Consider the following 144,179-nt stretch of genomic DNA (forward strand, 5'->3'; position numbering starts at 1 on the left):
GAGACAATAATATTGTACCATTGTTAAGGAAAATGAAACACGCAGAAATAATAATGTTAAGTGAAATTAACTGCACCCAGAGAAACTTAGGTTTCCTCACTTGTGGTAGATAGCAGCTGATTCTAAATGTAAATTTATAAACATTTATTAAACATACTGGATGGTATGCAAACAGATACAAATGAATTATCTGAAGTGTCAGAGTCTATGTAGTGTGAAAATATTATCATTCTCTTAAAAGATTAAGTCAAAGCCCAACAAAATAAATGCCAGTAAATGTGTAGTGCAAGAGAGGACAGTGGGGGGCAATGTGAGAGGGGTAGGAAATTGAAGGGGAAAAGGATAGGCAAGAAACCATTGCATACTTCCCAGATTTGAAATATACAAAGCAAGGGGTAGTGTGAAATTGGGGTGAAGATGTTGAAGTGGTAACACAATTCCAGGTGCATTGTACACATAAACTGCTTTGTTAAATGGCAAGTAATTCCATACATGACATAATATTGAGATACGTAAAGACTGGGCTTGATTGGGAGGGATGGATGAGAATGTTGAAATGGGTGAAATTGATCAAGATGCTCTGTATCCATAAACTGTTTCAGTGAATAGCAACTCCTTTGTACAAGTAGTTAAAGATATTAAAATATTCAAAAAATTAATTATGATTGTTGAATAGAGAGTTTAACCTCAAGTAAATTCCCATTTAAAAATATTTTTAACCTGGAGGTTTGGAGAATCAAATTCCAATAATAAAACATTATGAATCTTTTTTTCTGAAAATTTGAAATTTAAATAAAAATTCCTTTGCTTTTTGTCAGCAATTGGGCTGCTATAAGAGAATACTTCAACGTAAGTGGCTTAAAAACATCAGGAGTATATTACCCATACTCTAGAAGCTTGAACATTGGTTATAAAAATGGTTATTCAAAGCAATTCCTTGTCTTATGGGGGGTCTACTTTCTGGTTCATTATAATTTATTTGCTGAACGTTCACATGGCAGAGTAGTTATATTGGGCTTCTTTTATCAGGATCATTATTTCAGGGTCATCTCTGAAAAGTTGATTCTAATGTCACCAGACAGGGAATACAATTTCAAAATGTGTATCTGGAAGTAGTTACATCGTCCAATATATTTTGCAACTTTTGCTTTAACTCTTAGTGTAGTGTATCATTTGGATATTATTTCATAAGAAATAATAACTTAAGGACAAACCTATATCGTGTAAATTATGTGAATGATTCTTCTTAACAATGGGAATAATTATAGTAATGGCAAAGTGAAGTACGATTGTTTAGTGGCTCTTGAATCACATCATAGGTAATCATGTAAACATGGTGCAATATTTCTAAGGCCCTTCTGATGTATTTGAACAATCTCCAATGAATTAATTGCTTTCAGAAATACAGATCTCCTTTGATTTTAATTACTGTCTGCTATTAGGACTCCCACAGACACCAAAATTAGAGGATGCTAATTTCTCTGAAAAAATACATAATGTAATTGTTATAATTAATATAACATGAAGAATGTAATATTATTAGCATTATAAATACCAGAGTTCACATTATATAATACATTGACATCCTTTGGTTACATCAATTTTTAGAATATTTATAACTAAATGTAAATTGTTTGCAAATAGTTATTTAATGATGTATAAAAAATGAGAAAAAGATTTGTGTACATATTTACTACAGATGCAAACAGATTCAGGTGGTTATTTATGATCCCTCATTTGTTGGTTTCATTCATGCATAGAGAACATGCAGAGAAGTGGCAATTGAAACCTTGCATTTACTAAAGAGTTAACTTACATGAAATTTATGTTCTGCTAAATATCAGATTTTATAAATTAAATTGTTTTTGTCCCTTCCTTCCTTCCTTCCTTCTTTTCTTCTTTCCTTCTTCCCTCCTTCCCTCCATCCCTACCTCTCTCTTTCTCTCTTCTTTCTTTCTCTTTCTTGTTTCTTTGTTTCTTTCTTTCTTTTTTCTTCCATTCTTCATTTCTTTTTTTTTACTCAGAATACTTCTTAACACTATAGAAAAAATACCAAATGTTGTACTCCAATGTGTTATGAGGAATTATAACTATTAAATAGATTAATATTAATTTTAATAACCTAAGCTATATCTTAAAACAAAAAACTAAAAACCACTAAAAAGCACTTCACAAAAATGCAGGATATGTAACAAATATTACTTTTCATGTCATTGTTTATTTCTTCAAACTAAAATAAGAATTTAGACATAATATTGTACATGTCTGTGTGTGTGTGTGTGTGAGAGAGAGAGAGAGAGTGTGTGTGTGTGTGCGTGTTTTGTTCTTGTGATTTGAACTCAAGGCCTATCCTTTACTTTTATTCACTCAAGGATAGTGCCCTAACATTTGATCCACAACTCCACTTCTGGCTTTCTGTGTGTGTGTGTGTGTGTGTGTGTGTGTGTGTGTGTGTGTGTGTGTGTGTGTGTGTGTGTGTGTGATTAATTGAGATGTGTCTCACAAACTTTCTTGCCAAGGCTGGCTTTGAAGTCCAGCTTCCAGAATAGCAAGGATTAGAAGCTTGAGACACTCATATTCAGCACAGATATAATATATCTAAGAATAAAATAAATTTCTTATTATTTGAATTCCAGAGGTCAATTTAACAAATTAACATTTAGATATTTATTTAGTTATTAAATCTGAACCTGTACTGTGGAAAAATACTTTTCATTTTTATGAAAAACTATGCACTAAAGGTTTCAATGACAGAATCTTTGGACAAATTGAATACTCTATTATTCAAAAGCGACAAAAGGATCATTAATCAAATTTCTCATGTAAGCTAAAATCAATAGGATCTATCAGGCTGACTGAAGCAATTTGTCATTAACTTTAAATTTTATCTATTGCAGCTACATGATTTTCTATTCTTTTTACCCTAAACTTTTTTGACATAAAAATTTAGATTCATACATTTTTTGAATATGCAGAAATCTTAGTTACTGGTCATGTATTTCTGAGATTTGAGTACCAAGTCATTTCAGAGAAACACTGAATTTCATATATTTTATGTCAACACTGATTTTTAGAAATTGAATCAATCTCAATATGAGCTAACTAAAGCAAAATATTCTATGACTTATCCAATTATTCCTATATATTTGAATATAACATTATTGAATGGCAGGAAATTCATATTATACCTACTCTCTATAGAAGTTATAGTATTCATTTTTCCTTCAACTAGAAAGAATGAACCTCACTATAAATGACAAAAAAACTTGAATATAAATGCCATAAAATTATGAAAAATTCAAGTCATTATGAGTTAGATGAAATAGTCATTTTTGAAGATCAAAAATGAAATCTCTTGAAGCTTCCTTATCTGTTAAATAAAATGTATTTGCAGTCTAAATATTTCATTCATCTCTCCAGCAATTGTATAACCAAACCAACTCCATGCCAAATAGCTCCTCTGATTAATTGAAGTAAATACTTAGGAACAGAAGTTATCACAATTGTACAGAAATATCTACCCACCATTCTAGAAATTAAATCTGAAATCATAAAGGATTGGGATTAATAATTAGTTTTCACTATGTTGCCATAAAGAGGTGGTGAACCTTTTCAAGTGGGCACAGCTGTAGAGATTTGGTCACTGAGAACTTGTGATCAGAGGACGTTAAGATCAAAGTCCTTTCCTATTCTTCCTTCTTTTTCTTCTCTGTCTCCTTCTCATTTTCCTTCTCCCTCTCTCTCTACCCCTCTTTCTCCCTCTCCCACTCCTATTCCTCCTCTTCTTTTCTTCCTGGCTTCCACGAATATACATACTCCATCACATGTTCCTGACATGGGTACTGTGTCAACCCAAAGCAATGAGGATAAGAAACATAAACTGAAATGTATAAAATCAGAAGCCAAGATTAATCTTTCCTCCTTTTAAGTTGATTTCATAAACTATTTTGTCATATTAATAGGAGACTGACACAGCATGCTCTCATTTATTATAAGGGATAAGATTTACTCGAAAAAATCTGACCAACATTGCCCTAATGAAATGATTGATTAAATTAATATTATAGTAGGGCAAATCTACTTTAAAATATCAGTTATACTTCAAAAAGAGGCAAAAAATTTACCACTATGGTTTGCTATGACAAGACATCAGAATTCACCCTTTTCCTCAAGGAAATAAATCTGTAATTGGCACTATTGTCAATTTCACAAATGATTTAATAAGACTGAAGAACAAATTTCAACTCAAACTGCGTGATATAAAATTTACTTTGTCCATGTAAACAACCTTTGTATTCTATCTATGTTTGGTCCCTAAAATGACTTGCATTTTATTCTAATCATATTTTTAATTAACTTTAAGTATGTGATTGGGGGTTGCTGTTTGACCAGGCAGTTTATAAATAGTGTTTAGTGAGTTATTTTGTTTTCCTTTTATCTCTCCTGAGGTTTGAACTCTTTGCCTGGGAGCTGACCCTGAGCTCCTTTGGATGAACACTAGAAATCTATCACTGGAGGAACAGCAGCACTTTCAGATTTTTCTCAGATTTCACTGGAGATAAGAATTTCATGGACTTTCCTGCCTGGGCTGGCTTCAAAACTCAATCCTCAGCCTCCTGAGTATCTAGGATTGCAGGCATGAGCTGCTACTGCCTGTCTTAATACAATGCTTCCTTTTTTTTTTTTTTTGCCAGTCCTGGGTCTTGAACTTAGGGCCTTGACAATGGGCACTGTCCTTGAGCTTCTTTTCCTCATGCTAGCACTCTGCAACTTGTGTCACAGTACCAATTCCAGCTTGTTTTGTTTATGTAGTACTGAGGAATCAAACCCAGGGCTTCTCACTACCACTAAGTAAGTCTACCACCAAGCCACATTCCTAGCCCAGTACAATGCATCTTAATGATCATTGTCTCTCATCCTTCTCAATCCTATCTCATCTCTCAATTTACATAATTTTGTAGAAGATTCACTGACTCACAATGTCATATATAGTCACTTAGAGGATATGTCACAATTCGTATTTTATTGATAGTCTCATTCATCAACATACTAAACTTATGCATTACAGAATTCTGTGATTTTAAATGCTAAATTAACACTCAGATTCACCCACTACTATTCTAAAATTTTTCCTAAGGTTAATGCAAATGCAATCTGTAATTCTTCGATAAAGTACAATGATTCATAGAAAGTTAAGAGTTGGACTATGAACATCACCTTCAGTTCTAGAACATTTTATCATTACTACCCCCTCAAAATACTCCAATATTTATTAGTAGTCACTTCCTGTCATCATTTCAACCTACCCTCCACTTGACCAACCATTACTTCATAGTCTACCACTACAGATGTGCCAATTTTAAAAAGCTCATTTAATTAGAAAATGCAGTTTATTTTATCCATTTCTCCCATGTAATATTAGTGTTTCCCAAGTAAGTTCATGTAAATTTTTCTGATAGATAGACCATATTGTTTTGTATACATGTATAGAATTATATAATGTCCTCAATGGGCATTTCAATATTTTATTATATATTATTGTAAAAGGTTTTGCTATCTATATTCTTGTACATGTGTCTCATTGGTCATGTGTTGAAATCTATTTTGTATATAAAACTATGACTTAAAATGCTGGATAATAGAGCAACTAGATGTGTAGTATCTTAAAGATTGCCAGTATGTTTAATAAACTGACTATATCACTGTAAGTGCTAAGCAACAATGTATAAGGATTCCAATTTCTAAATAGTGGTTGTGCAGTGCTATCTTATTGTTGTTTCTATTTCCACTAATCTCTATATGTATGCAATGTCTAGGTATGCTATGATCTTTTAATATGTTCTTTGGTTGTTGGTATATTATTACAGAGATATGTATTTGGATTTTTGGATAACATATTCAGGATGGTTAAAGTTTTTCATTGGCATTAATATGCTCTTAATATATTTCTGATTCAAATCTCTTTAAATAAGTGTATATATATACATACTATGTGTACCTATGCATATTTCATATTTATATGTGTATATATACAAATAACTATATATGTATATTATTATTTTCATTTGTCCATAAGCGATCATTTTACTTTATTTGCCAAACATGTCCTTTATTGATTTTACTTTAGCATTAAGCAGTCTTAAAGATAGGCTCAAGTCTAACATTTTAGTATTATCTTAGACACCAATGGCCTTCTAGTCTAATGAAACATGAGCCCTCAGAATGTTGACCAAATTTCTTAGTTCGTTTACACAATTACTATAATTATGTATTTTCGCGTCTATGTTTCATTTCACCAGAGAATCTGTATTTATCCTTTATGTCATACATGAATACCAATGCCTTTGGAAGATATTTATTAATTGGTGCATATTAATTGTACGAAGAAATCTTATTGAAATATTTTGCACATGCACATATTGATCAAAGGCCTGATTAACCTGTTTCTGTCTTTCTCCATTCCCGTTTCCCCTTATTTTTCAACTGTTTTCTGTTAATGTCTTTGTGCTATCTCCACACATCGTCAAAATGTATTTCAGTGTTGTTCACCCAGTATCATTGAAAATTATAAAATGCTGAATATAAAGGCAAAAATCTAAGTAAATACAGACACATAATTTTTGTGGATTGGAGGATACATTTGAGCAAAGTTATTTAATTGTCTCCTGCTTCATCCCCCTCCTTTTATTTGGTCATTCTTGGGGCTTGAAATCTGGGCCTGGGTACTGTCCCTCAGCTCTTCAGCTCAAAGTGAGTGCTCTACCACTTGAGCAACTGTGCCACTTCTGGATTTCTGGTGATTAATTGGAGATAAGAGTCTCACAGACATTCCTGTTCCAGCTGGCTTTGAACCGCAATCCTCAGATCTCAGTCTCCTATGCAGCTAGGATTATAAGCATGAGCTGACAGTGCCTAGCTTCACAATTTTATTTATAAGTTTATGACAATTTCTTGAAACACCTGACCAGCACTCTTGACTCATTGACAAAAGAAAATAAACTGGAATATATTTCTCTGTCTAATATTAAAGGTATTAGTGTAAAATTGTTATATTTATAGAGGAAAGATTATAAAGCTCAATGGGTCTGGACGGCACCAGATTAGAGCCACATACATATTATCAAGGAATATTTAATAAGAGTTTAAAACCAAACACTTGTGGAATGACATTCTCTTTAATAAGTGGTGATAGATTAGACAGTATTGGGGAGAATTAAAAAGTGAACGTTGACTTAAATATAACAATTTATTCAAATATTATCTTCAAGCAGGTTTTGAAAGTGGCATATAAAACAAAAGAGTGATGTAAATATAAAGCAAAGGAAGATGTCTTGACAATTTAAGCATACTTAAATATGGCATTAAAATTATTGGAAAGGAAAACTTGATATAGTATAACTCAATAAAACTCAATAAAAGTCTAAAATAATTTAGTCTCGTATACAAATAGTGAATAGAATTTAGGAGCAGGGTGCTCATCTATCTCATCACAGCTAGGCTGTGATTTGAGTATTACTGTTTGAAGGCAGCCCACAAAATAAAGTCCCTGAGAATCTTATCTCTGCTTAATCAGCAAAAAAGCCAAAAGTGAGGCATGACTCAAATGGTAAATTGTTTTTTTTTATTTTTTTTTTATTTTTTATTTTTTGGGTCCAGTCGTGGGGCCTGAACTCTGGGCCTAGGTGCTGTCCCTCAGCTCTTCAGCTCAAGGCTAGCACTCTACCACTTGAGCCACAGTGCCACTTCTGGCTTTTTTCTTTTTTGCTTGTGTGGTGCTGAGGAATAGAACCCAGGGCCTCATGCATGCAAGGCAAGCGCTCTACATTGAGCCACCTTCCCGGCCCCTCAAATGGCAAATTGTTAACAAAATGCAACAAATCTCAGGGGCCCTGATTTCAATCCCCAGGACCATACATACATGTACAAAATTAATAATAGTAATACTAATAGTGATGATGATGATGGTGGTGGTAATGATGATGAAGGGTACCCATAGTCAAGGATAAAATATTTGCAAATCCTGTACCTGAAGAATGCCTCAAATGTAGACTCTACATAAAATGCTCAATACCTAATGTTAAAAAAAAAATCGATTAGAAACCAGCAAAATACATGTTGTGAAAAATAAGCACAAGAAAAGCATCATCAGTCATCAAATGAATGCACATTAAAACTAAAATGACATTATAAAACATATATGAGAATTACTTCACATAATACAACAATGTCCGTACTAAATGCTATCAAGAAACATAGAAACTGGATGCTGGCAGGAATTCAAATGGGAAAGCCACTTCTGAAAACATTTTGACAGGTTCCTAGAATATGAAATATGCAACAACCTACAGTATAGCACAGGAATTGAGTTCTTTAGGCTTTGTCTCATAGAAATAAAATGTAACATTCACCCAAAGGCCAAAACACATAGGTTTATACCAGCATTATTTCCTCTAGTCAGTTCAGGCTTTCTTCAGGTAAATGGGAAATGAATTGTGCTACATTCTATAATGACAGAACTAAAGGCAACTTCTGGGAATACAATACATTATTAAGGCATACAACAACTGACAATAATCTACCATAGATTTGAAGGAAATTCTAAAAGCTTATTTATTGCATGAGCTAGAAGTTGGAGAAAAAAAATGTGTTGGTTGCCAGGATGAAACAGGTTTGGGATGGGACAAAGAGAAGTAGTGGGTTTAATTATAAAAGGGAAGCATGAGACAAGACTCATTTTTGGTAAAGAAACGTTATCTGTAAATATGATATATTAATATAGAATTGATAAAATTATATTGGACTTAATATGTGCACAAAATAATTAAAGTAACTGAAGTCTGCATAAGGCACTTGTGAAATATTAATGTCCTACTTGTGATGTCATTCTATAAATATTTAAAGAAACTGGGAAAATATTCAAGGGATTTCTCTGTGTTCTTCTTATAACATCATAAAGATCCATACTAAGCTCAATAGAATTTAATGATATCTAGAAAATAGAAGTCAATATCGAATGTTTACATTGGAAAATAGTCTGAGTCCAAGCTTGCTAATTAGAAGGCAGAACTTTAGAACACCAACATCCAGGGCCAGTTCTGACAAAAAAAAAAGTGAGAAACTATAAAAACACAGAAAGCTAGGTATAGTGTAATTTCCCTGTTATTTCATGTTTGTGGAAGCCATAGGTAAGAGATTATTGCTCAAAGGAGGCTTGGCCAAGAAGTAAGACCTCATCTGAAAAATAGTGGTCAGAGCCTTAGCAACTTCAAGCACCAGTAGTGCCAAAGGAAAAAAGAAAACAAGAAAACAAAACTAAAGGAATGGATAGAAAAGGAAAACTATTTCCTCTTCATTCTTGTAGTTTTATGTCATTGGATACAAGAATTGAGAGTAATTTGTATACTGTTTTAAGAATCAGGCCTCTCTAACATGAAAGCATTTATTTCAAGTAATTATTTTATTATTACTATTTATTACCTTATTATGCCTTCTTGGAGATTGAACCCATGGCTTTGTATATATTAGTCTAGTCCTACAACTGAGCTGTACCCCAGCTCTCTTGTATAGTTTTGGAAATTTTTTATGAATTCTTCAATAGATAGCTACTCTACTTTTCATCTTATCTTTTCTCTCCCACTTTTTCCTCTATATATTTGTTTTTGTTTTGAAAACATTCCTCAATTTTATCTTCTAAACCTACAATTTTGCTTTGAGATTACCGGGAAGTAGGTTATTTTATGACATCTATTAAATTATATACAGATATATGTATTTCATATGCATGATTGATTCTTAGAGTTCATTGCAATATGGTCATATGTACATAGGTATTGAGCCATTGTGATCCTCTCCTAAGAATAGCTGCCCTTGTTTTCACCATGTGAATGCTTAGATTGCTGTTAGTTATTCATGCCCAAATATAATTATTTGTCTTTTACTACCTACTGGATTAACTTGTAGATTTATGGGCATATTCTAGTTATTATAAATGAGGAAAATCATGCAGTATATATTTAATTGGATCTGGCTTATTTCACTTAATATCATTTTTTCCAGTTTTTCCAATTCCTCAGGAATGGGGTAGTGCCATTCTTTCCGATAGAAGCACAGAATTCCATCAATACAACAGAATTGAAGACCCAGAAATGAATCCACTCCTACAGGCACATAATCTTTGATAAGGGAGCCAGAAACAGGATGGAAGAAAGACAGTGTAAAACCGAATTTGGAAATCCTTACCCAAAAGACCACCAGAGACCATCAACAATGTAAAAGCAAAGGAGTCTTTATTGCAAGCTAGAACTTGGTCCCACCACATACATGGCAGCAGCCCATGACGCTAAGAGGCCCCAAGACCAGGGTTATAGTACTTTTTATACAATTTTTAGGGAAGGCAGGGACTTTGTATACATCATAGCATCTTACAACAAATTATAACACATCGCAGGGAAACTCTTAATACAATTCTATAGTATGATTGGCGCACTACAAAGCAGAAACAGGTTGTTGGTTAGATCAGAGGGTTGAAGTACTTTAAACTGGTTGGCTTGCACCACAGGGAGTCTCAAGGACACACTTGCTAAACTGCAGGGTTCCTTTTTTAAACAAACACCACCTGTGGCCTGACTGCGGGGGGTCACCATGCCCTCCAGCACCTGCCTGCCTGCGGTTTCCCCAAGGATAGTTTATGTTCCTAGTTGCCAGGGAATTGCTTCTTCTGTTCATTCCCAGGTCGGGCTCATGGTCAGCTGCATAACTCATACTTCAGAAGATGACATCTAGCTCAAGATGGAGTCACTCAGGCCTCAGGCTCCTCATTTCCCCCTTTCTGATAGGCCTTAAGGGCCAATCATGGTCCTTATGGGCACACATCATGTTCTCCATTGGGTACCAGATGATATTGAGCCTTTAAGATCATCAGCTGTACAGTGTTAATGCGTTTTCTAACAAACATCCCTAGCCGGTTTACAACACTGGACCCGACTGTGAGTAACAAAATTAACAGTACCAAAGGCCCTTACATTTTTTTCCACCAGTCCTGACTCTGTATATCAGTTAACTTAATTTTATACCAGCAGTACTCATGAAGCTCCAATATTAAGACATACTCATACCATTTACTACATACTTAAACTGTCTGAGGTTTGTCTTCTTTACTCCAATGACTTAATGTTTTAAGACAATCCTTACTTTTCAAATCCTTTTTTATCCAAAGAGGATACTAATTTTTTCCCAATTCCTTTCCCAAGGCTTTCTTTACTACCCTCCTCTTGTTTGCAATTCCTTGAACTTCTTTGTGGCTAGAGTTTTAAAATGCCCATTTTTCCTTTGGCTTGCAGAACCAAGTTATCTCAGAGCAGCCTCAAGTCACCACTGGGATGCAGAAACTTGCTAGATTTTAAGGCTAAGAGCAGGGCTGGGTCTCATTACTACCTGTATTGAAAACAAACTCAGGTTATTACCATACCAGAGCCAAACTTGGCTGTGACTATAGAGTGGATTTTCAGTCACTATGCACTGAAGTGCCTAAGGCAAGCAAGCCAGTGATATCCTTGCCCCCAATATCCACTGTGGGAATAGAGAAGGTTTCTGGATATCACCCAAAAGAATGAACCACAAGATCTCAGTTTTAGCAGCTTTCAACCAGGATGCAGTCTCAGGTGATGGAATCAGTCAGTTCACTCTACTTTTTTCACAGTGGAGGTGGTCAGGGTAACAATGTAGATTTCTTCCAGGGGACTGACTGTCAAGCTGTAGCAGCAGCAGCAGGGTCTTTCAGTGGCTTCAAGGGACTGTCACACCTCCTGCTGGGCTGCAAATTCCTACACAGACTGGTTAAGGATACATTGCATAGGCTAGGCAGGCTGTGACCCCACTAGTTTTTAAGACTATTTAGACAATAGCCCACGACAATTTACCAAGATGACAACTTTTTAAACTAGATAGTTCTTTTAATAAGGCTGATTTTCTAGGCAGATATAGAGGGCTCAGGCCTGTACTATTTCCCATGCCTTTTCCTTCTGTCTATTTGGACACAACTTTTTAAAGTGACTCTGGTCCCTTGTTCTTAAAAGCGGAAGATGGGTGAATATTCATCTTCTGTAACTTCTTTAAGCTGACTCAGGGGTGTTGATCCTACCTAGCCAGGAACCTATAACCTTAGCCTATTTTACAAAGAACAATATTTTAACTTTTGGCAAATGCACAAACCATTTCTCTGGCTACAGCACTGTAGCTTGTTTAGCCTTCTGGTTTGCAAAAGCATCTTTCTGGATGGCTTAGGAATGTGGTCTCTAATGATGCCCCAGTTACCTATGCAGACCTTCAGAGAGATATCAATAGAAACACACTTACAGGTTTACAAACTTTTTCCTATGGAGATGAATTTCATGTAGCTGGTGTCAGCTCAAAAATTATTGCCAATTAGAATTTTTGGCACATACAAGGGTTGGGATTTAAACTATCCCCCACATTTTATAACTTTAGCTTTTTACTACTGTCACAGGATGGCAAGTTCCTGTCCCTTACGAGGTAAATAGTCATGGACATTAGGCATGCTTACAAACTGTCTTCGCATGACCTCCTGGCTCTGATCAATTCTTGAAGGGCCATGCACAAATGACTCTAGGATCCGACATTTCTGCCATCCAAGCAGTGGCTTACTACCTCTGGATGCTCCACCATTGCTTTCGTTCCAGGAGTGTCTTCTCCACACTGGAAAAAATGCCTCATTGGCATTTCCCTTAGTTGGTCGCTGAACTTGAACTCAGGGCCTGAGTGCTGTCCCTCAGCTCTACAGCTCAAGGTTAGCACTCTGCCACTTTGAGTCCCAAAGCAACTCTGCTTGCTCGTTCAGCACTCTGCTGGATGATTAGAGGTGACAGTCTCACAGGGACCTTTTTCTTCCCTCTGCTGGCTTCGAACCAGTTTGCAGATCAATGAGTCTTATAGAAGGCCACTTTATTCCAATTAAAAGCAACAAGGTGGTCAACAAAGAAGTAGCTTTTAAGCATGCTCTTACCTGGAACTTATAAAAGCCAAAATTACATCTAACAAACTTGTAAGAATCCTTTGTACTTTGCTCTGGGCTTGCTGGAAACTGTTTAAAAAAAAACCTATAAGAGCAAACTAGAATAGCAATTATTTTGGTAATCCTAATTTTTCCTTTGTGCACTTTGAGGCAAATATTAAGAACAATTTTACTCTTAAACTTTATATCCAAAAATCCATTCCTAATTTTTAAGCCTCCTATTAATCTCCTTTTTAATATTCTATACATTAGTTTTTAGTTGCATTTTAAAAAATCTCTTAAAATCTTGAGGCAAAGTGTCATTCATTGTCTCTTGGCTGCTTGTTTTAAAACAGATACACACTAAAACTTTTAAACTTAAATGTCAATTTTTCCTTAATGCAAGAATTACAATCACCATCACTGTACCAAGAAGCTAGACATAACACCCTTAGGACTTTTAGAAACATATACTACTTGTAGAACATCATTGAAAGCAAATCACATTATACAAATAAACTTTTTAACCCTCTTTTTAAGTCCAAGGGGCAGTTTTAGCAATACTAATCAGACCATCACATCACTCATTTTAACAATCATGTTTCCAGTGTCAATCTGTAGGGAAAAGGGACAGAACAAAGATGGGCCACTTGGCCATTCCTATGGAATGGGCACGTACCTAAGCCAACTCTTTAGTGTTAGGTGAACTGCCTTTGTGCCAGTTTGCCCCCTTTCACCATGCATGGACTCCTCCCAGGGCCTGTCCCATTATCTGTGGACTTCCTCAGATCCTGTCCCACCATACATGACCAGCTGAACTGCGCTTCTGCCTGTTCACTCCTCACCCCTAAAGACAGGTCTTCTGTTGGTTTCTAAGTTTTCCCTTTTCTTATCTCTTGGTTCTCGAATGAAATACACAGTTTTAGACAGAAAGAACAGGTAACATCTTTGACAGTGTTAAACTAACCTTTACACTTAAATTTCTAATATTTATCCCCAAATTTTAGCCAAGGAACTAAATTCCAAACAGCCAATGTATTTGTGTTAACCCAGATATCTTGATTACAGTATAAACAGCCTTATGCATTTTAAAATATTAGATTTTAAAATACCAGATTTCTAATTTTTTAATTTTTATTTATTTTTATTGTGAAAATACTGTACAGAGGGGTTACAATTAGATGGGCAAGATAATGAGTACATTTCTTATCAAGCATTGTAGCCTCCTCCTTTGTTTCCCCTTTCCATCCCTTCCCAGCCTCCCCCCACCCCCCCACCCAATCCTTCCCGCCCCTCCCCCCCTCAACAAAGTTGTAAAGTTGGTTTTCCACATGAAAGCTTGTACTTTTCATTGTTGCAACGGGTCCACCTGTATCCTTATTTAAACGACTTGTTTTTCCCCTTCCCCTCCACAAATTATACCGACATCAAATACAGTGAAAGCAGGGGTTATACTGTGGGGGAGGGACATACAAAGCAACAAAGAAATAATCTTATAAATGCATTAGAAACAAATGCATGAAAGAAAAAAACACATTTGAATACATATCTTAGAGTTCATTTTCCTAACATCACCTGATCTGACCTTTTCTGCTTGACTCAGACATATACTAGATATTGCAAATAAGGGAAACCATGGGACCTATGTTTCTTTGGGCTTCGCTTACTTCACTTAATATAATTTTTTCCAAATCTTTCAACTTCCTAACAAATGGGGCAATGTCATTCTTTCTGATGGAGTCATAGAATTCCATTGTGTATATATACCACATTTTCTTGACCCATTCATCTACTGAGGGGCATCTGGGTTGGTTCCATAACTTAGCTATAGTAAATAGTGCTCCAATAAACATAGTCGTGCTGGTGGTCTTGTTTGTATACTTTTGGGTAAATGCCCAAAAGTGTGATTGCTGGGTCATATGGGAGCTCTATGTGGAGTCTTTGGACGAACCTCCATACTACTTTCCAAAGTGGTTGAACAACTTTACATGACCACCAACAATGCAGTAAGGTTCCCTTCTTTCCACATCCCCTCCAGCATCTGTTGTTTTTAGAGTTCTTGATTTCAGCCATTCTAACTGGAGTGAGGTGGTATCTCAATGTTGTTTTGATTTGCATTTCTTTTATGGCTAGAGAGGTTGAGCATTTCTTCATGTGTTGATTGGCCATCCTTCTTTCCTCTTCAGAGAAGTTTCTCTTTAAGTCTTTAGCCCACTTAGTTATTGGGCAGTTGTTTCTTTGAGGATTTGTTGTCGGGGGATTTAATTTTTTGAGTTCTAAGTATATATTAGATATGAGACCCTTGTCCATTGTATGGCTAGTGAAGATCTCCCAATCCGTAGGCTTTCTATTGATCTTGCTAGCTATGTCCTTTGCCATGCAGAAGCTCTCTAACTTCATGCAATCTCATTTGTCCAACCTTTCTTTGATTTGTTGTGTTTCTGGGTCTCTATTAAAAAATTTTTAGCCTGTGCCAAGGAGACCTAGCGTTTCTCCTATTCCATCCTGTAATGTTTTCAGAGTGTCTGCTTTGACTCGAGGTCTTTTATCCATTTGGAGTTGATTCTGGTGCAAGGTGATATGGCCCCCACAAACAGGCAGGAATTGCAATCCTAATATCAGATAAAATAGACTTCAAATTAAAATTCGTGAGAAGAGACAAAGAATGTCACTACATACTAATTGAGGGATCTCTCCTTCAGGAGGATATTACAATTCTAAATATCTATTCACCAAACAACGGAGCACCCAAATTTATCCAAGAAACACTACTTTCCTTCAAATCCTACATAGATCCAAAGACATTAATTGTTGGGGATTTTAACACACCACTTTCCCAACTAGATAGATCAACTCAGCAAAAACTCAACAAAGAAACCGCAGATCTAAACAACTGCAAAGATCAACTAGATTTAACAGACATCTGCCGAAAATTTCACCCAGCAGCATAAGAATATGTCGCGACCACCTCGACCAGCAAGGAAGACGCGACCCGGGATTCTTCTCAATGCGGTTTATTCAGGACCTTTTACAACATCTTCTCTCCTGCTTCTTCTGCCCGCTTCTTCCTGCTTCTCTGTCCCCCCCGCCCCCCCCCCCCCCCCCCCCCCCCGCGCTCTGGTTATAAGTCTCCTGGATGGCCAATCCTGAAGCACCACGTGGCATATACCGATAGGGTCGCAAACACGGAAGCAAACTAGGAACCAAGTCATAGCCATATAAGGAGTTTTTTTTACAGAGAGCACTTGTCACCGGGAAGACAGAAGGCGGGAGCCAGCGCCATCTTACCAAGGAGCTACAATGTTGCTTTTGTGGCCACTCCTTACTGCCTGGCCGTCTTTGGTCGTGGGTCCCGCAGCTCTCCACAAGAATACACGTTTTTCTCAACAGCACATGGAACATTTTCTAAAATAGACCACATTTTAGGCCACAAAGCAAACTTGTCCAAATTCAGAAACCTTGCATTCTCTCTGACCACAAGGGAATAAAATTAGAACTCAACACCAGATTTTCTATTTTTTAAGTTAAAGAATCCTTAAAAAGCCGTTAAAAACAATGTGAAGATTCCTTAAAATTTTTGGTAATGTCCAAACCTCATAACCTTTTGAATTTTAAACTTAAACTCACCCATTGTTACAGCATGCTGACAACTCTTATCTTGAACATGTTCATAAACACATACAAAACACTCACACAGATCTTAAAGCACACAAAAAATCAAAATCAGTTGTACGTACATTTTCTAAAGTTTTTAAAAAAATTTTAAGACAATATTTCTTTTAAACGAAGTACCTTTGTTGAGCTTCATTTTTCCAGGGCTTGCTTGTTTAGCAAGGTATTTCACTAATCAGTCTTTTGAATCCCTTCTGTTGGAGGAGGGCTGGGTGAGGGGGTCACCTGAAACTGAACGGGCCTGATTTTTACCCAATTTTGACAAAAGCACTTTACAAATTTTTAAGCTGTCTGGAGCAGCTGAAAGTCCAGACCAGGCTCACTGCTATCTACACCCTAACCTCTCCAGCAGCCTCCACCAGGAGAAGGTGGACCTGAGGCTTGTCCATGCCACTCCTCTTGGCTGCTTGGTAACAAAAGAAGTGGGGAGGGAGACTTAGCAGGTCTGTGACCAAGCCCAGCCGGAGGCTGAGACTTTAATTCCCCCAGAGATGTTCAAATAAATATCAAAAACACTGATAAACACAAAAACCAAGGATTCACATTTAAAACTGGTACCAATTCTAAAACGGAACTAGACAAAACAACAACCAAAGGCTGAGTTGGGGACTAATGGGCCCCCAGAAATCTGTGCTGTTCTCAAGCTGAATCCAGAGTTTGCTGAGTGAGCCTGCCACTGTCACCCAGAACTTCCCTACCTCAGAAAACATAGAACAGAAAACACACCAAAGTAAACAAGACAGACAAGTGGCCACAAAGACGAAATCAGGTCTCAGTGAATGGGGCAACATCTCAACATCACTCACTTACCAGGGGACTCGGACCCCCTCTACTCACCTCGGGAAGATTTTTCTTTTTGATTCCTGCAAACATTGACCCAGGAGTCTTCCAAGGCAGAGGAGAATTCCCAGTCATCTTGGGGCAAGGGAAAGAAGTTCCTAGTGGCTGTCCCCTCAGACTGACAGGTTCTCCCCCGTACTCAGACCCCCTGGGCTAAGGCCCGAGGCTAAGATCTTGCTGGTGCCACTTGCAGGTGGTCAGTGGCAGTTTCATAAAAAAAGAAGGAGCTAGAGAGAAACAGATATTAAGGGGGTGTTAGCCAGTCTCCTCTGAGCCCTTGCATCAGGATGAATCTGGGAGGAGAAACATTCCAAGAATTCCAAAAGACACACAGACAAAACACTGAACCCTGAGACAAGACATGTTCACAGCATGTGCATTGTAGACTGTCAGTCAGAAAGTGCTGGACTACAAATGGACCCAAATGTCCACACTAGTGGATAGCCTACCCTGTAAACTATCAGTCAGAAAGTGCCAGACTCAAGCTTCTGCACTAGTGGATAGTTTACCCCCCAGGAAATCTGAGGGACAACTCCCACCGGCCCAGTTGGCTGTCTTATAGCACGTCCACCAAGACCTCTTGCCAACCCCAATACAGAACCTGCAGGGAACTCAAATACCAGATGATTTCAGAATGGCAATGCCTCTACTTACTTGCCGGGCTTCTCATGACTCCTTGGTTAATGCGTCTGGGTGGGCTTTGGGGGGATTCCCGGCCAATGCACCAAATGTAAAACTGAATTTGGAAATCCTTACCCAAAAGACCACCAGAGACCATCAACAATGTAAAAGCAAAGGAGTCTTTATTGCAAGCTGGAACTTGGTCCCCCCACAGCCCATGACGCTGAGAGGCCCCGAGACCAGGGTTATAGTACTTTTTATACAATTTTTAGGGAAGGCAGGGACTTTGTATACATCATAGCATCTTACAACAAATTATAACACATCATGGGGAAACTCTTAATACAATTCTATAGTATGATTGGTGCACTACAAAGCAGAAACAGGTTGTTGGTTAGATCAGAGGGTTGAAGTACTTTAAACTGGTTGGCTTGCACCACAGGGAGTCTCAAGGACACACTTGCTAAACTGCAGGGTTCCTTTTTTAAACAAACACCACCTGTGGCCTAACTGCGGGGGTCACCATGCCCTCCAGCATCTGCCGGCCTGCGGTTTCCCCAAGGATAGTTTATGTTCCTAGTTGCCAAGGAATTGCTTCTTCTGTTCATTCCCAGGCCGGGCTCATGGTCAGCTGCATAACTCATACTTCAGAAGATGACATCTAGCTCAAGATGGAGTCACTCAGGCCTCAAGCTCCTCAACAGCCTCTTCAAAAAATTGTGCTGGTAGAACTGGCTGTACACAGAAAACTGTAGTTATATCCTTATATATCCCCCTGCACCAGAATCAATTCCAAATGGATCGAAGACCTCAATGTAAGTCCAGATTCCTTGAAAATGTTATAGGAAGGGTTAGGGGAAACACGTGGGCCCCTTGGCATAGGTCAAAACTTCCAAAGATCACGAAGCACAACAAATCAAAGTAAGTCTGGATAAATGGGATTACATCAAACCAAACCAATCAGTTGTCAGACTCAAAAGCCATGGAGAAGAGATAGTGTAGCACAGATTTATTAAGGAGCAAATCTACAGATGAGAGCCTCAGCCAATGCTAAACACTTACTACCTTTTCTAACTAGGTTATTTATAGTAGATTTACATGTATATAAGAGTTTTCTGGTGGGGATTAGAAAGAAAACAACTAATGCTAAGACATAGATAGCATGTGAAATGAGTTTTAGCTGGAGAAAGGGAGGGATTAAGGCAGTGGGGTCTATAGCTCAAAGTCTTGGCTTGGTGCCAGCTAAGAAGGGCGTAAAGCAGGAGTGGTTATAAACAAAAGCACTGGTCTGAAGCCTCAAAATAAGGACCCTTGTCTATGTGAACCAAACAGTCTCTAACATGAGGTTTTATTTAAATTAACAAGCACAAGTTTAGATTTTTGCAGAGTGGGATGGTGTATAGTCACAGGCAATGTCTGGTATGTCAGGTAATCCAATCTACACTTTCACATGTTACCCAATAGCCAGGTTCCAACACAAATAGATACAATGAGATTGTACAAATGAGACTTTGATTTTTCCCTCTCATGAATCAAAATTCTGTCAAATGCTTTCTGTCCTCCAGATGTTAACACAACATTTCTCATTATCTTTTCTACTATTTTGTCTTCATTATTGATGTTCACAGTACTTTTTATTGTTGTCTTCTGTGTATATGCAATTTTAGGGCTTGAACTCTATGTTTAATGGTCTCCATTGTATTTTTTGCTCATGGGTGATGACACTATTCCTTGAGCCACATCTTTACCTTCTCCTTCTTGCTGGATAATTGGAGATAAGTTTTCACATTTTTTTTGTATTTTTTATTTTTTTTATTGTGAAAATATTGTACAGAGGGGTTAAAATTACATGGGCAAGATAATGAGTGCGTTTATAATCAAGAACTCTAATGAAAACAAATGCTGGAGGGGATGTGGACAGAAGAGAACTATACTGCATTGTTGGTGGGAGTGTAAACTTGCTCAACCACTTTGGAAAACAGTATGGAGGTTCCTCAAAAGACTCCACATAGAGCTCCCCTGTTTCCCAACAATCCCACTTTTGGGCATTTAACGAAATGATCACAAACAAGACCACACTAAAGCTACCAGCACGACTATGTTTATTGCAGCATTATTCACCATAGCTAAGATATGGAACCAACCCAGATGCCCCTCAGTAGATGAATGGATCAAGAAAATTGGTATATATACACAATGGAATTCTATGCCTCCATCAGAAAGAATGACATTGCCCCATTTTTTAGGAAATAGAAAGACTTGGAAAAATTATATTAAGTGAAGTAAGCCAGGCCCAAAGAAGCATATTTCCCATGGTTTCCCTTATTTGCAATATCTAGTATATGTCTGAGTCAAGTTTTCACATTTTTGTCTGTTTAGACTGACATTGAAACAAAACTTCAGTTCTTAGCCTCCTGAGTTTCTAGGATTCTACACATGAGCCTCTAACACCAAGCTTTGCTATACTGTTATTTTAATTATGTGGTAGAAGAAAGTGGAAGTATATTTGTGTTGTGTGCAATTTTCAAATACAAGTTTGAATCAACTGTTATCAATTTTAACTGTTAAATCAATGAATATTACACATTCCCACAGAAATATAATTGAAAAAAGGCATAATTGTTTTGATAAAACAAGTAATGGAACCATTTTTTTCACTTTACAATTCATGTTTTATATAACCTTAATTAGCGGACTTCCATGACTAAAAGTAAATATATTAATTGTATACCACAAGAAGCAAAGTGATTATAGTTAAGAATATATATTTCATCACAGCGAAAAGATAAGGGTTGAGCAGTCTCACTAAAAAGAAATGTTACACACAGAAACTAATGGATATGATATAGCTTGATAATTACACAAGATATAAATGAATGGGATTACCACACCATACCTCATAAATGTGCAAAATATAATTATGTAGGTAGGTGCCAGTGGTTCATATTTGTAATCCTAGCTAGTAAGGAGTCTGAGAGCTGAGAATCATGGTTCAAAGCCAGCCTACGCAGGAAAGTCCGTGAGACTCTTATCTCCAATGAGCCACCAGAAAACTGGCAGTGGTTCAAATGGTAGAGCACTAGTCTTGAGGTGAAGAGCTGAAGGACAGCGTCCAGGCCCAGATTTCAAACCCCACAACTGACAAAAATTAAAAATAAACAAATATTTTGACATAAAATTTAAAATATAAATGCTAAAACTTTTTAAATCCTCACTAGATATAATAGTTTATATAAATGTAAAGAACTGTTTTCTGGTTTTAGTTGAACCATGCCGGTAAAAGCAAAATGTCTTCTGAGCTTTTCAGTCTTTCTCTTTTTTTTAATTGTGAGAATACTATACAGAGGAGTTACAATTACATGGGCAAGAAAACTGGTACATTTTTTTTTTTTGATCCGGTCATGGGGCCTGAACTCTGGGCCTGGGCGCTGTCCCTCAGCTCTTCAGCTCAAGGCTAGTGCTCTACCACCTGAGCCGTAGCACCACTTCCGGCTTTTTTATTTTCTGCTTATGTGGTGCTGAGGAATCAAACCCAGGCCGTCATGCATGCAAGGCAAGTGCTCTACCACTGAGCCACCTTCCCATCACAGGAGTACATTTCTTATCAAGCATTGTTGCCTCCTCTTTGTTTCCCCTCCAATCCCTTCCCATACTCCCCTTCCCCCCACCCGATCTACCCCCCACACCACACCAAAGTTGTAAAGTTCGTTTTTGACATAACTACTTGTACATCTCATTATTGCAATGGGTCCACCTGTATCCCTAGTTAAGCAATTTGTTTTTTCCCTTCCCTTCCACAAATACCAACATAAAATACAGTGAAAGCATGGGTTATACGGTGGGGAAGGGACATACAAAGCAACAAAGAAATAAACTTATAATATGTTAGAAACAATTACATGAAAGGAAAAAAAACAAAAAAAAAAACATTTGAATATTTATCTTGGGGTTCATTCCCCTAACATCATCTTATCTGACCTTTACTGCTTGACTCAGACATATACTAGTTATTGCAAATAAGGGAAAACATTGAAATAGCACAAAGACATCATTGGACATGAGATAACACGTGTTTCAGAGACAACTTAGTAAAGACAAAATATGGAATTTAAATGACTTATAAAAACATTATCCATGTACATATGGCCATATAAGATGGTGTTAAGTGAAATGAACCCCAAGATAGGGACACAATTTATTGTTTCTTTTTTTGGTGGGGGGTTCCGGTCGTGGGGCTTGAACTCTGGGCCTGGGTGCTGTCCCTCAGCTCTTCAGCTCAAGGCAAGCTCTCTACCACTGAGCTACCTTCCCAGCCCCAACTTGTTTCTTTCTTGCTATTGTTTCCTACTCGTGCTGGATTTGAACTGCAACCCTCAGATCTCAGCCTCCTGAGTAGCTAGCATTATAAGTGTGAGCCACTGGCACATGGTTTAAGATCACATTTCTAACAGTGTACACTCAGGATCTGTAATGTGTATCTTCATCTATCTTTATATGAATCCTTGAGTTAAAAATATGGGCTAGAACTTAGACTTCACACTCAAAAAATATTTCTAGTTTAAAAATTGATACTCCTGGGGTGGGAAGGTGGCTCAGTGGTAGAGCACTTGCCTTGCATGCATGACGGCCTGGGTTAGATTCCTCAGCACCACATAAGCAAAAAGAAAAAAGCTGGCAGTGGTGCTGTGGCTCAAGTGGTAGAGTGCTAGCCTTGAGCTGAAGAGCTGAGGGACAGCGCCCAGGCCCAGAGTTCAGGCCCCGTGACCGGATCCATAAAAAAAAAAAAAAAAGTTGATACTCCTGGAAAAATAAAACCTAAGAATATAAAGGAGTCTGGAAAGTTGAGTGTGCATCCAGCCTGGGAAGAACAGTCTCTGAGACACTATCTATAATTAACCAGCCAAAAACCTGGATTGGAAGGTTGCCTCAAGTGATGGAATACTAGTCATGAGCAAGATTGTTGAATAAGAGCTTGAGGATTTTGCATACAAACATACACATACATACAGAGACACTTCTATGTGCAAACACACATACACAAATGAAACAACTCTCAGAATGTGCAGAAAAGTTAGAAAACAATAGAAAATATGTCCTGAGTAAGACTAGATCAAATGATAATTTTTACTATGAGAAAGTCCTCAAGTGAACTTTCTTCAAAAATGTTTGAGTATATTACATAGATAGGGACCAGAGATAGTAAGAAAGTCAAGTAATCATTATTAAAGGGATCAGATCCAATGAGGAATGAATCAGAGACCCCTGCGGGTGCATCTGAAAATGTTCATATACTGTGTCAAATATTAGAACATCTTTGAAAATAGTACATAAACAGTCTGAGCAGTCAGTCTAGTGAATAATATCATTGGAGAAGTTCAGAATTGCTAATCTGTATCTAGATTAAATAAACCAACAAACTATGGCAGGGCAATGTGATACAAGCCTGGAATTCTAGCACTCAGACTAAGACAGGAGATTAGAGAGTGTAATTACATAGTGATACCTTCCCTGGACCAGGTAGTATAATTTTGTCTCAATGAAACATACCAAATAACAAGAAAGGGATTCACAGTTAGAAGTTTGGGATAATTTTGTCATTATGTTTTGAGAAGTCGTTTCCTATTGAAATGTAAGTCATATATAATCTTCAGTTGTGTTTTTAATACTCTCTTCTTTACAGAATATTCCTAGATGTGAAATGGCTCATGATTTCCCAACCAAAAATTTGAAAAAGTAAGTATCATTCTGTTGGATTCCAAAGAAATCTTGAAGGCTTACAAAAGTTTAAACCTGGAGAAATAGCAAAGTTCATCTAATGTAAGACTTTGTAGACCTTGCTAAATTAGAATTTAGATTTAAAATAAATTTTTTGGTTTTGTTTGTAATTTCATATGCTATAGAATACTACAAAATTCTTTTTAAGTAGAGGGTTTAATTGACAAATTCACAAATGATTCTGGCATTCTATTTGCCTAAAATATTCTTTCAAGCAAGGTATAATTAGAACTTAGTTTATACATAATTCCAGAAGTTCATGTATAAAATGATAACGTGAATAATCTGGACAGAGTTGCCGACAAATGGATGATACCAATTTATAAATTTAGAAAAAGCAACTTTTTGAGGCTTTGGTGTAACATGGTGTGAAGAGAGCAAGTGTGTGACATCTTGGTTCTTTTATCTATTTGTAACACAGGAAGCAATTTCCTTAATTATGTGCCTCTGTATACAATGAGAAAAATGCTAGGGTTGGGGTTTGTTTTTATTTTGTTTTTGTTTTTTGTTTTGTCCTAGGGCTTGAACTCTTGGCCTGGCCATTCTCTCTGTGCCTGTTTTTGCTCAAGGCTCATGCCCTACCACTTCAACCTCAGTGTCACTTGTGTCTGGCTTTTCTTGAGCAGTTTATTGGAGAAAAGAATCTAAGGAAACTTCCTGCCTGGGTGGGCTTTGAACCATAATCTTCCGATCTTAGTCTCTGGAATATCTATAATAGATTAAAAATAAATATAAATATTTGCAAGTGTTCTGATTTCAAGAATACTACTGGGGGGGAAATGTTGCAGCAAAGTTTAGTGTAGTGTTCTTTCCACAAGAGGAAGGGCATCACATTAGCAGAAGTGCAGTATTTTTTCACAATAATGATAAGCTAGTCATATTGTAAGTTTAGGGAATATTAACGTGCACATTACAAGTTGGAAACTGTTGGGTTAGGATAACTTTATGACATAAAAGTGTGGGATTGTTGGTCATAGAAATAATAGCTTACTCTGATGAACAAATGTTTACTCTTGAGGAATTAAGTATTACAGATATTTTATAGTTTTATCCTCTACCAGAATGTGGCTATTTTTTCTGTTGACTTCTCAATATGTACCACCCCATTGGAATTTGCATCTATTGCAGAATTAAGTAACATGCAAACAGGTACTGTTTTGAATGTCTCTGGTACAGAACGTTCAGAATTTGAAAATGAGTAGTTAGTAGTCATAGGAATTTTGAAGAAAATATGTATTCTGTCCTCTTAATTATTCAGTTTTAAAAGTTAGCAGTTTCCATAGAATTAAACTTTTCTGTTTTACTATGGGACAATACTAAAATTATGTTTTTTTCAATATAGTGGCAAGTATATTGTGAAAATATTGGATAACATTCAAGTTGATGACCCTCTGAAAAGAAGGGGTAATGAATTCAAATAGATGCCAAATAGTGTTCATTTTTAAAAAAGTTAGTACACAGAATAATTTTACTATACCAATACAGTGAAATTATATTTTATGTGCTTATTTTTTTATTTAATTTTATTGTCAAGGTGATGTATTGAAGGAGTTGCAGTAACTGTAAGGTAGTAAATACATAACATGTCGAACTTTTTTACCTCCCCCCTCATTTTTCTCACACTTTTCCTTCACTCCAATACCCCTCACAAGTTGTAATGTAAATTTCCGACATATTGTCTTGTGAGTATTGCTATTGCACTGGTTTGCCCTTTGTCTCATCATTTTGTTGTTCCTCTTCCCTTGACAAATTAAGATAACTGTATATACAATACACAGGGTCCTGAAATCAAATACAGCAGGGAATAAAACATAGGGGAAAAACACAAATGAAAAAAAGAAATCACATTGTACATTAAAAACCACAACCACAAAGAAAAACCTCTGTTTCCATATCTAGGAGTTCATTTTGCTCAGCATGATCTTATATGATCATATATACATAGCTCTTGAGCCATTCTGCTCATCTGCTAGGACTATGTTAGACATTTCTTACTTATTGCATGAGGGAAACCATGAAATCTGTTTCTTTGTGTCTTGCTTATTTTACTTAGGATTTTTCCAAGTCTTTCCATTTTCTTATGAATTGGAAGCATAGAATTCCACCATATATATATATATATATATATATATATATATATATATATATATATATATATATATATATATATACCACATTTTGCCGATTCATTCATCTACTGAGAGGCATATTGGTTTAAAACATGCTTGCATGTAAGTATCAATTAGGGTCATTCAAAAATGACAGATGCCACCAGACATACTAAAATCATGATTTCTAAGTAAGATAGGATTTTATGGTGGTACAAGTGTTGAGATATCTGGATGAGTCTAATCTTGCACTGAATTAGGCAGGAAGATATCCAATATCATATGGGATAAAAATGGTAGTGAGAAGATATTCCCTTGAGAAAGATATAGGAGGCTGCCAGAAGTATGAAGAAATTCAGATAATTTTGAAGGATTTAGAATTGCAAGCTCAAATATGTCTCTTTAAGTGGAAAGGCAAAAGAAGGGGAAGAAAATAAAATAACAGAAAGCAGATAATTGTCCCAACTTACAGTATAAAAAGACATAACCTATAACTTCCACGTTAAAGAAAGACCAATATAATACATCCCACTTAATTTAGATACATGCAAAATATTTACTTGGCTTTTCCCACTTTAATGCTCCAAAATAAATGAAGAAAAGCTATGTGATTGTCATTACTTCAACCTGAACACTAATTGTGATGAGCCCTTTTTTCTCAGTATGCTCTTGGAAAATACTCCCTAAATTGATGATGTTGTGGCTGATTAGAGTCAGCGTAATGGGCTTCTGCTTGTATGATAGTCCCAGAATGTTTTAATGCAGTTTTTTCTCAAGGTATCCAACATATTGTCTGATGCTGTACTTTGAACACACCCTCACACACATGTCACAGATTCCTGAGAGCTGAGGAAGTGGCTCTTCTGCTTGCTTAAGCATAGATGAACAGCTGGACAAGCATTTTCCTGAGATTGAAGAAGTGGTTTGAGCTTGCTCTAAAATAGTTTAGATAATAATATACCTAGACATTGTCTCATAGCTTAAGTAAAAATGTATCTGTGGAAATTTTTTGTGTGAATGTTTTCTAACCACATCTTGGCAAAGATTATGCTTGCTTGTCTTTAAATACCCACTAACAATAAAACACAGCATGCAGTGGCAATTGCTGTTTGCACGCTGCATCCCGTGTCCTGGTGATTTCGTGACCCTTACCCAGGGACCTCGACGCACTAGAAGTTGACGATTGGCGCCTGAACAGGGACCCTGCATTGTTGAATTCAGGAAGGGATATTCAGGTAAGTACTTTTAATTACAGGGTGATGGGACAAGTTAGGTCTACTCCGTACTTACATATGCTTAAACATTTACTTGCTGCTTATGGTGTAAATATTTCTTCTTCTGACATAGAAATGTGTATTAATGTAGTTAGGGAATGGAATCCTTGGTTCCCCTATGAAGGAACATTATATGTTGATAATTGGAAACGAGTAAAAAATAATGTAGAAAGAGCTGTTTGAGAAGGGGAAAAGATTCCTATTAGATTTTGGTCCATTTGGGCTATTTTACATACCCTTTTTAAAGTCTTGAATGAGGAAAGATTAATAGCGGACTTAAAGAAAGAGGCCACTCCTTCTATTGTAGATTTACAATTGGACTCTGAGGTTAAGGACGCAATAGATAAGGATGCATTGCAATTAACAGAGAAAAAACAAGAGGTAAAAAAGGCTTAAAAGGAACAAACTGAAAGTGTAATTAAATGTCTGAGCAAATGGAATTGATTTTATCAAAATTACAACATATGGAGTTGGAAACTAGCAGAGTGAAAGGAGAACCTGAGAAAGTGAAAGTAAAGCAGCCTTTGGCTCCTCCGCTGGCCGATGCAATCTTTATAGCGTCACTCCCTCACAAAACAGAGGGCTCAGACAGTGAGTTTGATGATGAAATGTTTATTTTTTCTTATCCTGTAATTCGACCACGCCCTATGAATGGTATAGCTCAACCAGCCAGATATAAAGGTGTTGCTGTTCATGATATTGGTAAACTCACGAAGGCAGTGACGTTCTATGGTCAGCAGTCTCATTATGTTAAGGAATTGCTTAATGGGCTTGCTCAACATTACAATAATTTTGCTCCTGAGGATTGGAAGATGCTTTGTAGAGCCTTGCTTAAGGAACCTGAATACCTACGATGGCAAATGTGGTTTACTGAGTTATGTACAGAAAGGGCTAGACAAAATGCACAGAGCAGTAACCCACGCCTACAGGTCATAACCTTTCCCATGTTTTGTGGAACAGAACTATATGCAGATGCTCATATGCAAGTGAACTCTCCTGAAGAGATCCATGAGCAGTTAAGAGACATAGGTATTGAGTCATGGGAAAGGATTTGACCGGTAGGAGAGCATTATGGCTTTTGGACTAAAGTAATTCAAAAACCTAATGAACCCTATGTTAAATTTTTATCGCGATTGAAATTGACCTTGGAACGTACTGTTGTGGGAGAGGCTGCAAGTCAACAACTGCTGCGCATGTTGGCTTATGAGAATGCTAATGAGGACTGTAGACGGGCCCTATTGCCTATTAAAGAATCTGGGGATGTGAATACATATTTGAGGGTCTGCAGAGATATTATATCTTAATCCAGGCGTATGCAGGTGTTTGCTGAAACTATGGGCACTACCTGGCATGCTTTGCAAACAAAACCCTCTAATCTAAAGTGTTTTGGATGTGGTCAAATAAAAAAAAGTTATAAAAAAGCTACTGGAGTTAACAAGAGAAGACCAAAAATTTACCCTAAATGTTAAAAAGGGGAGCACTGGGCAAGGGAGTATAGATCAAAAATAAACAATAAAAAAATTCCTATAAAAGATGCTTTCCCTTTATATTTAAAGATTTTGGATTAATGATAGCACCTAAAAAATACAAAAGGATACGGTGGTAAAATATTTAGGATATGTTGTTTCTAGACAAACAGTGACACCTCAAAAAATATCTTTATGACGTGATCAATTACACATGTTAAATAATTTTCAAAAGCTATTAGGAGATATTAATTGGATGCGACTGGCCTTAAAAATTTCTACTTATCAGTTACATAATTTGTTTTCTTTGTTACAAGGGGATCCTGATTTACATAGCAAAAAAACTTTAACTAAGGAAGCTAAAAAAATTACAATTTATAGAACAGAGAATAAAAGAAATGTTTTTACATTGAGTAATGCTAAATCAACCCATAAATTTATATATTTTAGATACATGGAAATACCCAACAAGAATTTTAGGACAAAATGAGCTACCATTACAATGGATTTATACACAGCATAGATTTACAAAAAATAGTATGCCTTATAAACAACAGTTGGCAATTATTATTCAACAGGCCAGGCAATGGGTATTTACCCTATCAGGGTATGATTTAAAATTATTTTTCCTTTGCCAAAAGACCAAGTAGAATATTTGTTAAACATGTCTGAAATGCTACAAATAGCATTAGTAAATTTTACTGGACAATTTTCCTATCATTTCCCCAAGGGTAGATTGTGGGATTGCTTGCATAAACAACAATTTGTTATTAATGATATAATTACCAAGGCCCCTATTCCCACTGCTCTTACCATTTTTACAGATGGCTCCAAAACAAAAAGTGCTTATTGGACAAAAAATAAACATTGGGTACAAACAACTACTTTAACATCAGTTCAACACAATGAACTTTTTGCTATTATTAAAGTGTTACAAGATTTTGTGGGAGATATTAATATTGTTACTGATTCTGCCTATGCTGTAGGAGTTGTGACTAATACAGTCACTGCTGTTACTTATTCATCTAAACCCCAGCTAAACCAATTATTTAAACAATTACAAGCATTACTACAACGTAATGCCAAAGTGTTTGTAACTCACATTAGGGCTCACTCTTCATTACCTGGGTACCTTGTATATGGCAATAATCAGGTTGATAAATTAGTTTTGCTTCTGCTGAACAGGATCATGCTCATTTACATACAAATGCTGGCTATTTACATATGCATTATAAAATACCTTATTCTCAAGCTAAACAAATTATAAAAAGGTGTCCTATTTGCAGATCAATGCATTTAAGAGTTGTACCTGCTGGAGTAAATCCTCCAGGATTACAACCTAATGAGCTCTGGCAAATGGATATAACCCATGTGCAAGCCTTTGGCCGTTTTTCCTTTGTACATGTTACAATAAATACTTATTCTAAATTTGTTTGGGCTTCTGACCTTATGGGAGAAACTGTTAACCATGTAATAGAACACTTATTGGAAGCTTTTGCCATTATGGGAGTGCCTGCCAAAATAAAGACTGATAATGGACCAGCCTATAAAAGTATTAAATTTAAAAGATTTTGTGAACTTTATGATGTGGTACATATTACAGGAATAGAATATAACCCCCAAGGACAAGCCCTTATTAAACGAGTTCATGGCACACTAAAACAACAAATTAAAAAATTAAAAAGGAGGAAAAGGTTGGATAAAGGTATGGATATTTTGTGGTTTTCCATGCAAAATCCTAAAACAATTTTACATCAAGCTCTTTTTGTTCTTAATTTTTTAAACTTACCACAAGGAAATATTTTAACTAGAGCTGAGCGCCATTTTGAACAAATATCAGAAAAACCTTATTTAAATGCTCCCATAAGGATTAAGATTACATTGAACACAAAATGACAACTAGGAACATTATTACATAAGGGGCGAGGATAGGGTTTTGTGTCTACACAGGATGGCAAACAATGCTGGCTTCCTGCAAGATGGATACAGACGTGGCCCAGTGAGGACAGCCCGGTATCCTGCAAGGAATCAGCCACCAGTTGAGAAAGAAGAAAGCCCTGCTGCCCACCTGGGGACAGGTTAAAACGTTGACTGGAGAAGGACAAAAGATGTTACAACGCACTGGTAAATCTGTCACACTGGTAAACCTGTCACAGCTGAGAACTTGTTCCTGGCCATGTGTGCCCTGCTTACTGTAAACTCTGTCCATGCTAATGCTAATGTAAGTTATTGGGCCTTTGTTCCTAACCCTCCTTTATTGGGACCTGTTGTTTGGGGAGACATGGAGATAACCGTCTATACTGTTCCTGCTATTTTATCTCCTCCTTGGAATAATTTGACATTTTATAATAAGGATGATGGTAGCTTTTTAAATTTTACTTACTATACTCATTCCTTGCCTGCTTGTTTGGGGCCTCCTCCTTGTTTGGTTATGAATTGGCAACATTGGGTTTTACCTGGGAAACGCACTTCCAATTCTAGAAAACAGCTACAGCGATTAACTACTTGGTCCATTAATAGTAGCTGGGAAAGTGTCACCTTTGATGGTGAGTTATCCTTACCTATGTGCCCTGATTTTACTTATACTGATTTAAAATATAAGCCTTTTGTGTGGCAAGAGTGCAGAGGAACATTTGGAAAAAAGTTCAATAGTTTCATTAATTGGGGACCTTTTGGACAGTTTATTAACACATGTTTAGAATGGAATATTACCAGATGTGATTTATCAAATGTTACTAGGATGCTGGATGCCATTAATTGGAGCTCGATTGATGGCCTGGGGAGATGGAGGCATTACAGATGCTCGATGGGCTTTCATGGCTGCACCCACTGCTGTTCAAACTCATCTTTGGAAGGTCGCAGCGGCGCTAAAACCCGTGATGCTATCAAATGGATCGTTTTTCGGGGACTGCGAACTCTGCGTCCACTTATAATTTTACTTTGTATAAATCTTATAATGTAACTGCTTGTGTATCCCTGCCTTATGTATTTTTGATGGGAAACTTTACATTTTATCCTACTATTTCTTGTTTCAATTGTCGCCTGTATTCTTGTGTTAATTCCTCTCTTAATTTTAATGACAGTGATAGTATTATGATTTTACAACAAGGAAGTTATATTTGGCTACCTGTTAAATTAGGAAGAGAATGGTCCCAAAATCCTTTGGATAGTGTTGTTATTGAATTTTTTACCAAACTGCTAAAACGTACAAAACGTATGATTGGAGCCATTGTGGCTGTGATTTTAAGCTTAATTGCTATTAGCACTGTTGCTGCGGTGTCTGGAATTGCCCTGCACACTTCCTTACAAGCTAAACACTTTGTGGAAGAATGGCACCAGGATTCACATGAATTGTGTGTCTCACAGGTAGAAATTGATGCTTGATTACAAACACAGATTAATGTTGTTAAACAGACAGTGGGATGGTTAGGAAAAAAGTTATTGGTTGTGAAAAACAGTTATTGTTAAAATGTGATTAAAATTCGACTACCTTTTACATTACTAATGTAAAATATAATAAATCTTTACATGATTGGAATATAATACAACTGTATTTATCTAAAAATTCTACTGCTGCTCAATTGATTGCTCAGTTACAATTTAATGTACATGATATTTTTGGTAAACAATTTACAAAGGTTGATGCTTCTAATATTGCTGATACATTTATTAAACAGTTGGAAGGGTTGGATCTGAAAGGAATACTACAAAGCATTTCACATACTGCTAGTGGTATGGAAATTATGATTGTTATTATTCTGTTTGCGCTTGTGCTGTTATATTTGATTTTTATGAAGCCAATGCAAGCTTCTATGATAACCCTGTGGAAAGCTTTACTTTTAAAACAAAAGAAAAAAGGAGATTGTGAAGACTCAGGGTCTATGTTGAGGGGGCAGAATGATGCAGGCTCCAGCCTCGGGATTGTCTGAGGACTGTGTTTGGGATTAGGAAAGCTCTTGGAATGCCAGGCTAAAGAGGGAAAATGTTCTCTCTCCCTATCTCCAGACACATGTCACAGATTCCTGAGAGCTGAGGAAGTGGCTCTTCTGCTTGCTTAAGCATAGATGAACAGCTGGTCAAGCATTTTGCTGAGATTGAGAAGTGGTTTGAGCTTGCTCTAAAATAGTTTAGATAATAATGTACCTTGACATTGTCTCATAGGTTAAATAAAAATGTATCTGTGGAAATTTTTTGTGTGAATGTTTTCTAACCAAATCTTGGCAAAGATTATGCTTGCTTGTCTTAAAATACCCACTAACAATAAAACACAGCATGCAGTGGCAATTGCTGTTTGCACACTGCATCCCCTGTGTCCTGATGATTTCATGACCCTTACCCAGGGACCTCAATGCACTAGACATTGACAATCTACCACTTCTTGTTTGCACACACCCATTCTATGTATGAAGGTACTTTGTCCATGTTAACCAATAGGGTAGTACTCACTCTCTGAGGAGAAAAGTTCCACAGTATAACTCTATGTCCACATTAAAGGGTGTAGAATTTAAAGCGTTTTGAGACAAACATTGATATTTGAATTGGAAGGCTCCTTAGGGATATTTTCTTGGAGCTCATTAGTTTACCCAGGAGAAATATAAATATCCACACACTTTGGAACTAATTAGTAAGTAACTGAATTATCACTAGATCCTAGACATTGTGTTATTACAAGTCACCATTGTATTATTGTTACATCAGAATCCTTCCCTACTTGCATATGTGTATCAGAAAATGAAAGAAAGGCATTAAAGCAAAATGTCTTATTTTTTAGGCATTTAATCCTTGTGGGGAGGGTAATGTCTGAACTCTTCCATTCAATAAAAGCTTGAAGTTTATAAGAGCATTTCCTACATACAAGAATTTGTGGCAGGTTGATTGGCAGGGTAATTTCAGCATGGAGATATCCCTAACAAGAATTAGATTTAAGGGGCTGGGAAGGTGGCTCAGTGGTAGAGCACTTGCCTTGCATGCCTGAGGCCCTGGGTTCGATTCCTCAGCACCACATAAGCAAAAAGAAAAAAGCCGGAGTGGCACTGTGGCTCAAGTGGTACAGTGCTAGCTTTGAGCTGAAGAGCTGAGGGACAGCGCCCAGGCCCAGAGTTCAGGCCCCTATGTCCGGACCCCCCCCCCAAAATAAAAGAATTAGATTTAAATAGAGCATATGGCAGTTATGACGTCTCAATGGCTACTGAGGCATTTTCTATTCTAAAGAAGAATCAATTTTAGGAGTTTTCAGTAACATCAGTAAAACTGTAAGTTCAACCTAATACTTGATGTTACTTGTTCTACATTTATAATGAATAGGCTGATAAGATGTCCAAACATATCTAATGATATTTCTATAAAATCCCAAACTGATGTGGATACATGGGTCACTCTTTGGAACTGTAGGGCAAATTAGGCTTGTCTTTGCTGTAGTTCAATCCATAATCTCCTGGCCAGTCTTCAAAAATATTCACAGAATATCTCTAAGTAAAGGTCATGACAGTTACATCTGTATAATACTTCTAAGGTCAGGATAAGAGCATTTGTTCCCAACATTTAAAATCAACAGGATCTGTTGAATTCATGGATCTAGAATTTTATTTCATATCTCAAAATTTTATCAATATGACTTACATCTCTACCAGTTCACCAAAACACTGTTCTTATTGAACTTGTCTATGTCCTTTTAGTTTTCAAATCCAAATAGCATATTTCCTTCAATACCTCTGTAAGTTTTGACCTTTTCTTCCTGCAAATTCTTTCCTTTCTTTACTTCTGTAAATATGTTTTTATTACTTTCTTGTTTCCTTATTTATCTCTTTGTTCCAATCTTGTCCACACTGGTGCTCAAATTGCTTACACTTATGTCATAACTTTTCTTTTCCTCTTCCCTTTAATAATACCCCCAAATTTATCATTCTTTTTCATATTCATGGTCGAGGATATTTTGATGATGTCTAAAAAGATCTATTGGGCTGGGAAGGTAGCTCAGTGGTAGAGCGCTTGACTTGCATGCATGAGGCCCTGGGTTTGATTCCCCAGCACCACATAAGCAAAAAGAAAAAAAGCCAGAAGTGACACTGTGGCTCAAGTGGTAGAGCGCTAGCCTTGAGCTGAAGAGCTGAGGGACAGCGCCCAGGCCCAGAGTTCAGGCCTCACGACCGGACCCAAAAATAAAAATAAAAATAAAAATAAATAAAAAGATATATCTTTGCATCTGTTTAATATAAACGTTAGAACTATCAGAGAGTTTTTTCCCCTAAATCCATCATTTTCACCTGTAATCCTTATCACCAAGAATATCACTAACACATTTGCCTGGTCATAGATGAAGAACCCTTTAGATTTCTTCTTATCCTTCTACTCCCACCCATTAGATACCATGAATGATCAAGATGTTCTCAGTTTCTGTCACTAATATGATTTCTTGTTTTGTTTGTTTGTTTTTGTTTTTGTTGGTCGTGGGGCTTGAACTCTGGGCCTGGGTACCGTCCCTGTGCTCTTCAGCTCAAGGCGAGCACTCTACCTCTTGAGCCACAGCACCACTTTGGGTTTTCTAGTGGTATTTATTGGAGATCAGAGTTTCATGGACTTTTCTGCCTGGGCTGGCTTTGAACCGTGATCCTCAGATCTCAGCCTCTTGAGTAGATAGGATTACAGGAATGAGCCACTGGCACCCAGCACTAATATGATTTCTATGTACTCCTTTTTATGCCCCTGACACAAGTCTGTTTCATGTACTCATCACTGGTCACCTAGTCTTAAACAACTTTTTACAAAGTATGTTTTTTTCCCCATAGTCTTTTCATATTGATCCTCTCCATCACCAAATTACTGCTCCTTGTAAGCATGCAGAGGGAAGAGCTCAGACACAAATTCTAGTATCATTATTTACTCACTATATTGACTGTTGGGCCTTGCATTTCTCATCTGTAAATGGATGTAATCTACCAGAAATATTGAGGAATACATTTGCTTACTCCTAGAGCAAGAAAAAAGAAAAGTGAAGAGTCCTTACATTTTCCACCTTAGCTTACAAATAAGGAAAGAACCAAATTCAATTTGTTGGTATAAAGTCACAAATGGTTTCATCCAGAAGTAAAAATAAATTTTACCTCCTGGATCTAAGGCCTGTGTCCTTTTAAGGCACCTACAGATATGTAAGTGGTATTATGTAAATTGGGTCATGTGTCTACATCTGTATTGAAGAACATACTCAACATATCATTGGAAAACATTGGTTATTGAATATTATCTATATAAGAATGTTACTTGAACTAATCACACTAAGTTGAAAACTAATTGTAGTCCATCAAAATTTTTCTTACTGCTTTATCTGTTGCCAAGTGTTCTTCATCAATTTATACACAGATTTTCTCCAGTGAACTGGATAGAAACTAAAACTGACCAAGGATTTCTGCCTAATGAGTGAAGCATGCTTGAGGCATGTGTTGTTACCTTCTAGGAATAGATAAACAAGCCACTGGCTATGTAGGTGGTGAAAGGCTTTCTCCTAAGTTCCCAAGGCTAGAACAAACAAGATCATTTGATAACAAAGCACTCAGCTTATTATATTTTATCTACATGGGATAATCAACATGTAGAAATAAACGATTTTATTTACAAGCAAACAATTCCACCAAAAAAAGTGAGTATACATTAGAGAGACTTCAAGAATAACATTAGGGTTTTTACTGTCTCACCTGATTATGTGATTGTATTTCTTGATATTGAAACTCTCCTCTTGTTATTCTTATTGTATGTAATCCAATGCTGTTTATTACTATGTATTCAATGTGGGAAATCTAGCTTCAAAGATGTCTAAAAATTTTTCTTTTTAAATCATATCATTGTCATTATCAGGGTACACTGTGGTCATCATCATCATCATTAGCATCATAAGTGCTAATTATTGAAAGTCTGATATGTGTCTATGATTTTGTATTATTTGTATTTTGATTAATAATTTTAATATTACCACTGTGCATTCATCCATGTTAAATTTTTGAATAAATAAATAAACAAAAAAACTAAACCATAACAGGTAGCTTGACTATGTGATTATAACCAATTATTGGACAGATTTTTGAAGCATTGCACATTCCTAACCAACATGAATTAACTTCCTCTCTCCCTGTCATTCGACACAAATATTTAAGGGTTTGAACAGAATTTTTTCAAGTAATATACTATAAATGTTACTACAACGTCATGTGTATATCTAAAATTACATTGAAAATAATATACTCTACTTTCTAGTGAAATATTAGTCATTTTACTCTAGGAAACTTTTGGAAAAATACATTGTATATCTTTGAAATGAAAAGATAAAAAATAGTAGCATAAAAGTTTTATAGGGATGGGCTGGGAAGATGGCTCAGTGGTAGAGTGCTTGCCTTGCTTGCTTTTGATTCCTCAGCACCACATATGCAAAAAAGAAAAAAGCTGGAAGTGGCACTGTGGCTCAAGTGGTAGAGCGCTAGCCTTGAGCTGAAGAGCTGAGGGACAGCGCCCAGCCCCAGAGTTCAGGACCCACAACTGGACCAAAAAAAAAAGTTTTAGAGGGAGTCTGTCTTCAAAAATATGTGTGTGTGTGTGTGTGTGTGTGTGTGTGTGTGTGTGTGTGTGTGTGTGTGTGTGTATAAATGTTATGTGTAGAAAGACATACATTTTTAGAGGGAATTTGTCATCAGCATATATATATATATATATATTTATGTATAGAATTATGTGCACTATAGTGAAACAAACATCTTAAAACATAACTAAAATTTAAAAAACATTATCAAACTAAGTGCCAGTAACTCACCTCTATAATTCTAGCTAGTCTGGTGGCTGAGATCTAACAATTGTTTTCACATCTACCCCGGACAGAAAAGTACTTGTTAGATCCTTATCTCCAATTAACCACTCAAAAACAGAAATTAGCCCTGTGCTTCAAGTTGTGCAGTGCTGGCCTTGAGCACAAAAAGGCTTAGGGACAATGCCCAGGCCTTGAAAACAACAACAACAACAAGAACATGTATCAGATTAATTTCACAAACGCATCTTTTAACTGCTGTGAACATCTTTTAGAAACATGAATATATGCCCCTGGAAAATGTTCAGTAAAAAAGATAGAATATTTACATCTATGTTAAAGAAATGACTATTTAGATTGTTTAAGATATTTAGGTAATGATTAGGAATTAAGAATAATGATAGGTAATGATTGGGACTGGTCTTTTATTCTATTTTATGATAGTAATAAAATGATCTTTTAATGATTATGTAAAATTACTCTTGTTTGGTATTTGAATTATAATAAGTGATAAACATTTTTAGAAGTTTTATTATTGTGAAAATTCCGTACAGAGGCGTTACAATTACATGGGCAAGGTAATGAGTATATTTCTTTTCAACCATTGTTACCTCCTCCTTTGTTTCCCCTACACATCCCTTCCATATCTCCCCACACTGATCCCCACTTCCTCCCTCCCACATCCCCTGGCCAAAGTTGTAAAGTTCATTTTTTGACATAACAAAAATAACCCCAGCTTTCACTGTATTTGATGCTGGTATAATTTGTGGAGGTGAATGGAAAAAAACAAATCATTTAAATAGGAATACAGGTGAAATCATTATAACAATGAGATGTACCAGTTGTTATGTTGAAAAATGAACTTTACAACTTTGGTGGAGGGGATGGGGATAGGGTAAGGAGGCGTCTGAGAAGGGGTGGAAAGAAGAAACAAAGGAGGAAGCAACAATGCTTGATAAGAAATGTACTCATTATATTGCTCATGTAATCATAATCCATCTGTACGGTATTTTCACAATAAAAAAAATACCTCTCAGTCCTATCTCTCAACATTACCAGACTTAACTCACCAATTAAGCGACATAGATTGTCTAGTTGGATTACAAAGCAAGATCCTTCTATCTGCTGCCTTCAGGACCACCTTGCCCATAAAAACAAACACATTTTCAAAGTGAAAGACTGGAATAAAATCTACCAAGCAAATGACCCCCATAAACAGGCGGGAGTTGCAATCCTAATATCAGATAAAATAGACTTCAAATTAAAATTAGTTAGAAGAGAAAAAGAAGGTCGCTACATACTAATTAAGGGATTGCCCTTCAGGAGAATATTACAATTCTAAATATCTATTTGCCAAACAACACAGCACCCAAATTTCTCCAAGAAACACTACTTTCCCTCAAATCCCACATAGATCCAAAGACATTAATTGTTGGGGACTTTGACACACAACTATCGCCACTAGATAGATCAACTCGGCAAAAACTCAATAGAGAAACTGCAGATCTAAACAACTGCAAGGATCAACTAGATTTAACAGACATCTACAGAATATTTCACCCAGCAGCATCAGAATACACGTTTTTCTCAGCAGCACAAAGAACATTTTGCAAAATAGAAACATTTTAGGTCACAAAGCAAACCTCCAAATTCAGAAATATTGAAGTTATACCTTGCATTCTCTCAGACCACAAGGAAATAAAATTAGAATTCAACACCAAAAGCTACCAAAGAAAGTCCTGTAACACTTGGATGCTGAACAACACACTGTTGAATCACCAGTAAGTCATGTAAGAGATTAGAAAGGAAATTCAAATGTTCATGATATTCAACAAAAAGGAACACACAAATTACCAGCTCCCCTGGGACACAGAAAAGGCAGTACTCAGAAGCAAGTTGGAGAGATCTGAAACCAACAATTTAATGAGACATCTGAACCTCCTTGAAAAAGAGGAGCAATATAAACCCCAATCCAGTTGATGGAAAGAAATAATTAAATTTAAATCAGAATTAAATGAATTAGAATCCAAATAAAACATAGAAAGATTCAATAAAACAATGAGTTGGTTCTTTGAAAAAATTAACAAAATTGACAGACCCTTAGCAAATCTTATCAGAAAAAGATGAGAATACACCCAAATAAATAAACTCAGAGATGAGAATGGAACAACCATTCTCAGAACATTCTAAGGGAATACTCAAAACTATGCTAATACATTTGAGAACTTGGCAGAAATGGACCTTTTCCTAGCAAATATCAACATGCTGAAACTAAACCAAGATGAGTTAAACCATTTTAACAGGCCCGTATCAAGCATTGAGATAGAAACAGCAATAAGAGAAGTCCCATCTAAGAAAAGCACAGGACCACACAGATTTACAGCAGAATTCTACAAGGCCTTCAAAGCAGAGCTCACACCAATAGCCCTTCAATGAAACTCAAAGAGAAAGTTCACTACCGAACTCATTCTATGAAGACATCATAACCCTCATCCTAAAACCAGGCAGGGACTCATCAAAGAAAGAGAACTATAGACCCGTTTCTTTGATGAACATTGATGCAAAACTTCTCAAAAAAATTTTGGCCAATTGACTTCAACAATTCATCCAAAAAATCATACACCACAATCAAACAGGATTCATTTCAGGGATGCAAAGCTGGGTCAATATACGCAAATCAATTAATATAATTAATCACATTAACAGGAGCAAGGATAAGAACCACATGGTTATCTCAATAGATGCAGAAAAGGCATTTGATAAGATTCAACACCCATTGATGATGAAGGCTCTGGAAAAATTAGGAATCCAGGGAACATTTCTCAATAAAATAAAGACTGTATATGACAAACTTACAGCCAGCATTATACTTAATGGTGAAAAACTAGCCATTTCCTCTTAAATCAGGAACGAGACAAGGCTGTCCATTCTCGCCACTTCTCTTCAATACAGTATTAGAATGCCTAGTTACAGATAAGACAAGATGCAAACATAAAATGGATCCAAATAAGGAAAGATGAAATAAAACTCTCCCACATTGCAGATGATATGATCTTGTGTTTAAAGAATCTCACGGACTCCACTCCCAAATTATTCAAGCTTATGCAAAACTTGGGCAAAGTAGCAGGGTATAAATTTAACCTTCAAAGACCAATGGCTTTTCTGTATGTCAACAATGAGAAAAGGGTGGCTGAAATCAGGAAAGCAACTCCATTTGTAATAGCGCCACAAAAAATAAAATACCTAGGAATTAACTTAACCAAAGAAATGAAGGACCTCTATGATGAAAACTTTAAAAGCCTGAAAAAGGAAATCAAAACAGAACTTAGAAAGTGGTAAGAACTTCCATGCTCCTGGATTGGAAGGAGCAACATCATGAAAATGGCAATACTTCCCAAGGCTATCTACAAATTCAATGCAATACCTATCAATATCCCAAACTCATTCTTCATATGGAACAATAAAAGACCCTGAATAGCAAAAAAGATCCTTAACAGAAAGAATAGTGCTGGAGGAATATCAATACCAAATTTCAAACTCTACTACAATGCCATAATATTCAAAACAGTACTGGCACAAGAACACACCTCAGGACCAATGGAATAGAATTGAACCTACAGATATATAGCAATCTAATCTTCGATAAGGAAGCTAAAAAATTAGAGTGGAAGAAAGACAGCCTTTTAAATAAATGGTGCTGGCAAAATTGGTTAATACCTTGTAAAAAACCAAAGCTAGATCCTTATATATCACCCTACACAAGAATCAACTCCAAATGGATCAAAGACCTCGAGTCAAAGCAGACACTCTGTAAACATTACAGGATGCAATAGGAGAAACCCTAGGTATACTTAGCACAGGCTGAAATTTTATTAATAGAGACCCAGAAACACAACAAATCAAAGAAAGGTTGGACAAATGGGATTGCAAGAAATTGCAGAGCTTCTGAAAGACAAAGGACATAGCTAGCAAGATCAATAGAAAGCCCACGGATTGGGAGAAGATCTTCATTAGCCATACAATGGACAAGGGTCTCATATCTAAAATATACCTGGAACTCAAAAAATTAAATCCCCCGACAACAAATCCTCAAAGAAACAACTGCCCAATAAGTAAGTGGGCTAAAGACTTAAAGAGAAACTTCTCTGAAGAGGAAAGAAGGATGGCCAATAGACATATGAAGAAATGCTCAACTTCTCTAGCCATAAAAGAAATGCAAATCAGCACAACATTGAGATACCACCTCAGCCCAGTTAGAATGGCTAGAGTCAAGAACTCTAATAACAACAGATGCTGGAGGAGATGGGGACAGAATGGAACCTTACCGCATTGTTGGTGGTTGTGTAAAGTTGTTCAACCACTTTGGAAAGTAGTATGGAGTTTCCTCAAAAGACTCCATGTAAAGCTCCCCTATGACCCAGCAATCCCATTTTTTGTGCATTTACTGAAATGATCACAAACAAGACCACACTAAAGCTACCAGCACAACTATGTTTATTGCAACATTATTTACCATAGGTAACATATGAAACCAACCCAGATGACAATTTGATGAATGGATCAAGAAAATGTGGTATATATACACAATGGAATTCTATGCCTCCATCAGAAAGAATGACATTGCCCTATTTGTTAGGAAATGGAAAGACTTGGAAAAAATTAAGTGAAGTAAGCCAGGCCCCAAGAAACATAAGTCCCATGGTTTCCCTTATTTGCAATAACTAGTATATTTCTGAGACAAGCAGAAAAGTAAGATAAGTTCATGTTAGGTGTAATGAACCACAAGATAAGTATTCAAATGTATTTTTTTTCTTGAAATTGTTTCTAACATATTTATAAGATGATTTCTTTGTTGCTTTGTATGTCCCTCCCCCACGGTATAACCCCTGCTTTCATATATTTGATGTTGGTATAATTTGTGGAGGGAAAGGGCAAAAACAAACTTTAAATAGGGATACATTGGACCCATTGCAACGATGAGCCATACAAGTCATTATGTCGAATAACGAACTTTACAACTTTCACTGGGGATTGGGAGTTGGGGGGGTAGGAGAGGAGATGGGAAGGGATGGAAAGGGGAAACAATGGAGGAGGCAACAATACTTGATAAGAAATGTACTCATTACCTTGCCCATGTAATTGTAACCCCTCTGTATGGTATTTTGCCAATAAAAAAATTTAAAAAATTGTCACAAAACACATTTTTTGACAGAATAAGCATTAGTGTATCACCTAGAATCTGGGTATGGTTAGTAACTCTAGAGGATTTTCTCATACTTTCAGAATTTTCATAAACATATATAATAGAAGTCAAATGAGGTGGTTTATACCTATAATCATAGCTACTCTGAAAATGGAAATGTCGATAGTTGCAGTTCAAGTTCAAGCTGGAAAACATACAAGAGACCTCCATCTCAATCAATAAAAGCTGGGTGTGCCAATGTATGGCTGTCATCCTACCTATGTTGAACATAAAACTAGTAAGTTCACTATCCAGGTATCCTAGGAATAAACAAATACAAGATTCTATCTCAAAAACAATCAAAGCAGGGGCTAGGAAGGTGGCTCAGTGGTAGAGCGCTTGCCTTGCATGCCTGAGGCACTGGTTCAATTCCTCAGCACTACATAAGAAAAAAGAAAAAAGCCGAAAGTGGCACTGTGGCTCAAGTGGTAGAGCACTAGCCTTGAGCTGAAGAGCTGAGGAACAGCACCCAGGCCCAGAGATCAGGCCCCACAACTGGACCCAACAAACAAACAAACAAACAAACAATCAAAGCAAAAATTGCTGGATGTGGCATGATTCAAGTGGTCAGGTGCCTGCCTGGCAAATGCAAGGCTCTGCATTTGAATCCAAGTACTTACCTCAAAAAATTAAAAGTAAACAATATGAATTAATTCTCTAAATAACTTCTCAGTGTAATTATCTTATATATTCTCCAAATAATCTTGTAGTGAACACAGAGAATTGATTAAGCCAGATAAATATAATACTCCAGAATCATAGAATGGCTCAGAGGTCAGCTCTGAGATCAATTCAGTGTCTGGATCTTACTGTTCTTAGATCCACAATCTTATGGTAAAAGAAAAAGAATGTATAATTAAAATACATTTATTTACCATCTTCATCCAACTTCACATATTGAAATTCTATCTCAAATATAATGTTACAGAAGTTGTCCTTTGTGTGTGTATGTGGACATGTGGATGGTAATTAAGTCGTGGAGGCAAGCCTTCATTAATGGTATTTAAATAAACAAAACCGAATAGATTTCAATCCTGATCTTTAATACAGCGCATCAGTCTGAAAAACAAAAATCCTGACTATGCTGGCATTGCAATCTTGGGCCTCCAGGCTCCAGAATGTAGAAATAAATCTGTTGTTTATAACCAATTCAGTGTCTGGTAATTTGTCGTCATACGTAAAGAGGACTAACATTAAGCCAGCTGAAAAGAACAGTTGTGGTTTTTTTCTTCTTTTTTTTTTGTCGTTCATGGGGCCTAAACTCTGGGCCTGGGAGCTGTCCCTCAGCTCTTCAGCTCAAGGCTAGAGCTCTTCCAATTGAGCCTCAGCTCTACGTCTGGCTTTTTCTGCTTTGTGGTGCTGAGGAATAAAACTAAGGGCCTCATGCATGCAAGGCAAGCACTCTACCACTGAGCCACCTTCCCAGCCCTGGTTTCTCTATTTTCTTTTTCCATCTTTCCAGAGGCCCTCTGATATTGAAAAATGCTAAGACTCCATACAGAAAAATTTTAAAACTGCCTTGTTGTCCAACTCTGACTTCACAAATTTTGGAGTGTAAAGAATGACATCAAGTACCTAAGAGACTGAATACAGGACACTTCATTATCTTCTGCTTTGCTCATCAGCACCTGGTGCAAATTTACACTATATAAACAAGTCAACTAACAGTAGTTATAACAAATTTTAAAAATGCATAGCCTGAAAACACTTTATGAACACTCGCACTGTAGTCTCATTGGCTCCCATATCCAAAATAAGAAACAGAGGCTTAAAGAGAGGTAGGTAATTTACCCCAGGTTGCAAAAACTGGTATATTGGTACATTTAAACTCAGACTACTCTATATCCATACTTAGGCTAACATACTATGGGCATTTTTCTACAGAAATAAAAGTCTCACAGAACTTTTTTCAAGTTCTAGACATATGTTCTACCATGATATCCTATCCTGGGTGCTTTACTGGTGCCCCCAAGTCATATCAGCTGAAGTTGATACATCTTTACCCACTCAAATAAAAATGGCTGAGACTTGGGCAACTGTACTTTTATAATCTCCCATGCAGTAAAAATGTGTAATTAACAGTATGAAATCCTGGGCTAGAGAATAAATTTTCTATGATGGTGTTAGGCCCACCTCACAAATCTTTCTTGGTCTCTCTCCTTCCTTCCTTTTTAGTGGTGGGGATTGAACCCAGGACCCTGTGCATATTAAGAAAGTGCCTTAACTCCAAGCTATATGACCATTTCAATCGCTCCAATTTCACTCTCCAATTCACTGCTACATTGTTCCTGATACTTTACATTTCCTGAGCATAATATTTGGAGATTATTGCACTTCATAAGCTTTTCATCATTTTACAGAATATTTATTTTCTCCTTCCTATGTATCAAGATACTGTGCAAGAAGGATTTTGTTGAACTCTCCAGGCAGAGTTCATGGCTCATCATCAGGTTCTATTTAAATGCATATCATTATATTATTACATTTAGAATAACAACGCACTTAAATAATTGTTTCTCTTCTTCAGACTATTGGTAGACCCATGTTCTATTGTAGCTTTTATATAAACAGGAATAGAATTTTTCTTGTCTTATTTTCCTTTTTTTGACTTGGTACAAATTTTCCTGATTGTATAGAACTGTTTTTTTCCAAGAATATTTTTTCAGGACATTTCTGCATATTGTGTATACTACAATTAAGAGATTTCCAGCCAAAGAAAACAACTCAGAATTCTAGAGGTTAATGACTATACTCTGGATTCCTGTGCACTTGGCACTGCATTTGGCATCTCAATGTTACAACAATAGACAATCTATATTGAAAGTTGCTTTCTTTTTGGTTTCCCATTTTGAGCCATATAAATCATTTAAGGTGTACAGCAATTTAACCATGGGAGTATGAGCTGGTAATCTTTTTTAAAAAAATTATTGTAAAGATACTGTATAGAGGGGTTATAGTTACATGAGTAAGGTAATGAGTACATTTCCTCTTAAGCATTGTTACCCCACTCTTTGTTTTCCCCCTACATTCCCTTCCCTCCTTATTCCCCAACTCCTCCTTCCCCCTATCATGAAATTGTGAAGTTCGTTTTCAACATAGTGTATTGTACATCTCATTGTTACAATTGTTCAACCTGTATCCTTGCTTCAGCATTTTGTTATTTCCCTTCCCCTCCCCAAATTAGAAAAAAAAATGTATATACAAGATGCAGGGAACCGGAATGAAATACAGTGACAACAAAGGATATATGAGCTGGCAATCTTTAGCCTTCAAATTCCAAAACAAAAGCAAGCAATGAATGATAAAAATTGTTCATAAGGGTACTCTCAGCCTTCCAATTGGTGTTCTGATTCTTCCATTAAAATAAAATCTTGTTAGAATCAAATTCTGATCCAGGCTAAAATGCAATACCCATGAAAATGAAGACATTAAGTTGGTATTAGTTAAATATGCCTTCCTATTAATGGAATGCCATGGAAAAGGGTTTTACAAAAATGATGATAGCAAGAGGGATTTTGGACAAAGGCATTATAGTGGGTAAGGCGTGTAAAAGTTACAAAACTGGAACTTCATGCTGGGAAAAAGATTAACTTCACAGGGAGGAATAACTTACTATTTTAGATGAGCCAAATTAAGATGGATGATTTGATGATGCATTTAATATTATGGAGACAACAAAGAGTTTCAGTGATTGAGACAGTTCAATTAATTATGGAATATATAAGCACTGGACTCCCATGTAATCATTATAAGTGATGTTCTTAGAACAGTATGCAATTTCTAGATGTTATTGGATAGAAAATATATACATGATATAATGAGATGAAAAGTCAAATTATAAAGTAGGCTCACACCTGTAATCCTACCTACTCACAAGGGTGAGATTTGAAGATCATGGTTCAAAGTCAGCCCCTGGAGAAAAATCTATTTAACCACCAAAATGCCAGAAATGGAGATGTGGCTAGCGTTGAGGAAAAAGAAAAGCAGAGAACAATGTGTAGGCCCCGAATTCAAGCTCCAGTTTTGGCAATAAACAAATGAATAATTAAACAAACATATGACCCCAAAGTGAAGGAAAATATGTATATGCATATATGCGTGGCAGAAGGGTCTAACTGTGGTGTTCCAGTGTTCACCTTGTGGAGCTCCAGAATGGGGACAGCACAAACATTTACTTAAAGGAAATCAAAAGTGACAATATATTGGAAATGATCTGTACATTTGGGGGGGTGATTGAGAGAGCGAGGGAAAGAGGAAGAAAAATGAGGGAGGGGAAAAAAGTTAGGAAATGTTATCACAACCTTACTTATGTAACTGTAACCCCTCTGTACATCACCTTGACAATAATATTAAAAAAATAAAAAACAAAACAAAAGCATTTATTTATGTTATATTTAAAAGTATATTTTAAAAAGAATTATAGGCATTATTTAAATTTCTAATGCATGGCCACACTCTACTGGAGTGTACTGGAATTTGGAGAGAAGTACATGAGTCCATGAGTAAGGACCCCAATAAGAATTCCACAAAGGAATGTCAACATGGACCAAAGGGTCCTACCCATAGTACCTTGCTTCTACAGCAAATCACACAATCTCCCAAATCCACATAATTTAATCATTTAAAGGCAAATGATGAACCAACATCTCCATTTGTAGAAATACATTCTTGCGACAAGGATGTAAAAGGCACCAAAAGCCAAAGTAAATGTGATGCAATTTTAAGGAAGATTCCATAGATAAAGGAATGTGTCCCACACATTTCCAACTCTAAATCTGGGAAAGTTAGTCATCTTTGTCATACTAATAAAAACCACAAAAAAGCTAACTGTAGGATTCAAAAGGATTGCATGAGAACAGGTGTTCATTGTGACAGCACAGCAACTTCAGAGCAAATTACTATGTCTCTTTCCTTGTTTTCTTCCCACCTCATTCTTGAATTCTGAAGGTGAGATTCTGAGGAGCCAGTTTTCTTTGCTCCAGTAATTAATGAAAGGGAACAGGTGATTGGAGATACAATTTCTTCACATAGTTCTTGGATTCTCATTCTTTATTAAGCTTACTGAGTACTAATGGGATTGTAAAACACAAGAAAGTCCTAAGTTTTCCACTAATTTTTTAAATGCCTGCTGTAAGAACAATCAAAATTAACAAAAGAAACAACTCAGAAAGATATTTGTGGTGAATTGATACCAGGAGAATTTGAAATGTCACATGTAAATACCAAATGACATTTACAAAGCACAAACCCTAATTCTTCTGTGAGCTAATGTGATAATTACACATTTATATTTTCCAACAAAATCACCATTGAGAACAGCACAGCCAATTTCAATCACAGAAGCAAAGCTGCAAAGAATTGCTAAAATTTTCACATATTCATTCCTAGAGTTGAGAGGGTTGGTTCTGCTGACGTTGACTGTTTGATCCTTTTCTTCCTCACAAATAAATGTGCCTATGTAGAGCAATTTATGTCTATATCTTAACTTCATGGGTGTCTAGCCTTTCTGGTCTGATCTTCAGTCTGAGTACCAACTATGTTTATGAACATGGACCATCCCTTAAGCAGAAACACACTCTAAAACAGTTCTAACAGAAACATCTGTGATAATGGATATATTCCATATATGCATTGTCTAATAGACTAGCCACTGGCTATATGTGGCTACTGAACCTCAAATGTGAATTAATTCTTCCAATTTCAGTTAAATGAAATTTTAAATAATGAGATGCATCTATTCACTGTTAACTGGACAGCTCAGTTACCAAATAAGGAAGCTGAAGTTCTCACAATGATGTGATAAAATATAATCCAAATGAAGAAGGTTCCATGCCTGCATGCCTGTGAATTATCTGAGCTTTTCTGTCTTATAGAATTCAGTCATCACTCACCTAGATTGACAGCTTGAAGGAAAGGAGTGGGAGATAAACACAAGCTACTTGGGATACTGAGAATTGCTCCTTGAAGATGAGGGTTGTGCATGAATCTTTTCTGTGTTTAGTAGACAGCAAAGTGTGTAGAATCCTGTAGGTAGAAAAATAATGTTTGTATTTCCATATGTCAAACAGGTGCTCTGTTTATCAAAACGGGGGAGAAGTCAGACAGGTGAATTCTTTAAATATACAAACAATATATAGAAAATTTGCTACATTCTATTCCATGATAGGCCCTGGAATAAACTTTGGTTCTTTGTACCATACTCTGTAAATATTCACACACTAAAAAACAGAAATATAATCCTTTATTACTGTTAAAAATACATAGGCTATCTTCATAAAAATATTTGTGGACCTATTTTTTCCTTAATTTCTTCCACACCTGCATTAAGAAATGGCTCTAAGAGAAAAGCTTCTAAATGTGTAAAATATGAACTCCATCTATGTCATTTGTTGAATTGTACTCTAGATAGGATTGAAGTCTCTACTTCATCTTAAGGCTTAGGGCTGGAAAAAGAATAAGTATTCTCAACAAATTGTCATGCCTCACTTTTAAGGAGATCTATGTATTTATTAGGAGAAATATGTATTGGTCTTGGTAGCTAGGACCCTTCAAGAAACAAAAGAAAAAGAACAATTCTTCGGCAGTCTCAAGTATTTGCCTATATTCAAGTGAACATTAGCTGCTCTATATTCTATAGTATATTTTCAAGAATATTTTTGCAAGCTATTTCTAAGCTATTGTCATCCTCCAGAGTAAAGTTCAAGCATGCTTATTTCTCATTATATAGATGGCAGTTGCTCAAAGTCAGAACCCATTGTTTGTATAGGTTTCACATGTCTATCACTACTTCACTCAGTGGCACTGAGGGCTGAGAGCTTCACTTCAAATATACAAATACACACACACATACACACACACATATCTCACTGGCTTTCACTATTGCTATAAAAATTAAGTCCTTTTTGTCTCTGACCGAAGAGCATTATAAATTGCCTAGCATCCATGAAAATGTGACAAATTCATTATTAACTTGCAAGTAGGTTAAATCTCAAGCTTCACACATTTCTAAATACTCATATGAAGAAAAATGTATTCCTAGAGTTTTAGTGTGCTTCTATATTACAAAGCTCTTAATTTTCATCTTATTTACCCGGAGGAGGCAACAATGCTCGATACCAAATGTACTCATTTCCTTGCTCATGTAACTGTAAGCCTTCTGTAAAGTATTCTTACAATCAAAAACGTACAAAAAGGGGAAAAAAGAAATTGAAAATCATGTACTTCCATTAGAACTAACTAAATTTAAGGGTTGTAACTTTCTATAGGTTTTTAAGGACCTAAGAAGTTGTGAATATGACCAAAAGACCTTTACTAAAAGTTGAGGGAGAGAGATCCAAAAGTGGAAGTAGATAGGCAACCAGAGCATAATTATGTAGCTTTAGTTCACTGTTACCATAACAGGAGTGCAAATCAATATGATGGTTCATAGTTACAGGACCAGTAGACATACTGGAAACTGACATCAGAGAATGGTCATTCATTGTGGGAAAACACAAATCAGGATGCACCAAAGGATGCAATCAACAGTGTCCAAAAAAGCAGCACAGAATGGGATAAAGTCATTGCAAGCATATATTTGATAAGTGGTTCACATCAAGAATATATACAGAACATCATCCCAACAACAATACATAAACCAATTTTACAATGTGCAAAGAACTGAGATGTTTCTCCAGAGAAGACAAAGTGTTAACAAGCCCACAAAAAAGGTGTTTAATATCACTAATCCCCAGAAAGTGTAAGTCAAAATAATGAAGGAAATTACCACTTCATATGAATTAGGTGGGATAACTACTAAAAATAAAGTAACAATATTGACAAAAGTGTGGTGAAATTGGAACCTTTCTATGGGAAACAGTATGGCATCTTTTCAAACAATTAAAAACAGGAATATTCATACTTGTAATGCTAACCACTCAGGACAGGAGGCTGAAATGCAAGGGTTGAGGTTCAAAGCCAGCCCGGGCAGAAAACTGCAAGTTGACCTGTGGCTTAAAGTGATAGAACACTAGCCTTGAGGAAAAGTTCAGGGACTGTAACTTGTCCCCGAGTTCAAGCCCCATGACAAAAAATAAAGAAGGAAAAGAAAATTATCATATGATCCAATGACTACATTTCTGGGCATATACTCTAAAGATCTAAAAGCAAGGTCTGGAAGGGATCTTTGTACATTCATATTCATTTTGTACAATACTCAAAACATGGAGGCAATCCAAGTGGCCATCAACAAATGAATAAGCTAAAGCAAATGTGGTTTTTACATACAGTTGTATATTATTTCAACTTTAAAAAGAATTATGTTGTGACAGATGCTATATTATGGATGAATCTTTAGGACAATTTGCTAAGTGAAATAATCCAGTCACAAAAGATCAAATATTACATGATTCTACTTATGTCAGTTACATAGAACAGTCAAATTGATAGAGATAGGAAGCAAAATTGTACTTGATGCATATCTTGAAGCAGAGGAGAGTGGAAAATTGTTTTAATGAATATAGAATTTGAATCTTGGAAGATGAAACGAGTGTGGACATTGAGCTTGTAGAATATTGTAAATGTACATACTACTACTATGTTCTATTCTTAAAATGATTAAGATAATAAAACCTGGGAGAGGAAAAGGAGAATGATGAAGGGGTAAGTATAATCAAGATACATTGTATGCCTATGTGGATATATCCAAATAAAATCCATTTATTTAACTAGGTAATGCTAATACAGAGTTTTAAAAAGATAACAAATTTTAAGTTACATTCATTTGACCGCAATTATTGAAAAAAAGAAGAAAACAACCACCACAGGCTGGGAAAACAACTTAAATTGCCAGTGTGCAATAAACCTGGGTTCAAAACTATATCTCACTTAAGTGTGTGAGGCTGCTTTTTAAACATGCTTTTATATTATTATCTTTAAGTAGTTGTACAAACAAGTTCCCATTCTACAAAACAATATATGAATACGAGGTGTTTGACAACATTATCACCCATCCCTCCTAACCCAACCCTTCTCTCACTGTTTTAAAAAATTGAGAGGGCTGGGAAGGTGGCTCAGTGGTAGAGTGCTTGCCTTGCATGCCTGAGGCCCTGGGTTCGATTCCTCAGCACCACATAAGCAAAAAGAAAAATACTGGAAGTGGCGCTGTAGCTCAAGTGGTAGAGCACTAGCCTTGAGCTGAAGAGCTGAGGGATAGCGCCCAGGCCCAGAGTTCAGGCCCCACTACCAGACCAATAAATAAATAACTAAATAAATAAAAATTGAGAGATGTGATTACATAATTTTCACATATTTCACAGTATTGTGGAATCCTGATACTTAAAGTCAGAAACACATTTGAACCTTCCCAAGAAAAATTATCATTATCATGGTGTATAACGTTTGTGAATTCTGTGAGCTTTGACAATACAAATTATTTCTTCCATATCAGGTGATGTTTACATTTCTTGCCTTTTGCTATTCCCTCTTATTCCTGCTTTCCCATCACTGTCTTTGTGTTGCTTAGTTCTTTTCCTTTTACGACCAGTGCAGCTGAGGGGCCCCTTTTTTGTATGTTGTTCCATTTCCCACTCATTATGTTCCTCCTTCTGGCTTCCCTCCGTTGAGTGCACTGAGACTGTTTTTAATGTAATGATAGTACGCTCAGGGAAATCATCCCTTTTGTACAAAATACATTGTCAGTTTGCTGTAATTTGGATGTTATCATACACATAATAGCATATGTAGCATATGAGATATGTTTCCTCTTTTTCTTATGCTTCAAAGTAGTTTCTAGTTGAACATAAAATGTATCATCTGTTCCCCATAAAAAAATAGTAAAACACTATACATGAGGTATATGATATACATAGCAAAATATCTCAAGTGCCTACCATAATGTCCACCCTTCCTTTCTGAATCAATAGAGACACCTTTCGATTTAACTGAAGTCCAAGTTAAGTAAAATAATGATAACATTTCTCAATAATACAGATAAAAACGTTACCTGATAGCATCTAGGATATTGTCTTAAAGGACAGTACACACATGTTCTGTATTTCTTTATTTCCTTCTTTTTGTTCTTTCACCTCACTTCCTGGATCTTGGAAGTGATTACTGACATTTTAGGAGTCACCTTGGGCCAAGACAGTGAGGGCTAAATCCTAATGCTGGGGTATGCCTCCATCTTCTTGGAATCCTCATGCCTGTACTGTCTTCCTCTGGGCTTTCAACAGATAAGAGACTAAACCATTCATTACTAGTTACATTGTTATGATCATTGAGTTCTCCTGTCCTTAAGATACTTACACTGTGGATTGATATGCACTCACAGAAAATACATAGTATTGCTTTTTATTATATATATATATAAATATATATATATATATTGTCCTTTAAGTACAAAGGGTCATCATTCAACAAGTCAGTTAATAAATACAATGCAGCTTGATCGATATCACTGCTTCTATCAGTTTTCTTTCATTTGTTCATCAAAACGTCATTACCAGTTATATATTGAACATATTGTTCTGCTACTAAGAACTTGCTTCATCTGCAGTTAGATTCCTAAGTATGCTTTCAGATGCACAAATATGATCTTCAGGCTAAATGCAGCTCAGAATGTACCTTCAGGAGAAATTACTTCCCACAACAAAATACAGGACTATGAAGATAATACAAGCACCCAGGAAATGGTGGCTCCTACTTCAACTGACTTTAGAAATACAGTCCAGTTATTTTTCTGCCCTAGATTTGCTAAAGGTATCTTGGCTCAAAGCAGAACTGTTGGATCAAAGCAGAACTGAATTTGCCTCTGTAAGTAGAAATCAATTTGCATTCAAGGTAAGTGTGCAAGTTTAAGTCAGAGGGTTTTGCTGCTTCAAAACAGCAATTTAGATATCCAATCTCTCTGTCAACAGTGTTTCATGGGACACCACAATGTACAGTGTCCTGTGAGTAACAAGTGGAGATGTGCCATGCAGAGGGAGTTAAACCACTTCAGCTGGGTAGTTGTGGATAAAAGGTGATGGTTGGAACTGGTTCCAACATGGTGGGGATGAATGATGCAGAAAAAAATACACACCTTGTTCCCATCAAGCTTTAGGTGCTAACACATGTGCTTTTTCTGACTATTGTCTGGAAAGTGTCTGTCTACCCTCCATCCAAGCAAAAGTGTTTTCCGTGCTTGTGCTCTGAGATGGAGTATCCAATAAGGAAAATTCCATAATCAAACTCTGAGATTGGGAAACCAATTACGAGACGCCATGTAGCACAAGCCCACCCACTGACCAATCAATCTAGGAACATGCCCTAAGGGGCAGAGACAAAGGGCTCTACATATACCTGAGGGATGTCGGCCCCTTCTGACCAGCTCTTGGTTCCTCTTTTCACTGAGGAATCTGTTTCACTGCTCTGTTTTCGCTTTGAAGAAAAACTGCTTTAAAAACTTTTCTGCTCTCGAATTCTTTAAAGAAAACAAACTTGAGACAGAGACAATACTGCTATTCTGAAGATGCTGGGGGCAGGGAAGCCTTGGCCTTCAGCTTTGAGACTAAATTTAGAATTCGGTAACTTAGGTGCTGTGGTTTCAGATTAATTAGGTTTCAGGCTAATGTCTGCATTTTCTCAGTTCTTCCTAAAGTATTAGGAAAAAAACAACAACCACAACAAGAACCCAGTACTAGGCTAGCAAAGGCTCAAGAAATTCTCAGCTTGTCTTTTTTTTTCTTGTAAGACTCTAACAATGAAAATTTAATGCAGCAAACTAGCATCTTTAAGGTGTTAAATTCTGTAGAATGTGGTTTCTTTCCTTCCTCTTGTTCTGAGATAGAAACTGATCTATTCTAAAGCCAAAGGATATGATTTCTTCACCAGCTAGATCAGGTTCGCTAACTTTTGCTTTCTTAAAAACTGCTTAACTCCTGTAAGAGGGAATTGAAGACTGTCAGGCAGGAGCGATTGAGTGTAAGATGTGGGAAGTGTTCTCATACTCTGCATCTAGAGGGCTAGACAACATGTTCTGCTCGCTGCCTCAAGCAATTCAGAAAATGGCTTGCATTTTCTAAAACCTAAATCCAAAGTTTCACCTTCTCCTTCCCACCAAGAATTCTCCATCAGGCCTCTTCCTACCATAGTGTCTTGGCAGCTTAGAACTGCTTTGCCTCAGAAATGTGGCATCAGAAGTGTGCCCTGTGGTCAGCCAAGCAGCTGGGATCTGACTGATTCATCTATGGTGCTGAATATGCTGCAGCCCAATCTGTGCTCTGTGCTCAGAGAGGCTTTCTTCTTTCTATTTGTGCTAGGAGCAGAAGTACAAGACAGGTTTGTTTGTTTGTTTTTTTATAAAGGATCAGCCACACACAGCTGTTGGTTTCATAACCACTTCCTGAAGTGTTTGCCTAAGGGAGCCAAGACAATATGTGAATAAGGTGTTTTCACCTGGAAGTTCATAAGCCTCCATTCCAAAGAGGGAGCTGCTGATAATAAATTCTGTCTGGGAATGGACTGTGTAGGAGTTAGAATCTTTTTCGCTGAAAGTGATTGCTTGAGGGAAAGCACTGACTAAGCATAGCATCATCTTACAAAAAACTATTTTAACTAAAGTATATCCTGTTACTAAAATCGTTCTAGGGACTTGAGGCATAGTTTAATACATAGAGTACCAGCTGAGTAAGAATTTTCTAACAATTTCTGGCCTGGTTTAGTGGATTGCTCTGAAACTCTTAAACCCCCTTTTTGAAGCCAGCTGAGCTTCAAAAGAGCCAATTGTGTAAGATTGTTAACACAACTTCTGATCAATACCAGAAGTAGTAACTCATTATGGGTAAAACCTGGGCAATCTTCCTACTCAGAGTAGTTGTTTAATTGGCTTCCTGTCAGTAACAAGCCCTTTAACAGAACTAAACTTTGTGGTGCTAAGTACTTTTCAACTTGGTGGTCTTTCTTAGGATATTGGGTTACACAGGGGAGTATTCCCAACAATTTGGGGACTAGTCCAGGATCCTTGTTACACAAGGGGGATGTGGGGAGACCCTCAGAGAAGACACATCCTGCCTTGTTGAGGTAGCTCAAGGTTGGGTTAAACACCATCCGTTGTGGTTAATGATGGAAAGTGTATCAGCAATGTCAGGAAAGGGCCCAAGGAAGCACCCCAATAAAAAAATAACCTCATGAATTGGCCGTGAGAGGAAAAATTGAACTAGAGCATATTACCTTGTTGGTTGGGGATTATCATGGGCTGAATGTGTCTTAGGCACAAAGAGAACTTGAGTCTTGAGGTGCATTTTCATTCTCTGGCCCAAGGATAAAAATGTGGGAGCTGGATCCTGGGCCACCTTGTTTTCAAATGTCATCTATCTGTGCCTCAAAAATCCATAGTCGCTGCTTGATGAACTGAAAATAAACTACCTAGTTCTCCACTCTATAACACTATGATGATCACCAGTGTGTTCCGACTCTGTAAACCTGCTTCTCAAATCAGTCACCACTTTTCTTCCTGTGGAATAAAATGTATTGTTGACTTCTCAAAAAAAATGTGGGAGCTGGAGGAAGCCATATTCGAGAAATCTCCAGTAAGGGGAGAGTTGAAAATGAGAGGTGCACAAGAAACTTACAATAGGGAGGATTGAGTGCACCAAAAACAAATCACAAGAGGCCTGCTAAAAGGGGGAATAAGAATTCTAGGCCTAAGGAACCCAAGAAAAATGATCCAAGGACCTGCTTCTGATAATCCACTGGGAGAATATTGACAAAGGTCTGAGAACACTCATAAATAATGGATAATTTTCATTATGGAGCTCCATAATGTGCACTAGTCCAAACAAAATCTTGCTATGCATATGTGCTTGCATGTGTGTGTTTTAAATCTTATATGTTGCAAGGGGAACTCAAAAAAGTCCTATTCACTAAACTCCTTCAGCTGCCCACTTTGACTCTGAAGCCTGGATTTATCTCCAAGCTGATCCAAGGATGTATGGCTTTGGAACCTCAGTTTCAGAAGCAGACTCTCTGGATAAACTTAAAATTCAAGTCCAAAGCTGGGTGCCAGTGGCTTGCACCTGCAATCCTAGCTACTCAGGATCTGAGGATTGGGGTTCAAAGCCAGCCCAGGGAGAAAAGTCCTTGAGACTCTTATCTCCAATTAACCACCAGTAAACTGAAAGTGGCACTGTGGCTCAGGTAGTAGGACTTTCACCTTGAGCTGAAGAGCTTAGGGACAGCACCCAGGCCCAGAGTTCAAGTCCTATGACCAACAAAAATTAATGCTTGGGTGAAATGGATTAAATATTCTGTCTGCCATTACTGTTAAGCTTGTATGACACAGAGACCAGAAAAACAAGTGGTCCACTTCCCACTGTGATGAACCTCAGACCCCCAAGGCATGGAATGCCAAACACAGCCTGGGGAAACTTGTAAGACCCTGCTGTTGCTGTTCCCAAGAATAAGGATCTAAGAAAAAAAAACCCTATCTTCCTGAGGTAGGGGGGAACAATTGGCATTTCTGGGACACTTATCAAGATGCAGGGAAGACCAAACCTGTGAAGAGATGAGCAGTAAGCATTAAACATAGCAAGGGGGAATGTCTAATGGTATTTTGGAGGACCAGTGTTGGAGACCTTCCTGGCCAACTAGAGTAGAACCTGTGCTTTGGTTCAATTGGACATCCCTTTCATGCTAGCATTTCATCCACCTGTCCATTTTCAAACATTTTATACTAGTTAGAAGAGACCCCTTCCCTAGAGGGTCATTTGTATTTCCTATTAACATAGGTGCTTTTCAGGATTCCCCCCAAAATTTCCAAAAGGTTCAAAGCCAGAAACTAGATAGCAGCTTATGAATCAGTTTTATTCTGATGGTTAGTATAAATAAAATAAATTTCGGGGGCTGACAATATGGGTTAGTGGTCAATGGTTTGCCTAGCATGCATGAAGCCCTAGGTTTTATTCCTCAGCACAACATAAATAGAAAAGGCTGGAAGTGGCTCTGTGGCTCAACTGGCAGAGTGCTAGTCTTGAGCAAAAGAAGCTCAGGGAGCCCCAGGACTGGCAAAAATAAAATGTAGAATAGAGTAAGATGAACAGAGGTTTGTTAATTATACTAAAAGATTTTTTTAAACCCATAAATGAAATGCTCTAGTAGGATGGCATGGGCAAATTAGTTCTAGAAACTATCTGAAAAGGGAAGAGTTTGTGTGGTGACTGGAGGCCAAAGCTGCATAAAGGCCTTAGAAGGATTGAACATTGTCAGTGAGCTAACTAAAAACTCAGATGAAGGGCTGAGAAGGTGGCTCAGTGGTAGAGTGCTTGCCTTGAATGCATGAGCTGTGGGTTCAATTCCTCAGCACCACATAAGCAGAAAAAGCCAGAAATGGTGCTGTGGCTCAAGTGGTAGAGAATATCCTTGAGCTGAAGAGCTGAGGGACAGTGTACAGGCCCATATTTCAGGCCTCACAACCAACAAAACAAAGAAAAAAGATAAGAAAAGAGAAGAAAAGAAAAGTAAAGAAAAAAGCAGGCACCGGGGGCTCACGCCTGTAATCCTAGCTATTCTGGAGGGTAAGATCTGAGGATGGTGGTTCAAAGCTAGGCCTGGCAGGTAAAGTCTGTGAGACTCTTATCACCAATAAACCACTCAGAAAGCCAGAAAACTGGAAGTAGTGCTGTGACTCAATTGCTAGAGCATTAGCTTTGGGCTGAAGAGCTGAGAGACAGCACCCAGGCCCAGAGTTCAGTCCCAACACCGACCAAAAAAGAAAAAAAAAAGGCAAGCTACACCTAACGGGTTTTCTACCAAGAAGGAGGGAGGGTTTTCTGCCAAGAGGGAGGGAGTTTTGAGGGTTTCTAAATAGCAGGAATGCAAGTTTCCCTTCTAGTGGGGGAGGGGATTTCCTTCTAGTAAGGAGGGTGTTAATGATCAAATTGGTCAAAAACATGATTCAGTTTTATAATGCCCAGATAAGTGTCTAATGTTTGTCAGATATTGACCTGTGAAAACATCCTGCTTGGGGAACTCCAAACAGTCTTAATGCCCTTAATGTGACCATGCTTAGTTCCATGGTCTCAATGGACCGTCTAGTTAATCCTACAATATGCTAGCAACTTCAGTCTTGGAGCAGACACTCTGTGTATGACTTTCAATTTTGAATCTACCCAGATTGAAATTGAGACTTGATAAGCAAGGTAAATACTGTGGTGATTCCGTCCACATACTGAGTACTACTATGACTGTGTGGCAGGGAGGCCACACAAGAGGTCCTATTTGTGCTGTCATGGAGCTCAGACCCCATGGGCATGAAATTCATGATAGGTCAGCAAAATGTGATCCGAGACAACTTGCTTCTAAAAAGCAAGACTCTCAAAAAACCCTGAAACTGACCGGTTCCATTCTTTCCAAGTCAACTATACTTGGGGAAAATTTGACATTTCTGAGAAACTTAGCTGTATGTAGTGAAGGCCAACCCTTTGAGATGAGCAATAAGTACTAATCATAGCCAGGGGAAATGTCTGGTAGTATTGCAGAAGAACAGTATTGGAGATGTTACTGGCCAAACTGGAGTGGAATCTGTGCTTTGGTTCAATTGGCCAACCCACACCTGACCCTTCTCAAACACCTTAAATTAAGTAAGGAGAGACTTCATAGTTAGTGGGTCATTCTACTTCATGTTTACAACTATGCTACGTAGGGCCCTTGAAAATTTTCCCAAAGAGCTTAAAGCTAGAAACGAGAAACAGCAGCTCAAATTAGTTTTATTCTGTTGATCACAATATGTGTTTTCATTTATCAGCAGGGTTTGTTAATTGGAAATGTCACCATGGAAAAGTAACTAGGAGCCACTGGTAGGACTGAATGGGAAAAATTACGTATAAATATAATACTTGACCAGATAAGATGATGATAAACGAAATGAACCCCAAGATAGGGACGCAAGTGGTTTTTTCTTTCTTGCTATTGTTTCTAAAATATTTATAATATTCCATGTGATTTTTGCTTCTTTGTATTCCCATCCCCCCACATGGTATAACCCATTTCCACTGTGTTTGATGTTGGTGCCCTGCATCTTGTATATACACTTCTCTAATTTGGGGAGGGAAAGAGGAAAAAAAAAACAAAATGCTTAAATAAGGATACAGGTTGACCCATTGTAACAATGAGATGCACAAGACACTGTTGAAAAATAAACTTTACAATTTATGCCGGGGTAGGGGGAGTGTATAGTGTAGTTGTGGAGCTGGGAGGTTAGGGATGGTATAGGAAAATCAAAGGAGGAGGTAACAATGCTTGATAGGAAATGTACGCTCTTTACCTTGCTCATGTAACTAACCCCTCTGAACAGTATTTTTACAATAAATGTATTAAAACAAAGAATAAATATACTTGAAAGGGAATCTGTGTGGTGATCGGAGACCAATGCTATAGAAAGACTTACAAGGATTGAATACTGGCAAACAAATTACCTAAAAACTGAGATGAAGCTGAATGTTATCCTAGATGCTCAGTTGGCTCAGTTTTGAGGATCTATGTTTGAAGCCAGGCAGGAAAGTTGAGACTTTTATTTCCAATTAACCTGCAAAAAGACACTACCAGAGTTGTGGCTAAAGTGGTAGCCTTGAGAAAAAATGCTCTGGGACAATGCCCAGAGCATGAGATCAAACGCAAGACCAGCCCACAGTCTATTTTACTTAGACTTTGAGTATTGTCAGTTTCCTACTCTACAGCTTACCTAAGTATGGTTAATTTCCTGTGTCCATTTTTTTACTATTCTGTAGTTTTCCAAGTTCCCCAGTAACTGAGTATACTGGCTATTTCATTTTAGCACTCTTAAATTCAGTTTATTTTTTTATTCTGGAATTTGCCTTCTGGACTTTGCATTATATTCACAAACTGCATTGTTGAAAGGGCAACTCATTTGTACAACTAAAAGATTAAAATAAAAATTAAAATAAAATCACAAAGTTCAGTGAGTTTCTAAGTTGTAAACACTTGGTTGGCTGAAAAGTGGCACATCTGGAGAGAACATGGAATATTCTAATTCCTGAGTGATGTCCTTTTATAATCCTTAATGTAGGAGTAAACTATTTCTGAGGACTGTGAACCATTCTAGCAAATGATCTAACAAAGAAGGGATGATGATTGACATATGAAGATGGGGGGGCAATCTTGTAAGGTTCAGCCCTTAAGTGGATGAATCTGATAATTCACTAATGTGTACCAGAGAACTGAATTGCCTATTTTTGAGAAAAATTCCCACCACAAATGTCCAAAAGAGTTAACTTTGAGAATAAGGTTATCTTTCCCCTATAGTTGGGCACAAAAATGTAATGGGAAACAGTATTTAAGAATCTAAGAGGAGGTACAAATGTGAAGTGCAATAACCAGTAAATAGTTAACTCCAACCTGAACTTTAGTGTTGATTCCTAGCCCAATTTTCTTTCTTCTTAGTAGGCTTTTTTTCTAAGTTTTAGTAGCAGTTTCTGTATAGAGTGAAGTTTGTTAACCTTATATAAGGTAAAGTTCCCCAATTTCCTCCTCTTCTTCAAGGACCTGACTGGAAACTGTCAAGAAGAAGAGACCATCTGAAGAAGAGCCAACATAAGGGTTCACCTTCCAAGTAAAATTCCCCAAATCTGAACACCGTTATTTGAGTGGGGGTAGGGTCACAAGGTTATTCCTTTGAGGCCATGTCAATCAAAATATACCATCCTGGTTTTTCAGTTAAATTAATTTTTGCAGCAAGAAATGAACTTGACAAATGGTTGGTTATTAAGGGTGATATTGGTTCTCAGATCCAGGTTGGAGAGTGGATATCATTGTTAACGAAATAGACAACCTGATTCTCAGTACAGCCTTTAGGGGAGCTCTGGATGTTTGATTCACCATTCTTCTTGATGACATCTGAAAAAAGCTACCAAATGTGATGACAGGTCAGATTTACAGATAATAGCATTGGATATGTTGCAACTCCACAGGTTACAAGTGACAATTTCTGAAAGGGCATTTATGGTCTGGGTGTAATGGATTGTGATGATGAGTCACTCTATGATGTCAAAATTATCATGGATGAGCTATAAACAAGAAGTGTAAGTATTTGTTGGAGCTAGAGGCATTTTCTGATGACATTGGTGAAGTTACATTTCTCAGGATTCACATTCATCAGAAACATTGAAATATGAGAAAAGGGACACAAATGATTATCTTTTACGCTTCCCTCTTTAAGCCCAGAATCCTCCTATTGAAGACATCAGAGAACTCCACAAATAGTTCCATACTCATACCTTTGATGTTGGTGGAAGATGAGGAGGTGTTTTACATTGATGACAAGTTTCTCAGTCTCAGATATGATTGTACCGCCCATAGGCTCACACGGGAACATATAGACTATATAGTTGCTCAGAAAGGTCACATTAACGACTATGATATGCACTTTGTCAGAGTTAAGGCATCTCTGTTTACCAGGTACCCAATAATAGCCAAATACATTTGCTTTGCCTTTCACTGTTATGTCTTGAGGACTTGGTGAAACTTTATGCAGAGGAGTAGAGAACCTACCAATTCTGAAATTCCATTAGGTATTAATTACTTTGCACACCATGGGTCCTATTATTTTTTTTTTACAGAAATCCTGTTAGCTTGTATGTTTTCATTTGATAAAATAGATCAAATGTCATCACTCTCTAGGATTGTGATCCTGAGGAAATGACTAAATCTCCCTTATTTCTAAAGTGACTCAGATCTGTTCCAAGTTCATAGAAATTTCTTCTTACCAACAACTGTTCGAATATGATACTTGTGCTTTGTTGATCTCGTTAAGCACCTTTGGATACAAAGAACTTGATGGACAGTACCTAGAAGGGTCAGCACACTTCTTAAGAGGCCAAAGGAATCTGGCAATGAAGGAGCAAGCGTCACAGCTCACCAGTGAAGGAATCATTTCCCCATAAATTTCTTTTGGTACATCATACAACATGAGGGAGGGAATTGTAGTTTTAGACTACTTTATCATAACAATGATAACCTATCCTTTATTAAAGGAAGGGAAGAATCAGGTTTGAATTTTTACTGGGAAACCTCATCTAGCTAGTTTTTTTTTTTAAGATGCTCTGTTTTGTATATAAAATTGTAACTTATTCCAATCCCCTGAATTACAAATAAATGTTCAAAGTAAACACCTAGTCACGCTGTCTCCTCTACAAACCTCCCTAAAATCAAAGGCTCCTTCTCTCCTTATTGTTTTATCTCTAAAAATTTCAATAAGCTGTTCTGCTGAAATTCAGGTGACACCTGTTTTTATTGTATTCAGGCCACCGTTTCTGCAAATGTCTTCATTGGGTTGTCAAAAGGCATTTCAACCATCCAACCTGGGTAAAAGTAAACTCAACTGAAATATACATGTTCATAACTGAGACAACTTTATTAAAGAAAAACATAAGTTTAAATGATTTTGTAGTAAGTTCTGCAATCCTGTCTTAATTTTAACCTAGTTAAATTCAGATGATTTATTATATAATATATGTAGATATTAGATAAAAATATCTGGCTACAGTAAATGAGTATATAGTCAGTTGATTGAATTAAGGTTTATTAAATGCCTATTATTTACCAGTCACTGTGTTTAAAACTAAAAAAGGAAGGTAAATAAAATATGTTAATAGATTTAATTTCTATAAACTTTTAATTTATGATACTACTTTTACAATATTCATCTAAAATTTATACCTGAAGTAAGTTTTTGAGAGTTAGGTAATATATCCCATGGCATAAAACAGTCAGGCTAGCTGAAATATGCCCAAGACTTATCTTTGTGTTCTTCATGATACCTTATTTAACTCTCAGAATCTCAAAATCTAAACTGTTACAACTTCAGCAAATATATTCACTTAGTATTTGCAGTATTCTAAGTTGCTATTTTTTATAACATTACACATGGCCATGTTTCAAAACTGAATGGAAGGTAAATAGTTTGGAGTAGTCACACTTCTTTGCATCCTAGATTATATCAATTGCAAAAGAAGTTGGTTTTAAAGACGTTTAGATGGTTTGGAAGGTTCTCAAGGCAGGTAAATGGAGATGAACATCAAAAAGATGAGAAAAGAAAAACTAGGAAATGATAGACTTTTGATGATTAGAGGAGGTATATAATGCTAGCAGAGGGAGAAGAAAAGAAAGGTTGACTAGACTTTTAAATGAAGTTGACTCACAAAAGATCTTAAATAGGAAGACTATATGAAGAACTGTGTTTTAAGATCCACCTGACAAGAATGTACAGGTTGAATCAAGAGATACAGGAATAGAAGAGTATGGAAACTATGTCTGAGGACATGTAAATAACTTCATGGTGGTGAAGGCATGGACTGAGTGGCAGTCATGGAGCCAAAAAGAAAGGATACTTCCAACTACTAACTAACTGTCCACAGATTATATATCTGCAGAGCTTCCAGGCACTGGTCTCCCCTCTAGAAAAAAAAGACAACAATAGAAAGTTGAGGAGATGAGCAGAAGACATGCCCCAATGTATGAACACCAAAGGAAATAATCTAATTGTATCAGCGCAAGTGAGATCCCAATAGCAGTACCTCAAGGAACTACTAGGAGGCACAGGAGCAAACCATCGGAATCAGATAAGCCCCTATGAGCCAATATAGGCAAACTTCAGGAAAACAAGGATTATTCTGTTTTCTGAAGATCTTGATGAAACTAAGGCTATAGAAAAAATATTTTACACCTTTGAAATACTACCTCTTAAGGTGAGATGGAGTAGACAAGGAAAGTGAGGCATAGGAAACAGCAGCACAGAATTCAGAGACATTGTATTAATAATTCTATTAAAAACAAAAAAGCATTATCTTTAAGGCTGACATTCCATCAAAAGCTTCAGTATTAGTCAAAAGAAAAAGAATAAAGAAAAAGAGTAGATCTCTTCCTCTGACTTAGCCTGCTTGTCCAAAATAAAGTGTGATCTCAATGGAATTCTATGCCTCCATCAGAAAGAATGACATTGCCCTATTTGTTAGGAAATGGAAAGACTTGGAAAAAATTATATTAAGTGAAGTAAGCCAGGCCCAAAGAAACATAGGTCCCATGGTTTCCCTTATTTGTAATAACTAGTATATGTCTGAGCCAAGCAATAAAGGTCAGGTAAGTTGATGTTAGGGGAATGAACCCCAAGATAAGTATTCAATTTTTTTTCTTTCATGCAATTGTTTCTAACACATTTATAAGATGAGTTCTATGTTGCCTTATACGTCCCTCCCCCACAGTATAACCCCTGCCTTCACTGTATTTGATGTTCGTATAATTTGTGGCGGGGAAGGGCAAAAACAAATTGTTTAACCAGGGATACAGGTGGACCCATTGCAACAATGAGATGTACAAGTCGTTATGTCAAAAAACGAACTTTACAACTTTGGGGGAGGGGAAGATCGGGTGGGGGAAGGTGGGGAGAGTATGGGAAGAGATGGGAAGGGGAAACAAAGAGAAGGAAACAATGCTTGATAAGAAATGTACCCGTTATCTTGCCCATGTAATTGTAACTCCTATGTACGGTATTCTTACAATAAAAAAAAATATATAAAGTGTGATCTGGAAACTGAACAACGATATCTTAAAGAGACTCATCCTGGAAAAAACAGACATTTGGGAAAAATAACTTTTCTTGATAAAATGTGATTAAAGTTTTATTTATCTCACGAATGGATACCTGTCTTGGAGCATGTGGCAAAATTCATCCTTTTAAGGGCTTACCAGATATCAATGACCAAAATTTAACAAATAGGTCAGTCTAGAAGTCTCTGAGCCTAATTGATGAAAGTGTACCTTATGTATTTATCTTTGTTCACACACTTGGTACATTTAATCACTCTTAATAAATATGAGTCAAACCCTCAACCTCCATTTGAGCACAGATATGCAGATAGTTTTAAGATCATGAAGAATTTATGGTCAGATATGCCCATACCCATGGCTGGGTTGTGCACTATCTTTCTTTGTTTCATTAACTCTGCTTTACTAATAAACTTTCTTGGCCTTTAATTTGTATCCTCAAATTCTTTTCTGAGACAAATCAGGAACTCAGTATGCAAGGGCCAGGCAGATGATTCCCTGTTGGAGACATCCTCCTTGGGGCATCAAGGATCAGCAATCCTGTAACAATGGAATTATCTTCAGTGTGCTCTTGCTGTGAGTTGCCTGCTGGAACATTACTGTGTAATTTCAAAATGGCTGCCTAAGCCGGGCGCTGGTGGCTCACGCCTGTAATCCTAGCTACTCAGGAGGCTGAGATCTGAGGATCGCGGTTCAAAGCCAGCCCGAGCAGGAGAGACTGTGAGACTTCTATCTCCAATAAACCACCAGAAAACCGGAAGTGGCGCTGTAGCTCAAGTGGTAGAGCACTCGCCTTGAGCTGAAGAGCTGAGGGACAGCGCCCAGGCCCAGAGTTCAAGCCCCACGACCGACAAAAAAAAAAAAAAAAAAAAAAAAAGGCTGCCTAAGCAGGTTTTGGTGGCTCAGAGTTCTATTCCTAGCTACTCAGGAGGCTGAGGTCTAAGGATTTCAGTTCGTAACCATCATGAAGAAGCAAACTCTGTGAGATTCTTATCTCCAATTAACCACCAAAAACCCTAGAACTGGAGCTGTGACTCAAGTTTTAAAATGCTAAACTTGAGTAAAAAAATTCAGGGGCAGAGTCCAGGCCCTGAGTTCAAGCCCTAGAACAGGCACAGAAAAAGGCTCCCTGTTTTGACATGTAATTTCTACATTCTAATTTACAGTCATGCATATTTTCTATTTTCCTTGTTTGACTGTCCATTTATGAAACATAATTAGGATCTAGTAAGCTATAAATAAGGTAGAGCTATACATATGGTTGATTCTTTTCTGTGACTGATTACCCTTGGCACAAACTGTACAGTGGCATGATCTTCTTAAAAACAGAATAATGATCTTTCCAACTGGCAAACTTGCATAATTAAAGGCATCAGCAGTGCATAGAATTAGCACTTCATGTGTTTTTCCATAGGTTTGGACAGCATCTTTCATCAGCTTGACAGATGGAATTTTTTTAAGTTCTTCATTTTGTTCTCATGTCTATAGCTACAGAGTCCCTTTCGAGGACCCCATGGAAGATAAAGAGTCATGGGCCCAGGATAATTGTCTGTAGGCATGACCTGTTAGCTTGTTTTATTATTTAACACCAGAAACTCTTAACTATGTGCCATTAAAGACCAATCTGCCCAATCTGACATAGGAGAGAACTAGTAACAGAGCACACAAGCATTGGCATTCTCTAGCTGGAAATTGAAAAGATGACATCTTTGCTTGCTGGAAAAATTTTCTGAGAACCTCTATGCACTTAGTTCTAGATGTTACTACCGAAATTATAGATGGTTTGTGCTTGCAGCTGCACATTCTAGCTTTAGTTATCCCTTTAATAATAACTACTAGAGTTCTTGACATGTCACAGACTCTGTCCTCTCAGGTTAAAGCTGAATAAACTTGAGAGCTAAAGTCACATGCTTAGTAATAGAATCATATATAGAACAACCTATATAAGTAGATACATGTAGCTTATTAGTAGGCAGAATGATTTATTTTGTTTTCAGATATGTAAGAAAGTCCATAAGGAAGATAGAGCAGAAAAATAATCTATTATTTAACTGTAGGCAGAAGCAAAAGCAATATTCAAATCAGAGGGATAGGTTCTAAAACTATCTGCTATTAGACATTTATCCATGGAATGGTATGATAATATGGCAATTTTTTTGGTCAGTTGTGGGGCCTGAATTCTGGGCCTGTCAAGGTCCCTCAGCTATTCAGCTCAAGGCTAACGCTCTGGGAGCCCTGAGTCCTAATAGCCTGCAAGTCTTAACACTGTACTTCCTTAGTGATGGGATAGGAATTTCAGCCTTATTGGACTTAGCATTGATTTCTATGTCCTTTCCTAGAACCTGGCCAAAATTATGATACATAGTTACGGAATTAAAATGTAATGCCATCTTAAGAAAGTCATTTAGGGCTCTGGGAATGTGACTTCATGGTACAGTGATTGCCTAGCATGCATGAAACTCTAGGTTAAATTCTTCAATACCACATAAACAGAAAAAGAAACACTGGAAGTGCTGCTGTGCCTCAAGTAATAGAGTGCTAGCCTTGAGCAAAACAAAAAAAATGCTCAGGATAATTCCCTAGCCCCAGGGACTAGTTTAAGCCCCAGGACTGGCAAAAATAAATAAATAAATAAATAAATAAATAAATAAATAAATAAATAAATAAATAAATAAATAAATAAATAAATAAATAAATAAATAAATAAAACAAAGACAACATTTAGTTAGTAAATGCAAAATAAATAACCCATACTTGGAATATATAATTGCTCCTTTCATACTGATACCTGACAATAGTCTCTAATTCATGTACTTTACCTATATTAGGATACTGTGTTTAAAAAAAAAAAAGATTTGTTCATTTGGTCACAGCAATTAATGCCAGGAATGTGGTTAGATGTCAGGCGAAGATTAATTCTGGAAATTCAAAGATTCCAGGCTTTGAGTGATCACTACTAATCACAATCAAAAGGGTAGTCTAAGTGAGATTTGGAAATCTTTTTGGTCAGTCATGGCACCAAAAAGGCAAAGGCTAATTAGCAGTTGTGACAGAAGAGAACGAATGACTCCAGATGGAAGGAATAAATGATAGTAATTAAGGTATACCAGAAACTGTTCTAAGGAACCATTTTTGGTTATTGAAGAACTAATTATCAACTAGGCTTATTCCTCATGGCCTTTAACATTCTAAATCTCTTAGGCTAATTATTAATCTCTGTATGATATATGTCTCTCCTTCTAAATTGTTCTTTCAAGTAATCACTATTAAAGGGATCAGATCCAATGAAGAATGAATCAGAGACCCTGCAGGTGCATCTGAAAATGTTCATATCCTGTGTCAAATGTTAGAACATCTTTGAATCTAGTACATAAACAGTCTGAGCAGTCAGTCTAGTGGATATCATTGGAGAAATTCAGGTCACATTTTTTCCAGCAAATCTTATCCCTTATAATAAATGACAGCCTCCTGTGTCAGCCTCCTATTAATATGACAAAGTACTTTATAAAATCAACTTAAAAGAAGAAAATATTAATCTTGGCTTCTGATTTTATACATTTCAGTTTATGTTTCTTATCCTCATTGCTTTGGATTGGTGGTGGCACTGTACCCCATGTCAGGAACATTAGATGGAGCATGTGTTCATAGAAGCCAGCAAGTAAAGAAGAGGAGGAATAGGAGTGGGAGAGGAAGAAAGAGGAGGAGGGGGAGAGGGAGAGGAAGAGTGAGAGGGAGAAGAAAAAATAGACGGAGACAGAGAAGAAAAAGAAGGAAGAGGAGGAAAGGACTTTGATCTTAATGTCCTCTTTGATCACAATTTCTCAGTGACCAAATCTCTGTGCCCACTTGAAAAGGTTCACTACCTCTTTATGGCAACATAGTGAAAGCTAATTATTAATCCCAATATTTTATGATTTCATATTTAATTTTTAGAGTGGTGGGTAAATATTTCTATACAATTGTGATAACTTCTGTTCCTAAATATTTACTTGAATTAATCAGAGGATCTATTTGCCATGGAGTTGGTTTGGTTATACAATTGTTGGAGAGATGAATGACATATTTAGAATGCAAATACATTTTATTTAATAGATAAAGAAGCTTCAAGAGATGTAATTTTGTGATTTTCAAAAATGACTATTTTGATGGAGTTCCAGGAGGATGGCAGAGGAGAAGCTGGAGGCGAAACAAGCTCTTGCATACAAAGCAGTTTTAGTGTTCCAGTGAACAGTCCTAAAACGAGAGAATCACACCAAATGTGCCATCACAGTGCAGAGACTTAGGCCAGAGAGGGAAAATCCAGGCAAGGAGACAGATCTGAGCACTTGCCAGCCGCCGCAGCTGTGGTAGCAGTGGCCATAGCCGCCATACTTGCAACACAGAGAGTCCAGGACAAAGGTGTCAGATGCGGCAGGTGAGCGGATTCTACTCAACACCAGCAAGAACCAGCAAGGAGCAGACATCTTCATCCTGCACTTCGCAGACCAGAGATGATCCAGGAACTAAGACTCTGGTGTGAGTAGAAGCCTGACATCCTCACTCCATCTCAGGGAGCAGAGGAGGGAAGGCCACCCCTCCTCCCCCAATAAAACATAGTTGTTTGATGTTGAATAGATATATCTATTGAACTAGATTGTATCTGCAGACTTTTGACTGTGCAACTACAGACTTTGGTTGATGCTTGCCTTAAAATAGTGTGCTAACACAAAACTGGTGTTACTTTCATCCCAAATGGACAGAGGAATCCGGAAAAACACAAGAAAAATGGCAAGTCTGTGTATCTCAACTCCCACTCATAATCAGGGGACAGAACAGATAATGAATAATCCAGAGGAGAGTTCCCAAAAAGCTCTACAAACACTACTGGTAAACATGGTAAATGAAAAGATTGAAAACCTGCAAAGGACTCTGTATGAGCATGATAGGGAGAGAGAGGAGGAAAAACAAACTTTAAATGCAGGAATATCATAAGCATGAGGAAGCTACTCAGAGATTGATACAGGAATTGTGTGAGCAACTTGAGAACACTCAAAAAGAAAGTCAGGAATGGCATGAGCAGGTTGAGAACACTCAAAGAGAACTACAGGAAGTGCGTGAATGTGAGGAAGCTAATCAGAGAGTAATACAGGAATTGAGAGAGCAGGATGAGAATACAGAAAGATCACTAAAGGGATTCATGGAATACATAAACACAGAGCTGAAGGAAGTCAGGAAGACCACAAAGGGAATGCTGAATGGAACACAACAGAAGGAATGGGAGTCCAAGGAAACCATAACCAATCAACTAAGTGATTTGAGAATAAACACTGAACACCAAATTAAGGAAGAAAAGAAGTTCATACAAGATCTAAAACAAAGCTCCAACAAAGAATTTGAAGCCATGAAAGCCGACCAAGTAGAAGGAAAAGAAATAAGAAACAAAGTAGAAAGCCTTGGTAATAGGTTAGACCATGCAGAAGATCGAATTTCAGGGATTGAAGACAGCCTAGCTATTATAGAGAAAGAACATACAACCATCCAAGCCAAATCCAAGAAATATGATAGATCTATTCAACACTTGGAAGACACAATCAGAAGACTTAATCTGAGGATAATGGTTGTAGAGGAGCACATAGAGACAGAAGTTAATGGTCTGGGAAATTTGTTTAACAGGATCCTAGCAGAGAACTTCCCAAACATGCAAAAAGAAAGGCCTATTCAGATACAAGAAGCTTTTAGAACTCCAAATAGACCAGACCAGAATAGGACATACCACTGCCCCATTATAATCCACACAGGATCAATTCAGACCAAAGAAATGATCCTTACAACTGTCAAGAACAAAGTATCAATCACCTATAAAGGGAAACCAATTAGAATCACCTCAGATTTATCAGCAGAGACAATCAAAGCAAGAAGAGCCTGGAATGATGTATGCCATGCCCTAAAGACAAACAACTATCAACCCAGAATTCTGTATCCAGCTAAACTTTCCTTCATAGCCTCAGGTCAAATAAAAACCTTCCATAGCAAAGAAAAACTGAAACAATATATCTCCACCAAACCAGCCCTACAAAAGATTCTTAAAGATGTCCTGCACATAGAAAACCAATAAGACCACAATAAAGGCCAAGAAACCTCACCCAAACTGAGAATCCAAGAAACATAGGAATAACCCAGTTGCCGCAACCCCCAAGAAGGTGGATAAAATGGCAGGAACTCCCAAATACCTCTCAGTCCTATCTCTCAACATTAAAGGACTTAAGTCTCCAATTAAGCGACATAGAATGTCTAGTTGGATTAAAAAGCAAGATCCTTCTATCTGCTGCCTTCAGGAGTCACAACTTGCCAAAAAAAACAAACACATTTTCAATATGAAAGGCTGGAACAAAATCTACCAAGCAAATGGCCCCCATAAACAGGTGGGTGTTGCAATCCTAATATCAGATAAAATAGACTGCAAATTAAAACTAGTGAGAAGAGATAAAGAAGGTCGCTACATACTAATTAAGGGATCTCTCCTTCAGAAGCATATTACAATCCTACATATCTATTCGCCAAAAAAACAGAGCACCCAAATTTAACCAAGAAACACTACTATAACTCAAATCCCACATAGATCCAAAGACATTAATTGTTGGGGATTTTAACACACCACTTTTGCCACTAGATAGATCAACTCTGCAAAAACTCAACAGAGAAATCACAGACCTAAACAACTGCATAGATCAATTAGACTTAACAGACATCTACTGAATATTTCACCCAGCAGCATCAGAATACACGTTTTTCTCAGAAGCACATGGAACATTTTCCAAAATAGACAACATTTTAGGCCACAAAGCAAACTTGTCCAAATTCAGAAACATTGAAGTTATACCTTGAATTCTCTCAGACCAAAAGGGAACAAAATTAGAACTCAGCACCAAAAGACACCAAAGAAAATCCTGTAACACATGGAGACTTAAAAACACACTGCTGAATCACGAGTGGGTCATGGAAGAGATTAGAAAGGAGATTCAAATGTTCATGATATTCAAGAAAAATGAACACAAAAATTACCAGCTCCTCTGGGACACAGCAAAGGCAGAACTTAGAGGCAAGTTTATAGCTCTGAGTTCCTACATCAACAAATTGGAGAGATCTGAAACCAACAATTTAATGAGATCAGCATCTGAGCCTCCTTAAAAAGAGAAGCAAGAAAAGACCCAATCCAGTAGATGGAAAGAAATAATTAAAACTAAATCAAAATTAAATGAATTAGAATACAAAAAATCATACAAAGAATCAACAAAACGAAGAGTTGGTTCTTTGAAAGAATTAACAAAATTGACAGACCCTTGGCAAATCTTATCAGAAAAAGAAGAGAACATACCCAAATAAATAAACTCAGAGATGAGAATAAAAACATCACCACAGAAACAACCAAGATTCAGAACATTATACTGGAATACTTCTCAAAACTTTATGCTAAGAAGTTTGAGAACTTGGCAGAAATAGACTTTTTCCTAGCAAATATTGACATGTCAAAACTAAACCAAGATGAGTTAAACCATTTAACAGGCCCATATCAAGCATTGAAATAGAAACAGCAATAAGAGACTTCGCATCTAAGAAAATCCCAGGACCAGATGGCTTTACAATGGAATTCTACAAAGCCTTCAAAGCAGAGCTCACACCAATACTCCTCCAACTCTTCAATGAAACTGAAAGAGAAAGTTCACTACCGAACTCATTCTATGAAGACATCATAACCCTCATCCTAAAACCAGGCAGGGACTCATCAAAGAAAGAGACCTATAGACTCATTTCTTTGATGAACATTGATGCAAAACTTCTCAACAAAATTCTGGCCAATCGACTTCAATAATTCATCCAAAAAATCATACACCACAATCAAACAGGATTCATTTCAGGGATGCAAAGCTGGGTCAATATACACGAATCAATAAATAAATTCATCATATTAACAGGAGCAAGGATAAGAACCACATGGTTATCTCAATAAATGCAGAAAAAGCATTTGACAAGATCCAACACTCCCTTATAATGAAGGTTCTTGAAAAATTAGGAATCCATGGAACATTCCTCAATACAATAAAGGCTGTATATGACAAACCTACAGCCAGCATTATACTTAATGGTGAAAAACTAAAACCATTTCCTCTTAACTCAGGAATGAGACAAGGATGTCCACTCTCTCCACTTCTCTTCAATCTAGTATTAGAATGCCTAGTTACAGCAATAAGACAAGATGCAAATATAAAATGGATCCAAATAGGGAAAGAAGAAGTAAAACTCTCCCTCTTTGAAGATGACATAATCTTGTATTTAAAGAATCCCACAGAATCCACTCCAAAATTACTCGAGCTGATTCAAAATTTTGGTAAAGCAGCAGGTTATAAATTTAACCCTCAAAAATCAATGGCTTTTCTGTATTTCAACAATGAGAAAAGTGTGGCTGAAATTAGGAAAGCAACTCTATTATTAATATTCCCACATAAAATAAAATACCTAGAAATTAACTTAACCAAAGAAGTGAAGGACTTCTATGATGGAAACTTTAAAAACTTGAAAAAGGAAATCAAAACAGAACTTAGAAAGTGGCAAAAAAAAAAAAAAAAAAAAAACTCCCATGCTCCTGGATTGGAAAGATCAACATCGTGAAAATGGCAATACTTCCCAAGGCTATCTACAAATTCAAGGCTATACCTATCAATATTCCAACCTCATTCTTCAAGGAAATAGAAGAAGCAATCCAAAAATTCATATGTAACAATAAAAGACCCCGAATAGCAAAAACGATCCTCAACAGAAAGAACAGTGCTGAAGGAATATCAATACCAGATTTCAAACTCTACTATAAAGCCATAGTAATCAAAACAGCTTGGTACTAGCACAAGAACAGACCTCATGACCAATGGAATAGAATTGAAAACCCCGAAATGAACCTACAGACCTATAGCCATCTAATCTTCGATAAGGGAGCAAAAAAAAAAAATAGAATGGAAGAAAGATAGCCTCTTCAGTAAATTGTGCTAGCAAAATTGGTTACCTACTTGTAGAAAACTAAAGCAAGATCCTTATATATCACCCTGCACCAGAATCAACTCCAAATGGATCAAAGACCTCGAAGTCAAAGCAGACACTCTGAAAACATTACAGAATGGAATAGGAGAAACCCTAGGTCTCCTTGGCACAGGCCAAAATTTTCTTAATAGAGACCCAGAAACACAACAAATCAAAGAAAGGTTGGAGACATGGGATTGCATGACACTGCAGAGCTTCTGCATGGCAAAGGACATAGCTAGCAAGATCAATAGAAAGCCCACAGATTGGGAGATCTTCACTAACCATCCAACAAGCAAGGGTTTCAGGGTGGGGGGAGGGGGGAGGCTGGGAAGGGAGGTGAAGGGTAAACAAAGGAGGAGGCTGCAATGCTTGGTAAGAAATGTATGCATTATCCTGCCCATGTAATTGTAGCCCCTCTGTACAGTATGTTCTCAAATAAAATAAAATTAAATTAAAAAAAAAACAACAACAAACAAGGGTTTCATATCTAAAATATACCTGGAACTCTCAAAAGTGAATCCAACAATAACAAATCTTCAAAGAAACAACTGCCCAGTAAATAAGTGGTCTAAAGACTTAAAGAGAAACTTCTCTGAAGAGGAAAGAAGGATGGCCAATAGACACATGAAGAAATGCTCAATCTCCCTAGCTATAAAAGAAATGCAAATCAAAACAACATTGAAATACCACCTCATCCCAGTTAGAATGGCTATAATCAAGAACTCTAATAACAACAGATGCTGCAGGAGATGGGGACAGAAGGGAACTCTACTGCATTGTTGGTGGTCGTGCAAAGTTGTTCAACCACTTTGGAAAGTAGTATGGAGGTTCCTCAAAAGACTCCACATAGAGCTCCCCTATGATCCAGCAATCTCACTTTTTGACATTTACCCAAATGTTCACAAACAAGACCACACTAAAGCTACCAGCACGACTATGTTTATTGAAGCCTTATATACCATAGCTAAGATATGGAACCAACCCAGATGCCCCTCAGTAGATGAATGGATCAAGAAAATGTGGTATATATACACAATGGAATTCTGTTCCTCCATCAGAAAGAATGAGATTGCCCCATTTGTTAGGAAATGGAAAGACTTGGGGAAAAAATTATATTAAGTGAAATAAGCCAGTCCCAAAGAAACATAGGTCCCATGGTTTCCCTTATTTGCAATAGCTAGTATATGTCTGAGTCAAGCAGAAAAGATCAGATTAGTTGGTGTTAAGGAAATGAAGCCTAAGATATGTATTTAAAATTTTTTTTTCATACGATTGTTTCTAACACATTTATAAGATGATTTCTATGTTGCCTTGTACGTTCCTCCCCCACGGTATAACCCCTGCCTTCACTGTATTTGATGTTGTCATAATTTGTGAAGGGGAAGGGAAAAAACAAATTGTTTAACCAGGGAATCAGGTGGACGCATTGCAGCCATGAGATATACAAGTCGTTATGTCGAAAACGAACTTTACAAGTTTGGTGGGGGCAGAGGAGGATTGGGGGGAGGGCCGGCGGGAGAATGGGAAGTGATGGGAAGGGGAAACAAAGGAAGAAGCTACAATGCTTGATAAGGAATGTACTCATTATCTTGCCTAGGTAATTGTAACCCCTCTGTACAGTATTTTCAAACACACACACACACACAAAGAAAACAAATTAGAACAATCTTGAATCAGTACTAATGTTGCAACACTAGGTCCTTGAAAAACAGGAGCAGGCCTAACCAAAACCCAGTAGACAGAAATAATACAAATTCGATTAAAGATGTAAATAAATTAGAGTGTCAAAAAAAAGATACAAGAAATCATAATTGACTTTTATATACTAGTAGTTCACAAATTCACTCAATGAATATCAATGTAGATATTTTTAGAAATAGACTCAAGCAGCCCAAACCAGTGAACAAAAAAAAAATCTAGAATTAGCCGGGCGCTGGTGGCTCACGCCTGTAATCCTAGCTACTCAGGAGGCTGAGATCTGAGGATCACGGTTCAAAGCCAGCCCGGGCAGTAAAGACTGTGAGACTCCTATCTCCAATAAACCACCAGAAAACCGGAAGTGGTGCTGTAGCTCAAGTGGCAGAGCGCTAGCCTTGAGCTGAAGAGCTGAAGGACAGTGCCCAAGCCCAGAGTTCAAGCCCCACGACTGACCAAAAAAAAAAAAAAAAATCTAGAATTCTAAGAAACAACATTCTGTTTGAGTTTTAAAAATTTTCTCTGTTGTTATTATTAAGGTGATTTATAGAGGGATTACAATTACATAAGTCATGTAATGAGTACATTTCCTTTTATAGAATATCTTCAGTTCCCTCACTTGTTCCTCATCCCTCCCTCCTGTCCCCATCCATGTGTTAAATCATCAATGTTCAATGAACTCCACTACTGCAATTTTCACCCTTTTCCCTAAAGCTCTGTGCCCACCTCCCACCTTCCTGAAGACGTACAATGAATATACCATGCATATGGTAAAGAAGACAGAATCATCACATTCTATAACGAACAACAAACACAAAAACAAAAAAGGAGTCTTTTGTTTCCATATCTCATACTTTGAGTACATATATCATGTTATATAAATATAATTGTTTTTATCATAAAATCAATTCAGGAATTAAGGTGTGATAACTTACAATGTTGCTTTCTATTTAATAATTCTTTTTGTTTTAACATTAAATTTGTCGTGAAGTTGAAGTAATAATGAAATTTGAATGTTCAGATTTAAAGTTAAAATTTCAAAATGTCTAACAGTTCCATTTTGGCAACCAAAATGAAAAACAGTGATGTTTTATCCTCATGAATGTCATTATTTCATGGGCCAAAAAGGAAAATAAATGCAATATTAATTCAGTGGAAATAAGAAATCAAATACTTATGCAATGCCTCAATTCCACAGATTATGAGATCTATTGATAAAAGTAATAAAACTTGTAAAGTTGGTTTTTGGACATAACATCTTGTACATCTCATTGTTGCAATGGGTCCACCTATATGCTATTAAAACAATGTGTTTTTTTCCCCTTCCCCTCCAGAACTTATACCAATGGGGAGATGGAACGGGATGTAATTGTAACCCCTCTGTACGGTATTTTCACAATTAAAAAATAAATAATTTTAGAAACCCAGGACTGGCAAAAAAATTTTATTTTAAGAGAAAAAGACTAATAAAACTTGTTTTAAGTAGATTACTTAAGACATGAAGCAAGTGATAATTTTCTTTTCTAGGTGAAGTTGATATAGAAATCAAAGCGCAAAGATTCCAGAGTTCTGTGTGCTTGATATATGTCGATTTACACATATGCTTGACTCATCTCAACGTTATTTGAAGATAACTGAGAACAGGACTAGAATTTAAAAAGTCACTCCAATGTTTAGCTTTATTTTGTGACTAAATATGTCTTTTTATATCTATTTATTTTATTTGAATAATGTGGTAAATTTATTTAGGTCACATCAACAATAATGAGAAATAAACAACCCCTAGCTCCTTAAAAGACAATAAGACAAAAAGGAAACAACAAAGAAAAAAATTGAACCTCATTTTGCACCTGGTCTTTGTATACTGTGGTGCTTTGTAATTGTGGATTATGTGCTATCACATGAATCTGGGCTCAAATTACAAGGACTACTGGAAGAAATTTTCAAAATCTAGAGCAGCTAACACAGCTGTGCAGTTGTTTGTGGGTTTCACTACAGTAGCAGCTGGGCATAAACTGTACAAAGGAAATAATTCTACTGCTTTGCAGGCAAGAATGTGATGAAAAGCATACTTTTATCTTGTTAGATGAAATAAGAAAACCACACTTTAAAAGCTTACTAAAAGATCATCCCTTTAAAGAACAGTACCATTTTTAAGGCACTCTAGATAATTCAAGTCCTTCATCCCCCCACAACCATTACTGCCAGTCACAAATCATTGCCAAGTGAATTTCCAGTTCTTTTTGATGTTTCAAATGGCTTAGGAGTAACACCAACAATAATTCAAGTTGTTGAGAATATTTAATTTAGAATACGCAAACAAATCAGATTCAACTCCATAGCGTAACCTTTAGGAAAAATGAATTAAGGAATATGGCATGTCCTTTGTAATTTAATATTAGACATGATGGCAAAATGCCGGAAACAGACTCTGCAAGAAGGAAACAGAAGTCTTTGATAAGATATATTAAAGATTACCTAGGGACAAGTAATTTTACCTACATTTTCTATTATATGATCACATATTTTTGTCTGCTAATCAGAGACTCAGAAAGATTTTTAATTATTATATGAAAAATGAATCATCATGAATGAATGAAATCAGGGAGTAAATGGCTCAGGAGCTGGATGGTTCTTTTAAATATTCTCATTATTTTGAATGATCTGGTATTTTTGTATGTGTGGAATTATGAATGTATTTTATATCTGGGCAGGAAAGTTTGATTATTAGATCATTGTCTGATACTCAATGTCAGGAACCGAACCTGAGTCAGAATGGTAAATATGTGTGTGTGTGTGTGTGTGTGTGTGTGTGTGTGTGTGTGTGTGTGTGTGTGTGTGCACGAGTGTGTGTGTGTGTGTGTGTGTGCGCGTGCGCACGTGTATGCCTGCAAATCTGTATTTAGAAGGAAGAATCTTATTTCTCTCAAAGTATATACTTAATTGTATTAGTTATACTACATTAATGACAGCAGATAAAGGTAATTAACATTTTGGGCCATATGTTTATGTTTCTATGATTGCATGAACAAACTAAAAAGTTATGTTTGGGGTATGATTTTTGTGGAAGGTCAGTAGAAAATATAAACATTTGGAATCTTGAGAAAGGTACAATGGCAATTATTTCAGTGTAGATCAGTTTTAGACAACACTTGAAAGGATATGTAATCCTATATGAAAATGCAACATTTATTGATTTTCCTAAGCTACACTATTCTATAAATTTGTAGGAAATTTAAATTATGGAAACATAAAAGTAATGTGATTGTTTATTGCATACAGTTTTACACTTTAGTTTTGTCAAATCAAACTACCATTTATTTCTACTGTATAGGAAGGAAAACCCTAAATATTAGAGTTTGTGCCATATTTGACATTGGGAAGGTCTGTCTGTATCAATGTTTATTTCTTTTGTTTCTGCTTTCCTATTCATAGCTCTGTTTCTCATAGTATTCTAAGGACTTTTTCTTTCTCCCAATTTGGGCTTGAACATACCTCATGTTCTCTGTTTGTTAACAATAATCAGTCTACCATTTGAACCATGTCTCCAGCCCAGAAATTTTTATAGTTAATTGGAGATAGTATTCATGAATTTTCCTACTAGCCTGAAAAGCATTATCCCCCATGTCTCATCCTTCTTAATCACTAGCATTGTAGAGATGAGTCATGGACCCCAAGAGTCAATGACTTTTCATGTCTTATAGATTCCACATTTGTTATTAATTTGTTATTAATTGTAATAACACACTACCACAGATTGGGTAGCATTAACACTGTAAATACATTGCCTCTGAGTTGGTGGAACTAAAACTCCAAGATCAGAGTTGCCTTCTTCATAGTCCTCTTTCCTTGGAATATTCAAGGCCTTCTGCTTTTCTTGGAGGAGACTTCAACTTAAATGCTACCTTTGAGATTCTGTTTCCAAATGCAGTCACTTTCTAAGGCAATGGATTTTTTATCTTTAGTGTGATTTCATTGGGACAGTATCCAAAACATAACATATTCGTTAACGGATAGGAGAAAAGCTCTGATAGGAAATTATTTGGTTTGGGCATGGAAGTTATGGTATATTTTTTTAAAAATACCAAAAGAGGTAAAGGTTTTATTAGAGCTTGTAAAAAGAGTGTGAAATCTTGACCTTAGACATGCCAAATTCTTGCCCGATCACACACTTAAATGCCTAGCAGTGCTGGAAGATTGAACCCAAAACTCTATACTTGTGAAACAGCATCTCTACTACTGCCATAACTGCAGAATGTAATTTGATTGCTTATTTTGAGGTAGTATCACTATGCCTGGGCCTGCTTGAACAAGCAAAACACGTTGCACCCAGCAAATGGTTAGAGTTTCTGAAACATTTTTGTCTGTGCTTGCCTGGAACTGGAATTCTCTAATCTATGTTTTCCAGGCAGATAATATTACAGGTTTGAGCCACTTTATCCAGTAAAAATATACAATTTCAAAATATCTTGATATTGCCTATATTTGTGCTTAACATATATAGCTAACCTTCATTTTCTCCCTCTTTTGTTTAGTACTCTGAGTTGAAAACATTGGCTTTCTTGATATACTTGGCTTCGTTTTCAATGGAATCGTATCAGAATCAAAAAAAGTCCTAAAAGTTTATGTTAAAAATCATGGAAAAGAAGGTTTCGGGTTGGAAAAAAAAACACTGATCCTTAAGTTATAAATGCAGTATATTTACAGGGTTAGTCAATGCTTTCTGAAGTATGAGAAGAGAAGGAAGGCAGAAATGTGAACGATGTCAGGTCTCTGTAGAAATTCTGTAGTTGTCACTTCATGTTATCTTCCTTCCTTAAAGCTTGCTTTATTAAAAGCCTCTGGGTGTATATTGGTTGGACTGATTGGTAACCTTACCTAGGAAATGAAGCTGGTTTTAGAAGGCAGATTGTGTGGTAAATAAAGGAATGATGAGAATGAGCACAGATATTGTCACAGAATGAGCTGACCAGTTTCAGCTTCCGAACAGAATAACAAAGCAAAGTTTCAAGTCTATTTATCCACATTGGAATATATATATAAAGAGAAAGAATACAGAATATATAGATATAGATAGATAGATATGTAGATAGATAGATAGATAGATAGATAGATAGATAGATAGATAGATAGATAGATAGATAGATAGGTAGGTAGATACATGTACATATACATATATATACATACATGAAAAAGTAAATCTCCAGTAGAATATAGAAAAACTTGGCATGATAAATATTAAACTATATCAAACTGATTGCAGGAAAGGTACAGTAAATATCAATAGTTTAGCATAGATTTTGCATACATTTTGTAAAGGCTGAACATTCTTTATTATACACTTTACAAATATCCATGTTTTAAGGTTTTTTTTTACTGTGAAAATACCATTAAGAGGGGTTACAATTACATGGGCAAGGTAATGAGTATATTTCTTATCAAGCATTGTTGCCTCCTCCTTTGTTTCCCCTTACCATCCCTACCTATCTCCCCTACCCCGCTCCCCACTCCTGTGCCAAAGTTGTAAAGTTCATTTTTCTACATAACGTCTTGTACATCTCACTGTTGCAATAGGTCCATCTGTATCCCTATTTAAACAATTTGTTTGTTCCCTTCCCCCCCCCACACAAATTATACCATCATCAAATACAATGGAAACAGGGTTACTTTTTTAAATATATTGTAGTAAGAGCATCTACACAATGCTGGAAATTGGAATTACACAAAATATGCAACTTGGTTAGGCACTGGTAGTTCAAGGATGTAATCTTAGCTAGTTAAGAGATTGAGATCCGAAGATCACAGTTCAAAGCCAGCCTAAGTAGGAAACTTCATTAGAATCTCATCTCCAATTAACCACCAGGGGAAATGGAGTTCAGTTCAGATTGTATGTCAAGCTCTGGCCTAGAACACAAAAGCACCATCCAGGTCCTGAGTTTAAGCCCTAGGACTAACAGAAACAAAAACACAAAATACAATATGGAGTTAGATATTTTATAATGAAGCACATTTTAATATATTCTACATTGTTAGAAAGACTAGACTTCTGTGTTAGCTTAATAACCTACCATAATAATAATATTGTCCATTTATTAAGCAGCTTACTCAGATTTACAAGTTCGAAGATTTCAGGGTATGTTCAGTTGGTTTTATTGCTTTGGTGGCCTTTGACAAGACAATGTGAAAGTGGAGAGTATGTCAAAGAGAAAAGTTTTTGACTTAGAATGATTAAAGATAAAAGAAGAAAGAAGATGAGAGTCTATGTTCTCATGGGTTTCACTCTGAAGAACATAATCTCCAGAGGAAATATTCAGGTATTCTCAGGAAATGGTAAATCATTTTTCTTTAACACAGGTCTTTCTGGGGCATTCTAAATTCAAATGGCAACATCTTCACCAATGATGATGACTTGTCCAGGGGTGGAAGCAGCTAGATATTACTATAAATTCAAGTCAGATCTCAGCAGACAATATTTTATGGAATTCCTATAAAAATATTTCCTTGCAGACTGCCTGGGTCTTTATACTACACGTGTTTGTATGTGTGTATGTGTGTATTTGAATAAATATATAGCAACTGTTGGCAATGAAGATGGATATGTGTTTCTTTTATCAAAGAAACAAACATATGAAATGGTAGCCTTTATATATAAAACCTTAATAGTAACAATAAAATTAATATTATTACTATTATTATTTTTTGATGGCTGTAGGGCTTGAACTCTGGGTCTCGGCATTGTCCCTCAGCTCTGCAGCTCAAGGCTAGCACTCTACTACTTGAGCAACAGTGCCACTTCACATTTTCTGAACCTTTAGTTGGAGATAAGGGTCTCACAGACTTTCCTGCCTGGACTGTCTTTGAACAGAGAACCTCAATTCTCAGCCTCTTTAGTAGATAGGATTACAGGTGTGAGCCACTGGCACCCGGCAGTAAAGTTATTTTGAAAAAGAAAAAAAATCCCACAATTGTATACTGAAAAAAAATCACAATCTGGCAAGTGTATCTCTAATGTTGTTATGTCAAGTAACCATAGGCAGCAATCATTTTTAGATCTCACTATGCCCTGTCCAATGCCAGATAATATTTCATTAATTTACTTTAATTTTCATAACAAAGTTCATTATGAATGCCCAACAGCACAATTTTCTAGTGAACATAAAGAATTCTTCAACATATTTATTTCAACAAACAGCATTTTGTGCTTGGTTTGTTTGTTTTTGTTTTTGTTTTTGTTTTTAATTTTGCCAGCACTGGGGGCTTGAAATCAGGGCCTGGGCACTCTCCCTAAACTTCTCTTGCTCTAGGCTAGCACACTACCAATTGAGCCACAGCACCACTTCCAGTTTTTCTGCTTACATCATACTGAGGAATCAAATCAAGTGTATCATGCATGCTAGGCCAGCATTCTACCACTCACCACATACCCAGTCATTGGGTCCTGGTATATTTCCCCTTCTAGATCAATAGAAACATTCCAGGTTCCGAACTTGAAGCTGATCCTTGCCATCCAACAACATCACATTCTTGTGAATAGCACTAGCTGGCCTCATGAGCATAGCAGCCAGCTGGAGCTCAGCTATCTGATGGCCTTGGCCTCCAACAATGCAATCATTTCTGTGCACAGACTGAAAACTGTTATAGGAAATTTTGATTTATTCCATCCTATTCTCAGCTAGTTGCCATTCTCAGCTTTGTATGTTTTAAATTCTGTTAGACATTTATTACTCTTCCCTGCCATTCTCAAAAGTAACATATATGTTTTACTTTAAAGTTCATCAAACATGCAAAAATGTTAATGTAGTTGCTATCCACCAGTGGCTCATGTTTTAAAAACCTAGCTACTTTAGAGGTCAAAAAGTGAGGATTCAGGTTTAAATCATCCCATGCAGAAAAATCTGAGCTATTTCTCCAATTAAGAAACCAAAATCGAGAAGTGGAGATGTGGCTCAAGTGGTAGTGTCAGCTTTGAGCAAAAAGACTAAGCAAGAATAATAGGTCGACTTCTAACTCCATTATTTACTCATGGAACACACACACACACACACACACACACACACACACACACACACACACACACACACACACACACACACACACACAGAGTCAACATTCTCCTAGACTCCCCTTCTTGAACAATATTCAATGCCATTAACTGAATGCAAGTTTTCTCCAAATTCTTATAGTAGGGATTAAACTACATTTGTATTTATGATAATGTATTTTTTGTATTTTTTGTTTTGCAATTTTTTTTTGCCAGTCATGGTGCCTGAACCCTGGGCCTGAGCACTGTCCCTTAGCTCTTCAGCTCAAGGCTAGTGCTCTACCACTTGAGCCACAGCACCACTTCCAGCTTTTTCTGCTTATGTGGTGCTGAGGAATCGAACCCAGGGCCTCATGCATGCAAGGCAAGAACTCTACCACTGAGCCACCTTCCCAGGCCCTGTTTTGCAATTTTTTGTACTAATGTGAGAGAACAGTGTTTTGTGAAGACTAAACAGAAATCAATGTGTTGGTAAATAGGTAGGTGACAAGTAGACTGAAAGATTCAGATAATACCACTTGAAATTTTATTTCTCCAAATTTAAATATATATACATATGTGTGTATTTATAATTTCTGCCAAGATTTTATTTCCATTAACAATGATCTATTTGTTCCATTACATAAATTTAACATATTGTGTGCTTCATAGTAGATTAATATTTTTAGAATTTCTTTCACTTGGAGACCAGGTTCTGCAGTGTAGACCAAGCTTTCCTCAACTCCTTATTCTGAGTATTGGCTGGCATTACCATGTGGTTGCATATTACCATGTCCAGCTATATTGTTTACATTTTGTCCAGTAGAATATTACTGTGAACAGCTTTAAGCCATATATCTTCATAAGTATGAATGGATTTCTTGCAGAAAATGTAATAAATAAAGTTACTGAGTGAAGCCAATTATGGTAGGCATGCCTGTAATCCCAGCACCCAGGAGGATTGTAAGTTTAAGAGCAGCCTGAGCTACACAGCAAGTCCCTTTTAAAACAAAAAAAAAACAACAACTGGTGAAATTGGAAGAGGGAAAGTATTATTAAGTGGGATGATAGGAACATACAAAATTTAGTGTGTGTGTGTGTGTGTGTGTGTGTGTGTGTGTGTGTGTGTGTGTGTGTGTGTGTGTGTGTGTGTGTGTGTGTGTGTGCTTGTGTTGGTCCTAGGGCTTGAACTAAGGGTCTGGGCACTGTTCCTGAGGTTTATGCTAAGTCTAGCACTCTACCACTTGAACCAAACTCCACCTCAAGCTTTTTTAGAGCTCATTGGAGATGAGTCTGCTCCAGTTTCCTGTCCAGGCTTAGAACCTTTTGTAAGTAAGATTACAGGAGTGAGTCTGTAGTAGTTGTTGTATTACTGTTAAGTAATATAGTAAACATCATGCCAGTTTATACTCCTTCCAGCAGTGTTTGAGTGTTGAACACACACCTAAAATAAAACCCGCTCCATGTTTGATGACATCCAGATCTCATAATCAAGTGATATAAGTATTGTTATGCTCACTTTACCTGTGAAGAATTTGAGATCCAGAGAGTTTAGTTAATTTTGAGTCCCCAACTAGTATACAGTGGAGCCTGTATTCAAGCCCAACTAGGTCTGTTTATTTCAGAAAACATAGAGTCATCATGTGTTCTAGTCAACATGTGTTCTAGCAAGTACTGCTCATTGCAAGTACAGTTCTGTTCCTGACAGATTACCTTTCTCTCTCTTTAACTGTTTGCACCCCCTTTCATAAGCTAGGGAAAGCACAAGTGATGAGAAGAGCCATTTTTTGAAGGGGAAATTGATGATGGGGTTTGAACTTGGTATCACATACATATTAGTCTGATCTTCCATTTGGGTTATGCCTCCAGCACTATATTTCTGTTTTTTCTTTTGTATTATTATTATCAAGGTGAGTTACACAGAGGTTACAGTCATATAAGTCAGGTCAGGATACATTTCTTTTTTGAAATGTCACTCCTTCCCTTACTCTCTCAATTTTTCTCTCTCACTGTTTGGTTTTATTAACTTCCTCCTCCTCCTCCTCCTCCTCCTCCTCCTCCTCCTCCTCCTCCTCCTCCTCCTCCTCCTCCTCCTCCTCCTCCTCCTCCTCCTCCTCCTCCAGCCCAGGGAGGAAGGCTTTTATGCTAGACCTCCAAGTTGAACAAAGAAAAATTCTTCTACCTCAGACTACATGTCCAGGGTATACATACCAAAGAAAGCTAAGGAAAAGAGATTAGTCTGACTTGGGAACAATGCAGATCACAAACATGAATTCCACGTAAACAGAAATGAAAAATTTTTTTCTTTATTTATATAATACAATAAAAAGCACTACTTTTCTCATTATCACTTAATTGTGGTTATATGTACTTAGTACTAGCTTCTTGAAAGTCCTAAAAAAACACTTTGACATGAACTCAGAAGTTCTGTGAGTATCAGCTTGAGATTTTTATGAAAAAACCTTTTTTAATTTTTATATTTCTTTTTTTTTTAATTTTTTTTATTGTAGAGATACTATACAGAGGGTTACAGTTACATGAGTGAGGTAATGAGTACACTTCCACTTCCTCTTGAACATTGTTACCCCCTCCATTGTTTTCCCCCTACCATCCCCTCCCTCCCTCCCTTCCCCAAGGTTCTTTTTTTTTTTTTTGATCGTGATTAAGTGATTACTTAGTTTCCGGAAATTCACAGTATTGTGGAATAATGATGCTCATTTAAAGTCACAAGTTCATTCTAACTTTCCTGGAGCAAATTGTCTATCACAGTCTGTAATATATAACGGTGCTCATATGTTATTTACCATATATGTGATCAGCAGCATGGGGATATTTAGTAGTGGTTCAACCAGATGAGTGGGAGTTCTTTGTTTCTTAAGTCCTGTTAGTTTTGTCATATCACCTAACATTTTGGATTCATCATCCACTTATCAGGGAGACCATGTACTGTTTGTCTCTTCGTTCTTGGCTTACCTCGCTCAACATGATTCCTTCTAGCTCCATCCATTTCCCTGCAAATGCCATTATTTTGTCATTTCTAATGGCTGCATAATATTCCATTGTGTATAGATACCACAATTTTTGGATCCATTCATCTGTGGTGGGACATCTAGGTTGTTTCCATATCCTAGCTATTGCGAACAGTGCTGCAATAAACATGGAGGTGCATGTGTCTTTGTATATTGGTTCCTGTTGTTCAGGGTAGATGCCTAGAAGTGGTATGACTGGGTCATAAGGGAGGTCAATCTTTAGCTTTCTAAGGACCCTCCAGACTGCTTTCCAAAGTGGTTGTATGAGTGTACATTCCCACCAGCAGTGTAATAGCGTTCCTCGTTCTCCACATCCCCTCCAGCATTTGTCGTTGGCTGATTTGTGGATGTGGGACATTCTGACTGGGGTAAGGTGGTATCTCAGGGTTGTCTTTATTTGCATTTCCTTCACCACCAGGGATGAAGAACATTTCCTCATGTGTTTCTTTGCCATTTTTATTTCTTCATTTGAGAAGTCCCTCTTTAGTTCCCTTGCCCATTTAGTAATTGGTTTGTTGGGTTTGGGAGGGATTAGTTTCTTGAGTTCCCTATATATACAGGATGTTAACCCCTTGTCTGATATATTGCTGGTAAATATTTTTTCCCAATTAGTTGGTTGTCTTTCTAGCTTGGTTGCGATAGCTTTATCTGTGCAGAAGCTTTTTATTTTAAGGTAGTCCCATTTGTCGAGTCTCTCTCCAATTTGTTGTGACCCTGGGACTCTGTTCAGGAAGTTCCTTCCTGTGCCTATTAGTTCAAGTGTCTCTCCTACTCTGTCCTGCAGTAGTTTCAGAGATTCAGGTTTAATGTTAAGGTCTTTAATCCATTTTGAGTTGATGTTGGTGCATGGTGATAGGCTGGGGTCCACTTTTAGTTTTCTGCATGTGGCTGCCCAGTTTTCTTTCCCAGCACCAGCGGTTGAAGAGGCTGTGTTTCTTCCATTGTATGTCTTTGGCTCCTTTGTCGAATATCAGCTGGCTGTAGGCCTGTGGATTTATTTCTGGATCTTCTATTCTGTTCCATTGGTCTTCGGGTCTGTTTTTGTGCCAGTACCATGCTGTCTTTGTTATTATAGCTCTGTAGTAGAGTTTGAAGTTCGGCATGGATAGCCCTCCCATATTGTCTTTATCCCCTAGAATTGTTTTGGCTATTCTAGATCTTTTGTTGTTCCATATGAATTTTTGGACTGTTTTCTGTATTTCAGAGATGTACGTCATTGGGATTTTAATAGGAATTTCGTTGAATTTGTATATTAGTTTTGGAAGTATTACCATCTTTACTATATTAAGTCGGCCTATCCAGGAGCATGGGAGGTCTTTCCATTTCCTAGTGTCTTCTGCAATTTCTTTCTTTAACTTTTTATAGTTCTCATTAAATAGTTCTTTTACATCTTTGGTTAGGTTAATTCCTAAATATTTTATTTTTCGGGAGGTTATTGTGAATGGGGTTGCTCCCTTTATTTCCCTCTCTTCCTGTACATTATCAGTGTATAGGAAGGCGACTGATTTTTTTGGGTTTATTTTGTATCCTGCTATTTTGCCAAAGTGATTTATGATTTCTAAGAGTTTGGGGATGGAGTTTTTGGGATCTTGGAGGTATAGTATCATGTCGTCTGCAAAAAGGGATAGTTTAACTTCTTCTTTTCCTATGCGGATCCCTTTAATGTCTTTTTCTTGCCTTATTGCCCTCGCTAAGGGTTCTAGGACTATATTGAAGAGGAGTGGAGACAGTGGGCATCCTTGCCTTGTTCCTGATTTTAGGAGAATTGGTTGTACCTTTTCCCCATTAAGTATAATATTAGCTATTGGTCTGTCATAAATGGCTTTTATTGTTTTTAGAAATGTTCCTTCTATTCCTATTTTCTCCAGAGCTTTTAGCATGAATGAATGTTGAATTTTGTCAAAGGCCTTTTCTGCATCTGTAGCTATAATCATGTGATTCTTGCCCTTGGCTCTGTTGATATGTTGGATTACATTTATTGACTTACGTATGTTAAACCATCCCTGTGTCTCTGGGATGAAGCCTACCTGGTCATAGTGAATTATTTTTTTTATGTGTTTCTGGATTCTGTTAGCTAGAATCTTGTTAAGGATCTTTGCATCTGTGTTCATCAAGGAGATTGGCCTGTAATTCTTCTTTTTGGTTGGGTCTTTGCCTGGTTTGGGGATGAGTGTGATATTGGCTTCGTAGAATGAGTTTGGGATAGCTCCTTCCTTCTCTGTTTCTCTGAAGAGCTTGAGGAGTATGGGTATTAGTTCTTGTTTGAAGGTCTTATAGAATTCTGCTGTGAATCCATCTGGTCCTGGGCTTTTTTTTGTTGGAAGACTTTTGATAGCTTCCTGTATTTCATTATAGGATATTGGCTTATTTAATTGGTTAACTTCTTCTTTGCTCAGTTTGGGCAACTTGTATTTCTCTAAAAATGCATCCATTTCTGCCCAATTTTCTTCCTTTAGAGAGTATAGCTTTTGAAAGTAGTCTGTTAGAATTGTTTGGATATCTTGGGTACGTGTGGTGATGTTTCCCGTGGCATCCCTAATCCTATTAATATGGGTTTCCTCTCTTCTTTTTTTAATTAATCTAGCCAATGGGCCATCAATTTTGTTTATTTTTTCAAAGAACCAGCTTTTTGTTTGGTTTATTTTGGTTATGGTTTTCTGATTTTCTAATTGGTTAATCTCTGCTTTTAATTTGGTTATCTGGCTTCTTCTAGTAGTTTTAGGTCCCATTTTTTCCTGTTTTTCTAGCTGTTTTAATTGCAACATGAGATTATTTACTTGGTCTGTCTCCATTCTCTTGATGTGGGCACTGAGGGCAATAAATTTGCCCCTCAGGACTGCTTTTGCTGTGTCCCACAAGTTTCTTTGTGAGGTGTTTTCATTTTCATTGAGTTGTAGGAAATGCTTTATTTCTTCTCTGATCTCTTCTGTTATCCAGGCATTGTTAAGGAGTGTGCTGTTCAATTTCCATGTATTAGAGAAATTTCTGTGGTATGCTTTGTTATTGAGACCAAGCTTGATTCCATTGTGGTCAGATAGGATACAGGGGATTATGTCGATCCCTTTGTATTTGCTTAAGTTCCTTGCATGAACTATGATATGGTCTATTTTGGAGAAAGTTCTGTGAGCTGCTGAGAAGAATGTGTACTGTGTTGTTTTAGGGTGAAATACTCGGTAGATGTCAGTTAATTCCGCTTGAAATATGGCCTCTCTTAATTCGGTAGCTTCTTTGCCAATTCTCTGGTTGGTAGACCTGTCCTTTGGTGAGAGTGGTGTGTTAAAGTCTCCTAGTATTATTGTATTGGGATCTATTTTATTCTGTAAGTTTGAGAGCATTTGTTTGACATATCTGGGTGCACCAATATTTGGGGCATATAAGTTGATGATGGTTATATCCTCCTCTTGGATTGTTCCCTTTATTAATATGTAGTGTCCGTCCTTGTCTTTCTGTACTGATTTTAATGAAAAGTATATTTTGTCAGATATCAGGACGGCTACACCTGCTTTCTTACTGGGGGCGTTTGATTGGTAGATCCTTTTCCACCCCTTCACTCTGAGTTTGTTTGTATGTTTGGCTGAGAGGTGGGTCTCCTGAAGGCAACAGATGGATGGGTCTTGTTTTCTTATCCAGTCCTCAGTTCGTTTTCTTTTAATTGGCGAATTCAGCCCATTTATATTAAGAGAAAGTATAGAGTGATGCATTGTTGTCCCTGCCATTCCGTTTTCCTAAGTTTTTCTTTTTTCCTTTCCTCCTGTGCTTGCTCAGTTAGACTTTGAATAACGCCTGTTTGGGGCAGGCCCCAGTTCCTGGCTGCTTTCTTCAGGTTGTGTCCCCCCTCTTAGAATTCTTTGTAATGCTGGCTTAATGTTTATGTATTCATTTAGTTTTTCTTTGCTATTAAAAATTTTCAGTTCTCCATCAAATGTGAATGCTAGCTTTGCCGGGTAGATCAGTCTGGGTTGGCAGTTATTGGCTCTCAGGGCTCGTATGGTGCTTTCCCAGGCTTTTCTTGCATTCATTGTTTGTGTGGAGAGATCTGCAGTAATTCTCATTTTTTTCCCATTGTAGTATAGCTACTTCTTCATTTTTGCTGCATGCAGGATTGTTTCCTTATTATTCAGATCTATCATTTTTACTATAATGTGTCTAGAAGTGTTTCTCCTGGGGTCTTGCTTGTTGGGTGTTCGATAAGCTTTTGTGATGTAGTTAAGATGGTCGTTTTTGAGGTGGGGAAAATTTTCATTGATTATATTGTTAAATAGGTGGTGCATTCCCTTGCTCTGGAATTCCTCACCTTCGTCCACTCCAATTATGCGAAGGTTAAATTTTTTAGCATTATCTGCTTGCTCTTGAATATCCCTTTGGTTTAATTTGAGTAATTTTTCCATATCTGTCACTTTTTGGTCCAGTTGGTGTATTCTGTCTTCTGTATCTGACACTCGACCTTCCATTTCATTCACTCTGTTGACAGTGGCTTCTATTGTGGTTTGCATGGAGGAAATGGATCCCTTTATGGATTCAATGTTGGTTCTCAGAGTACTGATCTCACCTCTCAATGAGGTATGCATTACCTCTAATTTGGCGTTTATCTCACTTCTTACTGAGGTTTGTGCAGCTTCTATTTTTGCATGCATCTCTTCTTTGATACCCTGTATCTCTTTGGATAGTTCATCCTTGTGCTCTTTCAATTTCTGATCAATTTCTCGCTTTATTTCTTGAGTCATTGCCTCCAGCAACCCTTGGAAGTAGCCTTTGTCTTCCATTCCTGCTTTGCTCCCACTGGGGCTCTCCCCTGTGTGGCTGCTGGCTTTTGAGGTGAGCTTGCTGTCCTGGGTGGTAGTAAACCTTGTGATTTTTCTCTGTGATTTTCGCATGGAGGTTCAGGAGACTGCTCTTCAATTTTGTTTTGGTGTGTCTGTCTTTGCTTGGTTGCTGATTCTGTATTGGTAGAGAGAGTCTGTGCCTGATCTGGGTTCTGTTGGGAGCCTATTTCCAGCTGCTATTCTGACTTACTTAGGATTCTCAGCTCTCTGCTATAGATTGCTGGCAGTTCCCGCCTTTGGAAGGGTTGAGCAGCCTAGACTGCTTGTGTTTGCTCCTACGGGTGCTCTTGTGAAGAACAGATGCTCTGGATGCACTCTCCCAAATGCTGGAGTCTGCTATGGGCTCCTGATGTGTTTTTGTTTATTTGTTTTGGGCTGGTTGTGGGCTTGAACTCTAGGTTTGGGTGCTGTCCCTCAGCTTTTCAGCTCAAGGCTGGCACCCTACCGTTTGAGCCACAGCACCACTTCTGACCCTTTTTGCTTTTGTGATGCTGAGGAATCAGATGCAGGGCCTCATACATCCAAGACTATCACTCTATTGCTGAGCCGCCTTAACAGTCTGAGCTCCTGCTTACTATCAGGTGCTGGCAGCCTGTGTTGCCCAATTCCCAGTCTAGGGTATATCGGTGGAGTTTTGGTGGGGTTTGGGCTTCTCTTGTCCTGGGCCTCCAGGTCTTTTGTTGTCACAGGCGTGCTTCCCGGGGGAGTGTTGTTTCCTGGTTTTCTCCCCTCTGTTGAGGCGTATGCTCAGCTTTTTACTTCAATTGGGAGGAGTTGGTTGTGTTGTTCAGGTGCCGGATCCCCGGGCCTGGTTCCGGCCCCAGCCTGGAGCGCGCTTGTTAGGCCTGTGCTGATGTGTATACCGCCTAGGTTATGCAGCCTGGAGCGCACTCGTTAGGCCTGTGCTGATGTGTATACCACCTAGGTTATACAGTCTGGGGGACACAGTTCAAATTTCTTCTACTGTTGGTAGTCTTGACCCAGGGGCAATGTTCCTGGCTTGGGCATTTAAGCTCCCTTCCAGGGGTGCTCTTGCTCTAGCCTGGCCAGCTGAGTGTGCTCCACGGGCTGGTGGAGCTCTCAAACAGTTCCCAGTTTTAGTGGGTCCTGTGGTCCGGGTGCTGGGGTAGGGAGTCTAGGTCAGGGTCTGGGGATTCCCTCCAGCTCTGGTCTCCCTTGAGGGATACACTTCCCCTGTGGGGTACTCACCCTGGAGCTGGTTGTTTCTGTGTGGTGTAGTTCGTCAGTTGTTGTTGCAATCCGGGCTGGGTTGGGCGGTGGTGGCTCTGTGTGATTCTTTTCTGTCTCTGCCTCTGTCGAAGCTGTTGGGTCAAGAGTGTCCACGCTCAGGCAGCTTCTTCTTGGTACCTCTGGGGCCCAAGTGACCCCGCCGGGTTGTTGCGATCGTGATCGGGTGGGCGGGTGGTCTGCAGACAGGACCCTTTGTGGCGCCGAGCGGCTTTGGCGGGATGGAACCTCTCTGCTCGGGTGGAGAGTGCTGGATCATTGTGATCGCGATCAGGTGGGCCGGGTGGTCTGCCGCAGGTCCTTTTGTCACTCTGCTGATGCCGAGCGGCTTTGGCGGGATGGAGCCTCTCTGCTCGGGTGGAGAGTGAGGGGTGGGGGTGGGATCCTCGTGGAGACTCCCGGCTGGTAGGTTTCTCTGTTCCTGGTGATCTGCTGTTCTGCAAACCAGTACCTGATGTTCTGAAAGTGGCCCCCTGTGTCTCTGCTGTTTCTCTGGGGCTCCCCCAGCCCCTGCCGGGCCGGCTGGCCTGCGGCTTGGCGCACTGCCGCGCGGCCAGTAAAGGTTGGGGGAGGGGTCTTCGCTTTTCTCTGTTTTGAAATTCTTTTCCTCTCTTTCTTTTTTTGTTATTCTCCGCCTCTGGTTTTTCTCTGAGTGTTCGTCTTTTTGTTGTTGTCGGTCTCTTGGGGAGATTAAGCGTTGGAACTCGAACTCTCTTTTTGGTTGGAGAGAGCTGTGGCGTTTCCCTACTGCCCCGTCGCCATCTTGGTCCCCCCTCTAATTTTTATATTTCTAAAAATCAATTTTATTATGAAGATGCTGTACAGAGGGGTTACATTTACATGATTAAGTAACACTTCTCATTGAACATTGGTACCTACTCCAGTGTTTTTCACCCTCTGTCCCTTCCCTCCACTCCCCCCTTACATTGTAAAGTTAATTTCTGCCATAGTGTACTGTGAGTCTCATTGTTGCAATGGATCACCTTTTGTACTTCTTTCAGCATTTTGTTATTTCCCTTCCCTTCTCCCAATCAGATAAAGGCATATACAGGACTTTTCACACACTAGGGCTTTTCACACACTGAGCTATGCTACACAGAATGCTTGAGACTAAAGGTGAGGTAAATGATGTCATCATCCCATTCATCTACATCTCTTGCTAACATATGCATATACTGTGGTGTTGATATGCTTATTTTGTGTATGAGAGCTTTGAGTATGGGGCGTGAATTCAGGACCTAAATACTGTCCCTTAGCTTTTGTATGTGATGCTAGCACTCTACCAGTTGAAGCACAGCTCAGCTTTCTTTTAATTTAATCTTACAGGAGGTAAGAGTCTTTTTTGCTCAGTTGTCTTTGAACTGAGTTCCTCATATCTCAGCGTTCTGAGTAGCTAGTTTTACAGGCCTGAGCTTCCAGTGCCTAGCTTTTCATTACTACTTTCACAAGCTACATGCTCACACACATTTCATTCAAAAATCTCAGTTTAACCCCTGCTTTCACTATATTTGATGTCGGTATAATTTGTGGAGGAGATGGGGAAAAACAAGTCGTTTAAGAATACAGGTGGAGCCGGGCGCTGGTGGCTCACGCCTGTAATCCTAGCTACTCAGGAGGCTGAGATCTGAGGATCGCGGTTCAAAGCCAGCCCGGGCAGGAGAGAAGGTGAGACTCCTATCTCCAATAAACCACCAGAAAACCAGAAGTGGCGCTGTAGCTCAAGTGGTAGAGCGCTCGCCTTGAGCTGAAGAGCTGAGGGACAGCGCCCAGGCCCAGAATTCAAGCCCCACGACCGACAAAAAAAAAAAAAAAAAAAAAAAGAATACAGGTGGACCTGTTGCTACAATGAGAAGTACAAGTTGTCATGTCGAAAACGAACTTTACAACTTTGGTGCGGGGGGGGGGATTGGGGGAGCAAGGGGAGACTGGGAAGTGATATGAAGGGTAAACAAAGGAGGAGGCTGCAATGCTTGATAAGAAATGTACTCATTATCTTGCCCATGTAATTGTAACCCCCTGTACAATATGTGCACAAAAAATAAAAACAAAAAACCAAAAATCTCACTATTCAGGCTGACTGACAAGTTGTGAGGAAAGATGGTTGAATGAATAAGTTACCAAATAGGCCTCTAGCCCTATTAACATCATTCTAGTCAGTGACTTAGCTTTCAGTGAGTGAGTACATATTTCCACTTTCACTCTTCCTTTTTTAACTGGAACTCAGTGAAATGTTTTTGATGCATCTTTTAAATGTTATCTCCCAAAAAGAAGATACTATTTGAATGTATTTGATAATATTTTAGATGCGGGTGGTCTTGTGTGTCTGGATGTCTGTGGGCCGAGGCCATCCTGCTGGGCTTCAGGCCCAGAGCTGATGCTTCCTGTCTGCTGGTTGCAGAGAGGAAGGTTTTCTTCCTGGCCAGTCTTTGAATTGAGATCCTTTCATTTTAGATTTCTAAGTATCTAGGATAAAAAGCATGAACCACCACCAACTGGCTTGTTTTAGAAGCATTAATTGCTTTTCATTCATCCCTTTTTTTCCTTGAAGTTTGATCTAGACAGACTGCTTGTGCCTCATGATAAGGTGATTTGAATAATACCCTTTGCCTCTGGCATTTCTGAAACGAATTTCCTCAGTTCCAGGCTAATGAATTTGTTCTAAAGCCAATAGAATTTTCCTTCTGAGATGTTAGGTAGCTTAATTAAATCTCTTATCCTTTGCTTTGGCAATGCAATCAGGATGTTTCTGTAAAACCCTACTTCTTGAGAGTATTATAGTTAGAAGGTATCATGTGTACACTTTCATATACTCTCTAGTTTTATAAACTTATGTTACCAGATTGGGTGGAAGAATGATGACTGTTGAATTAATTTGATAACCACTCTAGAGTTTTTAAGCCTTAATGGTAATTAACTGAAAGGGGGATTAAAAATATTCAGAGTAGTGGAGTGTGGCTACTATTCATTTCATGTATGTGGATAGATGATAAGAATTCTTTTGATTAATAAAATAAATCTTCAAATTTCTAGTGGTACACTGCTATGTTAACTGGGAGGAGACAGTGGTGATGCCAGGACTTTGAAAACTGGTAATGAAGCAAAATATACGGGAGAGCATTTGCTAAGGATATAATTCCAAGGCTAATACCAAATATATTGAACTAGAATGCTAAATGATGAATGACAGCACCAAAGTTTATTTGTTGGCTTCTTTGTTTTGCGAAGTCCTTGGATTTGGACCTGGGTCCTGAGTGCTGTCCCTTAGTTTTTTCCTCAAGGCTAGTGCTCTACCAGCTGAATCACAGCTTCATGTCCATATTTTTGGTGTTTAATTGGAGATCAGTCTTACCAAATTTCCTTTGGGCTTGCTTCAAACCTGAATCTCAGATATCAGCCTCCTGAGTAACTAGGATTCCAGTTATGAGACACCAGAGCCCCATATGTTTGACTACTTTGGTTCCAGTGGGTCACGTCAGATTTAAACTAAAATCATAACTTTTCTTCTTGTAACCTGCAGCATCCAATAAATATCTAATTTATTTCTATCTTCATTTCTGATTTCTCTTTTCTTCATTGTACCCTTCCATTCTTATTTCACAAGCAAGCATGCCAGTGCTGTTTTCCTTTTCTGAAGCAAGTCATGTCCATTCCCATCAATGGGGGATGTACTTACTGTTCTTACTGCCTGGAAAACCTGCTCCTAGGGCTGGGAAGGTGGCTCAGTGGTAGAGCACTTGCCTTGCATGCATGAGGCCCTGGGTTCAATTCCTCAGCACCACATGAGCAAAAAGAGAAAAGCTGGAAGTGGCGCTGTGGCTCAAGTGGTAGAGCCTTGAGCTGAAGAGCTGAGGGACAGTGCCCAGGCCCAGAGTTCAGGCCCCACGACCGGACCCAAAAAAAGAAATAAAGAAAGAAAACCTGCTCCTAGATAATTGGCTGGATGATGGCTCTCATATCAACTATCTCCTCTTTAGGGATGTCTCTCCCCATCCCCAATGTGAAGTTGTTGCCACAAAACCACCAATTTCATGTCTCTGATTTACAGAAAGTATCATTATGATTTCTGGTTTTCTTTTCAGCATGAAATTGGTGAGGAGAGAGCCACATTCACTTCTGTTTCTCCAATACCTGTAATAGTGCCTAGTCCTTAGTGCTCAGGAGCCTTACATGGAGATTAGCCTTCTCCAGCTCAATTTATCCTAGCTTCTGGTCAGGACAGTTTCTAAAGCTGAAGTCTGGTGGCTAGTAATCATTTCCTCTTATTCTTTGTGCCATTTGGTGGTGGTGAGTCTACTTCAGGGAAAAATCAGTGTTTTACACTTATTTGCTGCTATGGCAAAGGTGACTGTGACATCATAGAAGTTATGGCTATTGTTTTGTAAAGCTGTGTGAGGACACCCAACCCCACACAATTTCCCCAATATATGTGTCTCCTTTGCTCAGGAGTGCATTCAACAATTCAGCAACCAAACTGTCACCCAGTTCCTGTATACACTCAGAGTATGTTTCCATTTCCTTTTAAAAAGAAAAAAGAAAAATTAAAGACATGCCTTTGATGATTTTCATTGAATTACTAAAACAGAGTATATAAATTTATGTATTTGTAAATCTTTGCCCATCTCTCTTGAGCCCTTGCTATATTTCTATGTGTTTGCAGCTTGGGAAGGGAAATAAGGTTTAATTCAGTATTGTCATATACTATAGTCCAGAAGGCTCTTTTTAGACCCTTTTGGAGGGAATGCCAACTTTCCATCTTTTCTACAGATGGCCATCTTGGTACAGGAACTGAATAGACTGTCATAACATAAGAGGCTTGTCCTGATTTCTACTGACTTTCCTCTGGGGTCAGGGAGTGTGATCCCACTGCATATGTGTCTCTTTGTTACACTGAAAGGCCCAGGCCTCCTCAGAAAATCTAAGGCCAAGGGGGTAAGAGAGATTAAAACTCAGAACCCAGCTTCCCATATCATTGGGATTACAGGATTGAGTCTCATGGCCTCAACTCATAGCTGCTTTTATATACATACTGTAGTCAGTTTCATTATATTCACTTCCTAGAAAGATATATACAAATATATGTATATAATTATTCATCTATTTTTAATCAGTGTTATATCTAGAAATGCACAAATATATATTCATATAATTATAATCAAATTATATCCCTACTATCCCCAATAATATTTTACATTAATGTTTTGTGAAAAAAATACTAGACTAAAAATTTGAATGCCTTTGTAGTTTGAAAAATCATATTCAATCTTATATATTATATAATATACTATATATAACATATAGAATATAACACATATTAACATATAACTAATTTAATTGTGGTTTCTTTTCTTCCTGATTTTGTGTTTTTTCATCTATGTAAACTTTCTTTCTTCTATTGATGATGGCTTTTACTTTCCAGTATACATATTTTCTATATATTTTGTCAAATATTTTCATTTGTCAAATATTTTATATTACTGGAGTCAAATTTTTCTTCCATATTTACCCAAAGCACAATGAAGATGTATACAGATTTGAACTCACTGTTGGAAGAGCATCCCACATACCACTATAAGTATTGTGGCATTTGTCACAATTGACAGAATAGATTTTTAGGACATCTGATCTGCTATGTCCTAGACCTTTTGTAGCCACCTAATCACCCCATGCAGTCATGACCTGCTTTCTTGCCACTCCCTGTACATTTAACAGTTTCCATTATATGCAGTAGGCTGTCTTGTACAGCCCCCTGTCACTCTCTGTCCCCCCCACCCCAGAACATGTATGCACGATGTTTCAGATTGTAGGTTTAAAAAGAAACATATTTAGGATTCTTGAATTTTAGAATATATCAAAAACATTGACATTTTAATAAAGTTAGAAAAATAAATAGAATGAACCTTTTACAACGATCAGGACAAAAAGAAAAATAAAGATTTTCCCAGGAAGGGGGAAAGGAATCTCTAAATCTAGATTGGCCTCTAAGTTGCCTTCAGCAGAAATTCTGCCTCGGAGTCCTCAAAGGGATCTACTTCCTCATTAAAGACAGGATTTTCTTCCTGAGTCCCCAGAGGGACAGATTCTAATTTCTCAATTGGAAATTGGATCCCCTGCAGGAGGACAGATTGGTCTGGGTATTCTTTGAGGAAAGATTCCTTTTCCTCAACTGAATCTAGATTTTGGACCTCACTTATTGGTTTCACTGAACATAGACTGTGGTCATTTTCCATTAGCACACATTTACCCTGCACACCAAGAAGTGTTCTTTTTGACTGGTTTGGAGCTGATCTAGCTGGATTGTGAACATCAATGGAAGACATTCTGGATCGTCTTCTTCCTTGGTGGTATGTGCAGGTACACCTGCATCACATGTGGGATGTCCATAGGACTCAAAACCTGCTTGGGCCTTTCTACAAATTAAAAAAAAACTCTATGTTCACATGCTTTCTGGAGATTAGTGATGGCTTCTGATCTCCATCAGTCCCCATAGACTACATCACTGAAGGTTATTTATCTGTAGTTCTGCAGGAGCTGCTCTACGTTGATGCAAACCTGAGAATGGAAATAGGTACAAGATTCTTAGAGTAGACTCTAGAAGTTAAGGTGTGACTAAACTTCCATGAGGATCTAATGGGGGAAGTTGTAGAACTTGAGTTTGGACTGAACACTGATGGGAAGGTAGGGTATTTCTGAATGTATACTTCCAAGTTCTTTCAAAAAGAGAACATATTACCGTCAAAGAATATCCATAAAAGGACAGTTTGCCAAGCTGGAGAGTACGAAGGGCTGTTGGCCAGTCAGGCTCATCTCTAGAGACCCAGGTTCCATTCTTACAAGCTCTGAGGCATTGAAACAAGGACTTCTTCCTCTTTTTCTTGGTCTCATGGGTCATGTGTTCCTCCAGCTGGTCCAGAAGAATATGTAAGTGGAAGAGCAGGTCTGAAGAGGGCATGTTGAGCTTGACATACTGTGTAAGTTCTTTTAGGGTGCAATGGTTCTTGGGTTCATAGAACTCATCAGGGTAGAAGTCCATCCACATAAGGAGGATGGAATAAACGATGCTGTGGGCAGTTTGGTGACAAGGAAAATGAAATTCCACCCTCCTCATCCTGAGCCTTGTACTAGAGCTTCTTTCTGCAGGACTTGCAGGTTGGGAAGTGGGAAGAGACTTCTGCAAGCAGGATGGTCCTCAAAATATCACTTCTAGAAATTTCTTAAATATAATCCTCTAAAATTCTCCCTGTGATAGGAAGAGAAAGTTGTTTCTCCACTGAATCTGACTTGCTATACACAGCCCTCCCTGTCTTCCATGAGAGTCCCAAACCACAACCACATCCACAACTGTGTAATCTGCTATGCACTGAAGTGCCAAGACTCAACCCCCTGGTGAAAATCACAACTTGTGTGCAAAGAAGAAAGTTGGCTTTGATTCAGAAACCTCAAAGATACCCAGTTTTCAAGGACAGAACTTCTTTTTGTGCCAACATCCACTTACTTCTTCGCTTGTTCATCTTCCAGTTATGGTAGTAGGATCTGTACCAATGGAAGGAGAGAAGGAAGTTAACTCTATGCTTCTCCTTTTCTGAACTAACAGGACACACATGGGACTAGCTAAGACCCACATGGTAATGTAAACATGACAGACAAAAAGTGGAGATATGTTTACACAATTTCATGCAAATTCTGTGATGATGCTTATATGCATCTGTCCAAATAAATGCACAATGACTCATGCCTCTAATTCTACTAATCACAGTTTGAACGCAGTCTAGTTTGTAAAATTCCAAAGACACTAATCTTCAATTAACCAGCCAAAGGCCAGAACTGGACCTGGGGCTCAAATGGTAGAGTGTTACAAATGGGACAGCACTCAAGCCCCCAATTCAAGTTTAAGTTGCATCCTTTCTTCTGTCTATATTCCTTCAAAGCCCTCCAAGATAGTGATTTTCTAGGTGAGGGTGGACGTTGGATGCCACGGGCTCATTCCTTTAATGCTGGTCTCTCAGCAAGCAAATTGCTAAGGCTCCACTAGCTTCTGAGGCAAATGAAATGCTCTGGCAGCCCAGTCCTAAGGAATTAGCCAGAGAGTGTACTTCTTTGTCTCAAGCCAAGCTCCTTGATCAGACTCCAGTGAAACAGTCTCAGAAAGGTGCCAAGTATACCAATACTCTGCCAGGGGGTCTCATCAACCCTGAGTTTGAAAGAGGAACACTCACTTTTTTTTGTTGGTTGTGGGGCTAGAACTCTGGGCTTGGGTGATATCCTTTAGCTCTTCAGTTAAAGGCTATCACTCACCCACTTGAGCCACAGCGCCACTTCCAGTTTTCTAGTGGTTTATTGGATATAAGAGTCTCATGGACTTTCCTGTCAAGGCTAGCTTTGAACTATGATCCTCAGATCTCAGCCTCCTGAGTAGCTAGGATTACAGGCATGATCCACTGGCACCTGGCTTAGGAACATTCACTTTTTAAACAGAATATCCAGCAACTGCTCCATTGTCCCCCACTCTCTATAGTGGTAGAGGAAGTTTCCAACCTAGAAGGGATCACCTTTCTGGTAGTCAGGGACCAGGTCCATTACCAGCATTTCCAGCAAGCCTGAGTCCAGGATCCATATGTTATAAGGCACATTCAGGGTTTGGGCTGATTCATTGTCACACTGAGGTGGTAAAAAGAATGGATCTTTGAAACGTGAAAGTGGGAGTACCCTTCAAATTGAGTAATTGTAATAGAGTGGATTGAAAAGTACACAGTAAATATTTTCTCAGTATACACATATAAAAGCACACAAGAAGAAGTTTCTAATGTGGGCTGGATGAGATTAGATAGGTTTCCTGTCATAGTTATACTTGCCTGAGTTGCCTTATGATTCCCTTGGTTTCTTCTTATAAAAAAGGCCTGAGACACTGGATTCGTGATTTGGCACTGATCCAAAGTCTGCAGCATTGAGTGAGGCACTCATACCTCTCATGCCTGAAAGCTGAGTCTCTTGAACTTTGAAAACAACACAAGAACATCTTTCTTGTTCCTGCACCACAGGCCAAGTGAGCTGGCTTGAGCTGAATGTCAGTTACAGTTGCTTGGCTCTCATACTTCTATATTCTATTCCATTGTGAGGTAGGTAGTGTCATTTCTCAGAGCCCAATGATCTAAGCTGTTTGGTCACATAAGACCATCCCAAAGACAAAGTGGAGACTGAAATCTCCCCTCTCACATCACTATATCCACATGTGGACATTGTCAATTCCCAACATCCTCAGCTAAGCCTAGATACAGGCATGGTCTCAGCCTCAAGGAGCCCTTCCTAGGTCAGATCCAAGCCTTATTTGTCACTATTTCTCTCATAATGCACAAATCATTTTGGGTCTCATGGCCCGCTCAGCATGCCATGTGCTTCTTGCATCTATTTTTGACATCTACTTCCTAGGACATTGTAAGGTTTTTGTTTCCTAATCTGTTTGCTCTTGATGCCCCTGTGTGCTGTCATCTGGAAAAAAGGCAAGTACTTAGAGGTGGGAAAATCAAACAAGTATTGAAAAACAAATATTACACATATAGTCAGACATTTTTACAAGTGTTCATTCTTGTAAGATAAAAGACTATTTTTGATAATTTTGTCATATTTTATGACAGAGGGGAAGGGGAGAAGGGAAGAGGTGCTGCATTGTCTTCTCATAATTCAATGATTATTATTTAAAAATACTATAGTTGAAGGAATGTACTATTTAAAGATAAAAGCTGTGCTCCTGTTCTTTTTATAAGCTAGTCATTTATAAAGTATTCCTCACTAAAGTCTTGTCATCTGTGTCCCATGAACTATCCTCCTCCTTCAAAATAATCAAGGAAAACCTTCACAAATAAGTGGACTGTTGTCCAACCCCTGGATAAGAATTTAAGGTACAACATTGCCTGCAATTTTGTTTGTGCACATGTGTGTGAAAGTGTGTGTGTATGTGGGTGAATGTGTGTCTGTGCATATGTGTGTTTTAGGGCTTGTTCTCAGGGGCTATATGACAATCCTGAGTGTTTTTCCCTTGCGTGTAGTTCCCTACCAATTGTGCTACAGTTTCACTGCAAGTTTTCTGTACTGAACTGGAGAGGAGAGACTCATAAAATTCCCTGTTCAGGCTGTCTGAAGTAAATCTCAGGTCTCAACCTCCTGTTAGCTAGAGTGATAATTATGTGCTTCCAGATCCTAGTAAGAAAGCATTGTTATTGGAGGCAGTGGGGTTGCAAGTTTCAGTCCACCTTCACCACACTCTATATTATTAAACAGCAACAATAAAACCCTATATCAAAATACAATAATAAGAGGTAATTAGAATAAAATTTAGTGATATAGTCTGCTGGCATCACTTTCAGGCACCCTTGGTCTTAATGTTTAGCATCACAAAACCAAACAAAATGAGATAATTACAGTAGACTCAACGAATTTTAATTCCATCTTAAAATAATTTCAAAACATTATAAGAAACAAGAAAGCATTCATACTTATAAGGAGAATGTAAAAAAGATAAAAGATGGCAGATTAAGAAATGGAAAATTCTACACTGCAAGAAAATTATTGTCATGGTGAATATATGATAGTATTGTCACAGTGAATATATGATAATGTACTTCAGAGCAGCAATGGATAAATATATATTTACTACACATAGTCTAACTTGTCTCAATCTCTATGAACTTTCAATCTTTTAGTACACATTATCAATGTATTCATGTTTATGGTATATTCTAAAATAACTAGCACAGTCAGGAGGTTACCAAAATACATTAACTTCAATGTTTTAGGAGATTAACTTGCTAATTGTATTGACTTCTATATATTAAACATGTAGTGTGTTATCATTGTACTCTCTAAGTATGTACAAACACTACTTCAAAGTGAAATTGAATACAACAAGGTTTTGAAGGCATATGCCTGTAAAGCTAGCTATTTGGGACATCAGTTCAAGACCAGTGTAGATTTTTCTGCAATGCTCCCCAACCACTGGCTCTGCGTGATGGAATACATCTATCGTCCCAGGTTCATTGGGAGCTGAGAGCTGGAGGATTTCAATTTCATGCCATAGGCAAGAACTTCCACATGGCTCCATCTCAACCAAAGAAGGTTCAACACTAGCTAGTACCTATCACCCCCACCTAGGTGAAAAAAAAATAAGAGCAATGTAGCATAAGAAACAAACAATATCAAAACATGCCAATATAAACCATCATGAACAACACACACCTAGTGTTTGTTTCTCATACCTGTAATCCTAACTATAGCTAGGATTATATATGTGAGCCAGAGGCACCAAGCAGTTCATCATTTTAAAAATGACTATTGAAGCCAGGTGCCAGTGGCTCATTCCTGTAATCCCAGCTACTCAGGATGCTGAGATCTGAGGATCACAGTTCTAACTCAGCTCAGGAAGAAAAAAACCCATAAGACTCTTACCTCCAATTAACAACTCAGAAGTCAGAAGTGTCTCTGTGGCTCAATTGGTAGAGTGCTAACTATGTTGAGCACAGAGTCTCACAGACAGTGCCCAGGCACTGAGTTCAAGCCCCACATCTGACAAAAAATAGATAAATAAACATTTAAATGTCTGATTTTTTTGTGAATTAAAATGATGGCGTTCATACACAATTCTACAGACAACTACATATTTCATTATATTTGTGGTTAGAAAAAGTAGCAGCACTTGAATAATGGATATTTTTTCATAAACTATGGCATACTGATCTCTAATTAGAGGAAATTGCTGGACTCATAGGTAGTATTTTTTGGTGGTTTTTGTTTTGTTTATAGAACAGGATGAGAAACCTTATTTCTGCCAATCACCATTTGGATATGTATAACATCATCCACAGGCCATGCAGAATTAACAGTAAAGACATGACACAGTCAACTGGCAATAAACTTATTTGTCTTTATGCCATGTTCCCAATGATTTGTTTAGCTTATATGTCCATATGGCCTACAGTTTCCTATTCCTGCCTTCCTCAAAATACAGCATGTTCCACCGATTCAGATTTGAGCCAAGCAATATGTAGTATTAGTGCCAAGAGTTAAGGAAAGTTGTAACACAAACAGGGAAGCATGAAACCAACACTTTAGTAGCTGGACACTGGGGACTCAGGCCTAGAATACTAGCTACTCAGGAGGCTGATGATCTCAGTTCAAAGCCAGATGGAGTGAGAAAATCTCTGAGACTCTTCTCTCCAATTAACAACCAAAAAGCCATAAAAGGAGCTGGGACTCCAGAGGTAAAGTAGCCTTGATTACAAAAAACTCAGGGGCAACACCCAATCCTGAGTTCAAGCTGAAGGTCAGGAACAAAAACAAAAACAATCAACAACAACAACAAAAAAAAACAGAAACTGGGAAAAAGCTCAGGAAAGGATGGCATTGTCTACAAGACAAGTGTACACATTATATGAATTGTGAAATCACTGTACACACCTTAGTAACAATTACATTTTAAAAAGAATATGAGAAATCCCAAAGCCATGGGGCCTTATGATGTGCATCTGCTTTCCAGAATTTCAAAGTCCCATCATCTAAGCTGGTAGCACACAGGTTGTAGCTCAGGGTGATGAGAAAATAAGAAGCCAGAGATCCTTTCAGATTGTCCCACCAATTCTTCTATTACTTTAAGCAAAAAAAAAAAAAAAAAAAGCAAAGCAAATAAATTAGACTTTAAGGTTAAACTAAGCTGCTATTAAAGATTCCAGACAGAATTATATGGTGCCTGCTTAAAGGCAAGAGTGAGGCCAAGCCCACAGCCTCCAGAGAGGCATGACTACCTCTTGTCCAACACTGCTGTCCTCCCCGCCCCCAGAGTTTACCTACAATCCCAAGTCCCTGCCTTTCTTCTTGTAATTCTTCAGCCACTGGTTGTCTCATTTCTCACTGTCTGTTTAGGTGGGATTTGAGACTCCTTCCTCTCCTCACCCAGCCACCAGACCCCAGGGGCCAAACTCTGCACCTCACAGACACTCCCCAGAACCCAGCTGCCTTTGCAGTTGCTGCTTCCTGAGCCACTGGGCTACTGCCTCCTTCCTCCCTTCACCAGCCTCTGCCAGGGCCTCCCATTCTCTCCCTACCACCATCACCCCCAATCCCAGCTTGGCCTCCCCCGTGGCCACCCCTCCTCTCCACAAATCTCCCAGCCCCAACCCCAGCAGGATCACTGCTCTGGGAATACAACTGTGGGCCAGGCCCAGCAGAATCAAAGGTGCCACAGTGTGCAGCTGGCTGAGAACTGGAGACAGCATAGGTCTCTGATCAGTGTCTTTCACTTCACTTACACAATTATTAATTGTATTGATTTGGTATTTAAGTTTAGATTTCATAACTTCTTATTAAGCCTTTGCAGAAGAGCTGGTAGAAATATAGTCCCCAAATTCGGATTGTCTCTAGTTTAATTCTTTTGAGATTCAGAGATGTTTAAGTAGTTATAACAATCATGAACTCTCATTTTCATAGCAGATGCTATTCAGAAAATAATTGCTTATGCATCTGTTATCAATTATTTACAAGACTTGAAACTTTTAAAGTTTCAAATATAACAGGAAGATCTTTGATTCATGTTGAATGGATGTGAGTAGGTTGAGCTGTTGCATACATTCTTGTGTGTGTGTGTGTGTGTGTGTGTTTGTGTGTGTGTGTGTGTGTGTTTCTGTGTGTGTGTTTCTGTGTGTGTGTTTCTGTGTGTGTGTAGGGGGGGTGTATGTGTATCATTGAAATCAAGGATAAGGATGTTGAGCCCTGGTCTGAACTTGTTTCCTTTTTCTGAGATATACATTATGGTGTTTCTTTGTTGGTGGTAGGCTCTGATTGCTTGCCTTTGCCTGATGCTCACATTCCAGCTGAATTTTTCAATTAAAGCTTCTTATTTAGTATTGAGCATATAGGGCTCTGATGTTGCTTTGTCTTTAGTCTGCCGTCTAGGATCTTCTTTTCCTCTTTAAAAATTTACATTCAATATAAATTTTACCTCCTGACTGATTTTCCCTTTAATTTGCATTTTGAAAAAAGTATTATAAGAACTTTGATCTCTGTATTCATGAAGAAAAACCATCTTGAATTCTCTGTTTAATGTAACAACACCTGGACACATTTGTTAACACCAAGATCTTAAAATTTATTTTGTAGTTTTAGTTTAAAATGCCTCCTCCATGTTTACAGCATGAGGAGACAAACAATATCTGGTAACAATGATAACAGTTTTATTCATTAAAATATCAGATAATTCATAATTTTGAATATGTATAGTGGCAAATGAACACATTTGGTAAATAGATTTGCTTGATAGATCCGTGCACAAAAATACCACTCCTAAGGGCTGAAAAGGTGGATCGGTGGTAGACAGCTTATCTTGAATGCACAAGACCCTGGGTTTGATTCTGCAGCACCACCTAAGCAGAAAAGCTAGAAGAGGTACTGAGGCTCAAGTGGTAGAGCACTAGTCTTGAGCTGAAGGGCTGAAGGACAGCGACCAGGCCCAGAGTTCACCACCAAAAACAAATTAAATAAATAAATAAAACTCATATCAAGTACATTAATTTCAAACGTTGATTACCATTTTAGTTAGGGGCAGGGTGCCAAGATATAGCAGACCTCTGTTGCAAAGCTTTAAGAAGGATTTCAACACCTGACAAGTACTAAAGACAAGAAGGAAAAAAATTAGCTCTGCCAACAACATATAGAATCACCACTCAAAGAGAAACCAGTACTAAGAATGAAATGCTTTTCATAAAATTTCTTAAGAGATTCTGGCTCTATATTAATTATCATATAAGTTAACCTTCAAAATCTCCACCGATGGGCCTTAAGGGCACCTACAAAAACTGGAGGAGAGAATCATCAACCCAGATTTTTAATTTTGTAAATTAGGTAATGAGTTCATTTCTGGTTTGACAATCTCATCCCTTCCTTTGCTCTCTGTCTCTGATTTTCCCTCCTGTCCCTGTCCACAGTGGTATAGTTCATTGTGAACATAATATCGACAGAGTACAACTGAAACCAACCCAGCTTGACATATCCATTACATGTTTATCTGCAGTTAATCAGAAGAAATTGAGAATTGTGTGTTTCAACTGGTAGAGCTAGAACACCACCAGACTTCAATTGGACACCTAAAGGACAGCGTCAATATTGTGATTTTTAAGAACCAATGCTGTCCCATACATAATCTCAGACTCCACACACACACACACACACACACACATCTTAAAATAGATGTTAGTACTGAAATCCAAATAGTTTTTTTATTTTCATAAGTTTTATTTTTAGCTTTAATGAGGTTTGACTTGATAGTTTCTACTAATGAGCCACAACTTAGAACTTTGTTATAATTTTACCCTGTCTGTATTCAGAGAAACATTCTCTGAATTTCTCCATTTCCAGCAATGATAAGTTTTCTCTTCTTGGTCCAGTTTCTTCTTTTGAGACTCAGTCTCTTAGACTTTTCTGTCTTGCATTGTCTGTAAGTTCATTGATCCAGTAGCTCTCAGCCATCCTAATACCTGGACAGAACCTGCCTTGGGAAAAGTGTTCTAAGCTCACCATGCAATGGAGGCTGTTAGTACTCACCCATAATCATTTTTTCTTCAGAAATGAGAAATTGGGGGCTGGGAAGGTGGCTCAGTGGTAGAGTGCTTGCCTTGCAGAAATGAGAGATTGTTAGGTCCAGGAATTCAGGGGAAGCACTCACTGTGTGCTATTTCATACTTTTTTGGGGAGGGGCGCGGTCCGGTCCTGGGGCCTGAACTCTGGGCTTGGGCGCTGTCCCTCAGCTCTTCAGCTCAAGGCTCGTACTCTACCACTTGAGCCACAGTGCCACTTCCGGCTTTTTTCTTTTTGCTTATGTGGTGCTGAGTAATTGAACCCAGGGCCTCATGCATGCAAGGCAAGCGCTCTACCACTGAGCCATCTTTCCAGCCTGATTTCATACTTTTTTTTTATTTAATGGCAGCTTCCACCTATTGTCTACTTTAAGCATTGTGTGAAGAGAAAGATTGCCCCTAAGAGACAGAAGTACTGTACTAACTGTTGCTCTCAAAACACAGGAGGAGTGAAAGAAGTTCTGAAGGAGCCATGTAGCCTAGAAACTGAGTTCTTAGAAACTCAAACTGCCTTTTATCTTACCTTCAACATAGAAAGTCACAGATTGCAGTGGCTTGTAAGCTCCATTTATATTCCTGTGCAGGGGCTCCCTTCCCCTTTGCCCTTCTGACTGTTTACATCAGTGGCAGGTGTGAAGACGTAACAAGAACACCTAAAGTTTGGGCCTGGGATTAAAAACTCCATTTTGTGATTATAAACATTCCACCACTTCCTGAATTGAATCTGAGGGGCAGAAGAAAGTTAGGTTAGGAATTTGTATAATTACTTCTAAGTTTGCTATCTAAAATCATCCCTTCCCACCCCTCAGAATCCTATTTCCCAACTGTGTAGACACCCTTACAATCTGTTCTCCTGAAGCATTTGAGTGTGGGCCATCATCTGCTTCTTATGTGTACTGCTTTTCAAATGAAGAGTTTCTCCTAGGCTCAAAATGATTTCATTGATGAGGACACTGTGCAATAAGCTAAACTGGGTTTGTTCATGTGTTCATACCCGAGGGAGAACTAGTAAGGGCTAAGTAGTAGTCAGGGCTCACTTGCTGCCAGTGGTATTGCTCTGAGGAATTACTGTCAATGTTGCCCACAGTACCTAGTCCAAGGCCTCTCAGAAAGGCTACAGACCCAAACTTCTTGAGTCTCTGTGTGAGCTAATCATCATTGGCCAACTATGTTCCATGGTTTGTGAGACATTCACTTCTGTGAGCATATGCATATGAGGGCCCAAGAATAGACTTACCTAGAAGGAAGATCCTAGAATGCAAAACTTCTACTAGGACAATGGAAACCCATGGTTTGGCATGCTTAATGTTTTTGAAAGACCCCAGACTCCTGGAATACTTTCGTCAACGGGAGGGCGCCCCAGAAACTCAGACTCCAGGCTGGGAGATGCAATAAGCAAGAGGAGTTTATTTGACATTTGTGCAAACGGACTCTCTGTCCCGAGCAGACAGGGAGCCCCGAGAAGTGGTTACAAGCCCTTTTTTAAAGGTAAAAACCACAAGATTAACGCATAACACAAAGCATCCCATGATTGGTTCATTTAAAGGTCATCATATACGCCAACAATCACTTTGCCATGCGGGAAATTTTGTAACACTCTTTGTAAAATGACTGGCCCATGGTTGGTTTAAGGGGGGTTTACATGGTTACAGGCCTATGATTGGTTGACATTTGGCTTAGCTTGTGGTCTTGCCAGGTGGTCGTTATCTCAAGGTCCTGTCTGGGGAATTTCTAAATGGGAACTGAGGAACACGTACTGTCTGTTCTTTATCTACTACCACTGACCTTGTCCTGGGGCCGACATCTGGTCCCTGAAACTTGTTAACTCATTTTTGGGAAGGGAAGGGTCAGTGCCAGCGTAAGCAAGTTTACAGAAGCAGAATCAGCAGTTAGCAAAATTAGCAAATTGTAAAATGGACTCAGCCCTAATTTTTCTAATTCTTCAGTTTTAACCTGTGCACTGAACTAACAGGAGAAAGTGGCACACTAAGAAACTTGCCAGTTTTGCCAAATAAAGAACTATGGTGAAGGTCAGAGAAAGGACATTGATTTCATGGTAGTCATGACAAGACAACACCTTAGCATACCTTCAGAATACTAATCCATACTCACCTACTGTTTTTGTTTTTGTTTTTGTTTTTTTGTCGGTCGTGGGGCTTGAACTCTGGGCCTGGGCGCTGTCCCTCAGATCTTCAGCTCAAGGCGAGCGCTCTACCACTTGAGCTACAGCGCCACTTCCGGTTTTCCGGTGATTTATTGGAGATAGGAGTCTCATGGTCTCTCCTGCCCAGGCTGGCTTTGTACCGTGATCCTCAGATCTCAGCCTCCTGAGTAGCTAGGATAACAGGCGTGAGCCACCAGCACCCGGCTCTCACCTACTGTTTTATTTAACCATGTCCTTAAGTCTGAGTTGTATGTAGGAGTCTTCAGGGCCTTCAGAACAGGAAGATCTAGGCGAGAGCCTAAGATTGGTCTGCCATTTTGGACATAACATAACTAGTCAGATGAAAGCCCTTAGTAGTGTCCTATAAATATGTGCATTCATCCTACTACATTTGATAAGTATCCCCTCGCAAAATTATCTTTCGTTGGGTCACTTTCTAACATAGCAGCTGTCTGGTAGCTCCATTGTGACTTCACTTTATTCTGCTGAGCCAGAAATGGAGAAGGAGAGACTGACCACAACACAATTGCATCTTTCTCAATGAGCAGTGAATGGCATGGGAGTATTTAAGATGCTTCCCATGTTCTCAGTGAGCTAGTACCACCTTGGATTCCAGCTCAAATCTTGATAAACAGATACAGAAGTTACATATAGCTTGTTGTGCCAGATTCACAGCTAGCTACAGAGGTAAATGAGAAAGTGGAAGGCCTTGGTGTGATATGAAGCAGAATTCAAAGGATGTGGGGATGAAGTGAGCTACCTGGAGGGAAAAGGAGAGGCAGCTGAAGCTGAAGCTGAAGAGCACCTAGAGAGAGAAGATAGAGCAAGTTTGAGGCCACATGGACATCAAAGTAACCCATCTGAGGTACAAGAGTCTGGCTGTCCAGAGCCACAGAGAGAAGTTGGAAGAGCCACAGCAAGTGCTCTTTCACATTGCTAGGGAGCTCCCAGAAGGCCAGAGTAAGAATTGGTAGCTTCCCAGAGCACTGCTGCTGAGCACATCTCAGATCCCTTGCTATCATAATTGACATTGGAGAGGAGCAGCAAGAGTTGTATGAGGTGATTGCAGCTCACTATGTGGAGACTGTTCTGCAGCATTGTGGAGTGTGGTCTCTCAGGATGCTTAGAGCAAAGATCCTATAACTGGTGTCAAAGAATGCAATCTACTTGGAGTAGACATTTATAGATGGCACGTGCCTGAACACAACAAGCTGATAATAGCTGCTAGAGTTAGTTTCCCTAAAGATCTAACAGCCAAAACTGGAGAGGCAAACCCAGAGCTCTGCACCACATCAGTCCACCATGAAAATTGCTTCTACCATAGTACTGGCTACCCAGTTTGCACACTCATGACCTTTTTACCCTGATTGTGCCCCACAATCCCTCACGACTTTTGCTCTTTCATTTTTTCTATGCTTCCTTGCCCCTGCTAAACAGTTCTGGATGCCTGTATTAGCTACCCCAACCCCTGCAAAGCTGTTGCTGCTACCCAATTTCCTGACACTGCAACTCAGCAATTACAGTCACAGTTACCCTTTCCCTGGTATCCTAGTCTCTACTACTCTTTTCTGCTACCCATAATTCATAACACCATGGTTCCAGCTACCTGATCCCTGACACCCCTCTCTCTGATACTCCATTCCCAAACAAAGGGTAGATTGGGCACAGACAGTCGACTTGGGTACTCCTCTTGCAGGCACATTGGTCCAAGTTATTCCTCAGGTATTTAACATGAAGGACTAACTGGTGGTGGAAAGAAAAGAGGTTACTCAGAGGTCACTAAAATCCAAGGACATCACTTATAACTTCTTGCTAGGAAAAGAAGGCTCTAAGGTGAAAGTTTATGAGAAAAGAAAATTTTACAAAGAATATTGATGAAGATGCAAAAGGTTTAGCTTAGTCTCTTCTACTAGTGGTCTGAATTATTTTTGAAATATATATGTAACTACTTTGCATTTTAAAAATTATATGAAAATGCACATTTATGTGGTACTTATATTAATTTATGGAATAGTTGTATAAGATCACGTTAATGATATTCAAGATTTTATGCTCTATGATATGCTCAAGAGGCTGCCTTTGGAAATATAAATTGAGCTCTCTAACAACAAATGAAATCTCATTGTCAAATACTACAAGGAGATTATGGATGCTAGTACCAAAATGAAAGCTGTAACAATAAAACTGAATAAAGCTGCAAGATTGAAGGGAGGGAGTCAGTGGTAAGGGCAATTATAAAAGAGAAATTCTTCACCATGAAATTGTGGAAGGATAGAATGTGTTTGTTGAATTACTAGCTTTTAAAACCGTCTTAGAAAGCAAAACATTGGTTTTTATTATTGCTATTTGGAACCTCTTTAACGAATGGTTTAACAAAAAATTATCAAAACAACTTTGAAAATTCAATGATGTGAATTATCAGATTAACATTGTACTCAAAGTTGCCTTCACATGCAGGCAGGCTGCATTCCTTTTCTATAAAATTAATGGACTAAACTTCCTTTTGAATGGTTGGACAGTCCATGACACTTGTTCCAAAACAAGAAAAGATACTGGAGAGAAGAAAAAAAAAGAGGAAGGAGATTCAAGATTGCTGAAATTAGCATATTTCCCATTTAGACTTTAATGGGATTTTTCTACAAAGAATAAGATTTTCATCTTACCATAATAATGTCAAAATTGATGTGCTATAGGATAGCTTCTAAATGTAATATTTAATGCTGTTGGATTACTTGAAGACAAAGGTTTATAGAAAACTTTAAATTTCAGAAAAACTGTAATGTTCCAATAAACACGTAGAAGAAATATAATTTAAAAATTCGCTGCTCAAAGCAAACCCTGGCAGGAAAGTCTGAGAGATGCTTGTCTAGAAACAGGAAGTGGCACTGTGGCTCAAGCGGTCAGGGCTCTCCTTGATCTGAAGAAATTAGGGATATGTTGACACCCAGGTCCTGAGTTCAAACCTCATGACTGACAAGAAGAAATTTTAAAGAATTAAAGCATTAGGCCTGGGAAGGAGACTCAGTGGTAGAGTGTTTGTCTTGCATGCATGAGGTCCTGGGTTCAATTCCTCAGCACCACACAAGCAGAAAAAAGTGGAAATGGCACTATGGCTCAAGTGATAGAGCACTAGCCTTGAGCTGAACATATCAGGATCAGCACCCAGACCCAGAGTTCAGGCCCCCCTACCACCACCACCACCACCAACAAATTAAAGCATCCAACAACCTGAAGATGTTGTCCAGAATAATGAATGGGGCATTATCTGTTTACATGACTTAGTGACTTAAAACCTAGTTTACCAGGGGAGGTGGTGGGCAATTTGTGTGTTTTCTAAAACCTGCAAAATTATTTTGTATTTTCCCAAGGAGGGAGAAAGGAGGGGATGGGGGGAGGAGGAGAGGTGTTTGGTGACTTTGCCTTTTGGTTCAGTGATTTTTCTGGGGACAAATTCAGAGAAATAGTGCTTACAATCCTAGTTGCATGGGGAATGAAGAAGCCAGGCCCTGGAAGTGGTTTTGTCCTGTCCTTGGCCTGGTTCCAACAACCAATAGATAATCCAAGTCCACTTCAGGACCAAGATGCCTTGAAGACTACTGATCCACTGGACAGGCAGACCTAACCACAGCCAAAAAAGGCAAAAAATGCAATGCCGAGGGCAGCATTGGAAATCTACACCAGGCAGAGATTTTTTTATATTTTTTATTGTAAAATTACTGCACAGAGGGTTTACAGTTACATGAGTAGGGTAATGAGTTCATTTCCTATCGAGCATTGTTACCTCCTCCTTTGTTTTTCCCCTAGCCCTTCCCTCCCCACCTCCCCAACTCCTCCCTCCTTGACCCCTGCCCGACACTGTAAATTCATTTTTGACACAGTGTCCTCTACATCTCATCATCACAATGGGTCAACCTGCATCCCCATTTAAACATTCTGCTATATCTCTTACACTCCCCAAATTACAAAAATGTATATACAAAATGCAGAACACTTGATCAAATAGAGTGAAAACAGGGATTATACCATGGGGGGGGGTGGACCTACAAAAGAATCACATAGTACATTATATTAAAAACAAAAGCAAGAAAGGAAAAACCACTATGTCTCTAACTTGGGGTATATTTCGCTTAACATCATTTTATATGGTCATATGTACATAGCCTTTGATCTTCTCTGCTTGTCCTAGACATGTACTAGTCCTTGCAAACAAGGGAAACCATGGACCTATGTTTCTTTGGGCCTGGCTTACTTCACTTAATTTAATTTTTACCAAATCTTTCCATTTCCTAACAAATGGGGTAATTGCATTCTTTCTAATGGAGGCATAGAATTCCATTGTGTGTGTATGTCTATATCTATATACATATATATAGATATATATCACATTTTCTTGATCCATTCATCTACTGAGGAGCATCAGAGTTGATTCCATATCATAGCTATGGTGACTAATTCTGCAATAAACATGGTTGCGCTGGCAGCTTTGGTATGACCTTGTTTGTGATCATTTGGGTAAATGCCCTAAAGTAAGATTGCTGGATCATAGGGGAGCTCTACACGGATTCTTTTGAACAACTTCCATACTGCTTTCCAAAGTGGTTAAACAAATTTACAATCCCACCAACAATGCAGTAGGGTTCCCTTTTAACCACATCCCCTCCAACATCTGTTGTTATTACATTTCTTGATTATTATTGCCATTCTAACTAGAGTGAGGTGCAATCTCAATGTTGTCTTGATTTGCATTTCTTTTATGGCCAGAAAAGTTGAGCATTTCTTTATGTGTCTAATGGCCATTTTTATTTCCTCTTCAGAGAAGTCTCTCTTTAAGTCTTTAGCCCACTTAGTTATTGAGCAGTTGTTTGTTTGAAGATTTATTGTTGGGGGATTTTTTTTGAGTCCTAAGTATATTTTAGATATAAGACATTGTGTCGAGAAGATCTTCTCCCAGTATGTGTGCTTTCTATTGATCTTGCTAGCTATGACCTTTGCCTTGCAGAAGATCTGATGTTTCATGCAATCCCATTTGTCCAAACTTCCTTTGATTTCTTTTGTTTCTGGCTCTCTATTAAGAAAATTTCTGTCTGTGCTAAAAAAAAAAAAACCCTAGATTTATTCCTATTCCTTCATGTAATGTTTTCTTGGTGTCTTCTTTTATTTTGAGGTCTTTGATCCATTCAGAGTTGATTCTCATGCAGGGTGACATACAGAATCTAGCTTTAGTTTTCTACAGGTGTTTAACCAATTTTTCCCACACCATTTACTCAAAAGGCTGTCTGTCTTCCATTCTGTTTTTTTAGCTCCCTTGTGAAAGAGTAAGTGGCTATAGGTCAGAGGATTCATTTCTGAGTCTTCAGTCTTATTCCACTGGTCCTCAGGTCCATTCTTGTGTCAGTACCAAGCTGTTCTTTTACTATGGCTTTTTAGTAGAGTTTGAAATTTGGAACTGATATTGTTCCAGTACTGTTCTTTCTGTTAAGGATTGACAAACCTGCAGCCAGTATTATACTTAATGGTGAAAAGTTACAGCCATTTCTTATAAATACAGGAGTGAGATTAAAAATGTCTACTCTCTCCACTCCTCATCAACTTAGTATTAGAATGCTAGCTGGGGCAGTAAGACAAGATGCAAACTGAAAGGGGATCCAAATAGAGAAAGATGAAGTAAAACTCTCCCTCTTTGCAGATGACATGATCTTGTATTTAAAGAACTCCATGACTCCACTCCAAAGTTACTTGAGCTGATCAGAAATTTTGGCAAACTAGCAGAGTATAAAATTAACCCTTGGAAACCAATGACTTTCCTGTATTCCAATAACAATAAGAGTGTGGCTGAAATTAGGAAAGCAACCCTTTTTAATAGCCGCACAAAAAAATAAAATACCTAGGAGTTAACTTAAGAGGTGAAGGACGTCTGTGATGGAAACTTTAAAAACCTTAAAAAGAAAAAGAAAGCAGAACTAAGGAAGTGGGAAACCTCCCATGCTCATGAATTGGGAGGATTAACATCATGAAAATGGCAATACTGCCAAAAGCTATATCCAAATTCAATGTGATACCTATCAATATCCCAATCTCACTCTTAAATGAAATAGAAGAAGCAATCCAAAAATTATTATGGAAGAATAAAAGACCCCGAATAGCACAGAGGGTTTTTTGTGATTCTTATTTTGTATTACCATTTTGATTCTACAAAGTCATCTATGGATTTTAACTTCCTTCCCTCCCTTTGGATAAAGCTCACAATAACCCTGCCTCTAGCTCCCAAAACACTTATATCTTAGATCTGAAAAATTGATCCTAGATAGTGAATTACTTAATTGTATTTTGAACGTATGAAACATGCATATAAAAATAGCACATTTTGATCTCATGATAAAAGAGCCTTTTCCCCTCTCAAATTTATTTCCTGAAAGGCAGTTTTAGAGAGAATCTGTTTTCAGTTTTAGATGAAAGGCTTATAGGAAACTGTGTTCATATTCTGGCTCCTCTTCCTGCACCTCAAAACCTAAAACACAAATTTTACAACCCATTTACAAGAAACAACACAAAAACCAAACACTGAGAATGCTCAGATGCAGAACGTTTTACAAAACCCAGAATATAACTTTGCTGTCTGAGGGAGAGGCTCTCTGAATAAATTAACAAACAAACACAAAAGAGCAGCCAGGAGTATCAGACGTGAGTTTCCTGGCTACTACTCCATCGACCAGGAGCATGGAAGGGCTTCCTGAGCCTGCTGGAGAGTGCGTGGAGAAAAGTTTCCTTGCCAGCCTGAATACAAAAGTTGGCATCACCCCTCCTGGGCCTGTCTTTCTTGTCTTCTCCCCACAGTGGAGCAGAATTGTCCCCTGCTTCATAAAGGATAAATACTGTACAAGCTGGTCCACAGAATGGCTTCTATTCAGTCTGCACTCCTTCCTAGGTGGGCGGTCTCTGCCCCACGGTGTGTGTGTGCTCCCAGGGGCTGATCCTCAGAGCCCAGGCCCACGGGGCAGGCAGGTGCTAGATGTGAGTCAGTGGCACTGTGTCATTCACACAGAAGCTACTGGGTTGCTGCCCTAGCCCAACAGGAGGTGTACCCTGATCTTCTCCCACAGTCCCAGGCGAGGTGCCCACAAGGGCCCCATTTGGACAGACTGCCACTAGGATCCTATTTCACCAGAGGGATCAGCATGCCAGATGAAGTAGCTGCCACCTGAATTACTACTTATTTTATGGAGCAGTTTTAAACAAAGTGATACATATTACTGTATGATATATAATGCTATATCCTTGAGTCTATAGTCCAAAATCATTGAACTTGATACTAACAAAAATGGATTTTATTGTTTGTATTTATAAGGCCATAATGGCAAACTGAAATAAAAGTACAACAAAACTCTTATCCAAAACACATGATTAAATATCAGAATTTGAAAAAAAATTGTATGTAAGTAGTGCAAACGAAGTTATACTAGAATAGTAAAACACACACAAAATATTTATTAGTTACATTCAAAAGTAAAATAAGTAATTACAGAAAGAATTACTACTAGAGGGCTGGGAAAGTGGCTCAGCGGTAGAGTGCATGCCTTGCAAGCATGAGGACTTGGGTTCGATTCCTCAGCACCACATAAACAGAAAAAGCCGGAAGTGGCGCTGTGGCTCCAGTGGTAGAGCGCTAGACTTGAGCTGAAGAGCTGAGGGACAGCGCCCAGACCCAGAGTTCAGGCCCCATGACCGGCAAAAAAAAAAAAAAAAGAATTACTACTAGATAAAAAATATTACAATAGTTTAACAGGTTGAAGTGATATAGGTTAAATATTTGGTTTTTATAAAAGTTATTTAAATCTCCCAGTTCTATTTATCTCAGTGAGGGAAAATGTTAGAACGTAGAAATTATATGTGGCACCTCTTGCTTCCAGTACCACAAAGGGGAGTGGCACTTCCTAATGGGAGTCCTGGGATGACACCCACACCCAGCGCATGTAGACCCATCAGAGGTCCCTGTGGTGACCCTGAGGGGGCCCAGGACATCACATTGCTGCTGCAGCAGGTGCAGCACTTGTTGTGGTGGGCTGCGGCCAACAAGGCTCCATCAGTGACCAGATCAAGCAAACCAGCCTCAGGGGCCAAAGCCAGGATGGAAGGCAAGGCAGACCCCAAGTCCTGCCTTCCATCTGTGTGGACTACACAGCCAAGGCCAGACCCATTTCCCTGCTTTGGAGCACAACAAGGGTAGGGAGTGAGCCTCCAAACGGAGCATCCCCAGAATGTCACCCAGATCTGGGCCCATGCAGACCAAAAGGACGAAGGAGGAGGCTACACAGCAAAGCCAAAGGACTTCAGGCCCCTGGTGCTGCAGCTGGTGCATTGAAAGTCCAGACTCCTCTGGCACTGATGGGCATATGCAGGGATGAGCCCATACCCGAGTTCACAGGGACCAGAAAACGGAAGTCTGTGGGGATGCTAAAGGGGCTCCAGGGTGCTGAGCTGTGCAGCTGTCACAAGCCTTCTGGCAGAGGGGCCAGCACACAACTCCAGTCTCCAGACCACCTTAAAGACTGATGAGGTGAGAGCAGGGGTTATACCGTGGAGGAGGGACACACAAAGCAACAAAGAAATCATCTTATAAATATGTTAGAAATAATCGAGTGAACGAAAAACATTTGAATACCCCCTGCTCTCTCTGTATTTGCTGTTGGTATAATTTGTGGAGGGGAAGGGCAAAAACAAATAGTTTAAATAGGGATACAGGTGGACTCATTGCAACAAGGAGATGTACAAGTCGTTATGTCGAAAAATGAACTTTACAACTTTGGTGGTGGGGGGAGGAGGATGGGAAAGGGCTTGATAAGAAATGTACTCATTGGGGCTGGGAAGGTGGCCCAGTGGTAGAGTGCTTGCTTTGCATGCATGAGGCCCTGGGTTCGATTCCTCAGCACCACATAAGCAAAAAGCCGGAAGTGGCACTGTGGCTCAAGTGGTAGAGTGCTAGCCTTGAGCTGAAGCGCTGAGGAACAGCGCCCAGGCCCAGAGTTCAGGCCTCACAACCGGACCCCCCCCCAAAAAAGAAATGTACTCATTGCCCTTGTAATTGTAACCCCTCTGTATGGTGTTTTCACAATAAATAAATGACTGATAAGGTGAACCACAGCTGGGCTGCCTGGCCTCAAAGGGGTGGACTGCCCGCCCAGCCTTCCTTCTCCCGTGGACTGTACAGTGTACAAACATGGTGTCCCCACACCCCACACCCATGAGGGCAGGCAGTGACCTCAGAACGGAGTCTCCCTGGGATGGCACTCTCACCTAAGACCACTGCAGACCAGTACCAGCACAGCTGGAGGAAGAGAAGGCAGCAGTGGATTCAACTCCAGCCCCATGGCTGCCAGATCCTGAGTGAAATGGAGCAACAGAGACTGGGAAGGGAGGTCGGAAGGATGGGCGGGGCTCATCTGGCAATGCTGGGGAGCATGCACACACATCCCCTCACTGTACATTCACCAGAAGGAAGGGGACCCCACTTCTCAACGGGTGCCTGAAGAGGCACCCACACCCACAGGGACTACAGAAATTGAGGTTCATCTGGTGACTTCGAATGGGTTCCAGGGTACAGCCTTGCTGCTGCACTGAACAACTAGCAAAAAGAAAAAGAAAAAGAAAAACATCCACTAAAACTTCTCATCCATGATAATGTATTATACTTTAAAAACAGTTTTAATTCCCTCTTGTCGTATATTTTTGCATGGAGCCCTCTGAATTAACCAAAAATCTCCACGATTTCCTCATGCACAGTAATACTAATAAATATAGCTTCTATTCTTTTTTTAATTAAGGGAGGTTGCATATAGTTCCTTCCCATGTTTAATTCATGAAAAAGAAATCCTGAATATAGCTGTCAAACACCAAACAGGATTTCTTCTGAACTCCTCACTGAAGAAAGAAAATAAAATGACCGAACAACAGGTATCACCCATATTGTCACCGTGCTAGCTTTCTCACTGATTAAAAATAATCCTGCCATGCACATGCAGATCACTTATGCAAAATTTTTTCCAACAATTCTTGTTGTTATATTACATTTATCTTTCTCCTTCTGTCTCCTCTCCTGCTTCTTTTCCCCAGGGTCCTGTTTCCCTCTTACATCCCTTTTCCCTTCAACTTTCTCCCTGTCCCCTCCTCTTCTTCCTCCTGCTATGCCTTTCCTCCTCTCTTACACCTTTCTCCTCCTTTCCTTTCCTCTTTCTCCTACACTTTCACTTTCTTCTACCTCTTCTTTATGGTCCTAGGAGTTGGACTCAGTGCCTTGTGCTCACTATGCAGATGCTCTGCTGCTCACTACAGGCCTCCAGTCTAGACTTCATCTCAATGACCATCTATTTCTGATTTGTTTTTAAATAGCAAAACCAACAAAGACTTTTGATTCAGGATTTAATTCATTGTACATATCCTGTGCCATAAATATGTGCTACTTCATACATTGTGGCTAATAGGTTTTGATTATGTCTTGGGGTTCAGATAAACTCATCAGAAACAATGTGTTTGAAGGCAATCTAATGTGATCCTGTGTTACTCCCAAATTAATTAACTGGTTACTTTGTATCTTGCACAAGTACTTCTATATTGTTCCCAGATTAATGAACTGTCACTTTGTGGTAACACCCACAGTAACACTAATCCAAGGATTGCTGGGGATCATAAGATTAAGTCCAGACAGGAAAATCCATGTGATATGTATCTCAAATTAACTGCTCAAAAGCCAGAAGAAGACTTGTGGCTAAGTGGTTTAGTGCCATCCTTGCACTGAATAAGATGATGACAGAACCCAGGCCTGAGTTGAAGACCTGTTGTGGGTGCACGCACACTCGCACATGCACGCATGCACACACGCACATGCGCACACATGCGCACATACACACACACACACACACACACACACACACACATACACACACACACACACACACACACACACACACACACACACACAGTTTCCCAACTAGAGCAAGTAGAATATCTGTTTTTCTGGTAAGATGTCTGAGTTTCTGTCCCGTGTGTTTGTATATTTTTGAAAGCTGTATCATCAACTTACCTAATTTTAATAAATGACACCTTGTTCACTATTATTTACATTTGAAAATATTTTAAGACACATTTTCATGTAGAAAATTGAGTTTGTTCCCCAAATTGTGATTGTCTTGGTTTGTAAGAATGAAAGAATTGTGCCTTTAATTCATTAGTTCATAAATTAGAAAAGTAACCACAACTCTAGAACCAATTGCCTTTGAATTCTAAAAGCCACACAAATATATTAGTTTTTATTTATCCTATCTTTGATTCAACTCATCTTTCTCAAAATAGTTTTTAGTTTTACTTAAATATCCTGCCATTTTTCTAACCCGAACCCTAACTGGAACATTCAAGCTAACCCTCACACTAATCATACCCTAATCCTTCTATTATGAACAGTTTCCTATTTCACATTCATCCTAATTGTAACTTGACTTGTTTTTCAAAAATTTACTTTCAATTAGACCCTAAATTTTCCATTTCCCTAATGCTAACATTAAGCCCATCTAGAACGGAAATCTAACTTTCACCCTAATGATAGTCCAATTCTAATGTTTAAGAAAAATATTCTAGTTTTTATTCATTCTAGTGAATGTTCCAGTTTGCACTATGGAAATGAATTTCAATTTGCCCTAATTCCCACAAATTTCCTGACTCTACATCTGAAGTTATATTGTTCCCTAACATGAACCATTATGTGTCCTCAAATTCTCACATCAGGAAAAATATGGTATTTTCCCTTGATCTTACCTTTTCATGAACCACTGTACCCTAAAACAGTTTCAGATTTACTCATCATCTAGTCCATTACTTAACGCTAACTCTCAACTGAAACCTGGCTGGAAAACTCTCATTAATCATTACAAGAATGATCACTGAGAAATAAATATAATGATAATGCTCTAGTTACTATTCAATCTCACATTTTTTGCGTCCACTTTGTACTGAAAACTCAATTTCATACTAAAAATATTCCTATTCATAACACTAATCATAATCAGAAGAAAATACTGACCCTAATCTTAATATAAATTATATGTCAACACTAACACAAGTAAACTAATTTTCACTCATCCTGACTTGATTCAAATAAGGCTTCCAAACATAGGTTACAATTTTTTCCCAATACCTTAGTCATTTTCTAACCCTAAACTTAACCTTAACTGGAACATTGAGTATAACCATAAGCTGATTGTAAGTAGATTCTAATATAGCAATACTCTAGTTCACATTCATTCTAACTCTTACCAGGCTTATTCTAAAATTTACCTTCAATTTGAGCCTCATTTTTTTCTCCTTCACTCTAACCCTAATCATGGCTGTAATCCTAACCATAAACTTGACCCAAATGGTATCCCAATTATATAATTTATGAAAATCCCTCATTTTGTGTCATCCTAACTGAAATTGACTTGTAATTCTTGAAATAAATTGCAGGTTTTCCTAAACCCTACAGATTTTTTCACTCTTAACTCTGAATCTATCTTGTTCTATAACAGGAATCATAATACCCATTTGATCTCAAATCCTGATATTATGAAATAAAATGTATTTCCATTATTGTAACATTTCCTGAATTCATAGAACCTAAAATAAGTTCAGATTTATTTAACATTTAACCCATTCCTTTTTTTTTTCTTTTTGTTGGTCGTGGGGCTTGATTTCTGGGCCTGGGCATGATCCCTGAGCTCTAGGCATGGGCATGATCCCTGAGTTCGTTAGCTCAAGGTGTGCACTTTACCACTTGAGCCACAGCACAACTTTCAGGTTTTCTGGTGGTTAATTGGAGATAAGAGTCTCACAGACGCTCCTGCCAGGATTGGCTTTGAACTGAAATCCTCAGAAATCACCTTCTAGGAATGGGAGTCCAGGGAAACCATAACCAATCAACTAAGTGACTTGAGAATAAACACTGAACACAAATTAAGGAAGTAAAGAAGTTCATACAAGATCTATAACAAACCCCCAACAAAGCCAAACAAGTAGAAGGAAAAGAAATGAAAAACAAAGTAGAAAGTCTTGATAGTAGGTTAGACCATGCAGAAGATCGAATCCCAGGGATTGAAGACAGCCTAGATATTATAGAGAAAGAACATTCAACCATCCAAGACAAATCCAAGAAATATGGTAGATCTATTCAACATTTTGAAGACACCATCAGAAGGCGTAATCTGAGGATAATAGTTGTAGAGGAGCACCTAGAGACAGAAGTTAATGGTCTAGGAAATTTGTTTAATAGGATCTTAGCAGAGAACTTCCCAAACATGCAAAAAGATAGGCCTATTCAGACACAAGAAGCTTTTAGTACTCCAAATAGACCAGACCAAAACAGGACATCCCACCATCATGTTGTAATCTGCACAGGATCAATTCAGAGCAAGGAAAAGATCCTTAAAGTTGTCAAGGAGAAAAGATCAATCACGTATAAAGGGAAACTAATTAGAATCACCTCAGATTTCTCAGCAGAGACAATCAAAGCAAGAAGAGCCTCGAATGATGTATGCCATGCCCTAAGGACAAACAACTATCAAGCAAGAATACTGTATCCAGCTAAACTCTCCTTCACAACCTCAGGTCAAATAAAAACCTTCCATAGCAAAGAAAAACTGAAACAATACATCTCCACCAAACCAGCCCTATAAAAGATTTTTAAACATGTCCTATACATAGAAGACCACAATAAAGGCCAAGAAACCTCAACCAAACTGAAAATCCAAGAACCATAGGAAGAACCTAGTTGCCACAGCCCCCAAGAAGGTGGATAAAATGGCAGGGACTCCCAAATACCTCTCAGTCCTATCTCTCAACATTAACAGACTTAAGTCTCCAATTAAGTAACATAGACTGTCTAGTTGGATTAAAAAGCAAGATCCTTATATCTGCTGCCTTCAGAAGTCAAACCTTGCCCTTAAAAACAAACACATTTTCAATGTGAAAGGCTGGAACAAAATCTACCAAGCAAACGGCCCTCATAAACAGGCAGGAGTTGCAATACTAATATCAGATAAAATAGACTACAAATTAAAATTAGTGAGAAGAGATAAAGAAGGTCGCTACATACTAATTAAGGGATTGCTCCTTCAGGAGGATATTACAATTATAAATCTCCATACACCAAACAACAGAGCACACAAATTTATCCAAGAAACACTACTTTAACTCAAATCCCACATAGATCCAAAGACATTAATTGTTGGGGACTTTAACACACCACTCATTCCACTAGATAGATCAACTCGGCAAAAACTCAATAGAGAAACCGCAGATCTGAACAACTGCATAGATCAACCAGATTTAACAGACATCTACTGAATATTTCACCCAGCAGCATCAGAATACACCTGGGTTTACATGGGACTCAGTGTCAGGTTAGCCTAGACCACTTGGCTAACTTCCCCATGTACCATGCATATTGTATGCAGTGTGATGTCAGTGTACCACATTTTCAGGGTGTGAAAAGTCTGACATTCTTAATGCATATTTGTAATGTAGTGCAGCAGAAACTAGGAAAATATTGCTTGGCATTCTGTTTTGGTTTGAGAATAAGACTTACAAAGCTAAGCATTGTGGTGCATGCCTATAATCACAACACTCAAGAAACTGAAACAAGAAGATCACATGGAATATACAGAGACTCTGTGTTCAAACAAAAAGAGGGTAGACAATAATGGAAAGGGTAACACTGATCAACATGCATTGTCCACATGAAATAAAATGAAAATCTCTTTAAAACTATTTAAAGAGATAGTATTTATTATTTATTTTACAATTATTATTTATTTTATTATTTGCTTATTTGTTACAAATAAACTGCTGATAGCTCACACTTGCAATCCAAGATAATCAGGAAGCTCAGACATGATGATCCCAGTTGACTTTTGGGGGATGGTAACTTGAGGTAAGACTCTCATGGACTTTCTGGCCCAGGCGGTTTGAATCTTGACACTCAGATCTCAGACTTCTAAGTAATTAAGGTTACAGGGGTGAACATCCAGCTCCAGGCTTCCAAGTGACTATTATCTCCAAATAACCACAAAAATGCCAAATGTGGCTCAAGTGATTGAACTCCAGCCTTCAGCGAAAAAAATCTCAAGGGACAGTACCCAGGCCTCAAGTTCAATTCCCATGAAGAACAACAACAAAAACAAAGAATCATCAATAGAATATGTAATCACTGTTGTTGTTGGTACCCTGTGCTTACATGGTAAATATCAATAATTATTCAATGATCTCTTTGTGCATCAAACTATTAAAATCATCTTTGCCATACATCCTGACTCCACATGAGGCAAAAACATCTAACAAAGATGAAATAAAGATCCTGTGATCATTACTCAGACCAGTTCTCCCCACATTTTGGTGGCTGTTGGTGACTGTGGGAAGAGGCTTTTTTTCTGAACAGACAATGTCCACAGATGCACAGTGAGGTCCCTCAAAAGCTAGCAGAAGGGATGCACCTATGCCCAAGCTCAGTCACTGTAAGCATGGTGGGACTCATTTTCTGAGAAGCTTTCACACTACTGCTGTGTGTAGAATACAGTCGTCAAACTGGAAATGAGTTAATATTGATACTAGAGCTAACTCTCAGCATCTATTATTGCATCCCAGAAGGAGGTGATGCACAGAGATATGTGCATGTGTGTGTAAGTACACACCTTGTGTGAACAGCAGTATTGGGATTTAAACTAAAAGTCTCACACTCTCACTCAGCTTTTTCACTCAAGTATAGCACTTGGCGCTATACTTCTTAAGCCAAAGTTTCACTGAGTTTTTTTTGGTTAGTTAACTGGAAATATGAGTCTCAGGACTTTTCTGTCCAGATTTTTCTGCAAACCCTAGATCTGAGCCTTTTGAGTATCTAGAATTATAGGTGTGAGACACTTGTTGCCAGCTCCAACTACTATCCAAGGAGACACATGGCTTTATTGATACAGCTGGTTGGCCTTGGTTTATGATTAGTGGAGATTGGAGTTGGAACTCCAGCCTTTCCTAGGGCCTGAATTGGTAATTCTAGGCATCTTGTCACCATGCATCAGACAGAATTGCCTTTAGCCTACTTGTCACAGAATTGAGAGGAAACTGCCAAGTCTCCTGGAATTCAGGGCCAATGCAAGGGATATCTGTTGGTTCTGAGTAACCAGGGCTGCCATTTCCATAGCCTTTCAGTCCTCCAGATTTGCCTGCTAGATCACTGTGCTTCCTATGCTTCCAGCACCTTTCACTCACAAGGACTAGGGCAGGCCCAGGACTCTGCTTTGAGGTGCCATGTTTGTTTATTGGGCGAAGAATATGAATGTAAGAATCAGCAAACTCACTCAATCCAGGGCATAGAAAGCTGTTCACAGGCTTTCAGGATTTCAGCTTGACCATTCTGGGGTTGACTCCCACTGCCCCTACCTTGAAGCATCCTCTTCAGAACCTAGATCAAGAGGGTCCATAAGGGGCCTGCATTGCATCTCAATACTGCCTAGCTGCTTTCCTGCTAAGCTGCTCCTCCTGCACTCCTTCTGCTATGTGTGATGAAGGGGGCCAGAAAATCTATACCAAAATAATCCTGCTATAGCATGTGGGGTCAAAGTTCATAGGGCATAGAAACATTTTCCTGGGTTTTCATACTCAGGAAAATGAATGATTATTCTCTTTTTTGATTGGTTTTGTTTTTCATTATTTCTGGACGCTGTATATGTAAACACAGACTGGTTCAAATGTGCTCTTTGAACAATGTCTTAATTTGATAAGCAGACATCTCACAATAAGTCAAATACCCAATAGCCCCATTTGTCAAAGGTCTTCTCTTCTCTAACACCTTCAAGAAGATGCAAGAAAGAAAAGAAAATATTTTTGTAACCCTTCTCTTTGATCCATGGGTGAACACAAAGTGTGGATCCAAAGTGTGGATCAAAGTGTGGTAAAGCAACAGTCTTGACCAAAAAAGCTCAGGGATAGCACCTAGACCCTGAGTTCAAGCCCTTGGAACAAAACAAAAGCACAAGAAAACAATCCACAATATGTATGGGATATATGGATATACCTGTATTATACCATAACTATGCTGTAAAAATAAATCTATTAGAAAATTTAAATTTGTTTTCTTTTGTAGCTCAGTACCCAAAGCTCAGGCCTATAATACTACTTACTCAAGAGACACTTCTCATCAACTCACCAGGAAAAAGCTGGGAGTGAAAGTGTTGCTCAAGGGGCAGAGTGCCCGCCACAAAACTAAAAGCTAAAACAAAAAGCTTGAGCTCTGTATTTAAACAGAATACTGGACCAAAATATTTCTTATGTGTCCCTGTCTACCTTCTATCTTTCTAGAGTGAACTGAATCAATACTGTTCCATTTTTACCAGAGAAAAAATTGGATCTGAAAATGGTGCTGGGAAAACTAGATATTCACCTTCAGAAGATTGAAACTCAGTTGCTATCTCTTACACCATACCACCTACACACACACACACACACACACACACACACACACACACACACACACACACACACACATTAATTCAATTTAATCAAAAGATCAGTGCTAGAGAACCTGCTATTGATTACATGTAACACTCAGATTAGCCCCTTCCAAGTCAAATCTCTGGGGCTAGGGAGTGAACTCCAGGCCAGACACACACTAGGTAATGTTCTAACATTTGAACTGTGCCTCTATCCCTTTTTTATTTAATATTTTTGAGAGGGTCTTATTACCTTGCTTCAAAGTGCCACTGAATGTATAATATCCTTGCACTGTTCCCCAAAAGCCCAAATTACAGCCTCTGCCAACATTTCCAGTTTTTCTCATTTTTCTTCCTATCTTCCACACACATAATCTCACTTCAGAAGATACTTTTCTCAGGTATTTGTTCTGATGAAAAACTGACTACTTGCCGGGTGCTAGTGGCTCACGCCTGTAATTCTAGCTACTCAGGAGGCTGAGATCTAAGGATCACAGTTCAAAGCCAGCCCAGCAGAAAAGTCAGTGAGACTCTTATCTCAAATTAACCACTAGAATACCGGAAGTGGTGCTATGGCTCAAGCAGTAGAATGTTCGTCTTGAGCTGAAGAGCACAGGGATAGTGCCCAAGTCCAGAGTTCAAGCCCCACGACTTACGAAAAACAAACAAAAAACCTGACTACATGCAACCCAATTAATATGCAGCAATCCCTTGTATTTGATGCACTGACATTTTATAATCTAAAAAGAAAACAAAAAAATCCACTTAAAGTTCTATGAGGGCAGAGTGAGAAAGGTGAGGGGCCCTGGGATTAGACATGTGGGACTCCTGACCTAAGTGGCAGAGTAAGCACCTTCCCCACATCAGGACCTTCATGACACCAAATCTGCACCTTTGTCCTCTGTCAGTGTCCACAATGACTACCCCACTCATATCTGCCACCATTTTCAACTTGAGAGAAGCTTTATGCAAGTTTTGGTTGCCAAGATGCTCAATGACAGAGCTCCCAGAGAAGGGGCTGCTTGCTGGACAGGAAGGCAGTGGTCTCTCCTGCTGCTGAGGTGTTTCCCTTGGAGGCACTTGGCCAACACCCTGCCCAGCACCAAGTTCCACCAGAACTAGGTCATCAGCAACCTGAAGGGTGAGCCAGTCCCAGTCTTGTACTCTAGGGACAGCAGCTTCAGAGACTGCTCTTTCTCACAGGTGCTGCTGCCCAATTAGAAGCAGACCAAAAGAGGCAGGTCAATTCCAGTCGCTATAAGAACTAGCTATTCCTCCAATTTGAAGAAAACACCTATAAATATAGAGACAAGTGTCACTTCATGCACAGCATCCACAAGCTCCACAGCCTAGCCTGCCATCCCAAGTGCAAGATCTAGTACCTTCCATGTCACCAACCTTTGCCTCTATGAGCCCTGCTGCCACTTCATCCACAAAGCCAAGGAACACAGAGCCCTGGCCAGGACCTTTCTTCAGACCTTCCCTATCTCCAGCATAGCTTTAGCTTTGCTGGATTTTCCAGTGCCAATGAGACTGCTGCCACCACGAGGCTGCTAGATAGTCCCACGTCGATCATCCCAACACCCATCCTGATTGCCGATGACCTCCTGGGTTCACCCAACCTTCCTGATGGCACCAATAACCCCTTCACCTTCTAGAGTCAGGTATTTGTTCTTTACCTCTTTCATGGGGCTGCCTTCATGTCTACCCCACCACCTTCCTATTCTGATCCATGTCTGAGTTCTCTCACATATTTGATTCTCATGCCACCCCTCAGAATTCTCTCTTGGGTCAAGGCTACCTGTGCAGTACAGCAGGAGCCATGCTGGGTCAGATTCCCCCATCTTGGACAATTCAGGAGACCTGCCCATTTTCAGCAAACTTTCCATCTCATATGACTAAAGCACCAGGGTAAGGAGGGACACCCCCAATCCATTCCTTCTACTCCCCTTCCTCCTGCACCACATCCTAGATCCAATTAATCACCAAAAAACCTGGAAGTGACCTGTATTTCAAGTGGTACAGTACTAGCTTCATGCTAAATGAAGCTCAAGGATAGCTCCTATCCTGAATTCAAGCACCAAGACCACCACAGAACATCAACAATAAAAAGATGAGTGATTTGGAAATGGAAAAAGGCCTTTAAATTCAAGTAGATCCACTGAAATGGAAAAAATAACCCTGTCCTATGACTAAAGGACTCAATATTGTACTTTATTTTACTTTTTATCAGTTGTGGAGCTTTAGTCATGGCCTGGGCAACGTCCCAGAACTTTTTTGCTCAAGACTAGCACTCTACTTCTTTAAGCAACAGCTACACATCTGGTTTTGGGGGTGGTTAATTAGAGTAAGAATATCACAGACTTTCTTGCTCAGGCTGGCTTTGAATTGTGATCCTCAGATCTCAGCCTCCTAGAAGCTAGGATAACAAATGTGAGTCATCAGTGCCCAGCTAGGACTTAATATTTCTAAAAGAGGGCTGGGAAGTTGGCTCAGTGGTAGAGCGCTTGCATTGCATGCCTGAGGCCCTGGGTTCAATTCCTCAGCACCACATAAGCAAAAAGAAAAAAGCCAGAAGTGGCGCTATGGCTCAAGTGGTAGAGCGCTAGCCTTGAGCTGAAGAGCTGAGGGACAGTGCCCAGGCCCAGAGTTCAGGCCCCACAACCGGACCCCAAAAAATAAAATATTTCTAAAAGAGCAGTACTTTTCAAATTGCCTTTGCATTCAAAATACCCCTTACAAGATTGTGACCTGGGTTTAAATTAATTGCAAAATTCATTCTAAAATGTGTAAGGGACTATAAGAAATCCTAAACAAACTAATTGGATACTGCAAAAACAAGAGGAAGTTAAGTAGGGGAGGATGACTCACATCTGTGATCTTCGCTACACAGAAAGAAGAGATCTGAGGACGGTAATTCAAAACCCACCTGAGGAAGAAAAACCTTTCCAAAAATTATTTCCAAAAAAACAACAACAAATATCCAAAATTGGAGCTATGGACAAGAGAAAAAACTGTTCAAGGACAGTATTAACATGTACTTTTCTTTTTTCCTGTATATGTTTTTCTTTAGTTTAAAATTGCCATTGCCAAATTTTGTTTCTCTGATATATTTATCTTTCATGCCACCTTGGAATTTGAACTCAGGACCTTGCTCTCTTGCTTATTTTTTGTTCAACACTTGTACATAGAACTTTAGCTACACCTCTAGTTCCTGACTTTTACTGATTCATTGAATAAGGATCTTTAAGATTTGTCTGCAGGTGCTGCTTTGAACCTCCATCTTTAGAATATGCCACTTTAGAAGCTACAATTAGTGAGATGGTCCATGACACCTGGCAAGTCATTTTCCATTTATGCAAGTCTTCTTTCTCCTATTTATGATGTATTTTATGTCAGTGTTCATATTTCTTATGTATCTTTTTTCCAAATTTTTTATTGTGATTGATTACATAATTTCATAAATTTCAAAGTATTTTGGGATAGTGATGCTTAGTTAAAGTCACAAACACATTCTAACACTCATGGGACAAATTGCCTATCATGGTCCATGAAGTTTATGATTTCTATGGGCTTTGACTATACAGTTATTTCTTCCATATTGAGTGATATTGCATAGTGTCAGCTGTTTTCTCTTTCCCACTCATTTCCTCCCTCCCATCGCTGCCTTTAAGTTGCTTGGTTTGTTTTGATCAATGTCCGGTGCAGCCGATGGGTCCCACTGTTGTATGTTTTCCCGTTTCCCTCTAGTTCTGTGTCCTCCTCCTAGTTTCCCTCCGATGTGCACATATATACCATATGTGGTCAGCGGCATGGGGTCATTTAGTAATCATTGGACTAGATGAGTGGGGGTTTTTTGTTTCTCGAGTCTTGTTTACTGTGTATGTTCTGGATTTAACATCCACTTATCAGGGAGACCATGTGCCATTTGTCTCTTTCCTCTTGGCTTACCTCACTCAACATGATTTCTTCTAGTTCTATCCATTTCCCTGTGGATGCCATTATTTTATTCTTTCTAATCGCAGCATAATATTCCATTGGATATAAATACAATTTTTTGATCCATTCATCTGTAGTGAGAGCATCTGGGTTTTTTCCATATCCTGGCTATTGTGAACAGTGCTGCAATAAACATGGAGGTGCATATGTCCTTGTATCCTGGTTCCTGTTGTTCAGGATAGATGCCTAAGAGTGGTTAGTGCATGGTGACAGGCTGGAGTCCACTTTTAGTTTTCTGCATGTGGCCGCCCAGTTTTCCCAGCACCAGTAGTTGAAGAGGCTGTGCTTCTTCCACTGTATGTGTTTGGCTCCTTTGTCAATTATCAGCTGATTATAGGCATGTAGTTTTGTTTCTGGATCTTCTATTCTATTCCCTTGGTCTTTGGGGGTCTGTTTCTTTTTTTTGGGGGGGGGGTCTGGTCATGGGGCCTGAACTCTGGGCCTGGGTGCTGTCCCTCAGCTCTTCAGCTCAAGGCTAGTGCTCTACCACTTGAGCCATAGCGCCACTTCCGGCTTTTTTCTTTTTTCTTATGTGGTGCTGAGGAATCGAACTCAGGGTCTCAGGCATGCAAGGCAAGTGCTCTACCACTGAGCCACCTTCCCAGCCCCTCAGGGGTCTGTTTTTGTGCCAGTACCATGCTGTCTTTGTCATTATGTCTCTATAATAGAGTTTGAAGTCAGGCATCGAGATCCCTCCCATGTTTTCTTTTTTGCCTAGAATTATTTTGGTTATTCTAGTTCTTTTGATGTCCATATGAATTTTTGGACTGTTTTCTTTCTGTATTTCAGCAATGTACATCATTGGGATTTTAATAGGAATTGCATTAAATTTGTATATTAATTTTGGCATTTTCACTACATTGTCTGCCTATCCAAGAACAGGGAAGGTCTTTCCACTTTCTGGTGTCCTCTATAATTTCTTTCTTTAAGTTTTTATAGTTTTCATTAAACAGTTCTTTTGCATCTTTGGTTAGGCTAATTCCTAAATATTTTATTTGGGGGGGGTATTGTGAATGAGGCCGTTTCCTTGATTTCCCTTCCTGCTTGTACATTGTTTGTGTACAGGAAGGCAACTGATTTTTGTGGGTTGATTTTGTATCCTGCTACTTTGCTGAATTAGTTTATAAGTTCTAAGAGCTTGAGGGTGAAGTTTTTGGGATCATGGAGGTATAGTATCCTGTCATCTGCCCAAAGAGATCATTTAACTTCTTCCTTCCCTATGCGGATCCCTTTAATGTCTTTTTCTTGCCTTATTGCTCTGGCTAAGGTTTCCAGAAGTATATTGAAGAAGAGTGGAGAAAGTGGGAATCCTTGCCTTGTTCCTGATTTTAGGAGAATTGGTTGTTTTCCCCATTAAGTATAATATTGGCTGTTGGTCTATCGTATATGGCTTTTATTGTTTTAAGGAATGTTCCTTCTATTCCTATTTTTCCCAGAGCTTTTAACATGAATATTGTCTCATATCAAAAGCTTTTTTTCTGCATCAATGGAGATAATCATGTGGCTCTTGACCTTGGGTCTGTTGATATGATGGATTACATTTATTAAATTATGTAGGTTAAACCATCCATGCATCTCTGAGATGAAGCCTACTTGGTCATGATGTATGTTTTTTTATATGTTTCTGGATTCTGTGGGATAGAATTTTGTTAATGATCTTTGTCTGTGTTCATCAAGAAGATTGGTCTGTAGTTTTTTGTTGTTGCTGTTGTTGGGTCTTTGCTTGGGTTGGGGATGAGTGTGATATTGGCATCGTAGAATGAGTTTTGGATAGCTCCCTCTTTTTATATTTCATAGAAGAGGCTGAGGAGTATGGGTGTTAGTTCCTCATTAAAAGTCTTACAGAATTCCGTAGTGAATGCATCTTGTCCTGGGCTTTTCCTTGTTGGAAAACTTCTGATTGCTTCCTTTATCTCATTGTAAGATATTGGCTTTTTTAATTGATTCGTTCTTTGCTCAGATTGGGTAACTTGTATTTCTCTAAAAATGCATCCATTTCTGATAGGTTTTCTTTCTTTAGAGAGTATGGATTCTGGATATAGTTCTTTAGAATTGCTTGGATGACTTGGGTATTTGTTGTGATTTTTCCCGTGGCATCCCTGATCTTGTTAATTTGGGTTTCCTCTCTTAAGTAATCTTGCCAAAGGTCCATCAATTTTATGTATTTTTTTAAAAAAACAGCTTTTTGTTTTATTAATTTTATTTATAATTTTCTTAATCTCTAGCTCATTAATTTCAGCTCTTAATTTGGTAATCTGGTTCCGTCTAGTAACTTTAGGTTCCACTTTTTTCATGTTTTTCTAGTAGTTTACAACATGGGATTATTTACTTAGTCCATCTCTATTTTCTTGATGTGGACACTGAGGGCAATAAATTTGCCCCCTCAGGAATGCTTTTGCTGTGTCCCACAGGTTTCTTGATGTGTATTCATTTTCATTGAATTGTGGGATCCTATGTATCTTGTTAAATATTTTCTCCCCAAACTAGATTTTTGATGTTATTTAGGGTGAAATTTTCTTAGATGTTTGCATGAAGCACAATGGATGTGTAATGATACTTGAATTCACTGTTGGAAGAGAGTTCCATGTACCACTACATTTACTCTGGCATTTGTCCCAATTGACAGATTATGAGCTTGAGGATCAAGGAGGAACACCTTTCTAGGATGTCTGGTCTGCTATGTCTGCTATGTCCTAGAGCTAGAGGCATGGCCTGGACTTTTGCCACTGCCTATGCATTTAATAGTTGCCTCTATATTCAGTAGATTCTCTTGTACAGCTACAGGTATTTCAACCCACTCAGGACCCATGTGCCTGGGTCATCAGATTATAGGAAGAAAAAATCCACAGTATATAGGATTCAAGAATTGTACAACATAAATATTGACATTTTAATAGAGTTAGAAGAGTAAATAAAATAAACATTTTACATCAATCATGACAAAAAGTAAAATAGATATTTTCCCAGGGAGGGCAGAAGGAACCTATAACACTAGATCTTCCTATAATTTGCCTATAAGCAGAAATGCTAGGTCAGGGTAGTCAAAGGGATCTACCACCTCATTACAGAAAGGCTTCTCTTCCTGAGTTGAGGGAGGGACATATTCAAATTTCTCCATTGGAGATTGGTTTTCCTGCAGCAGATACTCTGTGAGGACAGACTCCCTTTCCTCAACCGAATCAAGCTTTGAGACATCACTTATTGGTGCTTCTGAACACAGACTGGGGAAATTTTCCTCAAACCCCACAAGTGCTGGTTTATCCTTCTTGCCAAGACATGTCCTGATTTGACTCACCTGGAGCTGATCTAGGCAGACTGTGAAAGTCAAGTTAATAAATTCTGGATCTTCTTCCACTGGAGTACCTGCAGGTTCATCTGCGTCATGTGTAGGGTTCAGAACAAGTGGGACATCCACAGGACTCGAAATATGCTTGGTCTTTTCTGCAAATGGCCTTATCTGCTCTACATTCACATTCTTTCTGGAGTCCAGTGATGACTCCAGATCTCCATCATCACCATTGGTGACGCCACTGAGGGTTCTTTATTTCGAATTCAGAGAAAGCTGCTCTATGGTGATCGAAACCTGAGAATGTAAATAAGTAAAGGATTCTTAGAGTGGAGTCTATAAGTTCAGGTGTAATTAAACTGCCATGAGGTTTTAATGAAGAAAGCTATTGAACTTGAGTTTGGACTGAACAGTGGTGAGAAGGTAGGGAGTTTCTAATCAGCACCGATGCCTGAATATTTTCAAAAAGAAACAGGCATTACCTGGCAGAGAATATCCATAAAAGGACATTTTGTCAAGCTGGGTAGTACTAAGGGCTCCTGGCCAATCACCATCCCGAGAAGCCCATCCCTAGGGGCCTAGTTTCGATCACTACTCACAAAGTCTTGGCACCTATACAAGGACTCCTCTTTTTTCTAGCTCTGATAAATCATGTGTCACTCCACTGGTCAAGAAGGATGTGTAAGAGGAAGAGCAAGTCCAAGAGTGCAAGTTGAATATGACATAGTATATGAGTTTATTCAGGGTGTCTTGGTTCATGGGCTCATAGAAGTCATCAGTGGAAAAGTCCATCCGCAAAGTGAAGATGGAGTAAAGGGTTCTGGGAGCAGATTGGTGGCAAGGTGAGAACCTGCCCTCCCCCTTCTCTGCCTCCCATAGCCCCTTTCTTACAAACCCCATGCAGAGGCTGTCCATCCTCTATGCAGAGGTGCATGTATTAGGAAGTGGGTGGAGATTCCTGGGATTAGGATGCTTCTCACAACCCAGTTCTAAGAAGCTGCTGCAAGACAATTCTCCATATTTCTCACTGTGGGTTGTTCCCCCCAGGATATGATTCTCTGCACACAATATTCCCTTGTCATTGATGAGAGACCACAACCACACCCACACCTATGCCATCTGCCAACTACTAAAGTCCCAAACCTTAACTCCCTGGTGGAAATCATAAATAGTGTGCAAAGGAGAAATGTGTACTTTGAATCAGAAGCCTCAAAGATACCCAGTTTGCTAGGAGAGGCCTTCTCTTTGTGCCAGAGTTCACTTACTTCTTGTTCATCTTCTTTACGATTAGGGCAGAGGGATCTGTACCTATGGGAGGACAGGAGAACATCACTTTAATGGCTCCTCTTTTCAGAACTAACAGGACACCTAAGGATCTGGCTAAGTCCCAGATGGGAATGTGAAACTGAGAGACAACAGTGAAGTATGTCTATTCAGTCCTGTGAAAATTCTGCTAAGAGGCTTATAGAAGTCTGTTCAAAGTAAATGTGCCAATGATTCACCTCCAATCTTAGCTAATCAGGATGCAGAGATCTGAGAATCACCGTTTGAAGCAAGTCTGGCAGAAAAATTTGAAGACCCTTATCTAAAAGGCAGAAATGACCCTGTGACTCAAATGGTAGAGTGCTAGCTGTGAGCACCAAAAGATTGGTACTTAGACCCTGAGTTCAAGTAGCAAGACATAAAATGTAAATGGTTCAGGGCTTACAAATGGAAGGCATCCCTTGTAGGGAGCCGGGGCGAGACTCTGCCCACTCCCTTGCAGCTTTGAGGTAACCACACCATATTAGACGGTGCTTGGCGGGACGCCTGGGCTGTGCGCGTGCGCGAGCCAGGTAGAGTCCCCAGCCAATCCCATGACACCTGGTGACGGTGAAAGGCAGGCGACCAACAATAGACCGACCCACGTTCCTATTTCCCTATATAAGCGGCTATGTTTCGGGTGCACGCTATCTCGCGCCCAAGCTCTCCTACAACTAAAAGGCTCTCCAATAAAGCGTGATCTGAGAAGACTCCTGGTGTGGTGGTCGTTCTTTCTCGCTGGTCGAGTAGACGGTCGCTACAAGTGGTGCCGAAACCCGGGAACGAACCAGGGACGGGACCAGTGCGAGAGGCCGAACCGGAGCCAGAACTCAACACGCGGAGAGGGGACGTCGGTAAATATCCCCCGGTATGCTGTTCACTGTAGATTTAGATATTTATTGGTTGCTTGCATTGCTTCTTCCTTTGTGGCTTGTCTTTTTGATGGTGCGCACTTGCCTCGAGGAGGGAGGGTTTGATTTAATCCAGGAAGGATGCAAAGTACTAACGCAGCATCAGGATAGTCTATCAGAGTCAGCATACAGTAAGGGGGAGGAAAATAGGCCTAAAAGAAAAAGGGAAAAAAGACAAAAGGATCCTAAAGAATTAAAGCAGGAGGGACTGCAGCCCTCACAAAAGGAGAAGGGTTTTAGGGAGGGGGCCTCAAGGAGACCCCCATGCCCTTCTTTAAAAGCAAACCGGTTCTCAGCCCTACATGTGGAAGGGCGGGACCAAGAATATAGTAATCTTGTGAGTGACTCAGAGGAAGAAATGTTAGAGGAGGAGGGAGAACAGCTTGATCCAGCTGATAGTGAAGACTTAGAAGAGGCTGCGGCGGAGCACGAGGCAGACAGATATGGGGGGTGGCGCCCCCTAGGGGTGGGAGTACCGCAGCAGCCAGGGAGAGGAAACGGAGCTGCCCCTCACCCGTCGGCCCCCCCTCCGTGCCCGCCGGCAGGGAAGAGTCACTTTATAAAAGAAAATACCTGGTCGCGGCTGGCAGCCGCTTTCCCAGTTTTTGAAAATCCAATTACTGCTGAAAGAAATTTTGAGCCGGTTTCCTACTCCCAGTTAAAAGATTTAGTTGAGGCAGTCAGGACTTATGGAGTGACGGCTAATTATACCACTGCCCTGCTCCGAAGACTGACCGTCAATGCCATGACGCCCACGGACTGGTTTGAGGTAGCCCGTACCTGTCTCAATCATGGGCAGTTCCTCGATCTCCGGTCTATTGTTCAAGACAAGGCTCAAGCCCAATACAGACAAAATGTCCGTGACGGGCACCCGGACTGGACCGTAGACATGCTTCTCGGGCAGGGAATCTACTCGGTAGACCAGACAGGATATCCCTTTGAAGTATACCGCCAGGTAAACGAGGTTTTTTACAGGTCCTGGCGAGCCCTCCCAAACAAGGGAGAGGTGGCTGGCAACCTAACAAAAATCATGCAGGCCCCTAATGAGCCATTTTCTGATTTTGTTGCCCGTATGCTAGAGACAGCCGAGCGGGTATTAGGAAATCTGGAAACAGCCATGCCATTTGTACAACAAATCATTTTTGAACAAAGCACCAAGGAATGTCAGAGGGCAATTACCCCAGTAAGAACCCAAAGCCTAGAAGCTTGGTTAAAAGCCTGCAGAGAAGTAGGTGGCCCCCTGACCAATGCGGGGCTGGCAGCTGCTCTCTTGTCGGCTGCCGGGGCCGCAAAAGATAGTAAAGGAAAAGGGTGTTTCCGGTGTGGTCAGTTGGGACATTTTAGACAGCAATGCCCACAAAATGCTGGTCCTGCAAAAAACATACCCAGGCCGCCAAGGACTCCAGGAGTGTGTCCTCGTTGTAAAAAGGGAAAGCATTGGGTCAACGAATGCAGGTCAGTTAGAGACATCAATGGACATTTTATACCCCAAATTACTCCAAACACTAATTCGGAACAGGAGCCAAAAAACGGAGAAAAGGGCCCTCGTCCCCAGGGCCCGAAAGTTTATGGGGCATTTCAGACTCTGGCTCCTGGACAGCACCCGCAACAACCCCCCAGCCAAGAAGAGCAACCTCAGGCTCCGCAGGGTTGGACCTCTGTGCCACCTCCGGACGGTATTAACACAGCAGATGGGAGTCCAGATTGTGGAGACAGACATGACAGGACCCCTAGATGAAGGCACTGTAGGAATAGTTTTAGGACGCTCCTCCTCCACAATGAGAGGATTAATAATTTTCCCGGGAGTAATTGACCCTGACTATACGGGGACTATCAAGGTCCTCTGCCATGTCCCCCATGGAGTGGTGTCCATTTCTCCCGGGGACAGAATCGCACAGCTTCTGCTTTTGCCTTCTCTTCATGGCAACTTCCCTGCTAAGGAGATAGAGAGAGGAGATAAAGAGCTAGGCTCCACTGGAGTCGACCTTACATGCCTATCCATAACTTTAGACCAAAGACCCATGCTAACTCTCCAAGTGGAAGGGAGAAGATTTGAGGGACTGGTGGATACAGGGGCAGATCGAAGCATCATCCAAAGAGGGGAGTGGCCAAAGCAATGGCCAACTCAGAAATCCTCCCAGACCTTACAAGGGCTGGGCTATGCCGATGCCCCACAGTTAAGTGCAAAAGAATTGACTTGGAGAACAGACGAAGGCCAAGTTGGAAAAATGCAGCCATTTGTGGTAGACGTCCCTGTCAATCTTTGGGGAAGAGATGTGCAGCAACAGCTAAAGCTAACTTTAACTAATGATTATTCTGAGGCCAGTCAGAATATGATGAAACAGCAAGGATTTGTGCCAGCCTTGGGGCTTGGTCGGCGTCTCCAAGGACGCAAGGAGCCGATAGAGCCACTTCCTAAACAGGACAGGAAGGGTTTGGGTTTTTCTTAGGGGCCTCTGAAAACAAAGCTTCCACTGAAGGTGCGGTACCCATACCTTGGTTAATGCAAAAGGTGGTGTGGGTTCCTCAGTGGCCCCTCTCTCGAGAAAAATTGGAAGCGGCTCAAACTCTTGTCCAGGAACAGCTGCAGCTGGGGCATGTTGAGCCTTCAGTGTCATCTTGGAATACCCCAATTTTTGTGATCAAAAAGGCCTCCGGAAAATGGAGATTATTACATGACCTTAGAGCAGTAAATGCCCAGATGCAAATTATGGGACCCATCCAAAGGGGACTTCCACTGCTCTCTGCGTTACCTAGAGAGTGGCCTATTTTAGCTTTAGACATTAAGGATTGCTTTTTTTCCATACCTCTTTATGAAAAGGATAGGGAGCGCTTTGCCTTTACTTTGCCCTCGGTTAATCATGAAACCCCGGATGCTCGCTATCAGTGGAAAGTTCTCCCCCAAGGGATGGCTAATAGCCCAACAATTTGTCAATTGTTCGTGGGGGCTGCATTAACCCCTGTTAGGGAAAAATTTCCAAAAGTACGAATTGTCCATTATATGGATGATATCTTGTTGGCTGCTCCCTCGGTAGAGACTCTTCATAAAGTGTTTGGGCAGGTAACGGAGACCTTAGCTAATAAAGGATTGATTATTGCCCCTGAGAGGGTTCAGCAGACTAGTGTTGTTCAATTTCTGGGAACCATTGTTTCTCCTACTGAGATTAAACCACAAAAACTTTCCATTCGAACTGGTCATCTTAAAACACTTAATGATTTTCAGCAATTGGCAGGAGATATTAATTGGATAAGGGGGTTTCTTAATCTCCCTCGGTCAGAGTTGTTACCTTTATTTGCTATTTTGGAGGGCGACCCTGAAGTCACCTCCTCTAGATCCCTGACACCTTTAGCACTAAATTCCCTACAAAAGGTTGAGGCAGCTTTGTCTAGGGCTCAACTTTCACGGGTTGATTTAAAATTACCTATTGATTTATGTATATTAAAAACAGAAAATTATCCCACGGGGGTTCTTTGGCAAAATGGCCCCTTATGGTGGCTCCACGGCAATTCTGTGGGAGCAAAAACTGTTCAATATTTTCCTGAATTAGTTCCTAAACAGGCAATTTTGGGTATATTGTTTAATGCACTTTGCAAAAATTCCAGATAAATTAATTATTCCATACACCCGTGAGCAAGTTGAAATTTTAGCAGCCACAATGGTTATGTGGGCAATTCTTGTTTGCTCATTTCCAAATGTAATTGATAATCATTATCCTAAGCATCCTCTGCTCGCCATAGTTAACAAAAATTTAGTGTATTTTCCTGTTGTCACTTCAAAGGAGCCCTTGGTTGATGCTCTGACTTTCTTTACGGATGGATCAAAATCTGGACAAGGTGCCTTTTTTGTTCAAGGACACAAACAGCCGGTAGTCTTTAATTTTCGGCCGAATGCCCCACAGGCTGTTGAATGTTTAATTGTGCTTGAAGTTTTTAAAAGATTTGATCAACCTTTTAACTTATTTTCTGATTCATTATATGTTGTAAATGCCGTTGCTTCTCTTGAAGTTGCTGCTTCAGTTAAGCAGGCCAGTACAATTTCTAATGTTTTGTTGCAGATTCAGTGCCTTATCTTAAACAGAAAACATCCTTTTTATATTGGACATATTCGTGCCCACTCTATGTTGCCGGGCCCGATGGCAAAGTGTAATGATTTGGTGGACCAGGCAACACGGGCTATGGCTCTGGTTGCTGCTGATCCTGTAGAATTGGCAAAAGACTTTCATAGATTGTATCATATACCTGCTAATACCCTTAGGAAAAGATATAATTTGTCCAGGCATGTGGCAAGAGATATTGTTAAAGCCTGTAAATCTTGTGTTACCTTTCTTCATCCTCCCCATGTGGGGGTAAACCCCAGGGGGTTGAGACCAAACGCCCTATGGCAAATGGATGTTACTCATCTGACGGAATTTGGTAAGTTGAAATATTTACATGTGTCTGTGGACACCTTTTCTGGTGTCATTCATGCCACACCTCTGGCAGGAGAAAAGGTGTCTCACGTCAGAATACACTGCTTAGAAGCTTGGGCAGCTTGGGGAAAGCCCCTTAGACTTAAGACGGATAATGGCCCTGCTTATACTTCCCATGGTTTTCGCGCCTTTTGCGCACAAATGCAGGTTGCCCACACCACCGGATTGCCCTACAATCCTCAAGGACAAGGTATAGTGGAAAGAGCTAATCGAAGCATAAAAGAAATGCTTCAAAAGCAAAAAGGGGGAATTGCTGAGTCCGCGTCCCCCAGGGAAAGACTTTCTCTTGCGCTCTTTACCCTTAATTTTTTAATTCTAAATGACAACGATCAGTCTGCCGCAGATCGGCATATGACAAGAGACTCCATGGATACTAAAGACATGGTTATGTGGAAGGATGTTATTAATAATAAATGGTGTGGACCGGATCCGGTAATAACGAGATCCAGGGGAGCTGTTTGTGTTTTTCCACAGAGTCAAGAAGTACCTCACTGGGTGCCAACGAGACTGACCAGGCCGGTGGAGACTGCAGCAGAACCCCCTCTTGAAGATGCAGCTGATCTTCCTGCTGTTAGCAACAGTGCTAATAGCAATCCCTGTGATAGCTAAACCAATGATGCTGTGGGCTGTTACAATTTACTGACTGGATTGCCTCTGCAGTGTCCTTTTCCAAAGAGCGGGTGGGAGTCGGAATGTTTTTAGCCTGCTGCTTGGGAGGATGCGTGGTCTGCCTATGATTGGTCTGTCGCCTTCGAGCCCAAACCAGAAGGGACAAGGTTGTTATCTTGCAAGCATTAGCCGCTTTGGAGAGTGGATCCTCACCCCAGATTTGGCTGTCGGCCCTAAGAGGCAGTTAAGCCTTACCATTCTGCATAGCCTTAGCACCCCGAGGGATCAGGGGATCCCATTGCACCGGACAGGTATGCAATTTGCAATTTGGGACAGGGTGCAAGGCAAGTGCACTGCACTTGAGGAGATGGTTCTCATCTCCTCAAGAAGAGCATGCTGGGTTGCAAGTGGGTTGATGCCCAAGATCCCACCTCTGCAAAAAAGGCATCGGACGGGCCTGGTCATCACTGGGGAAGGAGCCCCTCAGGCGAAGGCCAGTGCAAGGTCCTCTCATTAATGTTTTAGACAGAGGCCCAACCTCTACTCTTACCTGTTGCCAAAAAACAAAGAAGGGGGAACTGTAGGGAGCCGGGGCGAGACTCTGCCCACTCCCTTGCAGCTTTGAGGTAACCACCCCATATTAGACGGTGCTTGGCGGGACGCCTGGGCTGTGCGCGTGCGCGAGCCAGGTAGAGTCCCCAGCCAATCCCATGACACCTGGTGACGGTGAAAGGCAGGTGACCAACAATAGATCGACCCACGTTCCTATTTCCCTATATAAGCGGCTATGTTTCGGGTGCACGCTATCTCGCGCCCAAGCTCTCCTACAACTAAAAGGCTCTCCAATAAAGCGTGATCTGAGAAGACTCCTGGTGTGGTGGTCGTTCTTTCTCGCTGGTCGAGTAGACGGTCGCTACAATCCCTACTGGCTCAGAAGTCATTTAGCCACCTTTGACACCCTAGCCCTTTCTCTGATTACATTATTTCACAGGCCTCCAGGATTACTACTGAAAACTTATTTACAAATGGTAAATGTGATTTCCTGGAGCCTCAGCTAGGTGAGAGCTACTGGCTCATGCCTGTAATCCTGGTTTGTCACA

At 38.8% G+C, this 144,179-nt stretch overlaps 1 long non-coding RNA gene across 1 annotated transcript; it reads right to left on the reverse strand.

The window, feature by feature from the left end:
* Positions 1 to 15,458: 15,458 nt before the first annotated feature.
* On the reverse strand, positions 15,459 to 16,916 carry LOC138834987 (uncharacterized). The gene is made up of 3 exons (XR_011374322.1): positions 16,802 to 16,916; positions 16,298 to 16,414; positions 15,459 to 15,621 (listed from the first exon to the last, which is right to left on the reverse strand). It is a non-coding gene; the product is annotated as an uncharacterized lncRNA (long non-coding RNA).
* Between the last annotated feature and the right edge of the window lie 127,263 nt (positions 16,917 to 144,179).

Source organism: Dipodomys merriami, unplaced genomic scaffold (genome assembly GCF_024711535.1).
Source record: "Dipodomys merriami isolate MVZ:Mamm:240054 unplaced genomic scaffold, mDipMer1.0.p SCAF_220, whole genome shotgun sequence".
Classification (NCBI taxonomy): domain Eukaryota; kingdom Metazoa; phylum Chordata; class Mammalia; order Rodentia; family Heteromyidae; genus Dipodomys; species Dipodomys merriami.